General features: G+C 39.9%; 1 protein-coding gene across 1 annotated transcript; it reads left to right on the forward strand.

The window, feature by feature from the left end:
• The first annotated feature begins 53,306 nt into the window (after positions 1-53,306).
• Positions 53,307-118,639, forward strand: TM9SF2 (transmembrane 9 superfamily member 2). Its single transcript, XM_047858612.1, has 17 exons — positions 53,307-53,662; positions 72,382-72,449; positions 75,765-75,858; positions 82,457-82,584; positions 87,832-87,961; positions 88,986-89,110; positions 90,394-90,505; positions 92,479-92,558; positions 93,549-93,657; positions 96,313-96,445; positions 99,572-99,691; positions 103,249-103,306; positions 107,308-107,467; positions 109,628-109,779; positions 110,868-110,979; positions 114,822-114,993; positions 117,949-118,639. The coding sequence occupies exons 1-17, from the start codon at positions 53,495-53,497 to the stop codon at positions 118,014-118,016; spliced, it is 1,989 nt and encodes a 662-aa protein (XP_047714568.1). The 5' UTR covers positions 53,307-53,494; the 3' UTR covers positions 118,017-118,639.
• Positions 118,640-144,179: the final 25,540 nt, after the last annotated feature.

Consider the following 144,179-nt stretch of genomic DNA (forward strand, 5'->3'; position numbering starts at 1 on the left):
TGCTATGAACGTGATGAATACTCAGTGTACAAATATCTGTTGGAGTCCCTGCTTTCACTTCTTTGGATATATATCCAGAAGCGGGATGGCTGGGTCCTAGGACAATTCTATGTTTAATTTTTTGAGGACTTGCCATACTGTTTGCCACAGTGGCTGCACCATTTCACATTCCCATCAGCAATGCAGCAGAGTTCCAATTTCTCCACACCCTCACCAATACCTATTTTCTGTTTTTTTTTTTTCCTTAATAGCCATCCTAATAATTGTGAAAGCCACTGATATGTATATGCTGATCTTGTATTCCACCACCTTACCAAATTCTATTAGCTTTTCATTTGGTGCCTTGCATTTTCTAGGTAGTTCATCACATCACCTGCCATAGCGACAATATATTTTTTCCCACGTTAGACTCAGGCCCCATTTTCTTACTTTGTTGTCAAGGACCCACATTACAAGGCTGAAGAGAAGCAAGGATGGCAGGTAATCCCTTCTTTATAGTATTTCACTATTACATGTCATGATTTTTGCAACTTTCTGGTAGACACCTGGTTAGGGTTGGTGTGGCCTTCAACGCCTGGATTGCTAAGAGTTTTATCAACAGTATTCAACCTTGTCAAGTGCTTTTTTGGGAGTCTATTGAGATAACTGTATGGATCAATGCAGTGAACTACACTGATCGATCCCCTAATGATAACCCATTCTTGCATTTGTTGAATAAACCTACTTGTCATAAAGTATTTGTGTTTATGTAGAGTCCCTGGACTACACTAGACTATGAGCCCAAATGAACAAGTGGCCAATGGTTAAAGAAAAGAAGAGGTAGTGATGAAAATGGATCATGTCCTTGCCCTGAGGAGGGCACATTAGTCAGGGGAAATCCCAAAGGAGCAAGGTTTTTTCAAAGACCTGATCCGTCTTTTTTTAAGGTTTATTTATTTATTTATTTTTGAGGGGGGAGGGGAACCAGAGAGAGAGGATCCCAAGCAGTCTCCACACTGTCATCACAGAGCCTGATATGGGGCTTGATCTCACTGTGAGATCATGATCTGAGTCAAGATCAAGATTTGGATGCTTAACTGACTGAGCCATCCAGGTGCCCCAAGACCTTACCTGTTGTAACAGGATGAAGAAGATTTTATTTATCAAAGTTAATCTTAAAAAGAGGTCTGGATGTGTTTGGAAGAAACACTTGGGTAAATAGCTTGCAATTGTTGACCTGCCTACCCAAAGAGAGCCTTAGTTAGCCTGTGTTAGTCTAAGAGCCTGAATTGCTGGGATGGGCAGGACTGTAGCTGAGCTTTCTATATGGAATGAAAAGGAGAGGAAGTAAAGGAAGAAGGGGGAAGTCAGAGAGACCAGGAAGTGCTTGGGAGAAAGGAGCAAGAGAAAATGAAGCAAACTCTGGCATTGGGGCAGCCAAGGAGCACCAGTGGGGAGAAGGGAAGATCTACCGGACTCATGGGCGATTTGCTGTAATTCCCTGGGGCTTATGATGCTGTGCACTGGTGGTGGTGGGTGGGCAGGAACAAGGGCCGAGTTCTCTCTGCATGGAGGACACTGTACACGTAGAGGGTAGGAACTGACGGCACCTGACTTCAGACTACCCCAAGGTTTAAGAGGTGGTGGAAACTTGCACTTGAGCTTACTGGGGGTTGCATGGTGCCTGAGCTCAGTACAACTTGGGAGAAGAAAGGTCTAGTCTGGAGGCTGTTAAACAAGTACAGGCAGGTCCTTTAAGGAGTCTGTGAATAGAATTTAAGGGGTCCACAAATTTATTTTTTAAAGAAGTTAAAAAAATTTTTTTATTAAACATTTTTTGAGTTTATTTATTTATTTATCTCGAGAGATGCAGGGGGAGGCAGGGTGGGGCAGAGAGAGAGAGACAGAGACAGAGAGAGAGGGAGAGAGAGAGAATCCCAAGCAGGCTCTGCACTGTCAGCACAGAGCCCGACATGAAGCTCAAACTCACAAATCGTGAGATCATGACCTGAACCAAAACCAAGAGTCAGATGCTTGCTTAACCAGCTGAGCCATCCAGGTGACCCAAACTTTATCATTTTTTAAGTAATCTCTGCCCCCCATGTGAGGCTTGAACTCACAACCCTGAGATCAAGAATCACACACTCTACCGACTTAGCCAGCCAAGAGCCCCAGATCCATGAATTTAAATAGGAAAAAGTTACCTCTTTATTTTTACTAATCTATAACTGACATTTAGCATTTCCTTCTATTATGAACAGAGGCAACAAACATTTCATTTTACCCTCATCAAGAAAAATAACAGAGGGGCATGAATTCGAGCCCCATGTTGGGTGTAGAGATTACTTAAAACAATATCTTGGGGCGCCTGGGTGGCTCAGTCAGTTAAGGGTCCGGTTCCTGACTTTGGCTCAGGTCATGATCTCATGGTTTGTGGGTTCGAGCCCCACATAAGGCTCTGTGATGGCAGTGTGGATCCTGCTTGGGATTCTCTCTCTCTCCCCTACTCATCCCGCATTCCTGTTCTCTCTCTCTCTCAAAATAAACTTAAAAAATTAAAAAAAAAATCTTCAAAAGCAAAAAAGACAGGAAAAATAACAGATTTTCATACCACACTTTAGTTGTTGCCGATAATAAAATATCGTTTATGTTTGTGGCTACTTCGGAATCACATGGTCATAGACCCGTGGGCTTCAGAGTTGATAGGGACGGACCCTTAAGGACCAGACTGAAGGCAGTTCCAGCTGGGTCTTTGGGTTTTTCTTGCGGCCCAGCACATTCTCAGAGCTGGACACTAGTGGCCTAGAGCAGGTACAGGACGAGGTGGAGACCCGGCCTAGAGCTGCGATGCGATACAGCATGACTCAGTGACTCATGCTTTGAGAGCTCAGAAGAAAGCCTGGAGGGTCAGACAAGGTTTCTCATGGGAAATGACATTTAAACTGACTTTTTCAGGATGTATTAAGAAGTGTGTGCAGGGACATAAGATTCTCCTTTAACCAGAAAAATCCCTCCTGGAGCGTGTGCCAATCTTAGCTTACAGTTCAGAAGAGTAGAAAGCAGAAATTTCCCCTGGCTGTGGGGCTGAAACAGGAAACCACCCAGAAACCCTCAGAAGCAGGAGGGCGGGGATTCCCAGCTCCCCAGGACTGAGTGGACATTTTCCCAGGAAGCACCTGGGAGGGGGGCAGTCTGCATCTGTCCCCACCCCCTCCTTGGAATGGAAGCTTCTGAGCTCAGGAGCTCACACGTCCTTGCCTGTTTTGTTTGCTGATGAATCCCAAGCACGGGCACCTAGCACAGATCTGACCCCTGCAAATATTTGTTTAGTGGGTGAATAAATAAAGCCACATGCTTCCACAGCTGGTGGCGGGGCAGGCCATGACTCTGCCTATCTGTCTGACAATTGTGTCTCCAATCCCCGCGTTGCCCTGCACTCTAGGTGACCTAGGAAGATCCCCCAGCGAAACTCCCGTGGGTTCCTACGCGTTTTGCTGTTTTGCCGCATTGAATAGGTGGAGAGCCCAACACCTGTGCTGCTCAGGTGCGAATCATCTCTGCCCCCTTCTGGGACTGCAAGGCGTTGTCACGGGGATCCCTTTCCTCACCGCGCGGTAGAAGCTGGAAGGTTGAGGTCCCAGGTGAGGGGGGGCAGAGGGCTGGTATCATCCCCAATGGAACCTTCATCTTTGAGTTCACAGTGGGTGAGGAAGGTCATCTCCCCATGGGGCCCATGAAGGATACAGCAGAGCATTTTCACCCCCTTTCTGCTCCCTCCAGTGATGTTACAGGCTGTCAATCCCCAAATTCATCTGTTGAAGTTCTAACCCCTAACACCTGAGAATGTGACTACATTTGGAGGTAGGGTCTTTAAAGAAATAATGAAGTTAAAAATGAGGTATTTAGGATCCCCTTAATTCAATAGTACTGGAGTCCTTTTAAGAAGAGGAGGTCAGAACATACACACGGGGAAGGCTGAGCAAAGACTGGGAGAAGACAGCCATCTACAAGCCCAGGAGAGAGGCCTTGGGAAACCACCCCTCCCAACTCCTGGTCTTAGACTTCGGCCTCCAGAACTGTAAGCAAATACATTTCTATTGTTTAAGCCCCCTAGCCTGTGATACTTTGTTACAACAACCCTAGCAAACGCATCCAAATAATTCCACTGCATGAATTTTTTTTCAACGGGCTTTCAGAGATCACACCCACACTTTCTGTCACCAGAAAGGAGAAATAAACAGAAATGTCCTTCAAAGTCTCATAGGCCAGAAAGGCCTCTTGACTCAAGGAATGGTTATTTGGTTATTTGGTGACCTTAAGGCTTATTTAGTAAGAAAATCAGGGTTCCAGAGCTCAAATGTCCCAGAAGGACAAGCCACTCCTTGCTGACGTCAGAGGACCCACGCATGAGAGATGCTGATGTTTGCTAACGTCAATTTTACATGCTGAGAAGGAGAACCACAGGCCCTGAGTAAGCATAAATGGCCCATATCTGTAGGGAGGTTAGTGGGTTTTGATGTTAAAAAAAACCAAAAACCAAAAAACAAAACTCATGCCATGCCTTAGTCATTTGCTAGGTTTATTAGAAATGTGTCTGAATTTACAGCACAAAGAGAATAATAAAAATAAGTCCAACTCTGAAGGTTCATAAGGTACTTGGCAGCCAGCCTTTAAGTTTTAAATGCATTTCACATCACTGATTACCCGGAAAAGCCTCAGAAGACTCTGGAAATGCAGCCCACTCCCAGCCCCCACTTACTCCCCCTGCTGCAAATTGCCCCACAAATGAGGGCTGTCAGCTGGGCTCCACTTTAGTAAGACCAGCCCCCTCTGCCTCCTGAGAGAGAGAGAGAGAGGGAGAGAGAGAGAGAGAGAAAGAGAGAGAGAGGGAGAGAGCCCCTTCCAGTTTCCAAAGCTGTTTCGACCGATGGCCAAAACTCCTGCGTGAAACCGTGGCTGGGTGCCCCCACCCGCCATCCACACTGCCGGACATTAGCGAATTAATTCCTCACGGGCCCAGGCGACCTGGCCCAGCTGCCCCACTTTCTGGGCTTCTGTGTGCTCCTTGTAAAGTGAGAATCATAAAAACAGCCCCTCAGGGGCCTCAGAGAATTAAGGGACTGACGCATGTAAGGACTTGTCAGGGATCTGGCGAGTCCCGATGTCTGTTCCCTTTCTTCCCGTCCCTCCTAGAGGGCAGGACTGTGGCTTCTACTCCATGTCCCCCACGTCCCCATGGCACCACACTCCACTCTCCCTGAGATCCCAATAAAGAGTGTTGATGAATCGCTTTCCTGGTCTCCATCACATTCCATGTGTCTCATCTGCATTGGCTCCCCCGGGGGGACCCTCTTTGAAGAATGTGAATTTCTGATAAAAGTAACCCATGCTCCTCAGAGTCAGTCTGAACTGTGTTTATAAGAATAAAAAAGGAAATAAATATCATAGCCACCTCCAACCCCCAGAGTTATTGTTGGTTAATATGTTGCGATATTTCTTTCCAGTCTTTCTTCTATGCGTGCTCACATCTGTCTTACACAGTGGCCTGAGCCTTCCAGGGAGTTTTGCCCCAGGGTTCCTGGAGGAACAACTGCCCCACTTCCAAGCCTCAGAGAAAAGACCTCACTGATCGCAGACCTAAAGTCAACAGTTGACTTGCCTGCATGGCGGTACCTAGAGTCTCACGTTTCTGCCTTGCGGACAGCAAAGTCTGCTCCCCTATCAACAATACAATCAGGAAAGCTGCCTCCAGGGGTGTTTCCAGGCTGTCAGCTTGTAATGAGTACCTGTTTGAGGAAAGCAAATGATGGAAAGGGATGCATTTCTCCAGGTTGTCCTGTGCTTTGTTATTTAAATGAAGAAATATAGTAATCTTGGTTTTATTCTGGTTGAGGAGAACCTAACTGCGGGTCCCCCAAGCCGGATCCTTTCCCCAGATCAAAGATTCACAGAGACGATCTGAGAGCCAGTACCGGGTGCCTCTCAACTGTCAAACGGCTGTTAATTCCTCGCTTGGCCAAAGTCAGCCGGGCGCTCAGCCAGGAGGTCAAGTGGGTTTACAAATCTGGGCAACTTAATCTGATCCAAAGCATTTTTAGGAAATAGCAATGCTGAGATTCTTTGGCTCAGGTGTGAGAGATTTGTGGAGTCCCGCTGGGCTGTCAAACACCTCTTCTGATGTGGGGCAGGGTCCACAATTTCGCACCAGAAGTGTAAGCAGAGCCATAGCTGTGGTGGGTGATTCACACGCCCAGTCATCACAGCTGTAGGCTCCACAGGTGAGAGCCTTTCAAGCCTTGACATCTTCCCTTGATAATTGAGCCCCTCCACCTCCGTGCTAATGAGCCCAACTACCCTTGATATATAAGGGGACATGTAACTGTATGTTTGTATATGTGTGTGATGTGTGTGGTTTTGTGTGTGTGTGTGTGTGTGCGCGCGCGCGTGTGTATAAAGGGACAGAAAGGGGGAACCGCTTCAAGTTCAGCCTCGCACAATTTCTTCTTGGTTATGGGTAGCTTTTTATTTTTAAAAAAAAAATTTTTTTAACGTTTTATTTATTTTTGAGACAGAGAGAGACAGAGCATGAACGGGGAAGGGGCAGAGAGAGAGGGAGACACAGAATCGGAAGCAGGCTCCAGGCTCTGAGCCATCAGCCCAGAGCCTGACGCAGGGCTCGAACTCACGGACAGCGAAATCCTGACCTGAGCCGAAGTCGGACGCTTAACCGACTGAGCCACCCAGGCGTCCCACGGGTAGCTTTTTAAAATATTTTGATTTGAGAATATCTGCTTCTCTACACAATTTTTTCATAGTATTTAAACTCTACCCTTCACCCTGAAACATACCGAATTCCTAGAATATATTTGAGTGTGTGTGTGTGCATCTATGTGTGTATGTGCATGCACACATACAGTTTTATTCAGTGCCCTGCAGGCAATAAATGACAGCTGTTATTCCTTTTTTTACTTTGTTCCTTTATTTTTTATTATATTATTCTTATTATATTTGTTCTATTATTGTTACTTTGTTACTTTGCTGTAGCCTTTAGAATGGAGTGTGAACAAAAATGGAGGCCCTGGGAGTATGGACCTAAGGCACCCAGGACCTCGGACTCTTCCTTTATATACCAAACTGCTGCCGGAGGGTAAGCCTAGGGGCTTTTCTCATAAAATAGCTTGAGTTTATGCCTCCGCCCCCTTGTGGTGGAAAGAGAGCAAGACAGGGTGACTGGTCTGCAGCTCTGAAAATGTTTCCTTTGCATGAATGTCAGTTGTCCCTATTTTATTATTATTATTATTATTATTATTATCATCATCATCATCATCATCATTGTTGTTGTTGTTACCACTCTATTTTCCTCTGCCTGTTATTATTTATGAGGACATTATTAGCCCTATATCCTGGCACCGTGCTCTGTACTTCACATACTTCATTTCATGAAAGATTTATAACAATCCTATGGTGTAACTATTGTTAGCACTGCAATTTATTGAGCAGGAAGCTCTAGCTCAGACAGGTTGAGTAAAGCTTGTCCAGCAACACACAACTCATAAACAGTGGGTCTTAAACCCAGGCCTAACCCCTGCCCTTGACCACTTACCCATTGCAGCAAGCCCCACCATACACCATAGCTGGTTACAACAGTGCTTCTCAAGTGACTTGACTTTACTTTAATTATTACTTAATTTTGAGAGAGAGAGTGTGTGTGTGTGTGAGTAGGGAGGAGGGCAGAGGGAGAGAGAGAGAAGGGGAATCCCAAGCAGGCTCCATGCTCAGCACAGAGCCTGATGTGGGACTTGATCCCACGACCCTGGGATCATGACCTGAGCTGAAATCAAGAGGCGGATGCTCAACTGACTGAGCCGCCCAGGTGCCCCTAAAAGATAATACTTCCTTATGAACCAAAGAAAATTGAGACTCTTGGGAAACTTCACTGGAAGTAGAGCTCTGTAATCACAGGCGATTTCCCTGATGCCACCACAGCCATCCATATGGCACCAAGGCCCACCTGCCAGGGGCTTTCCTGGATGGCGTCATCTAGTCGGTGCAGAGTAAACCCACCATTTTTCTAGATTATCACTGAAATGAAAACATAGCTAAATTTAATTCTCAAGGGGCATGAGGGCAAGGCACTGCCTTCCCCCATCCACTCTGCCAACCATTTTTAAGAGCCCCAGTCTGGGAACTGGTTGAGAGTATGGGTAAAGAACAAAGCAGTGGTGCCACAGGGCCCCTTTAACACTTCCTAAGTAGGTGGCCCTTTACTTGCTATATTTTTAAAAATTCTGTAAGTCTTTTCTTGGATTTCATTTGAATCTGAGTCTTGAAGGGATGGACCTGCCTTGGGCACCGTCCCCATCCCACCCCCACCCCTGCCAGGGCAGAGCTGAGACAAAGCCTGGGCCTCAGTTCATCTGGTTGACCAGGAAGTGGCCCCAGGAGGCAGGAGTGAAGGAGGGGGAGACAAAGGAGAGTCACACAAGCCGTGCTGCCAAGTCGCCACCAGAACCCTCTGCAAAGTGTGTAGAGTGATGTCAAGGTTGTCTACCCGCCCAAGGGGGGCTGTCCGCCCTGGCTGGGCTCATTATCCCGCCCGCACTGGTGGAGCGGGGGCAGTAACCCGGCCCTGCTGGGCTGTGTGCTGAGCGGCCATCACAAATTACCACATACTGGGTACCTTAAAAAAACCAAAAACACTAATTTTCTCGCACTTTTGGGGACCAGAAGTCCAGTATCAGTTGCTCTGGGCCAATATCAAAATGCCCTGCTCCTTCCAGAGGCTCTAGGGGAGAATCCATTCCCTGCCTTCTCCAGCTTCTACTGCCCTTCCTGGGCTTGGAGCCACCCCACCCCCCACCCCTGCCTCCTCCACGGCACTGTATAGATGTGCCTTTGGTTACTTAACCTGGTCTATTAATGGACGTTTCCATTGTATTCAATCTTTTTCAAACAGTGGAGTAGTTAATTACCTTTCACAAAAGTAATTTCCAGGTATGCAAGGCAGATGTCCAAGAGACGCTGCCACCAGCCAAGGAAAGACTTGGGGCCACCACAAGCTGGAAGAAAAGAAGGATCCTCTTCTAGAGGCTTCAGAGGGAATGTGGTTTTGCCGACACCTTGATCGTAGACGTCTAGCCTCTAGAACTGTGAGACAATACATTTCTGTTGTTTAACCACTCAGTTTGTGATACTTTATGATGGCAGCCCCAGGAAACAAATACACACACTATCTTAAATTTCATCATCAGGTATTTTCTTTTTCTTTTTCTTTTTTTTAAAGTAGGCTTCCTACTCAGCACAGTGCCCAGCATAAGGCCTGAACCCATGACTTTGAGATCGAGACCTGAACAGAAATCAAGACTGAAGATGCCCAACTGACTGAGCCACCAACGCACCTCAGAAATCACAGATATTTTCATGCGAGATTATCATTGTCACAACATCTTGAAATGTTGTTTAAGTGCATCAGTACTTTGAAATTACAATAATTAGGCCCAAAGCTAGATCTTTTTATTTAATGAGGCAATAAATAACTTATAAATTTGTTTTAAGATATTTTGATATTCCTATAACCGTGTTTAAACGTAATTATTTTCTTTATTTTATTTTATTCACTTATTTATTTATTTTTTTAAAGTTTACTTATTTTTTTGAGAGAGAGAGAAAGAGAGAAAATCCCAAACTGGTTCCACACTGTCAGTGTGGAGCCTGACACGGGGCTCAAATTCATGAACCGTGAAATCATGACCTGAGCCAAAATCAAGAGTCACACGCTCAACTGACTGACCCATCTAGGGCGCCCCATCTACTTTATGCATTTAAAACCATTATTCTGAGAAGACTTCACCAGAATGCTGAAGGCTCCATGGCCCTGTGGTCAGCGTGAGTTGCAGTACTAAAACATTTCCAGCAGAGGGCACTGGAGCACCTACGCAAAGCTTCATCTACCTTAATGCTGCCTATTCTACTGTATTTTCCTCCATTGCACAAACAGAACTCTCTTTAAATTCATATTATTTTTAGACTATTAATAATGTATGCACTGTGATCAGAATATGGAAATATTTGCATGCCTGCTATCCTATTTATTGATTCTTAAAATTTCCATACCATTTTTCTAAATGCTTAAATGAACAGTTGGTACTGAAGTTATTTTTAAATTGTCTCCTATAGCTGGCACTACTTTGTAATTTCTATGTCCTGTATGAAAGTATGCAATGAGCATAAAATAGAAATTAATATAAAGAATAGCCTGACCGGGGACCTGGCTGTCTTATTCAGTAGAGCATGCTACTCTTGGTCTCGGGGTCATGAGTTCAAGCCCCACCTTGGGAGTAGAGCCTACTTTAAAAAATAGGGTGACAAAACACCAAATAATGTGATTCATAGTGATAACAGTTTGAAAGGGGCTTCTAAGTCTTTGCCCAACCCAACTAGAACACTATCTAAAGGCTTCCTAGTATACCTAACATAGTCTTCTTTTCTCTTAGCAAATGAAACCCTTTCAGAATGCTTTTTCTCAGAGGGTGTGATCACTTTGATATTTGTTAAGTTATCCGAATGAACTGGGTGCTGGGCTATTCAGCTGCTTATCTTACACAATAGTTTTGACTGGGAGACCAGTCTAACCCCCAAATGATTGCTCTTCACAGACTTCTTTCGCCTGGGTTTTCTGGTGGAACAGGACCAGAGAATGAGGGAAATGCTGTGGCGGGTAAGCACCACCCATTTCTTCCTTTGACATCGATAAGGCCTCTGATTAACAACTTAACATTCCAGGAGGATATCCTGTGTATCTCTGTGGACCAGGGAGAAATATTCCCCAAGCCTAAAAACTCTATCCAGGGCAGGGCCACCTCCTTATATCGTAGGGCAATAGTATCACATAATTTTGGGTTTAGACAAATATGACTTCAAATCCTAACTGTACAAATAAGTGATGTTGGTCAAATTACTTATATTTTTTTTTTTGAGAGAGAGAGAGAGGCATAAGTGACTGAGGGGCAGAGAGAGAGAGAGAGAGAGAGAGAGAAGCCAGACTCACCTGAAGTGGGGCTCGAGCTCGCCTGATGTGGGGCTCGAACTCACAAACCGTGAGATCATGACCTGAGCTGAAGTCAGATGCTTAACCAACTGAGCCACCCAGGCACCCTCAAATTATTTGTCTTTGAACACTATCTCTGAATAATGAAGTTATCTCTGAATACTCTGAATGCTTATCTCCATTAATACTTATCTCTGAACAATGTGCATCTTTGAAATAACCTGAACGTGCGTTGTCTCCTCCATACAATGGGGTAGCAATTACGGTTTTATGGGGTTGTTGTGAAAATTGGATTCAGTTTTGTTTGTAAAGTAGCAGAGTACGTATTCCATCAATGTGAGCCCCAATCCACTCCTGTTCCCCCGAAACACATGCTTCCTTCTCCTTGGAAGAGCTACACAGAACAAGATGCATGTTACTTCATGATCCCGAAAGACTTAGAAAGAGGCAGGGTGGGGGCTGTTAAAAGGTAAATTTCAGGAAAAGATAAAATCATGACTCTCATTCAAATATAAGAATGGACATGTACTAACGGTATTATTTAGCCCCTCCATTCAATTCAGGAACCAGACAGATTTTATAACACTAAGTCCAATAAAGAAATCTAAAGCAAAAATGTATATGAAGTAAAGGAAATATTGAAATGAATTGAAAGGAGGCCAAGCTGCTTTTTTTCTAGAAGTTGGGGAGGAGAGTCCATTAGAATTCTCCTAGACAGGCAGAATTCACATGGATACTAGTTATCTGCAGCTCATAGAGTTATAAAACAGCCCAGAATCAGAAGGGGGAAAAATCAGAATCAGATAAGGCAGAAGAGTATGCATAATTTTCCATTGGGAAACATTTTTTTTTCTACCACTGAAGGTATGTGTGGTAACAATGGGCTCCTTTATTATTTCCTTCTTCCTAGAATTAGATCATACATATACCATCCTGCTTTGGCCCAAGTCTGTTGTGAAAGCACTAAAAATCAAGGACCTAGTCCTAGAGCAAAGTTATCTGCTCTTAGCTGTTTGCTAAGAATCCATGCATTGCTGCAAAGAAAGTACCAGCAGTGCACACACAGCCCCTCTTGGCCCCAGAGCTGACGTCCCCCTCCCAGACCACAGCCAGGGCAGGTGGGCTGCATGTGAGGGTGCCGGGAGGGAAATCGACTAGCTTGGTGGTCTTCTACTCAATTTCATATCCAGCAGGTTGTTCAGCTAAAGCTCTCTGCCTAGCAGAGCAGCACCACTAGCTTCCATTTTCAAGCAGTCTGCTTACTAACACAAAACAAATTCTTTCACCAACACCTCACATTTTTGAAACTCACCCCAATTTGAGACCCTCCCACCTCCACTCATCAGCTCAGGAGAATGTTAGTCCCAACGCAGTTCCATCACGTTGCCAATGGGTCGGCATTTGGTCTGCATTGGTCAGTTTGGTCATCTGTCATTGTTAGTGCCTTGCTTATCACTCAGGGTTAGTAGTTACATGCATAAGGGAAGTGACCCAAAATCATGATGTTTATTGATTGAACTACCTGACTTCTATGCTGAAGAGCAAGTGGGTTAAAAAATCTATGAACGAAATGTAAACATTTTAAATGAAAAGAGGATTCAACCCTGTACATGCAGGACCCTGAGGGTGAGTCCCGGCCGTGCAAACTTACCAGGCAAAGGCAAATCAGGCTGTGCTGCTCTTGCAGATATAATGGCATTTTCATAATAGCAAACATACATTTAAGATTTGCATTTCATTGAAAGTACGTTTTACACTAAGGGAAAAAAACTAAGCAGATATTGAATTCTGATTAATTAAATATTTAAGGGTAATTGTACTGATGTTTGCAAATTTACTTTGTTCAAAAAAAAATGGATGAAATGGATGAGTAGAGAAATGGATAGGGGGACAGATATTGATAAAATATAGTAAAATGTTCACTGTACAATCTAGGGGTAAGTGTACAGGTGCTCACTACAAAATTCTTTAAAGTTTGCTGTATGCTTGAAAATTTTCAAAATAGTTTTAGAAATTTTAAAAATTAGGGGGAAGAAAGTAATCATGTCTGCTGCAATAAATGTAGGATCACTAGGTCCCAAGTTAGGGGATCTTGGACTTGTCATTTTTCCTGTCCTTTAATGAGTAGGGATTGTTAAGGTTTTGACTCTTAGTGAACCAATTTACTGTCTTCAGTGATGTGTGTTAGATCATACCCAGTACTGTTTGGCAGAAGTCTCCAATGTCTGTGTAAGAATAACCACTTTTTTTTTTCTGAAGTCCTGATATCACCTAGTATGTGATAATCCAACAAAGAGTGAGTTTCTGCTTTCAGGAGCATTTACTGTATGTCATGCCCTTAGTACTGCACAGCACTTTGTCAATATCAAATGACTGTTAGCTATTGAAGGGGAGACAGAATATGCCATCCCAAAATATGCCACTTTGGCATAAGGATTATTTTGAGCTGAAGGCAACAGAGAAGAAACAAATACTAAAAAAGCTCTCTATCCTTCCCTATTTGCCTAATAGCAGGAAATAAATTGATAAAGGTGTCACTCTTCCCTTCTTACCAAGAAGGACAAAGGTTAACCTCCAGAGACAACTTTAAACCCTTATCACTTGAGATGGTACCAACTGAAAGCTACAGAACAAACCTTACCATGTTAACCTACTTTTCCTGGGCACCTCCCCATAACTGGCCTTCCTAAATCTTTCTTGTGTCTTTAGCTGAAGATAATATTTAAGCCTGAATTATTTTTTTAATATTTATTTTTGAGAGAGTGTGAGCAGGGGAGGGGCAGAGAGAGGGGGGGGGACAGAGGTTCTGAAGTGGGCTCCATGCTGACAACAGTGAGATCTATGCTGACAAACTGTGGGATCATGACCTGAGCCAAAGTTGAATACTAAACCGACTGAGCCACCCAGGCACCTCCCCTTTAAGCCTGAGTTCTAAGCCACCTCTGAAAGTTACTCATTTTTTCCGTGTGTGTGTGTGTGTGTGTGTGTGTGTCTCCTGTATACGTGAAGTTTACAGGTTAGTAAACTTCTGTCTGTGTTTCTCTTGCACATATTTGCCATCCATATGTCTTGAAGTTTTGCGTTTGCTGCCAGAAATCTGAAAGCCAAGATACAAAGGCGTATTGGTGAATAGAAGCAGAGTACGGCCTGGGTAATTTCCTAACACTAGTTAGCAGCTGTTTTGTTTGTTTTTCTGATAAAAGCATTATTGAGATATAATTCACGTATGCTCAGATTTGTCTATTTAAAGTATACAATTCAATGTAAATTTAGTATATTCACAGTTGTTCATCCATCACCACATCAATTTTAGAACATTGTCATCATCCCACAAAGAAACACCAGGCCCTGTAGCCAGCATCTCCCAAACTTTATATCTGCACTCCCTCAACTGAGGCAACCATTTATTTATTCTCTGTCTCTATAGATTTGCCTGTTCTGAATATTTCATATAAATGGAAGTGTACCATATATGGCTTTTTGGACCGGCTTCTTTCATGCAGCATGCAGTTTTCAAGGTCCATCCATGTTGTGGCATGTGTCAGTACCTCATTCCTTTTTATAGCTGAGTGATGTTCCATTATATGGATGTGATACATTTCATTTATTCACTTAACAGCTAATAGATACTTGGATTGTTTCTGCCTTTTGACCATTAGGTATATGCTGCTGTGAACATGCATTTAGAAGTTTTTGTGTGGATATGTGTTCTCATTTCTCTTGCAGACATATCTAGGATTGGGACTGTTGGATCATATATCAGTTTTATGTTAAACCTTTTCAGGAACCACCAGATCATTTTCCACAGTGGAATTTTACATTCCCACCAGGGTATGGGGGTTTCAATTTCTCCACATCCTTGCCACCAGTAGTTATTATTTGTCTTTTTTGTGATAGCCATCCTTTAGCAGCTGGTTTTGGGGTGTCCAGGATAGATTAATGAAAGTATCAAATTAAGAAGGTCAAGGGTGGAACAGACATCTACATTAGGCTCAGTATGTATTGAGCCCATGATGGGGATGGAATTAATTTGCATTTCCTCAGAATTAGACACTGAAACAGGGATTCCAGTGCAAGTAGCTTATTTTGAAGGAAAAGAAAACACTGGAAAGGGAATAGGGAAGTGAGAACCGGAAGGCAAGGCAACTAGCGTAGGGTCAGCAATCAAGCCAGGTACTACTGTGGGTGGACAAGGAGAACTTGGTCCCCCTTGGGAAACTCTGAGTCACTACAGAGCACATAACCTTTCAGGTCTCCTGAGAGACCAGGGATCTGGGGTATTTATACTCTTCTTCCTTCAGCCATTGGTTGAGACAACTCTTGAGGGATATTAATTCCCTGCCCCTGCCATAAAGATAGCCAGAGACAGCCCAACACTAAAACAGAAAAAGGGGGGTTCTGGCAGTTTGAGGTTGGGCTTGTGTGCCTGAAATGGTTTGAACAAGGAGATATAGGCAGGTCACTGAGCAAGTATACTATAGGGGGTATGAAACTGTGCCTTAAGTCTCATCAAGGGAAGATGTGAACACCTGGCAGAGACAGAGAGCAATCAATGGAATGCACTACCATGCCAAGTGACAATCTGAACTTGTAGTCAGAAAGACAAAAAAATGGCACAGAGAAATGGCCACATATTGAAAGAGTCCATTTACAGGAGATGTCCAGAAAAGGCAAATCTCTAGAAACTGAAGGCAGATTCATGGTCACCTGGGGCTAGGAGGTGGGACCAGGGAGTGACAGCAAATGGACTCCAAGGTTCTTTTGCAGTGATGGAAACATTCTCAAATTGGATTGTGGTGATGTCTGCACAATTCTGTAAATGTCATAAAAATCACTGAATCATACACTTAAATGAATTTTATGGTATGCATATTATACCTCAATAAAGGTGTTTTTCTTATTTAAAAAATTATTTTAAGGTTTATTTATTTTTGATACAGAGATAGACAGCATGAATAGTGGATGGGCAGAGAGAGAGGGAGACACAGAGTCCAAAGCAGGCTCCAGGCTCTGAGCTATCAACACAGAGCCTATTGTGGGGCTTGAACTCACAAGCTGTGAGATCATGACCTGAGCCAAAGTCAGACGCTTGACTGACTGAGCCACCCAAGTGTCCCTCAAGAAAGCTGCTTTTAAAAAATGCCACAAGCGGGGTGCCTGGGTGGCTCGGTCAGTTAAGCATCCGACTTCGGCTCAGGTCATGATCTCGTGGTCCGTGAGTTCGAGCCCCGCGTCGGGCTCTGTGCTGACAGCTCAGAGCCTGGAGCCTGCTTCAGATTCTGTGTCTCCCTCTCTCTCTCACCCTCCCCCGTTCATGCTCTGTCTCTCTTTGTCTCAAAAATAAATAAACATTAAAAAAAATTTTTTTTAAATAATAATAAAAAATGCCACAAGAGACTTAAAACTGCCCACAGGCACAGGGATTTGGGGCCTGCCTTCATCCTTTGTCTGTCTGCATACCAGGCCCCTTGCTGCTGCTGAATCAGAATCCAGGTAGTGCTGGGCAAAACAACTTTACTGTTGGAAATCCATCAGATATTGATGGCTATGAGCTGGACAACTCACCTAATCTCCCCGGGCTGCACTGTCTTCGTATGGACAGTGTTCAGTGGTTTCCAAAGATCACAGGAGTACCTAGCACCTCAAAATCTAATATTATTATATTTGTTACATAATGCCATTAGGGATGGTTTCTTGGCACTATGAGGCATAAATACAGTAATGGGATAGTCATCAAAACAAAAGTGGATTTGAAAAGCATTCTAGCCCCAGGACACTTTATAAAATGAATGGGACTTTTAGAATGAATGATGTAGCAGTGCTAATAAAGAAGAGTACAGTGGGGCGCCTGGGTGGCTCAGTCAGTTGAGCGAACGACTTCGGCTCAGGTCACAATCTCGCACTCCGTGAGTTCGAGCCCCGCGTCGGGCTCTGTGCTGACAGCTCAGAGCCTGGAGCCTGTTTCAGATTCTGGGTCTCCCTCTCTCTGACCCTCCCCCGTTCATGCTCTGTCTCTCTCTGTCTCAAAAATAAATAAACGTTAAAAAAAAAATTAAAAAAAAAAGAGTACAGCAAAAGGCCTAGGGAAAAGTGCATTGAGGATGAAAACGGCAGTGCATGGCTTTCAGGGTGTGAGGCTTTTAATGATTTTTATGGCTGGGAGAAAATCTGGCTTCAGGAAACCTCTAACTCAGCTTGATGAAGAATGAAAAGAATTTCCATTAGTTACGTCAGGTCTTATTCAGTCCTTCTGATGACAAAAGAAAATTGAAACCACTGAAGCGTGCCTTATATAAGGCACCAAGAATATTGATTTGATTTGAGCAGGTAATAAACTTGGCAGCAGGGCCACATGGGATTGGTTGAATTAAGCCACACAGTCATGGGATTTAGTCAAACTCTCTTTTAAACAAACACCAATCCAGAAACTTTTCTCACATTAGACACCTTTTAGTAGCTCAGTTTTCTATCGCAATTTTCCCTCAATCCTTTTGCAATCAGTTGTGGTTACTCTAAGTATTTTGAGGTTGAATTTTATTAGCTGCTAACAAAATTAAACCAACTGCTCAAAGCTATTTGTAGGTGGGTTTCACAAAATGTTATCTTATGGGTGTCTAATTTTCAGAAAGTTTATCAAAACAAGAGAATCCTGTGTATGGCCAATCTTCCAAATGACTTTGCTCCTGGAAGATAATGACTCTACTGATGATTTTTATTATCATCTTTTCAGAAGATAATATTTTTCTCTGAACTTTACAAATATTCTAAAATATGTTGGTATTGTCTTACTTTAATTGTAGGAATTTTAATTTAACTATGCCAAATAATACATGAATATATTCTGTTCATAAAAGATTCAAACAACCCAGAAGTATCTGGAGTAAAATGTGAAGTCCTACCCTGCTGCTGTCACCCACCACTAACCCCAATTGTGTTTTTGGTGTAGCTTTAGCAACTGTGACAGTTTAATGTGCACCCTGCTAATAATTTATTTATTTATACTCATATGTAGTTTTCATGGTATTATATGTTTTGGTTATATTTTGTGTTGTGACTTTGTGACTTACCTTTTGTGCTAGTAAGAGTCTGGATGTTCTTTAAATGTGTGTGTGTGTGTGTGTGTGTGTGTGTTAATGTCTATTTATTTATTTTGAGAGAGAAAGAGAGAATGAGTGGGGGAGGGGCAGAGAGAGAATCCCAAGCAGGGTCCACGCTGTCAGTGCAGAGCCCAAGGCAGGCCTCGGTCTTCTGAACCATAAGATCGTGACCTGAGCCAAAATCCAGAGTTGAATGCTCAACCAACTGAGCACTCAGGCGCCACTATATATATATGTATATATATCTTTCATTTATCTGCCTACCAGGCATCATGCTGGCTTCTTTGACTCGGCAAGCTATGCCATGTACTTTGAATAAATTCCATTTTTACTTAGGTTAACCAAGGTTGGATTCTATTGCTTATACTCAGAGAAGCCGGAGCAAGTGCCTCCAAGGGGGATACTGCAAGGGACAAACTCTACCACCTAGAATTGGCTGAGTCAAGATAAGACAAGAGAAGTTCCCATTCTTCACTGGGAAGTTAGAGATTCCCACAAAGTGGTTAGAAATTCCTGGCTATGTAGATTCTGCTGTATCCTGGAATTCTGTCCATGTATCTTCTGTGGCTAGAGCTTTAGGGCACTTGAGAAAGGATGTCATGTCTTGGCTACTCCTTGAGGCTTTTAGTAGCATCTTACCAGAAAGAGGCAAGCTTTGAAATAAAAGAGAGCCCTGGAGGGAAAAGAGAAGGGGGCATCTATGCCTGTTTCTCAAAGACCAAATCCATCAGTTTCTATGTCGAGGTTTTAGGATCATCACCATGACCAACCACGAGTGAACTTAAGGAGCCAAGGATCATTAGAACGTGGGGCCCTTGGGACAGGGACTTTATCTTTTTCATTGCTATATTGTGTAAGCAGGTACCTGTAAACACTTAGTGTTTGTTGAATGAATGACTCAGCATTACTAATTCAAGCGTTTGATGAAGTGCAAACTGGATGAGAGGATACCACAGGTTTATCAGGGTTATATTTCCAGAGAAACCAAGAGCCTTTCAAGTGGTGGAGTTTGGGTGGGCTTGGCTCCTGGCCCTCACCCTCATCCTCAGTCCCAGCGGTGGGCACAGAACCCAGGTATGGCGAATGCACTGAGCGACTGTTAGAGATAGAAAACATGACCCATGCCAAGTCAGTTTGGCTGCGGTGTGAATTGCTTACAGTGCCAGCAGTATCCTGGAAACTGGTTTGAGAAATGAACTATCAACCTGCTCATGAGAATAGGGAGCAGATTTCCCTCACTCTGCAGGTTCCTGCTCTTGTGAGATCTAGTATTTTTCCTCTTCCTTTTTCTGCTGGAGAATTCCTCAAGTTTCTATCCTTGACCTTCAGCTCATTCTTGAAACACTCTCTCCCCATCTCCTCCTCTCTCATCCATCTTTACCTTCCTTTGGATAACACTAAAATTTCTGTCACCATAAAGTCTCTTTTCTCCAAAGAAAGATGTATGCAAAGCACAGACGTCATTCCCAGGATGAGAGCATGGACCACTAGGATCAGGGAAGTTTCCACAGAAGTGGTAAGTTGGCTTTAAAAGATGAGCAGGAATTGGTTTGGGAGGAAAGGGGTTGAGCAGAGGTCACCATACAAACACATTCCAAACAGAAAACATAGGTGAATGTAGGGAGAAATAGATCTATAGAAATAAGGTTGTAATAGTAAAGTTTAATCCTTCATTTTTAATGTAATCAAATCGAAATAAATCACTATAGAGACAAAGGGTCTGAACAATATAGTTAATAAGACAAACTAATCAGTCATACAGAAACTAACTGTATGCCACAAGGAGTTATAGGATTTCCTTTTCCCAAGCTTTTATTTGGAAAAGTTTAAACTTGGAGGGAAGCGAGAGACGCAGTCTTCACTGGGATGCTTGGTCTGGTGCCAGGGAGCAGGAATCCAAGCACAGGCATAGCTGAGAGTGGTGCTGCCTCCAGGGGGGGGGCTATTTTCTTTGAAGATTCTCAGGGGAATATAACATTATTATTATTATTATTATTGCCACCTTGAATATTTCTTAATTTTTTTAATGTTTATTTATTTTTGAGAGAGAAAGACAGAGCATGAGCAGTGGAGGGGCAGAGGCAGAGGGAGGCACAGAATCAGAACCAGGCTCCAGACTCTGGGCTGTCACCACAGAGCCCAACACGGGGCTCGAACTCACAAACTGTGAGAACATGACCTAAGCTAAAGTCTGATGCTTAACCGACTGAGCCACCCAAGTGCCCCCCGACTTTTAAAAAAATTTTTTTAAATGTTTATTTATTTTTGAGAGAGAGTTATTTATTTTTGAGAGAGGAGTATTTTTTATTAATAGTTTATTTACTTTTTAATTTACATCCAAGTTAGTTAGCATATGGTGCAACAATGATTTCAGGAGTAGATTCCTTAGTGCCCCTTACCCATTTAGCCCATCCCCCCCTCCCACAACACCTAGAACAACCCTATGTTTGTTCTCCAGATTTAAGAGTCTCTTATGTTTTGTCCCCCTCCCTGTTTTTATATTATTTTTGCTTCCCTTTGCTTATGTTCATCTGTTTTGTATCTTAAAGTCGTCGTATGAGTGAAATCATAAGATATTTGTCTTTCTCCATATGACTAATTTCACTTAGCATAATACCCTCTTAGTTCCAGCCACGTACTTGCAAATGGCCAGATTTCATTCTTTTTGATTGCTGAGTAATACTCCATTGTGTGTGTGTGTGTGTGTGTGTGTGTGTGTGTGTGTATACCACATCTTCTTTATCCATTCATCCGTCGATGTACATTTGGGCTCTTTCCTCTTTCCATACTTTGGCTATTGTTGATAGTGCTACTATAAACATTGGGGTTCATGTGCCCCTTCAAAACAACATACCTGTATCCCTTGGGTAAATACCTAGTAATGCAATTGTTGGGTTGTAGGGTAGTTCTATTTTTAATTTTTTGAGGAACCTCCATACTGTTCTCCAGAGTAGCTGCACCAGTTTGCATTCCCACCAACAATGCAAAAGAGATCCTCTTTCTCCCCATTCTCGCCAATATCTGTTGTTGCCTGAGTTGTTAATGTTAGTCATTCTGACAGGTGTGAGGTGGTATCTCATTGTAGTTTTGATTTGTATCTCCCTGATGATGAGTGATGTTGAACATTTTTTCATGTGTTGGTTGGCCATCTGGATGTGTTCTTTGGAGAAATGTCTATTCATGTCTTTTGCCTATTTCTTCACTGGATTATTTGTTTTTTTGGGTGTTGAGTTTGATAAGTTCTCTATAGATTTTGGATACTAAACCTTTATCTGATATGTTGTTTGCACATATCTTCTCCCATTCTGTCAGTTGCCTTTTAGTTTTGCTGATTGTTTCCTTCACTGTGCAAAAGCTTTTTATTTTGATGAGGTCCCAATAATTCATTTTTGCTTTGGTTTCCCTTGCCCCCAGAGACGTGTTGAGTAAGAAGTTGGTGTGGCCGTGGTCAAAGAGGTTTTTGCCTGCTTTCTCCTCTAGGATTTTGATGGCTTCCTGTCTTATGGTTAGGTCTTTCATCCATTTTGATTTTATTTTTGTGTCTGGTGTAAGAAAGTGGTCCAGGTTCATTTTTCTGCACGTCGCTGTCCAGTTTTCCCAGCACCACTTGCTGAAGAGACTGTCTTTATTCCATTGGATAGTCTTTCCTGCTTTGTCAAAGATTAGTTGGCCATACATTTGTGGGTCCATTTCTGGGTTCTCTATTCTGTTCCATTGATCTGAGTGTCTGTTTTTGTGCCAGTACCATACTATCTTGATGATTACAACTTTGTAATACAGCTTGAAGTCCGGGATTGTGATGCCTCCAGCTTTGGTTTTCTTTTTCAAGATTGCTTTGGCTATTTGGGATCTCTTCTGCTTCCATATAAATTTTAGGATTATTTGTTCTAACTCTGTGAAGAATGCTGGTGTCATTTTGATAGGTATTGCATTAAATATGTAGATTGCTTTGGGTAGTGTTGACATTTTAGCAATATTTTTTCTTCCTATCCAGGAGCATGGAATATTTTTCCATTTTTTTTGTGTCTTCTTCAATTTCTTTCATAACCTTTCTATTGTTTTCAGTATATAGATTTTTCACCTCTTTGGTTAGATTTATTCGTAGGTATTTTATGGGTTTTGGTGCAATTGTAAATGGGATTGATTCCTTGATTTCTCTTTCTGTCACTTCATTATTGGTGTATAGGAATGCAACTGATTTCTGTGCATTGATTTTATATCCTGCGACTTTACTGAATTCATGAATCAGTTCTAGTAGTTTTTTGGTGGAGAGAGAGGAGTATTTCTGATGCAGAATGCAAACTTCTCATTATTTTTTAAGGCGGCACTCAAACCTTTACAGATGATTTTCAAATCCTCGGAGCATATCTTTGCAGACTCTGATCAACAGTATTGTTCCCAGTTAATCACCTCCCCCCCTTACCAGTAATAGTCCCTTATTTGTTGCTCTGTGACTTGCAGTGACCTCTCTGTGGAAGGAGTATGATTTTCATGCCTCACCGATAGCCAGGTTGGCCATATGGCTTGCCTTTGGCAAATGGACTTGGACAGAAGTAACAAATGCTACATCCAAATAGAAGCTCTCAGAGACACTGCAAGGCTCTTCTGTTTTCTTTCTGCCACTGGAAAACGGCACATTCCCATTGGGGGCTGTTCTTTCAGACCCCCATTCTGGATTCTGGAGTGAAGAAGACCCATGGAAGAGAACTGTCACCATTGTACAGCTGAGGTGTGACATGATTGGGAAGTAAATCTTTGTTCTCATAAGCTACTGAGGTTTTGGGGTGTGGGAACCAACTCAGAACCCCAGAGTTGGTATAATTATCATAAGAAGCTAACAAAATTATTACAAGATTGTTACAGGAAGCTAACTAAAAGCAACTTCTGGGAAATAATGCTGCCGTAAATTTCTCTTTAGGGCAGATCTCTTCCAGGAAGGGAGAAAAAAAGTAAAACCTATCCCAAATCCCTTCTCCAGGGAAGATATATGGCTCTGAAAGAAACAGAAAGATCACTGTAACTGTGTAGACAAACACTATCAGTAATTTTCTCATCTCCTCTTTGTTCTCCTGGAAATCCACTTACCTTTCCAAAAACTCATTTGTTTCCCTGCAAGTGCATTTCTCCCCTTCTCTTTCATTTCTGAAGATGGTGTATAAGCCCCAAATTCTAGCCATCCTTTTGTGTTACTCATCATTGTTGACCCACATGTGTATGTGTGTTACACATGTAGGTAAACTGGGGTTTTCCCCTGTTAACCTGGTTTTTGCTAGCTTCTTTTTTAAAATTATTTTTAACATGTATTTATTTTTGAGAGACAGAGAAACAGAGTGTGAGTGGGGGAGGGGCAGAGAGAGAGGGAGTCACAGAATCTGAAGCGTGTTCCAGGCTCTGAGCTGTCAGCACAGAGCTCCATACGGGCTTGACCCACGAACTGTGAGATCGTGACTTGAGCTGAAGCCAGACACTTAACTGACTGAGCCACCCAGGCACCCCTGGTTTTTGTCAGTTTGATTCATGGGCTTTGGGTACAGAACACAGAGGAAAAGTTTTTCCTCCTCTACATGGGCCATTGTGTACTGTAACAAAGCTGATTAATACAGACTGGCAGGCCTGAGTTTCTGATTGTGTCAGTACCATTTGCTTGCTAGAGGAAGCTTATGTTCTGGAAGACTCCTGGTCAAATGTTCCTTTATAGTCTTATAAATTGAATATAGTTAATGATTTTGTCTTTCTTGTAAAAAAAATAGGGTGAAGAAATCGCGACTGTCGTATACTGGTATTAAGTCACAGTTACACATCTTCTTTTTCAAAAGATAAATTATACATATTGCAGAAAGAAAACAGGTTGGATAATATTTGCCAAATCCCCGTGAGAAACCTGTCTGTCTATAAATTATTCTTCCTTACTGTTTTAATGTTTCTATTAAAGAATAAAGAAGGAAGTGTCCATTAAATGTGCTTGAAATTCCCATTTAGAATTAGGACTGGCCCATCATGACTGTCTCAGGAGAGGTCATCAAAAGGAGCTGAGGTCCTCAGCTTCCTGAAGCTGGCATTTTCCCCTCTCCACAGAGGTTGCCTGTGGGTCACACACAGCACTTCTGTACCTGCCCCTAAGATCAAATAGAGTCCCAGAAATGCTCAGGCATTTGGAAAATTCATCTCAGAGCAAGGGGCTGGAGAATCATGTAAATATTCCCAGATTTTGTTAAGCAAGTCGTTTGAGAGAAAAAATAAGAGACATAATACGAGACTCCCCATTTGGCTGACTACCACTTTATGAAACAAGAGATACCCCCAGTTGGTGACTGATGTATCTAGGTGATGGGTACATGGAAATTTCTTGTACTTTCTCCCAATCTATGTGTAATATGATTTTTTTCATAAATAAAAAGTTGAGAGAGAGAAAGAGAGAGAATCAAAATAGGCTTATTCCAGAGAAGAGGGTCACCTAACTTTAGCAAGTGTTTAAAACAACTTAGCAAATTAACTTGCTGAGCCTTAATTTCTTCATCCATGATATGGGATTAAGAATACCTCTCTTAGGGTGCCTGAGTGGCTCAGCCAGTTGAGCATCTGACTCTTGGTTTCGACTCAGGTCATGATCTCACAGTTTGTGAGTTCAAGCCCCACGTCAGGCTCTGCACTGACAGTACAGAGCCTGCTTGAGATTCTCTCTCTCTCTCCCCCTCTCTCTGCCCCTCCCCTGCTCAGGCTCTCTCTCTCCCTCAAAAATAAATAAATGAACTTAAAAAAAATCATCTCTCTCATAGAATAGGGTCTTAGCAAGGGTTTCCAAGGATAGCACCCTTATGTCCACAAAATAGATACCTGTTTGTAATGAGATGTTTGCCCTCTGGTTACTAACGTAATCCTCAAAGTATTTCAAATCCCTAAGTAGAAAGTTTGTTGTTACAGGGGCTCCTGGGTGGCTCAGTTGCTTAAGGGTCTGACTTTGGCTCGGGTCATGACTTCACAGTTTGTGAGTTTGAGCCTGCGTCGGGCTCTGTGCTGACAGTGTGGAGCCTGTTTGGGATTCTCTTTCTCCCTCTCTCTGTCCCTCCCTTGCTCGCTCTTTCTGTCTCTCAGAAATAAATTTTTTAAAAAATTTAAAAGAAAGTTTGCTGTTACAGCTTGGTTATAATAAAGCACTTAGATTTGGCCGCAGTACTTTTTAAAATATAAATATATGATTAGCTTTTAGCTAAATATTTTAAGGGGCTGGGTGGATATTTTTTTGCCTGGGCAGCCTCTAGTTGCCTGCCTATTCTCTATGGATTCATAATGCCAACCAGACTGCCTCGTGGATCACTCCTTAGAAGACCCAGGGCTCCTCCCTGCTGACCCTGAAGAGTGAAGACCCGAAGTCCATCCTGCCAGTACAACCCAAGGTACCTGTGTTGCTACTGGAACCTGCTGAGTGCAGCATTCCTCCACTAACCAGAGAACAGAAGTGGGTTCCCTGAGAACACCTCCATCCCCCCCACCCCACCGCTGGCATACATGGATGGTTAGGAGTTGTGATCTTTATCACCTTCTTTGGCTGGAGATGAATTCATCCCTTCTTTCCCGCTGAATCTTAGAATGAAAGGCACTTTGGAGGAAAAAGAACCTGATTCTAATTTCACTTTGGAACTAGAAATGTGTTTAAAAATTTTTTTAATGTTTATTTATTTTTGAGAGACAGACAGACAGAGTGAGCAGGGGAGGGGCAGAGACAGAGGGAGACACAGAATCTGAAGCAGGCTCCGGCCTCTGAGCTGTCAGCACAGAGCCTGACATGGGGCTTGAACCCACAAACCATGAGATCATGACCTGAGCCAAAGTCAGACTTAACCCATGAGCTACCCAGGTGTCCCAGAAATATATATTTTTTAATGTTTATGTATTTATTTTTGAGAGAGAGAGAGAGCACAAGCAGGAGAGGGATGGAGAGAGAGGGAGACACAGAATCCAAAGCGGGCTCCAGGCTCTGAGTTGTCAGCACAGAGCCCGATGCAGAGCCCAAACCCACAAACTATAAGATCATGACCTAGGCTGAAGTCGGACACTTAGACTGAGCCACCTAAGCACCCCTAGAAGAGTATTTCTTAATTCAGACTAGGGCAAATAAATTGGTAAAGAACTTGATGCCATTCTCAATCAATATGAGTTTTCTATCTCATTGATTTCCCATAGATCTTGTTTAGCATTTAGAATGTCCTGTTGTAGCATTTAGATATAGTGTATCATTTATTTTCCCTGTTAGTGTGTTCTTCTGAGATATGATAGATGATCAGTAAATGTTTATTAAATGGATGCAGGAGGATGCCTGGTGGCTCAGTGGGTTAAGTGTCTGACTCTTGATTTTAGCTCAGGTCATGATCTCACGGTTCATAAGATTGAGCCCCACGTTGGGCTCTGCGCTGACAGCACAGAACCTGCTTGCAATTCCCCCGTCCCTCTTTGCCCCTCCCCCCTCAAAATAAATAAATAAACATTAAGTGGATGGATGCATGCATGGATGGATGAAGGATGGGTATGTGGGTGAGTAAATGACTGCATGGGTCTATGGAAGGATGGTTAGAGCCCACTTTAATCTATGTAGCTATCCCTCTAAGATTTCTGCATAGGATCTGTATTATGGGATGAATGTTTGTGTATCACAAAATTCATATTTTGAAGCCCTAACCTCCAATGTGATGTATCTGGAGGTGGCACCTTTTGGGAAGTAATTGGGATTAGATTAATTTAGGAAGGTAGGATCCTCATGATAGAATTATTACCCTTTTAAGAAGAGGAAGAGTCACTGGGGCTTTCTCTCTCTTTCCATATGCATGTGTGATTTTTGCTTATTAATAAGAATAAAAGTGTAAGCAGGACGGGTGCCTGAGTGGCTCAGCCGGTAAAGCATCTGACTTCTGTTCAGGTCATGATCTCACGGTTTGTGGATTTGAGCCCCGCGTTAGGCTCTGTGCTAGCTTGGAGCCTGGAGCCTGCTTCAGATTCTGTGTCTCCCTCTTTCTCTGACCCTTCCCCGCTCACATTCTGTCTCTCAAAAATGAATAAACACTTTAAAAAGAAAACATAAGCAAGAATGCTACATGACAACAGCCAACATTTATGGAGTATATCCCACGTGCTAGGCATTATAATAAAAGCTTTTATGAGCATTATCTCATTTCCTCTCTTTCAGGATAGTCCTTAAGCAGGGCTCCTGTCAGCTCGTGGGCACTGTCGCAGTTGGGCCAGTTTTTCAAACACGGAAAGACTACGGGACTGGCTGGTAACCAGGTGAAGTTTGAGCGCCTGGTGTCTCCATCCATCCACCACTCGGGCTCCAGGTAAGGCATCCAGAGGGGCTGCCCTGGTAACTGCCCCAGCATCCTGCTAGGGCAGCCACAGCTCCCACACCATTCGTGGGCCCCAGGCCCAGGGAAAAATGACCATCGCCAACATGGATTTGCGAGGGTCGTATTTACCTCCCACCATCTGGAACCCTCCAAAATTACGGCAGCTGCTTGGTGGAACAGCCTCCATAGCCTATAACACAGGTTATTTGATATTTAAAAAAAAAAATTTTTAACGTTTATTTATTTTTGAGACAGAGAGAGACAGAGCATGAATGGGGGAGGGGCAGAGAGAGAGGGAGACACAGAATCGGAAACAGGCTCCAGGCTCTGAGCCATCAGCCCAGAGCCCGACGCGGGGCTCGAACTCACGGACTGCGAGATCGTGACCTGAGCTGAAGTCGGACGCTTAACCGACTGAGCCACCCAGGCGCCCCTTATTTGATATTTTGAATGTCACACCTGCCTTTCTTTTCCTTTTCCTTTTCACTTTGCACCAACCACAGCAAGATGAAAGCAAATCCACCTAAAAGATTTGTTTAAATCTCCCCAGAGATCAGATGTTTTTCATTTTTACCTGCTATCTTGGAGACCTTGTGTGTATACACGCACAGTTATTACACAGTTGTGATCACAGCAAAGTTCATTTTTGCGTCTTGCTTCTTTTGAGTAACATTACCTCATAAGAATTTCCCCCAAATCATTACATCGGTCTTCAAACGTCCTGTTTTAATGATTTATTAGATCCTAGTTTGATTTAGAGCAGACACCTGTCTATGAAAATTATGTGTGGTAGGTGTGGGGGGAAGAGAGAGAGAAAGGAAAGACGATACAATGTCCTCTCTCCCTAGTCACTGCAGATTTTTCCCAACAGGTGTCAAGACAGCTAGACAAAGTATATTGTTCAAATTTCTCCTATGGGGCTGAATTGATAGCTCTGGAGGAGAAAGTGGAACTTTACAAACAGCTGTAATTACAAATTCGTCAAGATACCTGGCTCTTTGGTTCAGCATTACTTGTTTTATGACCTTTCTCTTGGGGAGCTCAATCCCCATGACACCCCAAAGCTTTTTGTCGAAGTCGTAAGACTACAATTAAAAGAGGGCAACTAGAACAAATCGTTAATTGTGAAAACATAGCATATCCATTAAGTTCTAGAAAAATATCACTGATTTCTCAGGAACATCCCTTGACCTCAGAGTGATTAATTTGTTTATTTATAAGGACATTTATAAAAATTGGGCCCTTTTCCATGCCCTAAATCAATGCTCCGTAAACTTCCCCATGTCTTTTTGCAAGCTGGGAAAGTAATAAAGAAAAACAGGAAAGGGCTTGCTAACACTAGGTATTCCAAACACTTTCTTGTTGCTAAGGCTTTCGAATTCTTTTTTCGTGGAACACAGTATTACATGCTTAGCTTGCTGTAGGTAATTTAGCAACAGGATTTACCTAACAGAGCGGTTTTTACTTGATCTAATTTTAGATAATTACCTCTTTTTTCCAAGCTTGTTTCTACACTACTTCTGCGGTCCTGGTTTGTCACACACACATTTACCCTAGGATCTCCTGCTTGTAAGGCAGTAGATAGAACGGCTCAATTTCCTTCATCAAATTTCAAGCATGAACTATAAGTAAATGTGTAAAATTAGGAATTCCACACCGGTCATAAAAACCTACCCACAAACAGGTGGAGAACAGGAAACAAAAACAAAAACAAGCAAAACTTGAATCAGAATGCCTACGTCAATAAAAGATTTCATGAAACCCGGCAAATGCTAACATTACTGACAGCTGGATATCGAATCTGAGTCATTACCCAAATAGGGCGCCCTACTTAATGTTCACCAAATACTGGAGATTTTCGTTCAAAGGCAGTTTTCCTGGGACCAGGTTTGCTAATACCTTAAGAAAGTTAGTCTCTGGAAATAAGGCAGGAAGTCAGCTGTCTCCTCAGCAACTTCTCTCAGTTTTTGGAAAAACACTTTTTTTTCTCCTTATAGAACCTTTCATCTTTTTGTTCGAGCACATTTAAAAAAGCTTTACCTCACATACAGGGGTCTGTTTCCAAATATTCGTTACAGAGAACAGAGGGAAAACATCTTTTCTTCAAGGCTTCCTCTTGCCAGGTGCTGAGTATGTGCCTTCTGGGTGTTTCTAGTGGAAACTCGGCCAAACCACATACTGAAAACTGTCCCCAGAGGCTCCATAGCACTGGTTCTCTGAGCAGACACTATAATAGCTTCCCTACTTGTATCACAACTTTTTATCACAAAGTTTTTGTGAGGACAAAATGAATGAAGGTAGTTGGGGTAGGATGGGGTTGGGAGAGAGTACTTCAAACTCCTAAGAGCGATTACTTGTGTGGGGTAGGATGCTACCTTCCACTTTAGACTTTTTTTTTTTAAGTTTGTTTATTTTGAGAGAGAGAGAGAGAGCAGGAGCAGGGAAGGGGCAGAGAGGGAGGGAGAGAGAGATCCCTAGCAGGTTCCGTGCCATCAGTGTAGACCCCGACACAGGGCTCAATCCCACCAACCATGAGATAGTGACCTGAGCTAAAACCAAGAGTCAGACATTTAACTGACTGAGCCCCCCAGGTGCCCCTTTAGACATTTTTAACATTATGCATTACTTTTGAAACGATCAACTTTTCAATAATTACTTTTATTTTACACAGAGTGTGTCAAAGTGTCTTTGAGTCTGTACTATATTATATAAATAGGACAATTAGTAGCCCTCACTTCCCATTTAATGAGTCATTTCAAACCTAATGAAAAATGAAAAAAAAATACCATCTGAAAAAAATCTCTTTTTTTATAAATAGACTGACTTATTTTTAGAGCAGTTTTAGCTTATAGAAAAAATTAGCAGCAGTACCTACGGTTCCCATATATCTCCCTCTTCCCCATACATCCTTTCCCTGTTATTAACATCCTGCACAGGGTGGTACATTTCTTACAGTTGATGAGCCAGTGTTGATACATACATTAGGTTCGCTCTTGGTGTACTTTCCATGGGTTTTAACAAATACATAATGACAGGTATCTATCATGACAGTATCATACACAAGAGTTTCACGGCCCTAAAAGTCCCCAGGTTCCCACCTATTTATGCCTCCTTCCCTCCCACCAACAAACCCCTGGTAACCACTGACAGTAACCTTATCCAGGCTCCTCTGAGCTTTTTCTTCACTAGGCCTCAACGTTGGCCTAGGAAGACTTGAACAAACACTAACGTAATTGTTAAGGGCTCACAGCAGCAGCCCAAGGATGACCCCAGCCCCCTCAAGGTACCTGCCTGAGAAAGCACAAGGCTTCCCAGAGAATTGACTGTTCTAGCTGATACCTGAAGATAGGGCCTTTGTCCACCTTCCTTTGCGGGAAGGGTAGGAGCCTAACTTTTACAAACGCGAGTTAGCAAACACAACTGGGTTTTATATGGACCGACCCCCACCCCCATTCATGCTTTTTGTAAATTTTCACTTCCCTCCCCTCCCCTTCCCCCCTTAAAACACCAATCTCCTCCGCATAGATCAGGGTTAAGTTCAGTCCACTCTGGATTTGTTTCCCTATTGCAATTCTTTGAAATCTGTCCTTACCATGCTAGCTAGCATCCAGCCTTGTTTATCTTTGATATGTATAGTATGCCATGCTTGGCACCGCATGGTTTCATACCACATTGTGACCCTGGCCACACTGATTAAAACGTTATCAGAGGCCTGGTCCAACAGCAGCAAGTAGCTTTGGAAGTGGCCTTTACCCACCAAGATAATAGGGATCTTTAGTTTGTTCTACCAAGAAAAATACTCCCTTCTTTTGAAAAACATTCCTTCAGACCATATGGCACATATTTGGCAAGATTTGTGACCACAGCAATTAGTCTATGGGTGGGTTCCAAAACCATGTTGGACCAATCACAGTCTTTATCCTGAAATATTTTAATTCGGAACCAGTGAGTCTAGATTCATTGCCTCTCTGATGATGGAAACGTGGATCTCTGGAGCTGTCAGTTATCACATTCCCTGCCCTGTGCAAGTAAACTCTTTGAAAGAGAGATGAAGCTCATCAAGTAGAAGCAAGAGTCAAGGTGGTCTTCCAGGCCCTGATTCCCACTGTTCCTGAGACCCCTGTCCTTCCTGTAGATGTACAGTTATATCCCCTTTTAATTTAAACTCTTTTTTTCTTAATGTTGAGAGAGAGAGAGAGAGAGAGAGAGAGAGAGAGCGCAAGTGGGGGAGGAGCATAGAGAGAGGGAGACAGAATCTGAAGTAGCTCTAGGCTCTGAGCCATCAGCACAGAGCCCGATGCAGGGCTTGAGCCCATGAACTGTGATATCATGACCTGAGCCAAAATCAGACATTTAACCAACTGAGCCACCCAGGAACCCCTTAACTTAAACTCTTTTTGACTTGGGTTTGTGTTATCAGCTGAATTCTGATCCACCCAAATTTCCACCCCAAATTCACGTGTCAAAGCCCAAATACCCAGACTTCAGAATGTAACCTTATTTGGAAATAGGGTTATTGCAGATGTAATTAGTTAAAATGACATCATTAGGGTAGGCCCTAATCAAATATGACTGGCATCCCTATGAAAGGGTTCTTATAAAAATTCAATCTGTGATTGAATTTACAGAGAGAATACCATGTGAATATGAAAACAACCAACTATAAGGCTGGGAGAAAGGCCTGGAACAGATCCTTCCCTGTCAGAGCTCAGAAGGATAAGACCCTATCTTATCCAGGACTTCTAGACTCCAGAACTGTGAGATAATACATTTTTGTTATTTAAACAACCCAGTTTGTAGTGCTTTGTGATGGCAGCCCTAGAAAATTAATAGAGTTTGTTACGTGCAACCAAACTTCTGATTACCATGAGCACCCTCTCATGGACAGTGAGGAATAAATTAATTCAGTCTTCTCTTAGGGAGCTGGAATGACAAGGCTCAATGAATTGGTTGATCAATAGTGGCAGGAGCACTAGATATGGAGACACGGATAATTATTCACAGGGACAGGACCCTAACCTAGGGAACAACAGACTCTCAACGTTTGTGTCTTCTAAGTTACTATCAGATGATTTGAGTACTGTTGTGATTTCCTTTCAAGCCAGCTATCTTTGATATTGAAATACTTTCCCTCATTCTTATTGTATTCCCTATTTCCTGAGCTACTTTCAATACTTTTTTATGTTTATTTTTGAGAGACAGAGAGAGAGACAGACAGACAGACAGAGTGTGAGTGGGGGAGGGGCAGAGAGAAAGGGAGACACAGAATCTGAAGCAGGCTCCAGGCTCTGAGCTGTCAGCACATAGCCCAACATGGGGCTCAAACTCACAGACTGTGAGATCATGACCTGTTGGACGCCCAACTGACTGAGCCACCCAGGCACCCTCTGATCTACTCTGAATATGCCTTTGTTCCCTGTAACCTGAAAGATCTTGAATCTGTGCAACCAATAATATGTTTTTCTGGTTGAAAATTTTATTGAGATAGTGGTAGTAACTCACATGTAAGAAATAAGACAGAGAGATCCAGTATACACTTTACCCAGGTTTAGAGGTAATATTTTGCAAAACTAGAGTACAATATCAGCACCAGGATATTGACATAGATACAACCCATCCATATTATTCAGTTTTGTCTTAGTTATGCTCCTGTGGGTGTTTTGTTCTACTCAATTTTATCACTGGTGTGTGTGCATATATCACCACAGTCAAGATCTTCAATGACAAGTTTTATGTTTCTTTGTTTGTTTGTTTGTTTATGTATTTATTTGAGAGAGAGACAGAGTAAACACAAGTGGGGGAGGGACAGAAAGAGAGGGACAAAGAAAATCCCAAGCAGCCTCCACGATCAGCATGGAGCCCAACACAGGACTCGATCTCACAACTGTGAAATCATGACCTGAGCTGAAATCAAGAGTTGGATGCTTAACCATTGAGGCACCCAGGTGTCCCGCAACAGATAGTTTTGAGGTCTTCTAGAAGAAAGGATAGAAACAAATAGTTTCCTGACAAAGCCCAGTTTAACATAAAACCCAGTAAAACAGATCAGCCATATCCCAAGTGGCCCATTTGCTTCCTGTACTTCTCTTATAACACTTACACTTTTTAAAATAGTTGCTCGTTCAGTTGTGTGTAATTCCCACTAACTTCCATTATATACAAGGGCAAGAACTCTGTCTGGCTTGGTTATCATTGTATTCCAAATTCCCAGAGGCAGCCACTTTCAACTTTCCTAGTTATTTTATCTGGTATATATGCCCAAATTTCTAAACAGTATGCTTATAATAAATTAAATCTTTTTATCACGAGATGACATCACTTGGCTCCTGTTATGATCAATGAGTATTATTCTTCCTTATATCATCACAAACACATACACTTCACAACCCTCCCAGGATAACAGTTTGACATTACTGAAATTAATATATGAACTTTACATTAGGATAAAATAAGTATTCCTTCATGTTGAACCACGTAGAATACTGTAATAAATTCCTTTACTACAGAACTGATTGCTCTAGAGTTAACAACAAAATTATATTTCCATTTGTTTAGTTTTCCATGTACCTATATTAATTTTTCTTCCAAACTCTATTGGTCATACATATAGAAATCAGTTGAGTTTCTCCTTCTTCTCCCTCTCCTCCTCCCTCTCCCCCTTCTTCTTCTTCCCCTCCTCCTCCTTCTCCTCCTCTTCCACTTCTTCCTCCTCCTCCTTCTTCTTTTTAGTGAGAGAGAGAGAGAGAGAGAGAGCAAGAGCACAGGACGGGCAGCAGGAGAGGGAGAGAATCTGAAGTAGGCTCCACGCTGGGCATGAGATCTCATGACTGTGAGATCATGATCTGAGCCGAAATCAAGAATTGGACGCTTAACTGACGGAGCCACCCAGGCGCCCCTCAAGTACCAAATTTATCTTTCCAAGAGGTATAAATCATCCAAACCACTTTCTATTCCTGGCTTTTGTTCTAAACTCTGGAAATTCTCACTTCCCTTAACTTCCATAACCTTGTCCTCTTCTGGTTTGCTATTTGATCTAGCTATTCCTGTTTGGTCTCCCTCATCTTTTATCCACATATCCCTTCAATTTCAGCTTTCCTCACAGTCGTAGGCTTCTTTATTATCCTAGGCTCCTGAGAGAAATAGGCCATTACTAACAAAGGCTGGAAATAAGAAAAGCTTCAAAATACAGAAGTATTTTTCTCTCTCTTATAAATGAAGTCCAGGGGAAGCAGATCCAGTGCCAATACGGCCATTCCAAATGTCATCAAGGACCCAAGCTTTTGTCTTTCTGCTCTGCAATCGCAGAACTGCTGCTGGTGCTCTAGGCATCATCTCTGCTTTTCAGGAAGAAGATAAGAGGAAGGAGTGAGGGAGGCGCATCAGGGTGGCTCAGTCGGTTAAGCATCTGACTTTGGGTTAGCTCCTGATCTCACAGTTTGTGGGTTTGAGCCCTTCGCCAGGCTCTCCACTCTCAGTGCAGAGCCTGCTTCAGATCCCCTGTCCCTTCCCTTGCTTCCACATGCTCTCTCTCTCTTCCTACTCCAAAAGTAAATAAACATTAAAAAAATTCTTTTAAAAGAGGAAGGAGTGAGGGGAGGAAAAAAGGTACTAGCAACTGTCTGCCCACCTTCTTTTTTTTTTAATTTTTTTTAACATTTATTTATTTTTGAGACAGAAAGAGACAGAGCATGAACAGGGGAGGGGAAGAGAGAGGGAGACACAGAGTCTGAAACAGGCTCCAGGCTCTGAGCGGTCAGCACAGAGCCCGACGCGGGGCTCGAACTCACGGACCGCGAGATCATGACCTGAGCTGAAGTCGGACGCTCAACCGACTGAGCCACCCAGGCGCCCCCCACCTTCTTAAGGAGCTCTTGATGAGTTCCCATCCAACTTTGGGACTCACAGAAAATTGAGTCACATGGCCACACCTAGCTATAAAGAAGCTTAGGAAATAAAGCCTTTTAGCTAGACATAGTGTTACCTGCATATAATTAGTGTCTTTTACTAAGGAAGAGAAATAGACTGGTTATTTGCTGGGCAAGTAGCAGTCTCTGCCATGATTATTATAGCTCACACCCTTGGTTTTGACTGTCTGGTCCAGCATCTGTACCCCTTCCTTTGGTGACAGCACCTCAGTTTTCCCTCCCCATTGCCTGAAGTCTTGGTGGGACTCTCAGTCCAGATGCCACTATGTTCTCTTGGTCAAAAAGTAAATACTTGACTTAGATGGGCCGATTACATCCTCTTTCTCTGTAACTTGACTCTTAGACCCATGAAGTAGTTCGGACTCCTATAAGTGTTTTCTTTTAATTCTTTGAGCTGCCTGAATCCTAAGTTAGAATCACTTTCTGCTGCTTGCAACCAAAACATCCTACTTGCTACCACTCGGCCTCTCCCACCTCCGCTCTGAAGGCCTCTGCACTGCCCAACTCCAGAAGGTGCCATTTGTACTGCATCCTTTTGAGCTGTGAATGGTGCCTTGACATTGTGCAAGAAATGGCCCTATCATGCCAATTTGTTCTCTACCCCACTGCTAGAGTTAGCTGTCTGAAGAAAGCTATGTCTGTGTGTATCAACATGCCACCTCATTCCTTGAAAATCTTCAATGGCTCTCCATTACAATAAAGAATAAAAGCCAAACTGGCTTCAATGCACTTCATAATCTGGCTCCCGTTAGTTTTCTCAGCACTACCGTCCACTATACCTTTCTCCTTTTCACACCATCTTGCACCCACAGCTGGACATACTGGACAAGCCGTATTTTAATACATCCTGTGTTCTTCAGCCCCATACCTGGTCCAGTGTGGGACCAGTCTCTTCCCCCTTTTTCCCAATATTCCAGCAGTCAACATCCTAATCACCATTGAAGGCCTTGCTGACATTCTACTGTCATTGACTTCCTAGATTCTGGTCAGAATGTATCACTTCATCTTCCACTGGCCATTATAGTTTGTGCCCCTGATTACTGTACTTCCCACCTCTTGTCTGTAATGATAGTTTTAATCAGAAGTCTCCTTCCTCTATTTTTATCATAAGCCCTTAGAAGACAATGACTATCCTGTCCGCTTGGTGTGCCCCATAGCTTCCCAGCAAAGTTCCTCACTTAGTTCATGTTTTCCACTCAACAGAATGGAAACCTTTAAAATTGGACAGAAAGCAGTTCAGGGAGCTGGAGAGAGTCACTTTGGGGAATCGTAGATAAGTGATTCTTCTGAGCTGGCTTTGTCCTCTTCTGTTGCCCACCATACAAGGCTCTCTCTTAGGTTCTGTGCCTTCAGCTCCACTGGAGACTCTGGGTCTCTATTCAGCTTTCTTATGCCAGTGCAACCAACAAGAAAATCTTCATCTTCATGCAAATTTCCTTTACTTTATTACTGAAGAACAAGATGCAAAGAATCTGAAAGAATGAATTAATTAAATGAATAAATACATTAGAGAAGGACATTCTCTCTAAAAACAGGTGTTTTTCTTCAAATATTAAATGATCTATCACTATTCTTGTAACTATTTTCTGAGAGACACTGAGGATATGTGTGATTTTAGTAATGTCTTGGACAATAATATCTTAAATTTTAGTAAAGGGAAAAGTATAATAATGTATACATAAAAGAGAGGCACATTATTATTCAATTACTTATTTTCTTATCAAAACATGTCAGACTGTACCCAGAATAAAATAAGGATAGAATTTAAGGGCAATCATCAAGGAGTCTAATTCTCTTACTTGGAAATTCTGAATACTTAAATGTGGGATATATTAATAACTACAGTATTTTATTTTAGTGACTTGTTCCCTCCCTGGTAGAACATTTATCCCTGTAACTTCTGTGAACTTCTATTGCTTTTAACCTAACATGGTGACTCACTTTCCTGTACCGAATCACATATTGTAACTTCCTAATAAAAGATAATGGTCTTTTATCTGTTATGGTCCCTTTGAGACATTCTCATTCTTGATTCTCCTGAAGAAGAATTCCTTAATGATGGTAGGAAGGAAGGAGACAATGAAAGAAGAGAGGGAAAGAAGAGGGGAGGGAGGAAAAAGAGAAAAGAAGAGCCTTCTACTTTTTCTGCTGTTACTCATCACTGAACCCGATTCAGAAGCAAGCTTCTCAAAAAACCTAAACAGTGACTCAACCCTTCAGCTATTTCTTTTTCTTTTTTAAAAATACCTTTGCAGGTCTCTTTAATATCTGATTTAACGGAAAGCTCAATTCTCTTACCTGCTTCTGCATTCCGTCTGTTGTGGTATCTATGCTTTTATTATTATTATTGAAGTATAGTTGATACACCATCTTACGTTAGTTGCAGGTGTACAATACAGTGACTCGACAACTCTGTGGGTTGTCGCAACACAAACTCACCACAAATGTAGCTGCCATCTGTCACACACAGCATTGTTACAATACCGTTGACCATATTCCCTGTGCTGTGCCCCTTTCAGCTTTTTCTCAAGACTGACTCTTTAATTCACTCTTCTCTTTTCTGTGGGAGTTATTAATACCGTACACAACACCTCTTGTTCCTCTAAGATGTTCCTCTAGGCAGACCTCCGGCCACTCGTCATTGTGCTGATCCTCCAAAACCTTCTCTGCCCCCCAGATCTAAATTTCTCATCCTAGTAGTCCTGGTTTTCCTCTTCTTTAGGCTGTGTCCTCTGTGCCCCGTTCACACACACCCTGCTGGTCCCTCCCAATCACCAAGTCCTCTAAAAACCTTCCCCAGATACTCTGTCACAACTTCTCAGCTCCCGAATAATGAGTAATTTGTCACACTGAATTATCACCATTCTCTTGTCTGGCTTCCTCATTGAACAGGGAACTCCTCAGGAATAAGAACCTTTGAAATCCCCCCTCGGTGGGGACTTGGTGAAAACCGTTTGTTTTCACTTTCTACGCAGGAAAATCTTCCTCTTAAGCTGAGACACAGATTCAGTGAGGCTCTTTCTCAAAAGGCCTCTCCTGGCCTCGCATGGCCCATTACATGAGCTCTGGGCACTCATATGGTGTGGATGGTTCTGAACCTGTTCCTCCTACCCTCATCCCCAGCTCACTCTCCTGTCTCCAGAAGCTATTCACCATATGTTCCCCTCCAGATCTCATCTCTTTTCTTCTGTCATGTGGTCACTCTTTGTTTCTGGATATTCTAACACTTCACATTCATTCAGCAGTAAAAACAAAAATAATCCAATCTGAGAACTGTTTGAGTATTACTAGACCATCAAATCCAACTGTGTACTTCCTCTAAGGTTCTTTTCCCAACTATGACACTACCTTCTCTATTCAGTGTTATTCAAGACACAATTCTTTCTTTTGGTGTCGTGTATACTCCTCCAGACTTCTGTTAAGGAAAGAATGGAAGACCTTCATTCCTGTCAAACTCATCTGTCCTCAATTCCTTCAGAACACCTGCTCTTATAAAATGACAACATGGTGAATTTATCCGTCTCTCATCTCCCCCCAAAAGGGTCCTAAGATTTAACTTTAAAGCACGCAGATAATATAATATGTAAAAACTTCAATAGTTACAGACAAATTTAAAATGCCCCATTTCCAATCTTCACAATTGTCACCAGGCTGGTGTGAACCCCTCAAGGTATTTCCTATACATGCACATATATGTTTCGGTAGCTGTGGAAATTTGTAACATTTTGGCTTTTGTTGGAGTTATGCAACTATTCATGGGAGTCAAGGCCAAACCCTAAGAAATTACAACATGTCTGTTCTAGCCTTTTGTAATACTCTTGCCCTGAGTGGTGGTATAGCTCTCAAGGCAGCCATAACTGCCAAACTAAAGCATAATGCCCGATAATAACTGTGGATTTTTGAGAAACAAACTGGCCTATAAGATGCCTATAGTCTCACTTCCTGCTGGGACCCATGGCAGACAGAAATGAGGGAGGCTGGACCCCCTCAGGGAGTGGGTGGAAGTATTGGTTGCCATGGTCCAGGAGGGGTCTGCTCTCAGGACGAGAACCTTCTCTTGTTGGAACCTCAGGCTCCTGCATAGAGGTGGCAAATAATGAGCAAGCATGCCAAATGCCTACCTGAAACATGGTTTAAATTTTCCTTCTTGGTTTGTGAATAAAACCATTGAACAATTTTTTCTAGCATAACTTTGGTTAGTGTCCTCAAGCAAAATCAAAGAATCCAAGTGCTATTGGAACTCCTGGTTTCCCCCTTTTTTAAAAATTTATTTTTATTTTTTAATTCACATTCAAGTTAGTTAGCATACAGTGCAATAATGATTTCAGGAGCAGAATCCAGTGATTCATCCCCTACATATAACACCCAGTGCTCATCTCAACAAGTGCCCCTTGCCCATTTAGCTATCCGCCCACCCACAACCCCTCCAGCAACCCTCACTTGGGAACACCTGGTTTCCTAATGCTTAATCATTGATGAGAATTCTCATCTGTTGGTAAGACAAACTAGAATTGATGAGAAAGAGAAGCAAATACCTCATCTATGGTATTGCATCAGTACCCCTACATTTTCCATTTCATAAGGAATTCTGGCTACATACCAGGAAGTGGAATCTGTCTGTTAATGGATGCTAATGGGACACCTAATGGTGCCACAGAAGGCCGGGACACTTTGTGCTGTGGCCCATGGAAAAGCACAAGATTTATGGAGCGAAGATAGCACTGCCAGTTCTTTCGTAAGGAAAACAAATATCTTATCCAAAAGATAGTTTTTTTCTAACAACTCAGTGAAGCTTCTTTACTTCCAAAAGGCTGAGCCAATAGGAAATAATGGCAGACATCACTCAAGTTTTCCTATAACAATTTTTATGTACGTATATATTACCTATCTAAAGAAAGTCTCTTCATAAGTGAACAAATGTTCATTATTTTTAAACCTAGAAATACTCCACAATCAAGAGGGAAGATATCACCTGTATTTGCCTGCATGGAAATAACCCACTGTAAAAATGGTACCTGTGTCTTTTCTTTATTTTTTTTAAGGTTTATTTATTTTTGAGAGAGAAAAAGACAGACAGAGCATGAGTTGGGGAGGGGCAGAGAGAGAGGGAGACACAGAATCCGAAGTAGGCTCCAGGTTCTGAGCTGTCAGCACAGAGCCCGACTCAGGGCTCGAACTCACAGACTGTGAGATAATGACTTGAGCTGAAGTCCGACGCTTAACTGACTGAGCCACCCAGGTGCCCCTATTTTTGTCTTGAGAGAGAGAAAGAGAGAGAAAGAGTGAGAGAGCGCGCGCACGCGCGCATGAGTGGGGGAGGGGCAGAGAGAGGATCTTTTTTTTAATGTTCATTTATTTATTTTGAGAGAGAGAGATTACACGTGTCTGCATGAGCCGGGGAGGGGAGAGAGAGAGGGAGACAGAGAATCCCAAGCAGGCTCTGTGCTGTCAGCACAAAGCCCAACTAAGGGGTCAATCTCACAAACTATGAGATCATGACTTGAGCCGGTATCAAGTCAGAGGCTTAATTGACTGAGCCATCCAAGTGCCCCTTTTCATTCTTTTTTCTGTGTTTATACATATTTTTAAATTTTTAAACATTTTATGTTTATGTAAACATTTATGTTACACTCACCAAAATCAGGATACGCACAGTTCTATCACCCCCAAAATTCCTCTTGTTATCCCTTCATGGTCGTATCTCCCGTTACCCCTAACCCTTGGCACTAGCAAGCATTTCTCTCTCACATAGGATTTGGGGTTTTGAGATTTCACATAAATAGAATCAAGGAGTGTGTAATCTTTGAGATTGGCTTTTTTCAATCAGCGTGTATGAGATTCATCCAAGATGTTTTGTGTGTCACTAGCTCATTACTTTCTACTGCTGAGTATTCCACTGTATGAATGTACCGTGGTTTGTTTATACATTTCCAGGTTGAAAGACATTTGGGTTGTCTCCAATTCTGGTAACTGTGAATGGAGCTGCTATAAATATTTGTGTACAAGTAAAGTTTAAGTACCTAGGAGTAACATTACTGGGTTATATGGTAAGTGTATGTTTACTTTGTAAGAAACTGTCGAACTGTTTTCCAGAGTGGCTGTATCATGTTACGTTCTCAACAGCAATATATGAGAGTTCCAGGTGCCCTACATCTTTGTCAGACTTGTTATTGTCACCGTATTTAATTTTAGTTATTCTAATAGGTGCATAGTGATAGTTCAGCATGGTTTTAATTTGCATATTCTTATTGGCTAATGATGTTAAACATACATACTTATTTGCTGTCCACATATCCTCCTTAGATAAAATGTCTGTGTTTCACCATTTTTAAATTGTTTTTTTTTCTTATTGTTGAGTTTTGAGAGCACTATATATTGAAATATTTATATATTGTTGACTAGGTGATTTACAAATATTTTCTCCCCATCTGTAGTTTATCTTTGTATTCCTGTGACAGCGTGTATATATATTTTTAAATAAAACTGAAATCAGGGGCGTCTGGGTGGCTCAGTCGGTTGAGCATTTGACTCTTGATCTTGGCTCAGGTCATGATCTCATGGGTTCATGAGTTTGAACCCCACGTTGGGCTCTGTGCTGACAGTGTGGAGCCTGCTTGGGATTCTCTCTCTCCACCCCCCCTCTGCCCCTCCCCCTCTAAAAAATAAATAATAAATAAACATTAAAAAAATTTTTTAAGAAACCCTGAAATCAGAATGTGCATGCTATTTTATAATGTACTTTTTGCACTTAAATTTTTTTAACGTTGTTTTATTTATTTTTGAGACAGGGAGAGACAGAACATGAACAGGGGAGGGTCAGAGAGAGGGAGACACAGAATCCGAAACAGGCTCCAGGCTCTGAGCTGTCAGCAAAGAGCCCGACATGGGGCTTGAACGCACGGACCGCGAGATCATGACCTGAGCCAAAGTTGGCTGCTTAACCACCTAAGCCACCCAGGTGCCCCTAATGTGCTTTTTGCATTTAGCAATGTGTCTTAGACAGCTTTCTATGTGATTAGTTCTTCCCAACATTCTTCCAGTGGCTGCACAGTATTCCACTGTATGCATATAGAACCATAATCTATTTAACAAACTCATCTGTTGAACATTGAAGTTGTTTTCTATTTTTTACTGTTAAAAACATTACACTGGGGAATATCCTTAAAGTTCAGTCTTTTCCCACATTCAACATATTTCCCTAGAACAGATCCTGAGAAGTGGAATTATTCTTTCTGATTATATACACTTCCTGGGCTTTGAAAAAAAAATACACAATGCTGAATTTTCCTCCAGAAAGGCTATTTAACTCCCATTGTCAAGGTACGGAATAAGACCAGGTGCTATTGTTGCTTTTTAGCTTTGCTTCCTTGGTAGCTTTTTTAAAATTTAATTTATCTTTTAAATTTACATCCAAGTTAGTTAGCATATAGTGCAACAATGATTTCAGGAGTAGATTCCTTAGTGCCCCTTACCCATTCAGCCCATCCCCCCTCCCACAACCCCTCCAGCAACCCTCTGTTCTCTATATTTGTCTTTTATGTTTTGTCCCCCTCCCTGTTTTTATGTTATTTTTGCTTCCTTTCCCTTATGTTCATCTGTTTTGTTCTTAAAGTCCTCATATGAGTGAAGTCATTTGATATTTGTCTTTCTCTAGTTTTGCTTAGCATAATACCCTCTAGTTCCATCCATGTAGTTGCAAATGGCCAGATTTCATTCTTTTTGATTGCCGAGTAGTATATATGTATATATACATACATACCACATCTTCTTTATCCATTCATCCACCAATGGACATTTGGGCTCTTTCCATACTTTGGCTATTGTTGATGATAGTGCTGCTATAAACATTGGGGTGCATGTGCCCCTTGGTAACAGCACACCTGTATCCCTTGGATAAATACCTAGTAGTGCAATTGCTGGGTCGTAGGGTAGTTCTATTTTTAATTTTTTGAGGAACCTCTATATGTTATCCAGAGTGGCTGCACTCTGATACTTGCATTCCCAAGTATCTCACTGATTTTTAAAAATATGCCATTCTTTCATTACAAATAAGGCTGAATATTTATTTACATCCTTTTTGCCATTTGCATATCTTTTTGTGTATGTAAATTGTCTCTTCATGTCCTTTGTGCATTTTTATATGGGGGAGGTTCATCTTTTTCCTAGTATTCTATAATAACTCTTTTATGGCAAATGTTTTTCCCCAGAGTTTCATTTCAATGTACCTTAATTGTGCAAAGCCCCTTTGTGGCCTTGTTGGAATCCTTGTGAGTGAAGGATCTATCAGTGTGAGGGTTGCCAGATTTAGCAAATAAAAATAAACAAATAATTTTTAATAATTATGCCCAAATAGACTTGGGATGTACTTATACTAAAAAATTATTCTTCATTTATCTGAGGATGTAAATGTAATTGGGTATGCTGTATCCCATCTGGCAACCCAGCCAGGGGTCACCACTATAGTACAGCAATGGCTGCATTGAGTGTTCGGTTCTAAACTCAGCACATTTGGCAAAAATTGTGTACAGCCAAAGGTGCCTTCAAAAGTCCTTTAAGAAGCTTTCCAAAATCAAAGGAAGCATCTTGGGCATGGAAGTGTTAAGCTGTCTCTGAGGGATGTATGTCAGGACTTACTCATTAGACTGGCAGCAGAGGGACAGAAGGAAGTATAGTGGGAGAGGCATGTGTGGATGTGTTCACATTTACATGCTAATGATAACTGCTAATGTGTGTGCATCTCTTTGGCTGTACTTTAGGAAAACAGTAAGTGATTCAGTGGAAACATACCTCTTTGCTAATATTTGAATAGTATAGATTGGATAATGAATTCTTTTAGAAGCATTATATTTTGTGTACTCTGTTACTTTATGTTTCATTTTTAATTGAACATTAAGGAAACGCAGGATTTTAATTGTAACTCTGCCACTATCTGCCAATATCTTTAGGCCTGTTGCCGTTTTTGTTGCCAAGAAAGACAGGATTACATTTTTTTCTTTCTGATGGTATTGGTGTAGTATATTCTTGGTTATCAAGACATTCATAATTTTGGGACTTTGAAATAGGAAATATTCATGGTGTGTAAAGAAGCATGGCCCAGGGGCGCCTGGGTGGCGCAGTCGGTTAAGCGTCCGACTTCAGCCAGGTCATGATCTCGCGGTCCGTGAGTTCGAGCCCCGCGTCAGGCTCTGGGCTGATGGCTCAGAGCCTGGAGCCTGGTTCCGATTCTGTGTCTCCCTCTCTCTCTGCCCCTCCCCCATTCATGCTCTGTCTCTCTCTGTCCCAAAAATAAATAAACGTTGAAAAAAAAAACTTAAAAAAAAAAAAAAAGAAGCATGGCCCATAACTATGTATATAGATAGATGTATAGATGTATAGATACACATGGGACCTAGAAGTCAAACTGTAAACTGCTTGTGATTATGGATGAGTTTGTTCTTTGCTTCTTGTGTTTTTCAGTTTCCTTTTATGCACATGTTAACTTTAAAAAAAAAATTAACCAAAAAAAAAAAAAAAAAAAAAAAGAAAGAAAGAAAGAAAGAAGGAAGCTTTCCAAAATCAGTATTCATGGGGTTCTATCTTCTACCTTATATAGTAATACTTAGGCTCAGTGAAGTTGAGAACTTCTCAGGAACAGAAAGAAAGTCCCTGGGCAGATGGTTGGTCATTTAAACCACTTCACTCTGTGTAACTAAGAATGGGAGGAAAAAGGTAAGGAAGCTAACGTGCTCCTGATTGCCTACAAACTTTTTCTGTTTTCTATGTTTCTAAAATGTTGAAACAACTATTTATTGGTAGTTGTAATTCAACAAGATACAGTAGCAAAGTTCATCTCACATGGGTATTATGTTCTAAAGTTAGCTCTCAAGGAAAACATGACCAGGCTGTGACTCCACTGAATTATTTTTATACAGTTACCCTTCAGTCCATGTTCCCCAACTCTCCCAGTCCAAATTGTATTTTCAATAAACATTCTGACCCCAAACTACTCAAATATTTTTCTTCTGGGGGAACATGTATATTTTGGCCCATTCAGCAGCTACTGAACAGTAATCATGGCGATGGGCCTTGTATCACTAGTTATGCAATCGTGTGCTGTTTCAGGCATCCTTTGTCTTTATTTCTTTTATGGATGTTTTTCTAAAAACTTTGCCCAACATTATATTATAGTGAAATATATGTATTGATGCTCAAAAGTTTCAAATCAATCATTATCCAGGAGTCCAAAGCAAAATGTATAGAAAGATGTATTCATTTTGGGGCGGGTGGCTCACTTGGTTGAGCATCCGACTTTTGATTTTGGCTCAGGTCACAATCCCAGGGTTGTGGGATCAAGCCCCGCATTGGATTCCATACTGATAGTGGAGTCTGCTTGAGATTCTCAATCTCTCTCCATCTGACCCTCTCCCCACCTCTCTCTCTCTCTCTCAAATTAAAAAAAAAAGATGTATTCATTTTTCTCAAACAATTCATGAATGACATTCAAATCTCACGTATTTCTAGTATATTCAAAATATTCCTATGAAATAAAAAATGTGTCATCCTAGCCTAAAATAATTTTAATATGATTTGGCCTGTGATAAGTGGCTCTGTCATATTGTCTGTGTTCTCTTCCATATATTTATATCTATTCTATAATATACAAATAATATCCTTTATTATTTATAATAAAATAATATATATTTAATAATATATATAAAAGGTTCAGTCAGATTGTTGTTTTACACATTAGATACATTGTTTTTGTTGGCTAGTACCATCTAAGCACACAAACTTTCTCTTTATATGCTAATTTCCAAATCTAACACATTATAAAGGAACCACACGGCTCTATTCATGTTGCTGTGGTCTCTGGGAAATAACGTTCATTTTTGAATAGACTGGCAGGTCAGGGTGAAACTCAAACATTTATAAATAAACATATAAAAATATACATACATAAATATACATGCACATATACATATACATACACATAAACATGTGTGTATGTGTATATATATATTTAAACTTTTTATTGTGGAAAATTTCAAATGCACAGAAGTGGAGAAAATGGTATAATCAACCTCTATACCCAACACCCAACTTCAATGATTACCAACTTTTTCACAATAATGATAAATATTTTAATAAGCTTTTTTGAAATTACAGCATACATATGAAAAAGTGCACAGATCATATGTGTACAGCTCTATGAGTTATTACAAAGTCACTGCACCCAGGTAACTACCACTCAGATCAAGGTACAGAACATTACCAGCACTGTGGCAGTCCCTACCACATGCCCTCCTAAGCACCACCTCTTTATAGCTTCCAAAAGGTAACCACAATCCTGACCTCTAACATCATAGATTACTTTTGTCTGTTTTTGAACTTTATGTAAATGGAATCCTGCCGGTGTTCTTTCTCTTTCTTTAACTTAATATTGTATTTGTGACATCAATGCATGTTGTTGTGTTTTATAGTAATTTGTTTCCATTGTTGTGTGGTATTCTATGGTAGAACTCTACTATATTTATCCATATTACTGTAGATAAACATTAGAGCTCTGTTTTGGTGAACACATCTTTTGGTCAATGTAAATAGGCATTTGGTTCTAGAAGTGACATTTCTGGGCTACAGAATATGTGTGCCAAACAATTTCCCATCACTTTACACTCCCACTGGCAGTGTATGTGCCTTCCAGTTGTTCCACATCCTTGCCAACACTTGATCTTGTCAGTCTCTTAAATCTTAGCTCTTCTGCTGTGTAGCTGTATCTCATTGAATCATTGAAGGTTTTTTTGTGTTTTTTTTGTTTTCTTTTTTTAGAGAGAGAGAGCACACAAGCAGGGGAGGGGCAGAGGGAGAAGGAGAGAGAATCTCAAGCAGGCTCCACACCCAGCGTAGAACCCAATGTGGGGCTCAGTCACACAAGTGTGAAATCATGAACTGAGCCAAAATCAAGAATGGGATGCTTAACTGACTGAGGTACCCAGGCACCCCTCTCAATGAAGTTTTAATTTGCAATTTCCTTGTAAGTAACGAAGTTGAACATGTTTTCATTTATGTTGACCACTGATGATTTACTCTTGTGATGTTCAGTCTCTTGTCCATTTTTCTACTGTCTTTGAAAAAAATTGATTTTTAAGAATTCTTATATCCTGGGTAGGAACCCTTTGTTGGTTATATGCACAGCAAATGTTGATAAACTGCATTTGAAAGCTGCAGGGTCTTGGGGCGCCTGGGTGGTGCAGTCGGTTAAGCGTCCGACTTCAGCCAGGTCACGATCTCGCGGTCCGTGAGTTCGAGCCCCGCGTCAGGCTCTGGGCTGATGGCTCAGAGCCTGGAGCCAGTTTCCGATTCTGTGTCTCCCTCTCTCTCTGCCCCTCCCCCGTTCATGCTCTGTCTCTCTCTGTCCCACAAATAAATAAACGTTGAAAAAAAAATTAAAAAAAAAAAAAAAAAGAAAGCTGCAGGGTCCTGAAAGAACGCAAATAAATAAAGAATACTAAAATTGTTGTTCACTGCCTCACTTATAAGATGAAGGGTGAACCATTTTAAAATCCATAAAAATGACCACAATCTGAGTTTTAGTATTGGAGTTTACCCAGTGTCTAATATTTTTGCAGAAATCTCAAGAAAAGGGCAAGAATATCCAGTGATACAGAGGAGTGAATAGTTGGTTGTTATCCAGACAAGTGGATGGCATTATTTTGGTGGGAAAAACATCCCTGGACATGAGAATTTGGCCTTGGTGAGAACATGAACATCAGACAAGGGCACTGTGAACTTGATCAAGACAAAACACAGCCCCTCTGTAATTATGTCTAAAGAACAGCCAAAACCTGAATATTGGCCAAACCACAAAATGACCAAATATTCCCCCTACTCTGGCTAAGAATAGTGACTGCTGTTTCTTTACCAATTACAGCTTTAGCCTCAGTCTAGTCTGTCATCCTTCTAGATAAGGCTCATTAAGATATCCAGTCTTAAGATTTAGCCTGGCTTCCTGGCAGCATCCAATCCAGAGCAAAGCTCCACTTCTTTAAACATTCCTCCAAATCATCCAACACAAGCTCCAATCCTATAATGAGTCCCTTTCTAATACCTTACTGAGATGTCCCAAGATTTCCCATGATACACATCCTTCCTCCCTATATTAAATAATAAATGTGACTAGTAATGAACCGAACCACTGGTATGTTCCTGGTGGCCTTTTGATGGAGGGCATTAACTTTAGTGAATCCAGGACAATCTAGCAGCCTGAGACAAGTAACTTGTCAGAACACTAAAAATATACCTATCTCTGGGGTAAATCTACATTAGCCACAGACACAGAAGTGCATGGATAAATAAAAATTATTAATTTATGTAATTCCAGAGGGGACAGAAAAGACAAATATAGAGGCAGAAAGTAGATCTGTGGTTGCCTAGGGCTGTGTGTGGAAAAGGGGATTAAATGTCAAAGGTCATCTTGTTGGGGCGATGGTCTAAATCTGTATTATGGTAATGATGGCATAACTCAGTAAGTTTGCTAAAGATCATTGAATTGTACACTTAAACTGAGTGAATCACATGGTATGTAAATAATACTTCAATTAAGTTGTTAAAAGAAAACAACAGTAATCCCACAGAAGAACAACTACTTGAATCCAGCAAACATTCTCTCTCCTAAGCAAACTACATGTGGAGCTACGATGTAAGCAGAGAGTTGGTTGGAGGGCATAAATTCAGAGTAAGCAGATTTGGCTATATGATTAGATTATGTTACTCTGTATCACAGAGACAAACCACTACCCATGTTGCAGGTGTGGAATCTTTGGGCCAGGCCATTATTGTCTTCTCAAAGTTATGCTTGGGTGGTGTTTGCCTCTGTGACTTTCATTCTCCCAGGTTCTGCTGGCTGAATAATCTCTCTTCTAACGTTTCAACTCCTATTTTAGCTTATAAATCAAGTCTTGTCCTGGGAACCATTCTTTCATCTTAAAACTTAAGATCTTTGATACCTTAGCTCTGAACTACTGTCACTTACCTTTATAGCCTATTGTTCAGGGGCAGTTTTATTTCCAAGTTGCAGTATTTAGCTTGGGGAAGACGACCATGGATGATTCACTTTTTGTCCCTTGGCCTATCACAGTTTTATACCAGAAATTGAAGGACAATGAGGTGATTTTTATCTTCTCGAAAATCCTGAAAGCCCATTCACTTAGAGGCATACAATTAGCAGAATACAGCTGTCCTTGCTGCAATTTGACATAGCCGTGCAGCCGCCAGATAAAATGCATGCACGTCCCAAGGAATATTTGGGATGTGCATGCACAAAAAAAAAAAAAAACCCACAAAAAAACAAAAAACTGTTCATCGTTAATCTGAAGCTAAAGTTTAACTAGGCACCCTGTACTTTTATTTGTGAGTAAATACATAGAAGCCGTGGGAAACTCAGAAAAACAGGCTGTCTAAATTACTTTGGCAGAGAGGAGTGGGGGGGGGGGGGGGGGGGGGAAGCCAGATATTAAGAGCCTTAAACGGGAGTCATCAAATGTTGTCTCAGAGGCAAGGAGAAAATCAGCCGAGACTGAAGTATCAGTACTTCGAGAAAGGGAGCATCACAGTCAAAGGGAGGACAGAAGGAAAACTTTATTTCTTCCTAGTTTGTAATTGGAATCTCTACTCAGGCTTTCTGCTTGTCAAAGCCAACGAAAGCAGAGTCCCCAAGGCAGCGACTCCATTTTGTGGTCCGGACGAGGGGGTGGGGCGACCTGTCTAAGCCACGCCCCGGTACCGCGCAGACACCGGAGCCAGGTAACCAAGGGAACCCCAGGGAAGGCGTTTCCGGGAGTGGCCGGATCCGGAAGTAAAGTGTCCGCTCCGTCCAGCGGCCGAGCCCCGCTGCCTGTCCTTCTACCCGGCGGGGCCGCGAGGGATGACGTGTCTGAACTTTGGAGGCGGAAGCCGGCAGGGGGTCGCCGGGGTAGGAGTTGGTGAGGTGCAGCCAGCTGGCCTTGCGCGTGCGCCGTCCGCGCTCTGGTCAGACAGGTTTGCGACTGGAGTCCGGAGGCCAGTTATTCAGGAAGGCTCCACTTCTCCGGGTTTTTGGTAATGCTGAGTTCCGGGGGTTAAAGAGGCGGCACGGTTTGGAGGAAAGAAGGTTGGGGACCTCCTTGAACCCCCGGACCACTGCGGCCTCAGCCTCGATTGACTGCAGCCTTCATTCCCCTTTCTTAGCTCTGCAAAAGGTTAAATGCATCTGGAAAATCTGAGGTTTATTTCAGCGCTGAAAGCCTGCGATTCCAAATTCAGATTTAAAATTTCTTTTGTCCGGCCAGTCATGTAGTGTTTTCCACTTACTTGCTCCTTGTCTCCTTTACATGCCACACGCTCTTCTAGGATGTAGAGACAAAGCCCCAACTCCCGTGGAATTTACATGTAAATGGGGAGTGAGACAGTAAACATAAACACGTCAATTCCAGATAGTGACAAGAAGCATAGGGTGCTGGGGTTAAGCAGAAGGATTGAGGGATTTAAAATTTTTTTTTTTAATTTTTTTTCAACGTTTATTTATTTTTGGGACAGAGAGAGACAGAGCACGAACGGGGGAGGGGCAGAGAGAGAGGGAGACACAGAATCGGAAACAGGCTCCAGGCTCTGAGCCATCAGCCCAGAGCCTGACGCGGGGCTCGAACTCACGGACCGCGAGATCATGACCTGACTGAAGTCGGACGCTTAACCGACTGCGCCACCCAGGCGCCCCAGAGGGATTTAAAATTTTTATAAGATAGCTCTTGACAAGAGTGGAAGCTGAGACACAAATTGCAGTAAGTAGTCCAGGGGATCTAAGATTTTGGCTTGGACTAGGGTGTGGCTGTGGACATGCAAAGGATTTAGCCTAGTTCAGCGCCTAGCAAGCAGAACTTGGACTGTATGTTGAGAGTGAGGGAATGAGACATTTAGGTTATCTCCCAGGTTTGGTTCCTTGAGCAAGGGGCAGCAGTACCATTTCCTGAGACAGGGAAAACTGGAAGAAGAAAGGTGGGGGAGGGGGACGGGCAGTGAGATAGTGACGGTCAAGGAAAAGTAAAAGGTAGTGAATAAATGTTACTTTCCATTCCCTCTCCTTTCTAAATGGAGAACATCTGTTTCCTCTTACATTGGAAATCTCCGTAATGCCAAGTATAGAATATAATAAACACCATTCCCTAGCTCAAAGTAGATGTTCAACAAATTTGTTGATTGATTTGCTGGAGGAAGAGGGTGCAGAGGAAGAATGGCCACAGTTTAGGTCCCTGCTAGCGTGACTTTTGTTATAAAAATGGCTGCCATTTTTCTGTGCCAAGCAGTGTGCTCAACTTCTAACATACATTTTTTTTTTTCACTTAATTTTCAAAAAAACCTTAAGAAGATGGACATTCTTTTCTCCCTGCTTTCCAGTTCTACTACCTGGGACTTGATTGACTTGCTGAAGGTCACATTAGGAAGTAGTATGCCCGCTGGAGTTCTTAGTGCAAGCTGCCTTTGCAAACAAGAATTTTATCTTTCCTTGTTCTGGTTACTCCACAGTACAGAACAGTGTTTCTTAGCCTTTTTTGTAGAGTCGTAGATCCCTTTGAAAATTTCATGAAGTTGTAAACTTTACAGGGAGGAAACGTGCCAACAGTCACAAGAATTTGAATACAATTGCAAGGGGCTCCACACTTCTGAATTGTCCATGTAGCAAACTTGCCCATTCTTGAGCTGGAGATACTACCGGTTTGGATTCCTTGCTATATAGTCTAAGTTGATGCACTCTTACAAAGTATTTTCTTTTTCTTAATGTTTTATTTATTTTTGAGAGAGAGCGCAAGCGGTGGGGGGGGGCGCAGAGAGAGTGAAGGAAGATTGGAAGCAGGTTCTGCGCGGTCAGCAGGGAGCCTGAGGTGGGGCTCGAACCCACAAACCATAAGATCACCAAAAGCAAGTTGCTGTTTGAAAAATACTCAAGACTGGGCGCCTGGGTGGCGCAGTCGGTTAAGCGTCCGACTTCAGCCAGGCCACGATCTCGCCGTCCGTGAGTTCGAGCCCCGCGTCAGGCTCTGGGCTGATGGCTCAGAGCCTGGAGCCTGTTTCCGATCCTGTGTCTCCCTCTCTCTCTGCCCCTCCCCCGTTCATGCTCTGTCTCTCTCTGTCCCAAAAATAAATAAACGTTGAAATGTTAAAAAAAAAAAAATACTCAAGAAAACTCACACCCCCAACACACGCAAATGCAGAAGTTCACATACAAACACGGATATCCTGTCAGGTCAGTAAGTGACAGAAACTTGCTTTAGGGTGGTCATACCAGATTGCTATTTCACTTTCCTAATTAAACTTTTGCCCCCCCCCCCCCCCGTCTTCCTTTGCAAGGAAATGCCAACACTACCTTCTTCTGTTCGCCTACTCCCATTTTTCTCCCCACCTCATTTCCACTCATCTTTAAAGTGATCTTGTTCATTCTGTGTAATCACTGTCCCACACAAGAATGTCCCATGGCATCCAATACTTGGAACCTGTCCGTGCAAACACCTGAATAACTATTTGAGACTTTCTGGCTAGTTTTTCCCCATTTGTTTCCTTAGCCTGCTCCCAACCAGGTGTCTCCCAAAACTTCTTCCCGCCTCCATAAGCAAGTACTTTCTGAAGCACCAAGTCTGTAACAGGAATGCCGCGGGCAGTGTGGTGAGGAAACCTGAAGATACGGGAAATTGAGCTAAGGCAGCTAGCCGGGGCACCAGCCCGACAAGTGGAATGCTCCTGGACTCCCCCAAGAGAGCACTAAATCGGAATTTGGGATGGGACCGAGAACGCGGAAGCAAGCAACCACCTACTCGGCCCCCTGAAAACCTGGAAAGTGGATTTCCTCCACGATCCCTCCCGGAAACTCCTCGGGGCGCTTGCGGCCCCTTTCACTGAGCATGTGCAGGCGGCGTTGCGCATGCTCTATCGAGCTCCGGTTCGGTTTCTGTTGCGGGACCCGCGGTGTTTCCTAGCGCCACCGGAACTGTCCATCGCGGGCCCGGCCTCCTTCAGCTCCCGCGGTCTTGTAGTCGTCTCCGAGCCTCCGCGTCCCTCCTTCCCTCTTCACCCCCTCAGCTCGGCTGCCCTTTCCCCGAAACAGCCGTCATGAGCGCGAGGCTGCCGGCGTTGTCTCCACCTCGGTGGTCGGGGCTGTTGCTGCTGTCGCTGCTGCTGGGGGCGGCCCCAGGCCCGCGTCCGGGCGCCGCCTTCTACCTGCCCGGCCTGGCGCCCGTCAACTTCTGCGACGAAGAAAAAAAGAGCGACGAGTGCAAGGTGGGTGAGGCCTGGCGGACCTTGAGTGCTCTGACCGAAGGGGAGGTCACCCTTGCCCGGGGAGCTGGGTTCCGAGGGAAGGGGGCGTAGCTGGGAGGGGGTCAAGTGTCCCGAGAAGCGCTTGGGGTCGCCCCGGCCCTAGGTCGGAGGTTCTGGAACGGCCTTTTGGGGGATAGATTCTGCGGGACTCCGTGGGCCTCAGGCTCGCCTCCCGTCTAGAGAACCAGGTAGCGCGAGCCGCTGTATTCCGTTTGCCTGGAAACGGGGACTATGTATGTATGGCGCTCCCTGTGAGTTGGGTGCTTGCGGGTCAGCAAGCGTTCCACGAATGAGTGTTCGCTCACAGCCCTATGTCCAGGTTTTCCAGTTACTTTTTATTTCATTGCTTCCGGTTTTATTCTACTTTCCTGGAACTCCTGGTTGGTTTTGAGAGCTTGTTTCTTTCTGAGACTTTGATATTTTAACTTCACGCTTAGCAGATGATTCGTTACTTGTGAATTGTAACAACTGCATTAATAAAGAGTTGCGGTAATGGTTGAGACCGATAATTTCTATCTCTTAAGTTAAAAAACATTTTTTAGTAGAAAACAATTTGTAAGATCCCACTATTTAGTTTCTCTGAGATTGTTTTAAACACTTCACAGAAGCAGAGGACAGGAGAAACTGGTGTTTTCTTCCTAGGGCAAAATCTTGAAAACTTTGATCTCTTAACGACGTTTACTCTAGGTTTTCAGTTTAACTGGTAGTGAAAGAGGCATAAGTAACTTCCTTTTAGATTATTCGGTATAGAGCATGACAGTATATATACATAACACAATTATTTTAAGTTGCTAACACCATTGGGGCATGAGGATCTCTAAAACCATTTATAATTTTATCAATTCAAATAATCATTCAGCAAACTTTTACAGTCTATAAATAGGTTTATTTACTAAGTTTGATTTTATTTTTAAAAGCTGGTGTTTATTTTATTACTACTAGTTTTACTGTAGCTGTGAATTTCAAGCTTATTTTAGGGCATTAAATAAGCTATTAAGTTTTTCATAGCATTTTACAGTTTCAGTTTTAAAATCTTGTGTCTCTAAAAATGTCTAAGGATCTTTAATGTTTATTCAAGTTGACAGTTACCACTTGCATTCTGTAACTTTCATGCCCTGCAGTGCAAGAGGCTTTCACTCTTTGGAGTAATGACTGAAAGAATATATATAGTGCTTATGAGTGGAAAAGAGAACTAGTCTTGAAAGCACACTGGTTTTTCCATTAAATATTTTAGTAACCAACCTTTAAAACCTAGTGTTTGGTCTTTAAATTTAAATTTAACAGCAATCCTATATTGTATTCCTAGTGCCTTAGAGACAAAAAATGTATCCCTGTCTTCTAGGGACCTCAACGTAAAGGGCATAAGCTTATGAACAGATTATCGAAATCTGATATGTTACAAAAGATGTATGTCCAAAGTGCTTTAAAACACAAATGACGAAACATCTGTGGATTGGAGTCTTTAGGGAGGAAGTGACATTTGAGATGGACTTCAGAAAATGAATATGACTGAAATTTACAGTTGGCTTGCCACTTAGATTTTTGTTTTCTCAATAGGACCTTCTTAGGTCCTACTTTTAGGACCTTAGTACTTAAAAGTAGCTACTTTTAAGTTAACTTTTGATTAATTTCAGGGAGTCCTTTGGGATTTTTAATTTTCAAAGCTACAGGGATAAAAAAGTCAAAACAAAAATTTTTTTTTTTTTCTGAAGCGTTTGGATTTCGTCTTTGTTGCCAGCTGCTCTCACATCTTGGTCAAAGGAAACTATTCTTAGGAGAGCAGAAAGATGTCCCTTTTGCACTTTTTTTCCTACAATTTGACCAACTGGGATGGAGAATTTGAAGTAAACTTCAGTATATCTTCTTGTTGCCTCTCAAAGGAGAAAAACAGTAAATAATTCAAATTTTCATTACTTCATTCAGGGTATTTACAGTTTTTTTCTCATCTAGTCCATATTTAAAGAGGACAGTCATGTATATACTGTTCAGAAAAGCTGAAGGGAATTTTGGGGGGTGTGGGGGGAGAGTGCAAGCGGGGAAGGAGCAGAGAGAGGGGACAGAGATCCAAAGTGGGCTCTGTGCTGACAGACTGACAGCAGTGAGCCTGATGTGGGGCTCGAACTCATGAGCCGGGAGATCATGACCTGAGCTGAAGTTGGAGGCTCAACCCACTGAGCCACCCAGGTGCCCTGGGAATTATTTTTAAAATAAATAATGAAAAGTAAAATGTTGTGGATGGGAAAAATTATTTTCAGAAGATGCTGTTAGAATAGGGAATCAGGAGTTAGATGAATTGGGTAGGACACTGATACTGTTCCTATCATTTTTTTCCATCTGTAGAATAGGGATAATCTTATTTGATTGTTATATATTTCCCTTGAAAAGTATTTTGCATTTGTTCGAGAAAACACATATTTATTAGTTGTGATATTATAAAATGTTTATAAATATAGAGATGAAACAAGTATATCTTTAGCATATGTAATTTTTGTAGTGTAGTCATATTTACAGTGTCCTCCATTCAGCTCACTATGTACATTATTGAGAAACATTCAAAAGAACCCTGAGGATTTGGTCATTTTCTTCTCCCAAAATTATTTTATATTCAATTTACTGACAGAAATAGGAGTCCAGTGAACATAAAATTCTATTTATGATGCTCTAACTTCTGATTTATGATCTTTATAGGCCATCGTAAATACTGTGACTGTGTTCTGGTGGGTTCCTTTTTTTTTTTTTTTTAACTTACTATGATTATACGTATGTACATTTGAATATCAACATAGTACACATTCTTACTGGTTTTTATTGACCATATAGTATTTTATTCTATTACTGTGCTGTGGTTTGTTTAACCATTTCTTGCCTGTAGGGCATTGAGATTGGTCCCAATGTTTTTCCTTATAAATAACTTTGCTAGAGTATATTTAGCAGGAATTACTTGCATATTCCCAAAAATAAAATTACTAGGTCAAAGGCAAGAAGCAATTTTATAGCTCTATTTAATATTGCCAGATTTCTTTCAAAAAAGATAGGTTTGATTTATATGCCTTTAGCTAAATGATTCCCTGGATCTCCACAATATTTTATCATTTTTATTTATCATTTTATTAACTATATGATGGTACTGAAAGCATTTTTTTAAATATTTATTAGAGAGAGAGCACAAGCAGTGTAGGGGCAGAGGGAGAGAGAATCCCAGGGAGGCTCCGTGTTGTCAGCTCAAAGCCTGACTTTGGGGCTTGATCCCACAAACCCTGAGATCATGACCTGGTCTGAATTTGAGTCAGATTCTCAACTGACTTAGCCACCCAGGCACCCTGGTACTGGAAACATTTTTATTTTTTAATTTTTAAAATTTTTTAACATTTATTTATTTTTGAGAGAGAGAGAGAGACAGAGACAGAGACAGTGTGAGAGGGGGAGGGGCAGAGAGAGAGAGGAGACACAGAATCTGAAGCAGCTCCAGGTTCTGAGCTGTCAGCACAGAGCCCGACGTGGGGCTCGAACCCACGAACCGTGAGATCATAACCTGAGCCAAAGTCGGAAGCTCAACTGACTGAGCCACCCAGGCGCTCTGGTACCAAAAACATTTTTTTTGTAAATTGTTTTTAACGTTTACTTATTTTTGAGAGAGAGAGAGAGAGAGAGAGAGAGAGAGAGAGACAGAGCACAAGCAGGGGAGAGGCAGAGAGGGAGGGAGACACAGAATCCAAAGCAGGCTCCAGGCTCTGAGCTGTCAGCATGGAGCCTGAAGCAGAGCTCAAACCCACAAACTGTGAGATCATGTCCTGAACTGAATGCTTGGCTGACCGAGCCACACAAGCACCCCCCGAAAACATTTTTAATGCTGTATTGCTTTCATTGCTATTAAGTTTTCTCTTTTTTCTTTTGTCTTTTGTTGTTAGCTTTTGAAACCATAGTAATAAAGGCTTAAACTGTGGTAATCTGGTCCTCTGGAATCCATTTTACTTTCTTAAAATCAAAGGACACTGTATTGACTACCATAAATAGAATAAAGCCCTGACCAGAAATTAATAGATCTGCACAGAGTAAAATGTGCAGTTCTAATCTACTTTGCAAAAGTTTGGATCATCTCTGTTAGCTGCTGCATCCTATTTAGCTTTAGATTGAGTCTTCAGTGTGCTGAGCGGCTCTCTGATGGCTAATAGCTGATTAGTGAGCAGTTCACGCTGCATTTAACTTCCAATTAATTGTTGGCTTGTCAACATGAAATCAGATGGAATAACTAAACTCTCCAAAACATCTGCCACTTTTTTACTGTTTATGGATTGTGTTCTTAGATGAAAGATTAAGATTTTCTTTCCTGTCCCGTAAGGAAAAATCACCAAATATACCCCATGGTATATATATAAAAAAAAAAAAAAAAAAAAAAAAAGAATGTTCAAGTTAATTAGTGTAACAACTTTTTGATAAAAATGAAACAATAAGAATCATAAGTTCTTTAAATTGAAGTATAGTTGACACACAATGTTAACATTAGTTTCAGGTGTGCAACATAGTAATTAGACAAGTCTACAACTCTTACCATACAGCACTATTACAATACCACTGACTGTGTTCCCTATGGTGTACCTTTCATCCCTGTGACGTACTCATTCCATCTCATGCCATAACTGGAAGCCTGCACCTGCAACTCCATCCATTTTGCCTAACACTACATCCCCTTCCCCTCTGGCAACCACCAGTTTGTTCTTTGTATTTATGGATCTGTTTCTGCTTCTTTTTTGTTGTTTATTCCTTTATTTTTCAGGTTCCATATATGAGTAAAATCATCAGTATTTGTCTTTCTTTATCTGACTTATTTCACTTAGTTATAATACCCTCTAAGTTCGTCCATGTTATTGCAGATGGCAAGATCTCATTCTTTTTTATGGCTAAGTAATATTCTGTGTGTGTGTGTGTGTGTGTGTGTGTGTGTGTGTGTGTGTGTGTACACCGTATTTTCTTTATCCATTCATGTATAGATGGGGACTTAGGTTGCTTCCATATCTTGGCTATTGTAAATAATGCTACAGTAACCATCGGGTGCATATATATTTTCAAATTAATGTTTTTGGTTGTTGTTTTTGTTTTTGTTTTTAAGGTAAATGCCCAGTAGTGGAATTAGTGGATTGTATGGTATTTCTATTTTTAATTTTTTGAGGAACCTCCATCCTGTTTTCCACACTTCCACTGTTCCATCGACAGTGCACAAGTGTTCCTTTTCCTCCACATCCTTGCCGTCATTTGTTGTTTCTTGTCTTTTTGATTTTAGCCATTCTGACAAGTGTGAGGTGATATCTCATTGTGGTTTTGATTTCATTTCCCTGATTATGAGTGATGTTGAGCATCTTTTCATGTGTCTGTTGGCCATCTGCTTTTTTAATGTTTATTTTTGAAGGAGAGTGAGAGTAGAGAGAGAGGGACACACAGAATCCAAAGCAGGCTCCAGGCTTTGAACTGTCAGCACAGAGCCCAACGTGGGGCTTGAGATCATGACCTGAGCCAAAGTCAAACACTCCTGAGCCACCCAAGCGCCCCAAGTTCTTTATATATTTTAGACAATAACTTCTTATCGTATATATCTTCTCGCATTCAGTAGGTTGTCTTTTCATTTTGTTGGTTTCCTTTCCTTCCATTTTGTTGGTTTTCCATTTCCAAAGCAAAAGCTTTATATTTTGATGTAGTAGTCCCAATAGTTTATTTTTGCTTTTTTTCCCCTTCCATGAGGAAATATATCCACAAATATGTTGCTAAGACTGATGTCAAAGAGATTGCTGCCTGTGTTTTCTTCTGGGAGTTTTATGGTTTTAGGTTTTACATTTAGGTCTTTAATCTATTTTGAGTTTCTTTTTGTGTATGGCATAAGAGTGGTTCAGTTTTCCAAGCACCATTTATTGAAGAGACTGTCTTTTCCCCATTGTAAATTCTTGCCTCCTTTGTTATAAATGAATTAGCCATATAAGCATGGCCTTGTTTCTGGGCACTCTTTCCTGTTTTATTGATCTGTGTGTCTGTTTTTGTGTCAGGATCATACTGTTTTGATTACTGTGGCTTTGTAGTATATCTTGAAATCTGGGATTGTAATGCCTCCAGCTCTGTACTTTCTCCAGATTGCTTTGGCTATTCAGAGACTTTGGTGGTTCCATACAAATTTTAGGTTGAATTGTTCTGGTTCTGTGAAAAATACTATTGGTATTTTGATAGGAATTACGTTGTATCTGTAGATTGTCTTAAGTAGCATGGACATTTTTTTTTTAATGTTTATTTTTGAGAGGGTGCAAGCGGGGGAGGGGCAGAGAAAGAAGGACAGAGGATCCAAAGTGGGCTCTGCATGGAGCCCCGTGTGGGGCTTGAACTCACAAACCATGAGATCATGACTTGAGCTGAAGTCGGACGCTCAACCGACTGGGCCACCTAGGTGCCCTGAGGTAGTATGGACATGTTAACAATATTCTTCCTGTCCATGAGCATAATGTATCTTTCCATTTGTTTGTGTCATCTTTAGTTTCTTTCAGCAGTGTTGTATGGTTTTCAGAGAACAGGTCTTTTACCTACTTGGTTAAGTTTATTTCTAGATACTTTATTCTTTTGAGTGTAATTGTAAATGTCATTGTTTTCTTAATTTCCCTTTCTGCTACTTTGTTATTAGTGAATAGGAACGCAACAGGTTTCTGTATATTTATTTTGTGTCCTGCAAATTTACTGAGTTCATTTATTACTTCTAATAGTTTTTTGGTAGAATCCTTAAGGTTTTATGCACATTATCATGCTATGTGTCATAGTGAAGTTTTACCAGAATCGTACTTTTTTTCTTTTTTTCAGAATAGGACTTTTTAAAATGTTTATTTACTTTTGAGAGGGACAGATTGTGAATGCGTGAGGGGCAGAGAGAGGGAGACACAGAGTCCAAAACAAGCTCCAGGCTCTGAGCTGTCAGCACAGAACTAACTACATGTGGGGCTCAAACTCACCATGAGATCATGACTTGAGCTGAAGTCAGACTCCTAACTAACTGAGCCACCCAGGTGTCTCCAGAATCATACTTTTAAACATCCTTTCTTGGTAGTTATTTTTAGAAACGTTTAATAAATTGTTATTTTGGGAGTAGTTGCCTATAAATATGGAATAAGTAAAACTTAAGAGAATAGTTCTAACTATTGCTTTGAACAGATAGAATGTATAATTACTTGTTTTAATTTGACCATAGATATAGTTTGAAGATTTTGAAATGTCTAAAAAATATATGATTACACATGAACTTACTGATATAATTGATATGTATTTACTTCTTGGTATTTAGTTTCATGTTATCAGAGTTTTCTTTGGAATAAGAGATTGACTCTTAGCTTCTAGAAACTAATCAGTGTATGTGGGTTACTGATAATGTTTCATATATGAAATTTGGCATTGGGATGACTTTGACTATGATAAATTCACGTTCTAACAACTGTTTTTCCTTTCTGTGAAAAAGTACATGGAGCTTAGTTAGAAAGTTTGCTTTCAGAAATGAAATTTTTGAGTAAAATTATTTTAAAACCGTGATTGTTCTTGGGTGGTTGGGTCACTCAGTCAATGAAGCATCTGACTCTTGATTTTGGCTCAGATTGTGATCTCCCACTTCATGAGTTTGAGCTCCCTATCAGACTCTGCACTGACAGTGCAGAGCCTGCTTGGGATTCTGTCACCCCGCTTCTCTCTTTGCCCCTCCCCTGCTTGTGCTCTCTCGCTCTCTCTCTCTCAAAATAAATAAGCTTAAAAAAAAAACAACAACAACTGTGGTTATTCATTATAGTGGATTTGGGAGCTAGGAATGGGAGAGCAAGCAAGGTCAATATGGATAAAGTACTGCCCTGCTGTTGGCTCTCCACAAAGGGAAGCCCTTCCAAAGGTATATATTTGAACATGTGAAACAAAGCCACAGACGTGGGCTTTATACCCCACACCCTCAACATACTCACAGAGACACACATAAGTTCTAGAGACTGATCTGTACTCTGTGGGTCTTAGAGCCCAATTCTTAAAGCTCCTACTTCCTATCCTTCCTCACTTTTTTTTTTTTTTTTTTAAATCAGTGTCCTTTTAGAAAGTGTTAGAGGGGCACCTGGGTGGCTCAGTCGGTTAAGCGGCTGACTTCAGATCAGGTCATGATCTCGCGGTCCGTGAGTTCGAGCCCGTGTCGGGCTCTGTGCTGACAGCTCAGAGCCTGGAGCCTGTTTCAGATTCTGTGTCTCCCTCTCTCTCTGACCCTCCCCCGTCTGTCTCTCTCTGTCTCAAAAATAAATAAATGTTTTTAAAAAAAAAATTTTTTTAAGTGTTAGAGTTAATTGTAGCTACTTTAAATGTGCTCTACAAAGTTTTTCTTTGTTACCATTAAAATTAAGTATTGATGAAAGCCTTTGGAGGAAACTTTTGAAATATTTTTTCTTTGCTCTTATTCTCAACTTTCAAACCTATTTATTGCCCTATGCTAATCATAACAATAAAGACTACAATTTGTGTACTTTGTGTCTTAGTTAATCCTCTCAACAACCCTGTGATTTGTAAATGGGAAAACTGAAGCTGGATAAGATGTAGCAACACTCTCAAGTGTATATACCTAGCAAGTGGTGAAGTGAAGATGCGCCCCCTAGAGTGTGATTTTGACGTTTGCGCGCTGCTGTATGTTCCACACTGAGTACTCCCTACCTCTTCTGCCTTACTCTGGAGCTCCCTGGCTTCCACAATTGATGCAATTTTAACCTATGTAATTTTTGAGTAGTCAGATTTTGTATTTATTCCTTTCTTTGATACAATCTAAAATTGAAATTTTGTTTTTCAGTGAGATAGAGATAAAAGAAGAACCTTAGTATCTTAGGAAATCAGCTTCAAGGCATTGCTAGTTAGATAACTCATAGTTCATGAGCATCCATTTATGAGTTTCACCATTTCCATTGGGATTGTTTTATCACGTCTGAGTTAAGATTTCCCTTTGGAAATTTTCCCACTGTGGACCTCTCCAATATTAAGCAGTTGAAATGTCCATAATTTTCCTTTTCTGTGGCTATGCCCTGATATCTCAAACCCTTTTATGATTAGTCAGTTGCTTTGAGTCTTATTCAAAGTCACATTTCTTCTCTGAATATTTCTTTCTACCTTGAAAACCAGTCATAGGTGTGGGTTAGGATAGATGTGACAGCAAGGAAGGTGGAATAAAGCAAAACAAGGGAACAAGAAAGTGAGAAAAATGCAGTTCTGTGGCATGGCACACATGGCTTAAAGCAATAAAACGAAGTATAGTTGTGACCAAAGCTGGGATCACATGTAGAATGGGCAGATTAGGACCAGAAATAAAATTGTACATTTGGGGTGGGAAAGGATTTAGAAGGGAGACCATAGCACTCTAAATTAAATGAACTATTTCCATAAAAAATTTCTTAGGGTAGGATTGCTTTAGGATTTATATGTAACTTCCTTGTACATTTATATGTACATATTTATATGTAAAGTGTTTAATGTTGTCACAGCTTTTCATGCTTATAATAACTCTGTTGGGACATTTTGAAAGTGGGAATGTGAAGTAACCTTTAAAGCACTTCAGTGATATTTTGGAGTTGGCTGTGTCCATTTAAGGCAGATTTCTAGGAGATGCACTTAATTAACTTTTGGATGGGAAATAAAGATGTTTAGAGTGGAAAGTGACCATAAAATTAATCAAATATTGTCATTTTATAGCACATTGCTGTTTTAATGATAAAAAAACTAAATCCCTTGGAGATTCAGTAACTACCCAAGAATTTATAAATAACATTGTCACTTTTTTCTTTTACTTTCTTGAATGTATGTCTTATCTCTCCATCTGGATTAGAAATTCTTTGAAGACAAGTGTTCTGTCTTTTGTATTATTTCACTCACAATGTCTAGTATTATGGGCATTAAATAAATGTGTTGAATGAATGACTTTCTCGTGGTTGTTCAGGATTTTTTGTTCTTGTACATTTCAAATTCTGTTTCCTCCTATTTAATATTTATTTTGAAGTCATCTTTTCTTCTCTAGAACAGCTTTCCACACTAAATTTTAATCTTTCATCTTTATTTCTTACTGCATTGATTTGGCTTCTGTCACTGAAGTCTACTTTCAACTTTTACCTTTTTCCAACTTTTAATTGTGACACTTTTCAAAATTTAAAAAAGTTGACGGAATAGTATAAAGATCACCTGTATATCCATCTAGACCTCTGGAGCCAACAGTTGTTTATATTTTTCCTATTTGTTTTATCTGTGTATTTATATTTTTTAGGGATAAACGTCATGATGTTTATAGCATACTTTTGCCTTTTGTGAAACCACATAAACTCACTTTTTCTTTACAATTTTTAACATTTTATCTATGCCATATTACAAGGATTTCATTCTTAAGATATTTTTTAAATATTCATTTACTTGGAGCAAGAGGCGGGGGGAGGGGATTGGAGGGACAGAGAGAGAGGCAAGAGAGAATTCCAAGCAGGCTTCGTGCTGTCTGTGCAGAGCCCGAAGTGGGGCGTGATCTCACAACTGTGAGATCATGACCTGAGCCAAAATTGAGAGTTGGACACCAACCTAGGTGCCCCCTTAAAATATTTTTGAAATTTTGTGTTTCAGTGTAAGAATTGATACTTAAGATAGAGATTTCTAAATGTAGCATATTTACAAATACGTTGTAAATTGCTCTTTTAATTTTGAAGAAGAGGATGCAAGTGAGTGAGGGGCAGAGAGAGAGGGAGAGAGAATTCCATGAGGGGCAGAGAGAGAGAGAGGGAGAGAGAGAGAAGCGGGTCTCACCCAAAGCATGGCTCGAACTCACCTGAAGCAGGGATGGAACTCATGGACCTTGAGATCATGACCTGAGCCAAAGTTGGGATGCTTAACCAACTGAGCCACCCAGGCGCTCAGCTCTATTCCTTGTTAAAGATATCATTAATTGTAATTTACGTTTCTTAGCATGTTGTGAGACAATAATTCTCAAATTTTCAGATTCTTACAATTTAAAGGAAGAATGAAAGTGCCACAGAAATAGCCAAGATGAACTGAATATACAAGGTGTGTTTTGATTAGCTTACTGAATAATAGAAAAAGGTCCATAATTTCATGGTGATATTTGTGACAAACTAACTTTCCTATAAAAGTAAGTGTGAAAAAGTGTCAGAAGAGACAAGAAGGAAAAGACGTACAGGACTGAGAGCAGCAGAGGTGAAAAGTGATGGTAGCAGCACTTGAGTTCACGTAGTTTTTTGAGTTAGCAATCCAGTTTTTGAACTTATGTCCTTAAAGTAGAGCAAGCAATTCCTAGTTCGTAAGGTTATTAGGAGAATTGTGCGTGGTAACTCTTACCTGCCCCTTCCCTGGGCTAATAGCTGAGAAGAGGTCAATTAATGGGCAGAAACAGTAGATCAGAAGGCTACTGTCTTAGTGTCCTTTAATGGGAAGGAGGAGAAACTCTCCATGTTATTCTTATACTGACAAATATTCAGATTCAGTAATGTCTATTTTCTCTGAAATAGTAGTAGTAGCTATGTTTATTTAGTCATTATCTTACAATTCTTGTGTGCCAACTGTATACCAGCTTCTGTATTGTTACCTGTTTTGTTATTTCATTTCTCAAATTCAAAATTACTACTTGATGAAAAGCACATATTTATTAAAAGTAGCAGACTTAGGATTTGAAATGAATTCAGGAATCTGATGCTATGCAGCCTCCAATCTGAAGTTGTGTTCCCTGCTTATGTGTTGGGTGTAAAAATAAACTCTGTTTTTAGGTGAAAGATTTGTGAGAAGGATTGTTCTTTGGAGTTGGCTATTTTGGAAAATTTTGTGGGCAGCCTTTTAAATCACAAGGCAAGGCTAAAACATATGTTTTGTAACTCTTTTGTTATTAGGAGTAGAATTTGAAGCTACTTTACCAGGTCAGGAAAAGTTGACAGATAAAATTAATTTAATGGGAATTTGATATTAGATAAAATGCCATGGATAAGATGAGTAAAAACTAATAATGTGCAAATAAAGTAGGAAGGGGAAGTGTGTGTGGGTCTCTGCGCTATAGACCAAAATGAGTATGTGGGAGTAATTAGTCAAGTGATACTAAATTATATAAACAGAAGACTAACATGATATCTTCAATAAAATTTTCCTGATTTGTGGAGTTATTCAAAATACACTTAACAGTAGATTTAGAGGGAGCCAGTGAATGTAATTTCTAAAATTTTGACAAGATTGTCTTTTAAAAAGATTAAATTGGAATTTAAACTGGTATGGGTTAGCTTGGGCAGAGTAGGCTAGGCAGTAAATTCATGGGGAATGGTGAAAACCGTGGGAGATAGAGACAGACTTCCAGGACAAGTGCCTGAGGCCTATTTGGATCTTAAATTTAGCGAAGAGAATGCACGTGAGATGTTTTAATGTGCCAGCAGTATTAAGTTGCCATGTGTAACACACTGTAAAGTCAATGGGACTGTATTTCCTGGAGTGCTCTTAAATCTAAGAGAGCAAAGAGTGGAGCGCCTGGGTGGCTCAGTCAGTTAAGCATCCAGTGTTGGCTTAGGCCCATCTCACCACTTGTGAGTTCAAGCCCCGCATCGGGCTCTCTGCTGTCAATGCAAGCCCCGCATCTGGCTTTCTGCTGTCAATGCGGAACCCACTTCGGACCCTCTGTCCATCTCTCTCTGCCCCTCCTACGCTGGCATTCTGTCTCTCTCTCAAAAATAAATAAACATTTAAAAAAAGAGATGGGGCACCTGGGTGGCTCAGTCGGTTGAGCGTCCGACTTCGGCTCAGGTCATGATCTCACGGTTGGTGGGTTCGGGTCCCACGTTAGGCTCTGTGCTGACGGCTCAGAACCTGGAGTCTGCTTCAGATTCTATTCTGTGTCTCCCTCTCTCTCTGTCCCTCCCCTGTTCACACTCTCTCTTTCAAAAATAAATAAACATAAAAAATTTTTAAAGAAAACAATAAAATAAAAAATAAAAGAGAGCAAAAAGTAAATTAATTTGGTCGTGGACAAGTTAAAAAGGTATACTTTAAGAAAATCAAATAATATATTTTTGAGATGATGAGTTGTGAGCTATCATTTATAGAACATGGGAAAGAGATGAAGAATGTCATTGAAGCATTTATGCTTATGGCCAAAAGGCTAATGAAAAACAATGTCATTCTATGTATACATGACACTTTGATGTCTAAACCTTGAATTCTGCCTGTAATTCTTTTTTTTTTTTTTTTTTTTTTTTAACGTTTATTTATTTTTGGGACAGAGAGAGACAGAGCATGAACGGGGGAGGGGCAGAGAGAGAGGGAGACACAGAATTGGAAACAGGCTCCAGGCTCTGAGCCATCAGCCCAGAGCCCGACGTGGGGCTCGAACTCACAGACCGTGAGATCGTGACCTGGCTGAAGTCGGACGCTCAACCAACTGCGCCACCCAGGCGCCCCTCTTTTTTCTTTTTTAACGTTTATTTCTGAGGGAGAGAGAGAGACCGAGTGTGAGCAGGGGAGGGGCAGAGAGAGAGGGAGACACAGAATCCGAAGCAGGCTCCAGGGTCTGAGCCATCAGCACAGAGCCTGACACGGGGCTCGAACCCACACACCGGGAGATCATGACCTGAGCCGAAGTCAGATGCTTAACTGACTGAGCCACCCAGGTGCCCCTCTGCCTGTAATTCTTAATGACATACCTTTTAAGAAAGGTATGAGAGTAGGGTGAGGTCCTGAGAAAAGCAGCTGGCATGATCAAGGAGATAATTGAAAAGATTAAGACCTTTCTGTTTTGAAAGATTAATACTCAAAGGAGATAGGAGAAAGTCAGAAAATGAAAATAGGGTTTTCTCTCACTGTATAATCCTGTAGCCAAAAGATGTGTCATGAAACTTCAGAGTGAACGTCATAGGCTAAGCAAAAATTCTTGTCTCATCCATTGAGTAGAAATGGAAGAAAATTTTACCCTAAATTTATATGCCCTTGGACAGTGTCCTGAAATTTTTCACATGGCAACAGCTCTTTGGACCCTATGCCCTATTTTGGGTTCTCTAAGATGTTAATTTATGGAATATTGAAAAATAGCTAGAAAGCAGAGCTCAAAGGTTGTCCAGTCCAGTGTGCAGACTGCTTTTATAGGGCCCTTGAGCTAAGAATTGCATTTATATTTTTAAGTGATTGGAAAAATTTGAAAGAATAATAGTGATGAATGAAAATTACATGACAATCGAATTTCAGTGCCCATAAATAAAATTTCATTGGGCTACAGCCGCACTCATTTCACCTGTGTAACATCTGTGGCTGCTTTCATGCTGTACGTTGGCAGAGACTGTAAACTTCAAAGCCTAAAGTGATTACTTTCTGGCCCTTTAAGAAGTTTACTGATCTTGGGGGCATCTGGGTGGCTCAGCTGGTTAAGCATCTGATTTCAGCTCAGGTCATGGTCTCGTGGTCAGGAGTTCGAGCCCCCCTGCATCAGGCTCTGTGCTGGCAGCTCAGTGCCTGGAGCTTGCTTCGGATTCTGTTTCCCTCTCTCTAACCCTCCCCTACTCACACTCTATCTCTATCTCAAAGAATGAATAAACATTACAAAAAAAAAAAGTTTGCTGATCTCTAGGATAGACTAACAACTTTAGAGTTAATTTTTAGGCAAAGAAAAGATTGTAGTGATTAGAGTAAAAAATAATAAGTATATGAAAAGGGCATATAAATGTTACTAAGCAGCATTTCTTTATGTTACTGTGCTTTCTGGTACAGAAGCCATTAGCCTCCTGTGACTTTTCAAACATAATTAAACAATTCAGTCCTTTAACCCTGCTAACCACATTTTAAGTGACAAATGGCCATGTGTGTATTTGACAGTGCAGATAAGAATATTTCCATCATTGGGGCGTCTGGGTGGCTCAGTAGGTTAAGCGTTCAACTCTTGATTTTGGCTCAGGTCACAATCTCATGGTAGTGAGATTGAGCCCTGAGTAGTGCTCCATGCTGACAGTGTGGAGCCTGCTTAGGATTTTCTCTCTCCCCTCTCTCTGCCCCTTCCCTGCTCTTTCTCAAATAAAATAAACTTAAAAAGAAAAAAGTAAAGTTAAAAAAAAAAAAAAGAATATTTCCATCCTTCTTTAAAGTCCTGTTGGGCATTGCTGCATAATAGTGACTACTTAGTATTTTGTACCAAGTACTGCTCTGGAATCTTCTTAAAACAGCTTGAAGCAGGAGTTAATTATTACTTCCATTCTACAAATGAGAAAACTGAGTTAAGTGAAGAAACTTACCCAGGATCACATAGCTAGTAAACGTCATTTTCAGGATTTAAACTCAGGCAGCGTAGCTTCAGAGTCCCTGCTCTCGATCACTTTGTACTGAATGAAGTTGAAAGTAAGGAATAGGTTTAATTGTGGCACAAGGGATTCAACTTCCGTGGTGAAAATGTGGCTCTACAGATTTTGAAACTGAAAACCTAGAAAGTTCTATAGAATATAATAGCTGCGTTTCTTCCTAAAAAGAAATCTAGAAATGTGAACTGGATTAGCTTTTTAGGGATCTTTCAGTCTTCATTAAGATACATTAAATAGAATGCTTAGATTCTCAAGTATCTTCATAGCAGTGTTGATCTCTTATAATTAGTGAAAATTATTTGGGCAGAGTAAGCCATCAACTGGGAAATTTGCCTTCACAACAGTTAGGTTTAGGTATATTTGTGTTAATTATTCAAGCATTCTGTAATGCTTACATGTCATGTCCCATTATCTTCTTAGCTAAAATTTAAACCAATGATAAAGAATGTTTTATGCAAGGACACACAGTTAAATTTTTTGTGTATGTTTGAGACAGTGTTGCCATTGAGTAATTTCATTTCCTTATAATTTTAGGGATTGAATATGATACTGTTTTCACTGCTATATACAAAGACTAATGTTTTATCTTCCATTGTATATTAGGAATATCGGGTGAGCATTTATTTTGGCAAAAGAGCAGTGTAGTTTAGGCATTTCCTATTCTGAATATCATTAAATTCATTTGCTTTTATTCACTTAACAAATATATAGCATTTCATGTCTTAGGCACTGTTTTTAAGTACTTTATAAATGTTAACTCATTTAATCCTCATACCTCTATGAGGTAAATACTGTATCCCCATTTTGCAGATAAGGAAACTGAGATGTTAAATAACTTGACCAAATAGTAAGTGCTGGGATTTGAACCCAGGCAAACTGGCCCTAGAGTCTGTATCCTTTGCTTTTCCAGTGGCAGTGTATTTTTTGTACAAACTACATCAAACATCTTGTCTCACCTTTGGGATATTAACAAGTATAGAGGACTGCTTAGTCCACAGTACCAGTGAACAAGATCAAAGTGACAAATGTGGCTTTATGCCATTCCAGGTAGCCCCATGATTAGAGTCCAGAGACAGCCATAGCAGTCTAACTCTATTAATATACTTATCCAAGGTAAACAGCTCCTATGTAAATGTTTTTGGTTAGCACGTAAAGCACTTCAGGGCATAAATTACTTACTAGCTTCTTCAACCTTAACTAAAGAATTCTGTCATGAATTGCAGTGAGCCCCTATTGAGAGTGGATATGTATTTTGGGTTCTGCAGAACTTCAAATATATCTTGGAGACATTTGGGGAGCTTCAGTAGGAAGTATGGCTTGGGCAAAAGGCATGAACAGACACTTTCAAAGAAGACATCTAGACGGCTAACAGACACATGGAAAGATGCCCAATATCACTCATCCTCAGAGAAATACAAATCAAAACCACAATGAGATACCACCTTATACCTGTCAGAATGGTTAAAACTAACAACTCAGGAAACAACAGATGTTGGCGAGGATGTGGAGAAAGGGGACACTTTTGCACTGCCCGTGGGAATGCAAACTGGTGTAGCCACTCTGGAAAACAGTGTGGGGATTCATCAAAAAATTAAAAATAGAGCTACCCTATGACCCAGGAATTGCACTATTAGGTATTTATCCAAAGGATACAAAAATGCTGCTTTGAAGGGGCACATGCACCCCAATGTTTATAACAGTGCTATCGACAATAGCCAAAGTATGGAAAGAACCCAAATGTCCATCAACCGATGAATGGATAAAGAAGAGGTGGGGTGCCTGGGTGGCTCAGTTGGTTAAGTATCTGACTTTGGCTCAGGTCACGATTTCATGGTTTGGGAGTTCGAGCCCCACTTCGGGCTCTGCTGTCAGTGCAGAGTCCACTTCAGATCCTGTTTCTCTCTCTCTTCCTCTCTCTTACAAAAGTAAACATTAAAAAAAAAAAAGAGGCTTGGTATATATATGTATAATACATACACACACACACACTGGAATATTACTTGGCAATCAAAAAGAATGAAATCTTGCCATTTGCAACAACATGGTTGGAACTAGAATATATTACGCTAAGCAAAATAAGTCAGTCAGAGAAAGATAAGTATCATATGATTTCACGCATGTGGAATTTAAGAAACAAAACAGGTGAACATAGGGGAAAGGAAGGAAAAATAAGATAAAAACAAAGAGGGAGGCAAACCAGAAGAGACTCTTTTTTTTTAAATAACTTTTTAAAGTTTATTTTATTTATTTTGAGAGAGAGAGAGAGAGAGAGAGAGAGCGAGCACAGCAGGGACAGAGAGAGGGAAATAGAATCCCAAGCAGGCTCTGCACTGTCAGTGCGGAGCCTGTTGTGGAGCTCGAATTCACCAACCACGAGATCATGACCTGAGTCTGAGCTGAAACCAGGAGTCGAACGCTTAACTGACTGAGCCACCCAGGCACCCCCAGAAGAAACTCTTAAGTACAGAGGATAAACTGAGGGTTGCTGGAGGCGTGTTAGGTGGGGCTATGGGCTAAATGGGTGACAGGCTTTGAGGAGGGCACTTGTTGGGATGAGCACTGGGTGTTGTATGTAGTGATGAATCACTAAATTCTACTCCTGAAACCATTATTACACGATATGTTAACTGACTTGGATTTAAATAAAATTTTAAAAATAAATTGGAAAAAAAAAAAAAGCTGAACTATAAAAAATAAATAAATAAAAGGAAGTATGGCTTTAAATTAGCCTGTATTTCCTAGGAAGGTGATATAACTTTTCTCCTCTTTCCCCATTGTGGAATTTGATTTGGTCTTTGTGAATTTCTTCACTGTTATTACCTTTGTAGTTAAGCACTCTCCAATTGAATCAGAGCAGTCCTCCAAAGTTAAATCATCTTTCCATTGTCTATCTCCTGTCTGTTTAAGAGCAGTGGTTGTATTTCTAGTATAGTTGATCTAGAAATTTCTTCTGACTTGGAAGCATTTCTTGACTGCTATGAGAATGTTTAAGAAAAAGTTGTTTAAAAATAAAAATTATTTTTGTGCTGCAGAATGAAATATTGATTTTGAAAAACAGACTTTTAAGAATGGCATCTATATTGACATGATGAATGATTTAAATATCTTAATTTTTAAGAAATTTTACAACTTAAAAAACATTTAGAAATTATTGGAGACATTTTCAACTATGAAAATATTTTGTTGTAATTTAACTGTATATAAGCCCACTTAGTGAATGGATTTATGAGAGAAATGTTTAAATATCATAAAGTTTTAATTTCAAACACGTCAAATTATTTTTCAGTTCTAAACATGACTTAAGTTTTGATCTCCAGTTTATATTCTAATTCTGTGTTTCCTCATTTTCAGGCTGAAATAGAACTATTCGTGAACAGGCTTGATTCAGTGGAATCTGTTCTTCCTTATGAATACACAGCGTAAGTTTTTTAGCTTGATTTTTATATAAAATTGCATGTAACTCGGGTTGCCTGGTTAGCTCTGTTGAGTGTCAGTCAGTTGAGTGTCCGTTGAGTGTCCAACTCTTGATTTTGGCCCAGGTCATGATCCCAGGGTCATGGGATCGAGCCCAGCATTGGGCTCCATTCTGAGCATGGATCCTGCTTAAGATTCTCTAAAATAAAAAAATAAAATTGTATACGACTTATCAGAATTTTGTACTTTTAGAATTTTATTTTCTCCATAGTTATGGATAAATTTATATGTGCTTTAAAAATGTACAGGGCCTAAAAACATTTTTTAAAGGGTATTCTTTATTCCAAGGTAGGGTTAGAATGTGAAATGTGATCTTTTCAATAGAAGCACCAACTAAAACAGTGGATTTCCTTTTTTATCTCAGTGGACAAAAAGCCATTGTGTTTTCTTTCAATGTTTTAATTATAGGGGCACCTGGGTAGCTTAGTCACTTAAGTGTCCAACTTTTTTTTTTTTTTTAATGTTTATTTTTAAGAGAGAGAGCAATCCAGAGCATGAGTCAGGGAGAAGCAGAGAGAGAGTGGGAGACGCAGAATCAGAAGCAGGTTCCAGGCTCCATACTGTCAACACAGAGTCCGACGCAGGGCTCGAACTCAGTAACATGAGCTGAAGTCTGATGCCCAACCTACAGAGCCACCTACGTGCCCCATGAGTGTCCAACTCTTGATTTCAGCTCAGGTCATGATCTCATGGTGGTGAAATTGAGCCCTGAGTTGGGCTTAGTGCTGATAGTACAGAGCCTACTTGGGATTCTTGCTCTTCCTCTCCCTCTCTGCCACCCATCCCCCAATAAATAAATAAACTTAAAAAAATAGATTTTTTAATTATAAAAATACTCAAAAGATTTTTAAGTTTATGTATTTATTTTCAGAGAAAGAGTGCATGTGTATGCCGTGTGAGCGAGCAGGGGAGGAGCAGAGAGAGGGGGAGAGAGAATCCCAACAGGCTCCGCACCGTCAGCCCAGAGCCTAACAGAGGCTCAATCCCACCAACCGTGAGATCCTGACCTGAGCAGAAATCAAGAGCCCGAAGCTTAACTGACTGAGCCACTCAGGTGCCCCCAAACTCCACATAATTTTAAACAAAATTCTTTTTTTTTTGTTTTTATATGTTTATTTTTGAGAGAGACACACACAGGGCGAGCAGGAGAGGGACAGAGAGAGAAAGAGACAGAATCTGAAGCAGGCTCCAGGCTCTGAGCTGTCAGCACAGAGCCTGATGTGGGGCTCAAACTTATCAATGGTGAGATCATGACCTGAGCTGATGTCAGACGCTCAACCAACTGAGCCACCCAGGTGCCCCTTAACAAAATTCTTATGTCCTTCATAATCAATCCCCAGAAATAATTGCTTTGTTTTCTGCTCCTCCTACATTTTTTTCTCTGCATATTCTAATGTACCTAACCACATCTATACATTTTTGTTTTAAACAAAAGTAGTTTTGCACCTTGTTTTTCTCATCTAATCTTTTCACGTTAATACACAGCCATAGCTACCCCAGTCTTTTTCGTAGTTGTTTATGCTTTTTTTGTTTTTTTTTGTTTGTTTTTTTGTTTTTTTGTTTTTAACGTTTATTTATATTTGAGACAGAGAAAGACAGAGCATGAACGGGGGAGGGTCAGAGAGAGAGGGAGACACAGAATCGGAAGCAGGCTCCAGGCTCTGAGCCATCAGCCCAGAGCCCGACACGGGGCTCGAGCTCACGGACGGTGAGATCGTGATCTGAGCTGAAGTCGGACGCCCAACTGACTGAGCCACCCAGGCGCCCCTTGTTTTGTTTTTTAAAGTAAGCTCTCACCCAGTGTGGGGCCTGAACTCATGACCCTGAGATCAAGAGTTGCATGCCCTACCAACTGAGCCAGCCAGGCACCCCTGTTTGTTGTTTCATTGTAGAGGTTGTGTAGAGTTGTGTATAATTTGTTCCACTATATCTCTGTTTTTGAACATTTTATTATTTTAACTTTTTTGATATTATAAAAAAATTTTTATGTATATATAACCTTTATTCATTTGATCACTATATACCCTATTGAGTATAAAACAGTTCCTAAATTTTATCTGGCTTCTAAATTTTTGTTGTATTTAAGAGGTTTAAAAGAAAATATGTGCTTACTATAGAAAAACACACACCAAAAAGTGAGACTATCCTATTAGAATCCAGATGCCTAGCTACGTATTAGAAGGAAGTACAACATTCATAAATGGATGGACTGTTATTTATGTAACTATTGGAGACGAGACCTAAATGCTCTTTTCAGTTTTTGTTTCTTTTGTTTTGTTAAATAAACAAACATATTTCCTGAAATCTTTGTGGGATGTATCGGGGAAAATTCAGTGGATCTCTTACGTCCACTACATGGAAAGTCTTCATTTGAGGACTTCCTGGCCCCAGTTTTGTGGGTTTGTTTTTTTTTAAGATTTTTAAGTAATCTCTACGCCCAACGTGTGGCTCAAACTCACAATGCCAAGATCCAGAGTTGCATGCTCCACCAACTGAGGCAGCCAGGCGCCCCCAACCAGCCTGTTTTTTTATCACCGAAGATTCATCTTTGTTTTGGGAATCTAATCTGTAGCCATCACTGCATGGGTCCTGAGTGCTCCCATATCATTCCAGAATGAACACAAGAACTGTCCTTTAATTTTCTGTAGCAAAGCTGAAATTTGACTGTAATGTTTAAAGCAAATTATTTTGAAACCTGGGTAATAATACAAGGGAATTACAGAGAACCTTATAGCTGACTGATTATGGCTTCTTCACAATTCTCTGCTCTCTAGGGTCTGTCTTGCCATGCTTCTCATGTTGGGATGTGTTAGCCATTGTATAGGGATGAGGCATAAACCCAGGGAACTTTGACATATCTTCCTGAAATGTTATTATTAATTAAAGCTTTGGATTAGAAAGTTAGAACAAAAGGAAATAAGTTAATGGAAAATTTGCTTGAAGAAGAAAGATACCAGTTTTATCATTGGAATGAACAAAAATAAGTATATCGTGTTAACTTTTTAAATTCTGTAATTTACATCTTCATAAAAGATATTTAGACATCAAAGTTTTCTCGGGCATAATTTTCTGACGTTTTGCTTTTTTGCTTTGGGGAGATGTACATGGAACTTGGAGTGTGAATATATTTCTTATTCAACTACTAGAGCTACTGGAATGATCAGTACTTAATTTCTGCCCTCTAGATTGAATAGGGGCTTGATATGTCATTGTTTCCTTTTATGTGTAAAAGCTTAAATACTTCCCCCCCCCCCTCCCAGGTTTGATTTTTGCCAAGCATCAGAAGGAAAACGCCCATCTGAAAATCTTGGTCAGGTGTTATTTGGGGAAAGAATTGAACCTTCACCATATAAGGTTGGTATTCAGTGTGACATAGAGGTCATTTAGTTGTTCCTTTCTTTCTCATTCATTCTTTTTTCTTTATTTTTTCCTTGCAGAAAAGCCTAAGATAACTTAGCTGTTATATCTAAAGAGGATTTCATTTCTCTTTTAGCTCTGGGAATAATTTTTTAATGTTACGGTTTAGAAGGATCCCTCTCCTCATGATATGTCATGGATAAATTTGTCTTAACAAACATTCATATATCAGTTGTTTTTTTTTTTTAATTTTTTTAACATTTATTTATTTTTGAGAGACAGAAAGAGACAGAGCATGAGCGGGGGAGGGGCAGAGAGAGAGAAGGAGACCCAGAATCTGAAGCAGACTGCAGACTCTGAGCAAGCTGTCAGCACAGAGCCTGATGCAGGGCTTAAACCCACAAACTGCGAGATCATGACCTGAGCCGAAGTCAGATGCTCAACCAACTGAGCCATCCAGGCCCCCCTCATATATCAGTATTCTAAATGATAAGTTGGTGGCCTAAAGGATAGGACTCAAGACGCTCTTCCTTATGTTACAGAGGGACCAGAAACCCAGGCCTCCGTCATGAAAAGTTGCCGCAGCTGCTCCACATCTCCTTCTCCCTCTTTGGGAGTATTCATACATATTTACCTACTCTCTCCTAGCAAGTATAGCACTACTTGGGTTCCCCCATTGGGGGTTTTGGGAAGCTAACCTTTCTCTTTTGACCATTGAAAGTATATTTGGAATGTTCTCGGTATATTTTTAGAAACCAAACTAAGCAAAATATAAGATACTGTCTTCAATGTATGTACTCCATCATCACCCAGAATTACTCCTTTTTTTTTTTAGTTTATTAAAAAAATTTTTTTAATGTTTATTTTTGAGAGAGAGAGAGAGAGAGAGAGAGAGAGAGTGGGGGGGAGGGGCAGAGGGAGGGTGAGACACAGAATCTGAAGCAGGCCTCAGGCTCTGAGCTGTCAGCACAGAGCCGGACACAGCGCTCAAACCCACAAACCACAAAATCATGACCTGAGCTGAAGTCAGATGCTTAACTGACTAAGCCACCCAGGCACCCCTATTTATTTATTTTGAGAGAGACAGAGAGAGTGCAAATCAGGGAGAGGCAGGGAGAGAGGGAGAGGGAGAAGGGGAGAGAGAGAGAGAGAGAGAGAGAGAGAGAGAAAGAAAGAAAGAAAGAAAGAAAGAAAGAAAGAAAGAAAGAAAAAGAAAGAAAAAGAAAGAAAAAGAAAGAAAGAAAGAAAGAAAGAAAGAAAGAAAGAAAGAAAGAAAATCCCAAGCAGTCCCCACACTGTCAGGACAGAGCCCGATGTGGGGCTTGATCCCATGACTGTGAGATCATGACCTGATCCGAAATCAAGAGTTGGATATTCAACTAACTGAGCCACCCAGGCGCTCCCTGGAATTATTCTTTTAAATCTGTAAACACTTAAGCCTATTTTTCTTCCATGTTGTGCAGTACCCTGTTCATTTTACATCTTTTCCCCCTGCTACACAAAGAATGATGCTCACTCTCTTTTAGAAAAATTAAACTAGTTTATCATAACAATGTATCACCATGTAAAAACTTAAATGATGCAGAATAATATGAAATGAAAAGTAAGTCTTTCTCCCCCTACCCCCAGTTTTACATCAGTTTCTTTTTTTTTTTAATTAAAAAAAATTGTTTTTTAACGTTTATTCATTTTTGAGAGACAGAGACAGAGCATGAGTGGGGAAGGGGCAGAGAGAGAGGAAGACACAGAATCTGAAGCAGGCTCCAGGCTCAGAGCTGTCAGCACAGAGCCCGACGCGGGGCTCGAACTCACGAACCGTGAGATCATGACCTGAGCCGAAGTCAGATGCTCAACCGACTGAGCCACCCAGGCGCCCCATTACATCACAGTTTCTTATTAATCTTTCCTGAAATTTCCCATGTACTTACAACCATATATAAATAAAATTAGACTTGACTTGTTTATGATTTAACATATTATTCTGCACTGTGAATTTTTCCTTTAAATCTCTACTTTGGACATCTCTCTGTATTCATTTTAATTGCTGTAACTTGACTCCAGGTTTTATTCCCCAGGCTAATTCCTCTCTCAGTGTCTCATCCTTGTCTTCTATGAGTTAGACCCTATGGTTAGCTGCCTTCTCTGCTTCTCACTAAGCACTGCCATCTATTTTCTTTGGCACTTCATTGCGCTGAGCATCTGTCCAGCAAATCCCCAAACCTAGAGTTGTCCCACTACCCACCTAATCCCCTCTAACACTACACTACACTGGGGAAAAGACGCATAATTGTGCAAGTTTAGTCCACATAAGTATATGATTTTACAGTTTTCAACCATAAGTCCTCTTAAAATAATAACAATTTTAAAATTTCTACCCTAAAAATGCCCGTAGTTTAAAATTTTTTCAAAGACAGATTTGAAGGCATATGGGATGAGGCCACTGGGAAGGAAGGAGCTCAAAGTATATGGACATGGGTATTACTGTGCCGGGCAAGCATATTAATTGTGTATCATCCTAATTGTGTATCACTCCCTGATGTGATATTTTGAAAGATTACTTTGGAAGTTATTGTACTGTTTTTATAGTAGAGGGTGATTTTCAGGCATATTTATTAAATTATATAATCAACTTAAGATATTCCTGTGGTGCCTCAGCCCCATCATTCTGTTTAGTTATGCTTTTGCCTTGACAAATAATGGAAGGAAAGAGCATCAATAACATTGTCAGTGAACTTGAGGGACAGCAGGAGTTTCTTGCAGTAAACAGCTCATAGCAGGTTGCAGATAAACAGAGGAAAGGCCAGCAAAATATTCAAACCCCGGAAGAAGTTTGTCCCTTTGGGGAAGAAATTTAAGAAGAATTTAAGGAAGAATTTAAGGGCAAATTCTGTCCATGGTAGGTTCCCTCCAGGATATATTTATTTACAGGAAAAGACAGCCTTGCTTATGCAAAGGACCCTTCTTCTAGGCCTAGTACTTTGCACATTTAATTTTGAACCAGGAGTTGAGGTAAAATAGAACAGGAGTGCTTTAAATTGGAGAGACGTGCATTTCACATTTTGTATGAGTTTCCTAGGAGTTTTTAGGATCAAGATTTGTGCTAAAACAAAATCTTTAAGTCCCCCAAGCTTAAAGAGACAGAGTAGGCATTTCTTAAGACTAAGGCATAGGTAAACAGAAACATGGGGATAAGAGATTAGATTTTTGGGGCTCCTGGATGGCTCAGTTGGTTGAGCGTCCGACTTCGGCTCAGGTCACGATCTCGCGGTCCGTGAGTTCGAGCCCCGCGTCGGGCTCTGGGCTGATGGCTCGGAGCCTGGAGCCTGCTTCCATTCTGTGTCTCCCTCTCTCTCTGCCCCTCCCCCGTTCATGCTCTGTCTCTGTCTCAAAAATAAACGTTAAAAAAAAAAAAAAGATTAGATTTTCATTCAAGTCAGCCATAAATGCAATGACTCATATTTTTCAGTATTGATTCAGTATTCTTTGTCCTTTATTTTCATAGAATTTTGCCTTATTTTTTAACGTTTATTTTTGAGAGAGAGAGAGAGAGAGAGAGAGAGCGAGCGAGCACGAGTCGGGGAGGAGCAGAGAGAGAGGGAGACCCAGAATCTGAAGCAGCCTCCAGGTTCTGAGAGCTGTCAGCACAGAGCCTGGCATGGGGCTCAAACTCACAAACTGTGAGATCATGACCTGAGCCAAACTCTGATGCTTAACCACCTGAGCCACCCAGGCACCTCTTATTTTGCCTTATTTTAGATCTGCAGTAAAAACAATGGTAACAACCAGCAACAAAACAAAACCTCAAATCTGCTTTGCTGTCTTTTATCTATGACTGCTGTTGAGGTCAGGAAAACAAGATTGTGTGTGTTATGTGAAGCTGGAGCCACATTCTCAGGGTCATAGACTCATCCCAGATCTAACCAGTCATCCATATTCATTTGCTCAGTTAGTATGTTCGTGCCAGGCACTGTGGTAGGTATGGCATGCAGCAGTGATCGGAGACAAAAATCTCTGTCCTCATGGACCTTATATTCTGATGAGGAGAAGGAAACAAAATGAATTACTAAAGTACATACTGTGTCCATTGCTGATGGAAAAACTATCAAAAATAAGTCAGGGAAGGTGAATGAAGAATTGGCAATTTTAAATGGGCCAGCAGAAGTCTTGCTGAGTGAGAAGGTAACATTCGAGCAAAAGACCTGAGGCAAGTAAAGGAGTGAACCATGTGAATATCTGGGGGAATGTTCTCTGTGAAGATAGCAGCACATGCACCCGTTCTAAGATGTGAGCTTGCCTGGTGGGCTGAAGGTACAGAAATAGTTGGTGTGACTTGTGCGAGTGAGCAAGATAGAGAATAGCAGGGAATGAGGGCAGAGAAACAATGGGACCATATCACATAGGAACTCCTAGGCCACTGTAAAGACTTTGGCTTGTATATCTGAGCAAGATGGTTAACACTGAAGGATATTGAGTAGGCTTAAATTTTAACAGGATCACTAGGGCTGCTGTGTTGAGGAGGACCATGGGAGAGCAAGGAGAGAAGCCAGGAGACTGGTTAGGAGGCTGACACAATCGTGGAGACCCGATAATAGCTCAGACCATGGAGTATAGGAGTAGGTGTTGTGTTGTCAGAATCTCAAAAGCTGGCTACATTTTGAAGGTGGGGTCAGTACAACAGAATTTGCTAAGGGATGGCATGTGGGGTGTGGATTTCCTGTTTTCTAGAATGGGACAGTCTGGGAAGAGCAGGTTTGGGGGGAATGGGAAATTAGGCATCTAAATAGAGATGTAAACACTTGAATATATGTGTCTGGCATTGGAGGAGGGGTTCAGCCTAGGTATATACATTTGAAAATCATCATTGGTGTAAAAATCAGTGTATCAGGAACTCATGAGATCCCCAAGGGGGTGTGGGTATAGATAATGAAGAGGAGGATTCCAAGGATTGAGCCTTGGGGCACTCGGTGTTACTAGGTGAGGAAGATGAGAAGGATTCAGCAAAAGAGACTACCTCAAAGGTGGGAGGATTACATGAGTTAATAAATGCTTATTATGATGATTAAGCATCCTCTCTAGTTTTACTATTTTCCTTCACAGTTGAACACAGAGTTGACTTGCCTAAACCCAGTAAGCACTGGATTGAGGCGTAAGATTTGCCACTTTTAGTATAACTAGCAGTGTCTATGCTGAATGTAAATTTGACACTTACCCTCTAATTCCTTAGTATGTATACTTCTTTTTTTTCATTTTCCTCCCTTTAAAAAGGAACTTACAAGGTGTATATAAGGTTAAGAATATTAGATAATTGCACAAACATTGCTACATTTACAGAAGTAGCAATGTAGACAAAACTTAACTCTTAGCTGACAGGTGGCAGCAGTGGGCTGCGCTTGAAGCTCTCCTCTGCCAGCTCATGCACAAAAACTGGTTTAGGTGTTTTAATCATTGCAAAGGATTGAACTGCTTAAAAGTGAAACATATGCAAGGTTTTTTTGTTTTGTTTTGTTTTTAACTCCATGTAATAAAGTTTGAGTTTATTGAATGGTTACAATTGCAGACTATATATAGTTTAATAAATTACAGCCTTTAGAAAACTAGGGAATACTTTTTTTTAATTTTTTAATGTTTATTATTTTTGAGAGAGAGAGAGAGAGAGAGAGAGACAGTGCAAGCGGGGGAGGGGCAGAGAGAAAGAGAGACACAGAATCTGAAAGGCTCCAGGCTCTGAGCTGTCAGCACAGAGCCTGACATGGGGCTCGAACCCATGAGGCGTGAGATCATGACCTGAGCCCAAGTCAGAGGCTTAACCGATCGAGCCACCCAGGCGCCCCAGAAATACGTTTTTAAAATGAAGACATAAGTGGATCTTGATAAAGTAAACTTACATTATGCAGTATGTTATGAATACCACTATTTTTACACATGAAATAAGTCCTAGGCTCCAAAATTGGAGGACTCCTTAGTGTTTTAACTTTTAAATTATTAATTTTTGTTTAAACCTTATTTGTTTCAATTTTATTTAAATAAGATCATGAAAATTGACAGTCTTTTCAAATGTGTGTAAAAAGAGAAGCACATTTACCCTGAGTTTTAGACATCCAAATTTGACTTTTTCTTGTGTCATCACAGTCTGTTACTTACTGCTGAATCTCTATTACCTGGCTCATAGGGGGCACTTAACAAACATCCGTCAAATGAATATATGGGCATAAAAACTTGTCTGCTTATTACTAGAAAGCCTTCAACTCCATAATTTCAAAACATCAGAGGCCATTACTATAGAAGAACTGATTTCCATTTTGTTCTACATGTGTTTTTTTTCCCCTTTTAAGGTTCATTTACATTTAAAAGGTGAGTGGATTCAAATTATCGAAAATAAAAATAATAACTGTTACTTATCAAAAGAAAAATTGATTTAGATTTTTAGAGAAATAGATTAAAATTTAAATGTAATTGAAGTATGAGAAATTTTACAATATTATCAATATTAATGCACTGAAGTAATTTACAAGACCAGTATTTTTACTCTGCTTATGGCATAGGTGTGAAGGACCTAGATATTTTTTAATTTGCTTTTCACTTTATTTTAATACAGTTTACATTTAATAAGGAGGAGACCTGCAAGCTTGTCTGTACAAAAACATACCATACAGAGAAAGCTGAAGACAAACAAAAATTAGAATTCTTGAAAAAAAGCATGCTACTGAATTATCAACATCACTGGTAAGACATGGAGATTTTGGACTGTTGGTATTTTCCTTTTCTAGATGAAACCTCTGTTTCGTTGACTGTACAAATTACTTCATTAACTCTATAAAATATAGCAAATCCGTTGATTTTTTTGTTGATAGTAATAGCATGAAGTCTGACTTTTAGGTGCCAAGGATTACTAAGGTTGACAGCTTAAAGTATCATTTTTAACTGCTTAGATTACTGTAATATCTGGTACTTCTTTTGGTTCCTAGACCTGGTACCTAGAGTACTTCTTTTTTTCACATGTATTTAATAAGAACATATTCATGCTTTGGGGAAAGGACCTGGAACAGTCATCTAGAAAAATACTGTTATTTTATACTTGGAGGCCTTAAAAAAGACCATGGGAAAACAAACTTGAACGTCATTTAATGTTTGATACATAGCATCTGCTTCAAATAAAACAGTTACATTTTGAGTAACCTGTTTTTTATTTTATACACTGTGATGTTACATTAACTAGGTCTTTACCAGTTTGTGTTACAATCAAAAAGCATTTAAACCTATTTTATTTTTGCTTCTAAAGTAGTTAACTCAAAAAAATAAGGTAGTATTGACTCTTTATACATAATTCAAATGTAGAATATTTTTAAAAGGGTCTGAAAATCCAACTTTTGAAGTATGATCATTATTCTTCAAGATAATTTTGCTGACAAATACCTTACTCTGTGTGGGGTTCTAATTTACATATGTTTTGCCTCTTCTAAAAAGTATAAGGTACTGGAGATAGTGAACAAGAAGACTGTCTTCATGTACTTCCTCTTGAATGTCTATCCTATCAGTATCTCATGCTCACTTGCCCAGTGCAAGGGAAGTTAGGAACCATTGATCTCAGTTTGACATGTCCAGACCCTGTGGCTCAAATACTGTGGTTGGAGCCTGTCATTCTATCTTGCCCCCTAAAAGTCCTAGAGAGGGGCAACCTTGGGTCACTTGCCCATCCGTGAACTAGTCTGTCTGTAATTAGGGGAATTCATTCTGATTGGCCAGACCTTGATAGAATCTGTTTCAGTCTGCTAAACCAGATGGGAACAAGTTTCTCATAGCAGGACACCGTTGGAATAAGGAAGGACACTTGCCCATTACACTTGTGTCAGCTTCTTCCTCTTGTGAGCCTCAGTGCAAACAAGAACTTGAAATCTCCTCATTTCTTTGGTACTGTGAGAATACTATGTAATTGCTGAATCAGTGTAAGTTGGGTACATTTGCTTATTCATAAGTAATTGAAATTTTCCTTGGTATTTTCAGTTTGCTTCAAATTGTTAACAGCCTTCAAAATGATATCTAAGGCTCAGTTTTTAGAGTTTCATGTTAGCCTCATTCACCTCTGTTTACTCGAGGAGGTGTAAACGTTTAGAGTAATAGCTACTCTATCCGTTTAGCTATTAATAGCTACTCTATCCGTTTAGCTATTAATAGCTACTCACTTGTTGCCAGAATAAAGAATGACTTCAGGCCTATAGGTGATTTTTAGTTATTTCTTCTACCCTCTGTTCTTGGAATACTGTCAAGAAGCTTGCTCCTAAAGATAATAGAAGCACCTCTTCTTCAGTAGCTTAGAAATATTTTTAACTAATTTATGATGGAATTAACATAGGTACTCTTTGTTGCCAAAATGCATAATAAAAAGAATAAACAATTTAAAATAGTTTATGAAGTTAGCATTTGATAATGAAATTGATTCAGTAATTTGTGATAGGTATATCAGTTGCAAACTTACGCTATATTCTGCCTAAAAACTTGAAACTTGCTGGTGATTAATCATTTTATTGTTGTATCAGAAAAGTTTATGATTTCAGGTCTGAAACTATTAGCCAAACTCTAAGCTGTATCACAAATATATCGTCTGGTAATTGTGGACAATGGACTTAAGTCTTTATTATTATTATTATTTTTATGTTTATTTTTGAGAGAGAGAGAGAGACAGAGTGAGAGTGGGGGAGGGGCAGAGAGAGAGGGAGACACAGAATCTGAATCAGGCTTCAGGCTCTGAGCTGTCAGCACAGAGCCTGATGCAGGGCTCAAATCCACAAACCGCGAGATCATGATCTGAGCCAAAGTCGGACACTTAACCAACTGAGGCATCCAGGTGCCCCTGGGCTTTAGTCTTTAAATGTTTTTTAATGTTTACTTATTTTTGAGAGAGAGAGAGAGAGAGAGAGAGAGAGAGAGCGAGCTAGGGAGGGGTGGAGAGAGAGACACCCACAGAATCTGAAGCAGGCTTCAGGCTCTGAACTGTCAGCACAGAGCCCTACACAGGGCCTGACCCATAACCCGTGAGATCTTGACCTGCGCTGAATGAAGTCCGACGCTTAACCGACTGAGCCACTCAGGTGCCCCTGGGCTTTAGTCTTTAAATCAGTACATTACACATTTGGAAAATGTTGGTTCACATTGATAATTTAGTTGAACCCTAAGTTGAGTATATTTCTGTCTTTGACTTACTTCAGAAAGTTTTTACTGTGTAACTTGATTTTCAGCATAGATACCAGAGTTGATAGAGATAAAATAGCATGAACCTTTAGAAATCTGAAAGACCTTTAAAAGTATAGTGTTATGTTATGGAATTTTATTGTGAATGTAGCACTTCTTACTAACCTTTGCACTGAGACATTTGGGGAGAGCGTAATCATTTTCTACATTATGAAACAATATATATCTGTGAAAAAACACAAGCAGCGTAGGAAAATATCAAGTAAAAAGTAAACATCTTCTACCACTCTCAACTTCTTTAATCCTGTTCCCCCAGAGGTAGCAGTATTATTTCTCATGTGTTCCCAGATATTCTGTGCATATGCAGGCATATAACAGGAGTGTACCTGTTTAAAATAGTGCAACTGAAGTATTGTACATATTATTCTGCAGACTTGCGCATTTCTTTTCAGAAAATCTGGGCGTTTGTCATGTAAAAGCACATCTGTAGACCTGTATCTACCTTATTCCTTTCATAATTGTGTAGTATTACATTGCATGAATGAACTGTAGTTTTTCCCCCATGACGTTTTTAACCTTACTACCTTTTAAACGATTACAATAACCGAATATTAGCTAATAAGCCAACCCATTTAGAGAACAGTTAATTAAGAATAGTTAATTTCCTTATCTAAATTGACAAATACTTTTAATTCATAATTTGGGATGTTGGAACACAATTTGAGGATTTTCTTGCCTTATTCTGTCCTGAGCTACTTCTTGATTCTTGAGACTAGTGTTTTGATACTAGCGCCAGGCACCGAATTCCCTTCAGCTATACTCTGCATGGTTTGTGCTTATACTTCCTGCCCAAATTTCCAGGTGTTTGTGACATTTTATTTATAAAAGTATAATTATATAACTAGGTATTACAGTACTTACGTTTTCTAGCTTATTGGACAGAGAGGGGTCTTTGAAGGTATTTTAGTCTAGTGAGTTCTAATCCTGGATCTCAGCAAGCTAGCAGTGGGAGAATGTTTTTAAAAATTCAAAATCCTAACCGATAGTGTAAATGTACCCATGTTAAAACTATATAGAATAACTTAAATGCCAAGCTTCTTTGCTTTTCACTACAATTTTCTGAATATATTGTGATAACATGGGTTATTCTGTTCTGATCAGAAACTCTGGGAATTTAATTTATTGGGGAAAAATTATTAGTGGATGAGGCTTCATTAATAGAAGTGTTTTATATGGAGCCCATGGAGGGTAAAGGAGAGTAATGGAAAGAAGTCCTAGATGGTAAAAAAAAAAAAAAAAATTGGGGCCAACCTTTATCCTTTTGAATCCTTTTTCACTGTGAAGATTAAAAATAAGATTTTTAGTATTTTTGGTGTTATAAATTTAAATAAGTACTACTCCCTAACTTAGCAAGGCAGTAATTGAAAATTATATTCTTTAAATTTTATTACATTTATTTCCAAGTGTTTGTTGTTCTTTTTTTAAATGCTTCCTATGACCAGGAAAAGGTTATTGTGTCAAGGCATTATGTAAATGATAAACTTAGGATGCTTGCTTTCAAAAAGCCTAAATTGCTGCTTAATTTCTCTTTTTATAGCTAGCACTGTAATTTTTATGTAGTACTTTCTCTGCGATGAAAGCATAAAGATATTATAATTAATATATTGTATATATTCATTGATTGCATTTCATCCTCTATCTAAAAAATTAAAGCAATTAACTGATTGTTTAAGCTACCAAAAAATCTGAATTATTTATTTTATGTAGCAGTGCTTTTATACTTCTAATATTTTATAGTCTTTTCATGGGAGCTGCTAGCCTGCTGGCTATAATAATAAGCAACTTAATAGTGAAGGTGATTCTAAAATTTGGTATATTGGGTACTATTAAATAGCATTTAAATGTGACGAGACATGTTTTATTAGGTCATTAATGTACACCTTGGGTGCATATAGAATCATAATTTTACTTCCTAAGGCATACATTAATTAACAAATAAAACATGCCCTGGAGTCATCTTATGACTGTAATATAGCTAGTATATTTTTAGTAATATTTTTTAATTTGTATCCTGTAGTGTGCTCTTGGCATTTGGGGACCACATGCTCGGACTTTAATGTAGTTTAGACAGTGCTACAGAATCTTATTCTTTATTTTTATCCCCTTTTTAAAAAAGTTCTTTGTCACTATAGCACTTTAAATTTTTGTTTCTCTGGTTTTATAGCAGCATTTCTTTTACACATAAGTTGGATTTACACAACTTAATAGATTAAGACTGTAATTTTCACTTTTTCACTGGCCCTTAAGTTGAATATTTTTCCATCTTGCAGTTATGTTCTTCCCCTTTTTATTGAATTAACTAGTAGTAAAGGACATTTGCTTCTATGCTGTTCCATTAAATTGTTCCCAAGGAACTAGATACATTGCTTTGCACCTAATTTAGAGCTTTTGAGTGTTCTGCAAAAGGTAAATTATACTCAACGGATCTAGATAGTGATATTAAATTAGCAACTGCAGTAAATTAATTTATAAAACTCTCTTTCCTGTATACATTTATAGTTTCAATGAAGCTATAAAGTATTTTTCTTCACTACAGCATATCAAATATTGGCATAATGCTATTGCCTATGAAATACTACATTTTATCAAAATTCTTTTGTTGTAGTTTTGACATCTGAAGGCATTTATAGATATCTAAATTCTATGAAGTTGTAACACAGCTTTGAGCAGTATTTGTTAGTCATGTTTGATGATTTCTAACTTGACTTTTATTTCTGTGCTTAGGATTGTGGATAATATGCCTGTAACATGGTGTTATGATGTAGAAGATGGTCAGAGGTTCTGTAATCCTGGATTTCCTATTGGCTGTTACATTACAGATAAAGGCCATGCAAAAGATGCCTGTGTTATTAATGTAAGTTCGTGAAAAAAACCTCTATGCTACTTTTTAAAAATATGGGTTTTTTTGGTAAAAGGATTCAGTCTTTACCTGCACAAAATTGGTTACATTCATTGTATGAGTACAATTCACATGTCTGAAGCACAATTACTTAGATCTTTGACTTAAGCCAGATTAAAAATATATAAATTTAACTCTAGCACTAAATAATTCAGATTCAGTTCAGCATTCACTGAGTGTGTGTTACATGCTAAGCACTAGGCTAAGGGCTAGGACTTTGTATGTTCTGACTCTATTAAAAGTTAGATGCATAAATCTTATATATATTAAAAAAAAGGTTACTGGAGTGCCAAAAAGACCTCATTACAAGCCCATGAAATTTGTATTACAAATTCAAGTCCATAAAATAATATATTGCAAGAGTTTAGTATCCTACCTTTTCTTAAAAAGTAAATGCCTTTATGGCCATTCTTTTATATTTAAAAACAATAATAAAGATGTTACTATAGAAAGTATTAAAATTATTGGGGATGTGTATTAAATTTTGTGTAATCCAGGTCAACCTGATTTAATCTCCTAGTATGACCTGGTAGTAGAAGTTAGCATCAGCTTGATCATGAAACTGGTTTGGCTAATGCTTTTGGGAGAGTTGACTACACACACTTAAATTATTTAGGTTGTGGGTTTAGTCTGAAGTTATAAGTTTCAATTTTGAAATGTGTAAGTTTTGGTATGCTCATAACATTTAATATTCTAAAATTTATTTTGTTAGTTTTATCGTAAGTGGAAAGATAGAAAATATTAGATGTGTTCTTTTTAACAGGTATTTATATGTAAGAATTAAAATATTAAAGAAGCATAATTTGTACTCTGCCAATTCATTTTGGCTTTTGGAGAGTTTCAGCTTAAAACTTAAACGTTTTTATAAGGAAGGACTAAAACTCTGTCCTAGCTCAAATTTTCCTACTTGTGCCTCGTGTTAAAGTTTTGTTTTGACTCTTGTGCAGCCAGTTTTCTACCTTTAAGTTTTGTTCCACAGTCAGAATTCCATGAAAGAGATACATTTTACATCTTCAACCATGTTGACATCAAAATATATTATCATGTTGTTGAAACTGGGTCCATGGGAGCAAGATTAGTGGCTGCCAAACTTGAACCAAAAAGGTAACTATACAAATAGATAAAAAGTGAATAAATGAGGGATGCCTGGCCAGCTCAGTCCTCAGTCAGAAGAGCATGTGACTCTTTATCTTGAGGTCATGAATTTGAGCCCCACATTGGGTGTAGAGATTACTTTAATTAAAATACAAAGGGGTGCATGGCTGGCTCAGTCAGTGGAGCATGTGACTCCTTATCTCAGTCATGAGATTCAAGCCACATTTTGGGCATAGAACTTACTTTAAAAAATTAAATGAAAATAAAATAGTAAGTAAGTAAATAAATGTGAGTGAAATTATTCCTAAAGAATAAATATTTGGGACCCAGTTAACTTTTTAAAAAATCAGTATTCTGGCATATAATCTGACATCTCAGTATTGATTTTTCTAAAACTCCCTTTAGTGTGATTTGTTACTGAGTTGTGGGTTGTCCAGAGAAGCCATATAAATACATTTTTTTTCCTGTTATGGTAAGTAGTCAGGCCAAAGTGTCTTTCTGTTCTGTTTTTCAATCAGGAAGTTTTGACAGCTTTTCTGTGTCAGCCAGGAATGGAGAACGTGAGTGGTTGGCGCAGCATTCCCTCTTTTGGTGGAAAAGCACTGCCTCCAATATTTGCAGCTTGACCTCTCATCAGATGCCCAAATGAGCCGATTTCTTAAAGTAATCTCTACACCCAACGTGATCTTGAGCTCAGCAGTTCCATGCTCTAATGAGTGAGCCCACTGGGTGCCCCCTAAATGGGCTGATTAGTGCCATCATTTCTAAAGTCTCCTTGCAGTGTTAGATGCCAGTATGTGACAAGTCAGTGAAAGAGCATCTCTTCAAGTTGTCAATATTTTTAGTGTGAAAGTACCTATCAGTTATTTGTGAGATCCCTTTTTTGATGGAGCATTCCATTTTTTTTTCATGACTTCCCCTCAGCCCCCACCCCCCCCCATTGAATTAGTCTTTTTCCCATGCTACTGTTGGTTAAGAAATGCATGCCATTATTGGATGGCAGTTAATTTAAATTCCCTCAGTGTTTGTTTTTATTGTTTTAAGATATTTAATGTTCTTCATGTATAGTGCTTTCAAAAGTTTATTTCTAATTTTGAATAATAATTTACATACACTTACAACTAAGCCCATTATTTATATAAAACAAATATTTGTACTATCAAATGTGACATGAATAATTTCACCCTTGACTATCACTAGCATTGTAAAATACATACAAAATCTGTAACATTTACCCCCATTTTTTCAACTGTTCTTTATCAGCATCTTGCCAAAATGTTTCCCTCCCACAGCTTCAAACATACCCATATAGATAAACCGGACTGCTCTGGACCCCCCATGGATATAAGTAACAAGGCTTCTGGGGAGATCAAAATTGCCTATACTTATTCTGTTAGCTTCCAGGTGAGTTTGTTTTTATCTCTAGTGTAACTCAGAAATTCTAAATTCATACTATGTAAACTAATTAAAAATATTAATGATTAACCTTGTCAAATACATAAGCTTTTAATGAGCTGATTTGGAATAGTTTGTCAGTGCACCAGGCAACATAATCACACTAAAAACTAAGTGTCCATTTAAATGAGAAGTATGGTTGATTAGAGAATTGAACCTGATTAAATGTTAAGTCACAAGAGATACATAGAAAGCAAAAGGTAGAAAAAGAAAATAGACGTAGAGGTCGGTTGGGGCATTTGGATGACTCAGTGGTTAAGCATCCGACTTCAGCTCAGGTCATGAGCTAGCTCACAGTTTGTGAATTTGAGCCCTGCGTTGGGCTCTTTGCTGTCAGCAGAGTCGGCTTCGGATCCTCGTTCCCCTTCTGTCTCTGCCCCTCCACTCATTCCCTGCCTCCCCCCCCCCCAAAATAAATAAATAAATAAATAAATAAACCTTAAAAAAATCTTTAGTGGCACCTGAGTGACTCAGTCGGTTAAGTGATTCTTGGTTTTGGCTCAGGTCATGATTTCACAGCAAGAGTTTGAGCACTACATTGAGCTCCATGCTGACAGTGCAGAACCTGCTTGGGATTCTGTCTCTCTCCCTCTCTGCCCCTCCCCATGCACGTTCTCTCTCTCTCTCACTCTCACTCTCTCACTCTCTCCTTCTCTCCCTCTCTGTCTCTCTCAAAATAAGTAAATAAACTTTAAAAAAAATCTTAAAAAAAAAGAAGGATACCTGAGTGGCTCAGTCATTTGAGTGACCATCACCAGTTCAGGTCATGATCTCACAGTTCGTGAGTTTGAGCCCCACATGGGCTTAGCACAGGGCCCACTTTGGATGCTCCGTCCCCTTCTCTCTCTGCCACTTCCCTGCTCATGCTGTCTCTCAAAAATAAAACGTTAAAAAAATTTAAAAATAAATAAAAGAAACAAGAAAATAAAGAAAACAGTCATAGAAGGTGGTATGAAAATGTCAAAGATTTATGCAACAGGCATTTGGGAGAGCAACACTTTTTTCTTTTAAAGTTTATTTTTGAGAGAGAGCAGGAGCAGGTGAGGGGCAGACAGAGAGGAGAGAAAATCCCAGTCAGGCTCCACCTGCGCAGAGCCTGACGCAGGGCTTGAACCATGAGATCATGACCTGAGCCAAAACCAAGAGTCAGATGCTTAACACAACTGAGCCACCCAGGTGTCCCAGCAACACTATTTTTAATTCTGGATTAATATAAACTTTAATTGAGAATTTCCTGATGGTAGATGATTTATATAGGTTCTTTGGGAATTCAAGGAAGTGCTTTCATTAATGGAGAAGTTTCTTAGGGAAGTAGAAGTTCATTTTATGAGAATCTTAGGCAGTATTCCTCCTCTTTTTTTATAAACTGTCTTGCCAATTGAATATAGTTGAGACATTTACTCTCCCTTTATAGTGTGTAATTTTGCAAGCCTAGTGCAAGAGACACTGTATATTTCTTTTTAGGTATTAAGAGTTCATTGTGGGTGATACCTGCCAGATGCTCAGTGTATCTAAATTTTGACTCTGGTATCTCATTGACATGGATAGATGACATCAAAGAGCATAAAGAATAAGTTATGCCACTCAATTTTCTGAAAAAAATGAATACAGCTCTAAATTTTGATATCTAAGTTAAACTTTTACTAGTTAAAATTTAAAGCAAGACTTTTAAAAAATACAGGTAACTAGGGGCTTTTAGGAATTCTTACTGTTTTTATTTGCTGCTTAATCTCATTTTGATTTTCCCCGAGACTTGAGTTAGAGCTAAACTCTCTAAAACTCCTGACTAAACCAAGTTATGATAATGAGAAATTACATTTGTTAACTGAATGGAAGGTCAAGCTTTGAGCGGAAATGTTTGGATTCTTAATATACTTTGTCAGCAAATGCTTAAAGAGTTTTGTTTTGTTTTATCCCCCTAGGAAGATAAAAACATCAGATGGGCTTCTAGATGGGACTATATACTGGAATCTATGCCTCATACCCACATTCAGTGGTTTAGGTAAGAGTACAGAGTTAATCCACTTTATGCTTTGTGCTTGTTCTGTGTTTTGTCCCTTTGAATATCACTTTCACTCTGTAATCCTCTCCAGTTATCCAGAAATCTGGGCTTTTGAATTGGATAGACTTGTGTTCAATCCTGGCTTTAAATCATTGGTTGTAAGTCAGTCCAGGCCACCCAGTTTCTCAGAGTCCATTTCTTTATGTGGAGTTACCTGCTTCACAAGACTGTTCTGAGGATTAACAGAGATAATGAAACAGAGCATCTGAGCACCTTACTGGAAGTGGAAGAGTGCTCAATGAACAGAAGCTACTGCTCATGTTATGTCTACTTATAATTACTCTCTCTTCAAAGCATGATTCAAAATTTTTGTCTGGAAAGCTACTCATGGTGCCATCACTGTTTTTCCTATTTTGTTGACTGCCTTTTGACACTCATTAATTTATTGAATAAATTTGTTATAATTTCTTAAAGATACAGACCTTTATTGGTCCTTGCAGCATTACATTTATATGGGCATAGTGGTTATTTACTAATAATGGCCATAGACAAAAAAAATTGTAGTTCTTGGGGCGCCTGAGTGGCTCAGTGGTTTAAGCATCTGACTTCGGCTCAGGTCATGATCTCACAGTTCCTGAGTTCGAGCCCCGCATCGGGCTCTGTGCTGACAGCTCAGAGCCTGGAGCCTGCTTTGGATTCTGTGTCTCCCTCTCTCTCTCTGCCTCTCCCCTGCTTGTGTGCTCACTCTCTCTCTCTCTCTCTAAATAAACATTAAAAAATTTCTAGTTAACAAATTATGATAAGATTATTATGATAATTATATAAACGTCTGTATCCACTAGAAGGACACATAATAGAGCACAACTCATTGAATCTGTTGGATTTTTAGTCAAATTTTGATTTTGATCAATGTTGTTGTAATGTGCCTGAATAAATATTTTGAAAAGGAAACGAAGCTACAGATTAATCCTGACATGCTTATTCCTACAGTATCATGAATTCCCTGGTCATTGTGCTCTTCTTGTCTGGAATGGTGGCTATGATTATGCTACGGACACTGCATAAAGATATTGCCAGGTATAATCAGATGGATTCTACGGTGAGTGAAACATTTGAACTGTTCTCTAGTCTTCTGAGAGTAGTTCTTATTTTGTTCTTTGGAAAAGTTGAAATAATAGCTTTAGACAGAATCTGCCTCTAAAACATTCTTCTCAAAAGTTACCCTGAATTCACATTTTCAAATAAGAAGATGATCCTTAAGAGTTGGTATTCCTGGGGACGCCTGGGTGGCTCAGTTGGTTGAGCGTCCAACTTAGGCTCAGGTCATGATCTCGCGGTCTGTGAGTTCAAGCCCCGTATTGGGCTCTGTGCTGACAGCTCAGGGCCTGGAGCCTGCTTCTGATTCTGTGTCTCCCTCGCTCTCTGCCCCTCCCCCACTCATGCTCTGTCTCTCTTTCTCTCAAAAAAAAAAAAAAAAAAAGAGTTGGTATTCTAGTATATGTGTTGCCAAAGCGAACACAAAAGAGTTGGTATTCTATAGGAGCGCCTGGGTGGCTCAGTCAGTTAAGCGTCCAGTTTCGGCTTAGGTCATGATCTCATGGTTCGTGGGATTGAGCCCGATGTCAGGACTGTGCTGATAGCTCAGAGCCTGGAGCCTGCTTTGGATTCTGTGTATGTCTCTCTCTGCCCTTCCCCACTCGTACTCTCTCTCTCTCCCAAAAATAAATAAAAAAAAGAAACATTAAAAAATATTCTCTAGAGGTCTTCTCTAGAAATTTAGTCACTCTAGCACTCAGAGCTACACTGCTCACAGCTCCATTTCTGTCCCCTCTATTCATGTATGTCCTGTCACCTCTCTCAGTCTTCATTCCCAGCATGCCCCCAGTTTGTGAAACAGCAAAGCTGAGTGGAATAACTCCCAGGCAATTTTTATTTGTGTGTTTAATTTTTCAAAAGTAATTTTAACTGAATTTTATCATTTCAACCTTTTGGTATATTCAAAGTAATTTAGTGTCCCAACCTCATTTATTCTCAAAATGTATTTTTTTTAATTTTCATTTTTTTTATTTTTTTAGAGAGAGAGTGTGTGCAAGCAGGGGAGAGGGGCAGAGGGAGAGAGAAAGAATCTTAAGCGGTCTCCACACTCAGTTTGGAGCCTGATGAGAGGCTTGATCCCATGACCCTGAGATCATGACCTGAGTTGAAATTTGAGAGTCGGATGCTCTACCGACCAAGCCACCCAAGTGCCCCTCAAAATATTTTAAATTGGGGGCACCTCGTGGCTCAGTTAGTTAAGCATCCAGTTCTTAGTTTCGGCTCAGGTCATGATCTCGTGGTTCATGGGTTCAAGCCCCACATTGGGCTCTTTGATGACAACGCAGAGCCTACTTGGGGTTCTCTCTCCCTCTTTCTCTGCCTTCCCTCACTCATGTGCTCACTCTCTCTCTCTGTCTCTCCCTCAAAATAAGTATATACTTGGAAAAAAAAGAATTTTAAGTTGTATAATGTTTTACATTTTATACTTTTTCATTTTATAGCAATTATTTCCACAGGACTCATAGTGACTTGTAATGAATACAAAAAACTCAGATTTTATGTTTTCTTTTCCTGATTTCTTGGCTTTTTCTTCTCAACTTTTCTGTCCTATTCTAATTAGAAAAAGAACATGCTAATATTTATTGTCTTTTTAGCATTTCCACCCTAAAGTCTCTTTTTCATTATTTTTATTGATTATTAAATATTAAAATAATTTCAGAATACTCTCTCATAATTAGCAATTTCAAATGATTGCTCAGCTAATGGTATTTTTTTTCTTAATTTGTACAGAGGTGCCATGGGATACAGGCCAGGGCGACCCTGCTTCCACTTTTTCCTCTTCCATTCCTTTTTCCTCCCTTATTGTAGCGGTCAGAGCAGATCTGTTCAGATATAACTCAGATTGTTTCACTCCTGTTCACAGCCCTCCAGTAGCTTCCCATTTCACTCAGCATGAAAGCCAGAGTCTTTACAGGGGCTAGTGTTGGTTCTGTTGAAATATTTTAGAAGTAGAGCTGAGGATTTGTTGAAGAACTGTATTCAAGGTGTTAAAAGAAGGAATCAAGGGGGATTCCAGGGTTTTGGGGACTGAACAGCTGGCAAGATGGAGCTTCTACAGGGTTGGGGGTGGCCTGCAGAAAGAGCAAATATAGATGGGGAGAGAAAATCCATTCAGTTGTGGTTAATTCTGTTCAGGATGCTTGTTAAATAACCAAGTGGAACTGTTTTTAGGCAATTGTATATGTATATCTGAGATCAGGGGAGCAGTTAGGGCTGGTGACGCAAACTTCTTCATATGCTCATATTTAAGCCTACTGTACCTGGCAAAGTAGCCATGAAGTCTAATACCATTTGCTCATTTTGGAGATTAATAGACGTAGATGGGAAAGGGTAGAGTGTGAGTAAAAATTAAGTCATCAATTTGGATCATAAAGTTTGACTAGAACTAGGTAAGTATCACATTATCTTTGTATTTTTTAAAAAGTTTTTCAATGACTGTATTTATGGAACTTAACATACAACATTCCTTTAAAAACAATTCAAGAAAACTATATAAAGCTCTGTGAGTCAAACTTTATAACATAAAGCTTAGGAATAGAAATCAATATTAACATTTGTAAGTTTAAAAAAATTTTGTATCAGCATATTCACCAGTGAACAAACTGTATAGCTGTTTTGGTGACCACATATCAATTAAACAAGTTCATTCCCTTTTTAGGAGGATGCCCAGGAAGAATTTGGCTGGAAACTGGTTCATGGTGATATATTCCGTCCTCCAAGAAAAGGGATGCTGCTGTCAGTCTTCCTGGGATCAGGGACACAGATTTTAATTATGACTTTCGTGACTCTATGTAAGTATTAAGTGACAATTAAAAAATAGAAAATACTTTCTCTAAATAATTTAGAAAAACAGTTTTCATAAGTGAAGTAGCTAGACTAGATTGTATCTAAGAGTACTTTTGGCTTTTACATGTGTGTGCTCTGGCTATACGTTTCTTGGGGCAGTGTTAGCTGTGCTGGAAAACTGTGACTTCATATCTCCTTTACAGCTGCACAGAGACCAAGCCTTTGTCAAGGAGTTGGAGCTGGAGATGATTAGGTACCTGAAGACCATCTGGGTCTGAGTCTGGGTGGCTTGGAACCAGGGTCATGTAGGATGACTGTCCCATGCCACCAGGAGCAGTAGGATCAGGATTCCAGGATGTTTTTGGCTTCTACTGAGAGAGACCAAAAGAAAAAGAGGAACTTTCTTTCTGTAGCTTTGTTCCAGAGAGATCTTCCCACACAAAAAAATAGCTCCTCCTTGTGCCACCTGAAAATCTTCAGAAGTGTTATTACTTAAATGTTTGTCAATTAGGACAACTTTTTTTTTTTTTTTTTAAGTGTTTGTTTATTTTTGAGAGGGAGGGAGGGAAGGAGAGGGTCCAAAGCAGGCTCTGCACTGAGAGTGCAGAGCCCAGGGTGGGGCTCAAACCCATGAACTGTGAGATCATGACCTGAGCCAAAGTCAGATGCTTTGGATGAGTCACCCAGGCACCCCTAGAACAACCTTTAAAAAAAAAAAAAAATAGCTCCTCCTCCCCCCCCTCCCCCTTAGAGTTGTTGGTTAGCCTGGGAATACAGTATTTTTTCAGTTTTTCCTAATTGTGAGAGAAAAAAAATGTTCATGGAATTTTCTAAATTTTGCTTTTATTTCCCTTATGTTTCCTTTATTGGTCCTTCTGATGAACAGTAACAAATGAATTTTTACTATAAGTACATAAGTAAATGAAATAAATGAATTATTACTGGAAGAATTCAGAAACCACTGACCTTTTAATAATTTTTTTTAATAAAATTTATTGTCAAATTGGCTAACATACAGTATGTACAGTGTGCTCTTGGTTTTGGGGGTAGATTTCTGTGATTCATTGCTTACATACAACATACATACATACATACAACAGTGAGAGTACATGAGTGAGGGAGGGGCAGAGGAAGAGGGAGGGGGAGAGAGAATCTTAGCAGGCTCTATGCCCAGCAAGGAGCCCAACATGGAGCTCCATCTCGTGACTGAGATCATGATCTTAGCTGAACTTAAGAGTAGGACATTAAACCGACTGAGTCACCCAAGTGATCCTAGTAATTTTTTTTTTTAATGTTTATTTATTTTTGAGAAACAGTGTGAGTAGGGAAGGGCAGAGAGAGAATGGGAGACACGGAATCCAAAGCAGGCGCCAGGCTCTGAGCTGTCAGCACAGGGCCCGATGCGGGGCTTGAACCCACGAACTGTGAGATTATGACCTGATCTGAAGTCGGAAGCTCAACCGACTGAGCCACCCAGGCACCCTGCTCCTAATAATTTTTTAATGAACATTTGTTCTTATGTTTGATTGCATATTAAATATATAATGCTAAAATCATTTTATGTTAATAAAATTGTTCCAAATTTTTATGATGGAATAACTATATAAATACTTTACAAAGAGAATTCACACTTCGAAATATCTGGCACCTGAATAAGTTTGAGAACCATTGATGTATACCTTTAGGTATACATCACTTTGAAGCCTAACCTGAAGATTAACTAGAACTAGTATCTGTATCTATTTAGATAAGGAGATACAACTATGATGGGGAGGGCTAAAATTCTTAAGTATATTATACTGAAGAGGGTAGGTTGGGAGAAGGCATCATGACAGGTTTGGACACAACCAGAGGATAGCATGAAAGCTAGTTGGGGATCACTAGATCCCCAGAGAGCCAGGGTAGAGCTGGAGGAGCAGAATGGATGCCTTAGGATAAAATGTTGCTTGAAAATTTTATTGGGAGTTGCCTTCAGTCATCACCTGATCTTTGTTGGAGTCTGCTAGAAAATGAACTTGTAAGGAAGGAAAGTTTCAGAGTGCCTGGGGATCATTTTCCTTAAATGCTCAAATATGAACTCTCTCCTCCAGAACAGTCCATTTCTTAGTCTTGTGGGGATTGGGGGGGGGGGGGGGGATGCATTTTGGTTGAAAATCTGATCGGTTTCCTGCTGATCATGAGTTTCTAGTCTTGCCCCTTGGTTGGTGTTGATGAGAACGTGTGAGTGGACATGTGCCTCATTATGTATACCTCAGAGAAATACATGCTCCTGGGGTTAGAAAACCGCTTGAATTTCTTTCTGAGAAAAGTCATAACGTCTGAATTCCAGCTTAAAGCCAGGAATGTCTACAAATACAAGGTAGTATTTTTATTCTTATTAGGTAGGTTATATAAGGAAGAAAAATAAAACTAACCCATTAAATAAGGGGAGAAACCAGAATTTCCCTGAGTCAATGACCAAGTCCTTCAGTAACTTGTGTTCAGAAAGCTAATAGTATTATGAAATGTTTTTTGTTTTATTCATTGATCAGATTCTATCTTGTCTCTTGTGTTTGAAGGTTATAGTTCTCACTCCAGAGGACCCAGTATTGTTTTTAAAGTGGGAATATTTCATGGTGGGAATGTCTATATTCATATTAATTTTAATGTTTATTTTTTATTTTTATTTTTTTGAGAGAGAACATGAGTGGGGGAGGAGCAGAGAGAGGGAGACACAGAATCCAAAGCAGGCTCCAGGCTCTGAGCTGAACTTGGGGTCTGAATGCACAAACTGCAAGATCATGACCTGAGTCAAAGTTGGATGCCTAACCAACTGAGCCACCCAATTTTAAAATCTCAGAAGAGCTGAAGAGCGGAAAGCACTCGTGAGCATCCAGTCAGCCTTCCCTGATGGCAGGAAAGGTGGGGTCTTGTGGACCCTACAAGAAGCATCCAAAGTAGAGATTGCTTTATTTATGATCCTATTGGTGAAGTACCTAAAAATAGTGCTAAGATTTAGCGTGGCCATAGGTAAGATAGTGTATTCATGAAATTGTATTTGGTTTCTTGTTTAAAAAATGAAAGTGGTCTTCAGTCACTTCACAACAAAGGAAACTAATAAAATTTATAACTTAAAACTACTTGTTTTTTAGTTTTCGCTTGCCTGGGATTTTTGTCACCTGCCAACAGAGGAGCATTGATGACTTGTGCTGTGGTCCTGTGGGTGCTGCTGGGCACTCCTGCAGGCTATGTTGCTGCCAGATTTTATAAGTGTAAGTAAAAGTCACCCTGACTGTCAGGCTAGGAACCTACTCTGCTACATCACTGCATCTGTTCTTGAAACAATATGTTTTATAGGTGTGTATCTTTATTTAAAAGAAACTTGTAAAACGGATGGCCATCTCTAGATTTATTTGTTAAAAACTGTTGGAACAGTGAGGTAAGCAAATTTAGGTGTTGCTTATCCACAATCCCCCTTGTCCTTTTTCTTTTACATTTTGACAAAAGAGATTTGACTGAACAACTTAGATTTGCTACATTCATAGAAACATATATAGACTAATAAAGGAAGAAAGTATACTTATGAGTATCACTGATTTATTAACTAAAACAAGTAATACATATAGTAACACTTTTCTTACATAAAGAGGTTGTGCTTATAATTGCATCAATTTAATATTTGGAAAAATAGACTGTACTTAAACTAAGATTGCACTATTTTAAAGAGCCCTGAAGTAATGTAATTTGCTTTTATAATGTAATTAGTGGTAATCTATTGTATCCTTGCTTTCTAAAAGAAAAATAAAGTTGAGTGAAAAAAAAGCATCAGGGCCACAGAGTAAGGATGGGATATGACTAGATGACTAGAAAAAGCAGCTTTGCTAGGGGCAGTGAATGCCAGTGTTTGCTGTGGAATTCTGAAGTCTATCGAGATAGTCTCATAGCTAATCTGTAATTAAAATTTTTTTTTCAACGTTTATTTATTTTTGGGACAGAGAGAGACAGAGCATGAACGGGGGAGGGGCAGAGAGAGAGGGAGACACAGAATCGGAAACAGGCTCCAGGCTCTGAGCCATCAGCCCAGAGCCCGACGCGGGGCTCGAACTCCCGGACCGCGAGATCGTGACCTGGCTGAAGTCGGACGCTTAACCGACTGCGCCACCCAGGCGCCCCGCTAATCTGTAATTTAAAGTGACAGGGAGGAGGTAAAAAAATCCTATCCTCTGAAAAAGACACTGATGAAAGAAATTGAAGATAATAGAAAGACATGTTAATGGATTAGAAGAAGTAATATTGATAAAATATTCATACTACTGAAAGCAATCTACTGGTTCTGTGCATTCCTTATCAAAATACTAAGAGTATTTTTCACAGAACTAGAAAAAATAACCCTAAAATTTGTATGGAATCATAAAAGACCCTGAATATCCTAAGAAATCTGGAGAAAGAACAAAACTGGAGGTATCATGATCCAAGATTTCAAGGTACATGACAAAACGGTAGTATGGTACAGTACAGTATGGTGCTGGCACAAAAACAGACACACGGATCAGTGGAACAGAACAGAAAGCCCAGAAATAAACTCACACTTAATATGGTCAATTAATCTGCGACAATGAGGCAAGAATATATAATGGGAAAAAAAGACAGTCTCTTTAAAAAATGGTGCTGGGCAGCACATGGAAACTGGACAGCTACATGCAAAAGAATGAAACTGGACTACTTTCTTGCACCATACACAAAAGTAAGCCTAAAAAGGATTAAAGGCCTAGATGTGAGACCTAAAACCACAAAACTCTTAGAAGAGAGAACACAGGCAAGTAATCTCTTTGACATTAGCCTTAGTGGCATATTTATGTTGTTTCCCCTGCCATTCCTCAGGCAGGGGAAACAAAAGCAAAAATAGAACTATTGGAACTATACCAAAATAAATATTATTGTCCATTTGCACAGTAAAACACAAATATCTTCTATGATTTTGCTTATGTAGAGTCTAAAAAAACAGAACAAACAAAAAAATGGACCCTTAAATGCAGAGAACAAACCGGTGATTGCCAGAGGGGAGGTTGTTGGGGAGATGGGTGAAATAGATGAAAAAGGATTAAGATGTACAGACTTTCAGTTGTAAAATAAATAATTCACGGAGGTGAGAAATACAATATAGGAAATGTGGCCAATAGTACTGTTGTGACAGATGGTGACTACACTCTATCATGGTGAACATCGAGTAATATATAGAATTGGGGAATCAGTTTGTTGTACACCTGAAACTAATATAACATTGTGTCAGTTATATACGTCAGTAATAAATTAGGGGGAAAAAAAGGGCCCACCAAAAGCAAAAACAAACAAACAAAATGGAAGATGGGACAGAACTAGGGTTGATGTGAAGAAGGTTTGAGGTAAAACACAGGTTACATAGGCAGCCCTAAAAGTGACGTTGGCTAGACTCAACTCCAAGTAGAAATATTTGTTAGAGTTTGCCAGGTACAGTGCTCTCTGAAAATGAGACGTGCTATATGTATGTGTGTCTGTGTTTTACTTTTTGTGTATTTTGTCCCAAGTTTTTTTTTTTTCTTTTTCATCCTTTCCTAAAGGACAGAAGGTTGTGGGTGTCACGTGTAGTTTAACACACATGAGCTGAGCCACAGTTGGACCCCTACCTCCCATGCAGCAGTCCCTCTTTCTCAACCATGCTGGCCTTCTTCCTGTATCTTCACACCTGCCCCAGGAACTCCCCGTGTCCTGTTCCCTGTGTGAGAAGCTCTAGCTCATGCTCCCTCCCAGCCCAGACACAGTCCCTCTTTAACTCCTGCTCCATCCTTCAGATCCCCCAGCTGCCCATTAATCAGGCAGAACATTCAAGAGGTGCTGTCATGTGGCCCCAGTCACAAAATACTTCATTTTATAGAATCATTTCTAATGTTTCAAAAATATTATTTGAATTTTGATTGGAATTGTATTAAACCCTGAATTAATAATTTCATAATAGTCTCTTAATCAGTAATGCTGCAAATTCAAATCACATGTATATAATTTGTCATTTTGTTTTAAGGCAAGTGGTACTTATAAACTATTACAACTTTTTAAAGAAATCAGAGCTGTTCTCACACCTCAGCCAGTTTCATCTTCAGCTTTTAAGCTGGAAGCAGAAAACCATTTTTTACTCTGTGTACTTGAAAAAAAAAAAGTTAAGTGGGGAAAAGAAATTAGAGAGGGACAAAGCATATTAAAAAGTTCATGAGCAAATTTGTTCTGTTAAGTGGCCATAACTGTCCTACTCTTCTCAGTCACCTGATCTGACATACCCAAGCCCCACCCCCACCTCTAGCCCCTCCCAGTAACTGCAGTGGTACATGAGCCCTGAAGATTTAGACCTGCTGTGGAAACTTAAATGTGTTGCACTTGAGGCTTGCAGGTTCCTAGTTGTATAACAGATTTTGAAACTGGCCACAAGATAAAGGAGAATCCTCAGTATGCCCTTTCTCTACCCAGTTCCATGGATTACAACTGGCCTAGAACCTAAGGGTTTGTTTTATTTTGAAGTAGAAAAAAAAAGATTGGAAAAGAAGTGGTCTGGATGACCTTCCTCTGATATTAGATTTATGCTGAAGCAAAAAATCTTGAGAGCAGGGCTTATCCAGCAAAGTTTGTGATGTGCATCTCTGGTCTGCATCACCTAGGGAATACCACATCATTTGCTAGTGTGATTTTCTAGGAGTGGTACCCAATGCTGTCTGAAAATTTGTTTAATGCCAGACAAATATGGTCATTTGGTTTGCTTTGAAGAAAAGTCTGTATGGCATACCACTTTTGTTTTCTTCCACAGCCTTTGGTGGTGAGAAGTGGAAAACAAATGTTTTACTGACATCATTTCTTTGTCCTGGGTAAGTGAACGTTTCAATAGTAATTGTCTTACATAGTCATATTTTAGTTCCCAAATTTTCAACCTCTTAGGTCTTTAATCTTCTCTGTCTCTAAACTGTGTACACTAGAAAATGAATTTAATTTTTTAAAAAGGGATAAAAAAATGAATATTTAATAAACGTTTGCGGAATGACTTCCACCTGCTGTGTCTGGAAAAAGTATCTTTGGACATAAGAAATTTGTAGATTCCTTTTCTTAAAAGTCTGTTTCTTAGTCTGTGTGAGTTGGTCTGGCATGTTGTTATATAAGGCTACATTGAAAGCTTTTGACCTAATCACAAGAAGGTGTTTTTGCTTGCAGATTATTCAGGCAAGCAAACATTTTCAGATTTCTATCAAAAGTATTGCCACTCTTAAGTAATCTAAGTTTCCACTGATAGATGAATGGGGTAAAGAAGATGTGGTAACACACACACATATACACACAATGGAATATTACTCAGCTATAAAAAAAAAAAAAAAGAATGAGTTCTTGCCATTTGTGACATCATGGTCGACCTAATGCTAGGTGAAATAAGTCTGAGAAAGACAAGTACCATGTGATTTCACTCATTTGTGGAATCTAACAACAAATGAACAAACAAAACAGAAGTAGACTCATAAATATAAAGAAAAAATTGGTGGATGCCAGAGGGGATAGTTGGGGAAAGGGATGGGCAGAATAGGCCAAGAGGATTAAGAGTTACAAACTTCAGTTTAAAATAAATAAGTGATAGAGGTGAAAAATAGAGCATAAGGAATATATTGTACTAACAGTATATGGTAACAAAAGGTGACTTTACTTATCATGGTGAGCACTGAGTAATGTACAGACATTGTCAAATCACTACATTGTACACCTGAAACTAATATAACATTGTCAACTATAATTGAAAGATAAAAAAAATTTTTTAAAGTAGTGCCACTTTATTTAGAGTTTATTCCATTAAATAGAGTAATATATAGCAAAAATTTTTTTAAATGACAATCACGTTTAAAAAAATAATAATTGTGACTCTTTGGAAGATAGCTTTTGATATCAAGTATCTGATCGGTGTCTGGTCCTAGAAATAGAACCCACTTTTTTCCCAACTCCCAGATTTCTGGTGGACAAGAACCAGCCTCTGAGCAGTTAGCAGCAATAGTGAAATCCAAAGGTTAAATCTAAAAGCCAGGCCATTCCATTTGCAGGCCAGAAACTAAAGAGTAACAATAGTTGCATTGTTTATACATGTTTGGGATAAATATTCCCTCAGATAATTACCTCCATTGAAGAATGACGTGATTCTCAGCCATTCATGATATATTCAGATTTATTTATTTATTTACTTACTTACTTACTTATTTATTATTTTAGAGAGAGAGGGTGAGCAGGGGAGAGGGGCAGAGGGAGGGAGTAAGAATCTTTTTTTTTTTTAATGTTTATATTTGAGAGAGAGAGAGAACACAAGTGGGAGAGGAGCAAAGAGAGAGGGAGACGCAGAATCTGAAGCAGGCTCCAGGCTCTGAGCTGTCAGCACAGAGCCCGATGTGGGGCTGGAAGTCTGAAACTGGGAGATTATGACCTGAGCCGAAGTCAGACGCTTAACCAACTGAGCCACCCAGGCGCCCTGATGTATTCAGATTTTTATGCTTTTTCTCCAGCCAAATCCTTTGTCTTCTTTCCCATCAACTAAAGAAGTACTCCTTCTTCCCAAGACAAGTCAGCAGTCTGTGATTTCCTTCAGAAACTTGCCTTTCAGACATTCCTCCTAATCTCTGGCATCTTCTATTTCTCAGTGTTCTGTTCGTGTTTCATCGTCTTTCCTACAAATATACTAGGTTCCCAAATCCTAAAATGAGCTTCTCCGTAAGCATCTTCCCCTCTACTATCTTCTTTCTTTTACATTCCTAACAAACTGCCTTGAAAAAATATTCCACACTCCTTTATTCTCATTTTCTTCTCAGCATGCATTCACAACATAAACCCACGTACTCTTTCTTCCCCTATGACTTTAGTGAAAACTTCTCTCAAATACCAATGATATTCGCATTTCTAAATCTAGAAATCATTTTCTCTGTCTTCACTCTATCTCTCTACATTGTCTAACATTGGGATACTTTCTCCTTGAAATGCCTTTCATTTTTTGGCTTCATAGAAATTATCCTAAGCCAGTTTTATATCTCTGATCAGCCCTTCTTTGATTTATCTTCATGCTACCCTTAAAAGTGGGTGTTCATTAAAAAAAAAACAACAACAAAAAAACCCTGTTAGGTTTTCACCAGAAGGATAGTGAGGTAATGAATGAGGGAAAAGCCAGGGTTGGGGGAGGAAAAGCACATAAGAGTGTACCAGGAACCCAAGGGGGCAGGGAGAATTGGTGTTTGCCTAGGAAAAGAAGTACCATTTAATGACATGAAATTAATTCATGTAATTTTATGTAAATACCTACATATAATTATTACAGTAGACACAACAAAATGGTATTTGATAGTATTAAACATCGTTTCCAAATATAAAAATTATTCAGTGGAGGGGCATGTGGGTGGCTCAGTCAGTTAAGCATCCAACTCTTGGTTTAGGCTCAAGTCATGATCTCACCTTTCATGAGATTGAGCTCCAAGTTGGGCTCTTTGCTGACAGTGCGATTGCTGCTTGGGATTCTTTCTCTCCCTCTCTTTGCTCCTCCCCCACTGGTACACACTCATGCTCCACTCTCTTAAAATAAATAAATTAAAAAAAAAAAAAGGATTGAATGGAGAGAAATGCTTCTTTATATTAATAAAAATCTCATATTTATTTGTGATATAATTTGTATACAGAGAACAAGTTTCAGCTATAAAACAACAACAGAAAGGAGTATTAGCAACAGAAAACCTTCACAGTACGAGATACAAATTCACCGTGTTACTTGATCAGAGTATTGACTGCATGAGGGGTTTGGCAATGTGCTGCAGCTACTAGCACAGAAAACATAGAAATAGACCATATATTCATGGAAGCAGCTAGATGTGGCATCACCAATCAGAGGAAGTGTTAGATGATGCTCATACTTGATTGTGTATATGAAGGAAGAAAAATTCTGTTCTTACCAGTCACACACACAATCAATTCCAAGGGGATTGTGATCTAAATGTAATGGGCTTAACAGTTGGAAGAAAATATGGAAGAGTGTCTTCATGGAAGTGCCTGGCTAGCTCAGTTGGTGGAGCGTGTGACTCTTGATCTCGGGGTTGTGAGTTCAAATCCCACGTTGGGTGTGGAGATTGCATAAAAAAATAAAATCTTTAAAAAAAAACAAAAAAGAGGAGTATGTTCATGATCCCAGGTTAGGAAGGACTTTCTTCTCTTAAATAAGTTACACAAAGGATAAAGGGAAAATTGACAACTGGTCACATTAAAAACTGTGTGGGGGGAATGTAGAAACAATTATCATGTGATTACAGCCATATGTTTTAAAATGTACTCAGAGAAAAAAGACTGAAGGGAAATTAAGTATACATATTCACTTGTTTGGGGTTCATAAAAAGCCGTTAACTCAGAGAACGGGATATTTAACAAGGAATTATTAGTAGCTAGAATATATAAATAACTCACATCTATAACTTTAGAAAAGACGTACACCCCAAATGAAAAGTGAGTAGTAGATGTAACCAGCAAGTCACAGAAATAATAACTATAAAACCAATAGACACAAGATGCTCCACAGCAGTTGTGAACAGGACTTAAATTAAACAATAAATTTGACAATCCAAAGCACGATGAAATACATAAAGAGGTAACTTTCTTAAGCTACTGGTGGGAATTTCAGTCAGGCAAAACCAATCTGAAGAGCAATTGGGTAATTTCTAGAAAGTAATTTTAAATTCATATACCCCATTACTCAGCAACTTCATTTTCTTTGTATGTAACACAGAAATTGTAATATTAATTACATATGATTGGTACTATATCATTTTGCTTCTGACTCAAGTTTTACCCAAAAGCCTATTGTATCTTTCAGGATTGTATTTGCTGACTTCTTTATAATGAATCTGATTCTCTGGGGAGAAGGATCTTCAGCAGCTATTCCTTTTGGAACATTGGTTGCCATATTGGCCCTTTGGTTCTGCATATCTGTGCCTCTAACATTTATTGGTGCATACTTCGGTTTTAAGAAGAACGTAAGTTTATGTGTTAATTTATTCAAATAAATTTCAGCTATGAAAATTAGCATATGCCACCTTAAAAGATAGAACAGTGTCTTTAAAAAAAAATGTCTAAAAGATACACACTTACCCTATGGGATCTGGATTTCATAGAAAATTGATGATCTCTTAGTTTGATTGCAGTCATTCTTAAAAATAGTATTATTTTGGGTGTGGTAGAGAAGTCACAGATATAAACTTAGATTTCAAAGTTTTGTAAGTAAATGGAAACTGTAGATTAATAGACAACGAAATGCTAAGTTAAACTATTGAAAACTTTTTTTAGTGTTTTAAGTTAGTGCATTAAGTGTTTCTACATTACTTAACAAAGTAAACCAAGAATATGGGTTAGGAGGAAAGCTGTAAGAAAAGTGACTATAAAGTGACAGTGGTAATTTTTTTTAACATGTAGCTTTGCAAAAAATTTTCTGTGGTTTTCCTCCTAATATTTCCTGCTAATATTCAAAGCTCAGTCCTTCCCTGCCTCCAGTCTGTCTCCACCTCTGCTGCCTCCTTTTGCCCACAGGCTAAGAGGAAAATGAACATTTTTTCTTTTCTTTTTTTTTTTTTAAATTAGTCCCCCCCCCACCTTTTTTTTTAAGGTTTGTTTATTTTGAGAGAAAGAGAGAGTGTGTGAGTGGGGGAGGGGCAGAGAGAATCCCAGGCAGGTTCTGCACTATCACTGCACTCCCAAAGGGGGACTTGAACCCACAAACAACAATGTGATCACGACCTGAGCCGAAGTCGGATGCTTAACCGACTGAGCCAGCCAGGTGCCCTGAGAATTTATCTAGTGTCCTTCTCACTTCACTGTCCTTGCTTTTCTCTGAGAACATCCAGTCCACAAGGTTAAAAGAGATAATGTATTGCCATACACTTTGTGAAGGGGACCCAGAATGTCCTGGAAGAAACTGTCATTGCTTCATTGTCTCCACTGCACCTACCATGCCAGCCTACTGTAAGATTTTTCAATTCTTTGGCATTTTGCTTAGTTTACAATTCTAAATCTGTATAGCATAAAAATACATATATCGCACAAATAGTGACCTGGCATGATTTAAAAATTTTGATTACATAAATAAGTATTTGACATTCTAAAAATATTCCTGTTAAAAGTACAAACACTGAAGAACGATCTAATGATTTTCTATCTGTATATCTATTTCACAGAAGTATATTCTCAATGAGACTACCAGTTATACATTTTTTATTTAAGAATTTATTTATTTTGAGAAAGAGAGTGCGTATATGCAAGTAGGGAGGGACAGGGAGGACAGGGAGGGGGAGAGAGAGAGAGAGAGAGAGAATGAGAGTGTCAGAGAGTCCCAAGCAGACTCCACACTGTTAGTGCAGAGCCCACCATGGGGCTTGATCCCATGAACTGCGAGATCGTGACCTGAGCCAAAATCAAGTGTCAGACTCTTAACTGACTGAGCCTCCCAGGTGCCCTACCAAGTTTTAAGTTTTGAGGTGTCATCACAAAAACTATAAAAAGTATGCTTTTGAAATTTTTTGCAAGAAAATGAATTTCTGTATCTGTACCCCTGTTTCCCCTTGGCTGTGTTTTTGGTGCTTTAGATTTCATTTATTTTTATACTACCATGTCGTATGTTACAAAAGGGAGAATATTATCAGTATCTTATGGTCATAAAGTTTCATATAGCCATTCATTGTTGCCTTTATGTTCTTAAATCTTAGTAGAATTGAACAATTTTAGTAAAGATGATATTGCCCATCTCCAAATAAAAATCCATCGACAGTAACTTCAGAATCAGCTAATTTCTTACAATAATTATGTCATTAAAAGGGAAAACTTAACATTTCCTTTGTCTTAACTGTTATTTTTAAGTACTATATTACCTCCTTCTATGTATTTCTTACTTTACCTAAAGCCATTAATGGATAACTGCTGGAAACAGTGATGGCTTGTTCCACTAGACAGACTGAACATTATACCTGATAGTATCTGGGGTCATTGCTTCTAAATACAAAATTCAGTTTGATGACTTAAGTAGACTTATATTGCCAATACTATCATCATGGAAGCTGAGAAAAAGCAGGCAGATAATCTAATATAGAGAAAAAATTTTTAAATAGATAAATATTTATGAATCCTTTCTTTTTTTTTTACTAAAGGCCATTGAACATCCAGTTCGAACCAATCAGATTCCACGTCAGATACCTGAGCAATCCTTCTACACAAAGCCGTTGCCTGGTATTATCATGGGAGGGATTTTGCCCTTTGGGTGCATCTTTATACAGCTTTTCTTCATTCTAAATAGTATCTGGTAAGCTAAGGGTGAAGTCGTCTTATCCCCTTTCCCATTACATGTAGCATTAGCTTTCTCTTTTTGTTTATCTGGATGAATGACTATTTGTATCTTATACATGTAAAATCTCCAGTAATCAGAAATCTTAAGAGCCAAAGGTTATTTTATCTTTCCCATATGAGAAAAAGAATAAGTGATAACAGCTGTTACTAATTGAGTGCTTATTAATTCTTACTTTTACTTCTGACTTAATCCTCAGACCTCAGTGGGGTGGGTATTATCCCCATTTTACAGAGACAGAGGTGAAGCTTTGGATATTAAGTAATTTACCTGTGTCACACGGCTACTATGTGACAGAAAATTAACCTGTCTCCCCATACCTGTGCTCTTAAGTAACTGATCTGTACTGCTTCAGAGAGAAGATACTCTGAGCCCTTGATATAGCGGATTTGATTTGATCAAGCATTGGGAGGAGGGTGGAGGTAGATGACGTTCAAAGTTCTTACTAATCCCAAGATTCCTTCATTCTCTTGATTTCTTATTTGCATGGAGAAACTCATGGTGCTAATTCTGAGCCACTTTATTAGGGTATATACACTGCAGTGTATTATCGTAATATGACCACAGTGACATGTTACAGCAAGTACCAAGGTTTGCAGTAACATGGAGTCAGCATTGAATGTGAGCTTTTTAGTGATTGGAACAGATCTTTCCTTCCCGATTGTTACAACATTTTCAAAAGTCAGCTGTTTTTATCACATATGATAAGAAACAATGTATACCAACTGCGACCCTTTTTTAGTTTGGCTCTGCATGTGTATTAATTTTTATCAAATTTGTCTCACTGGTAAACAATTAGACTAAGCATATTTGACTAAATAAGAGTTTCAGGTTCTACTTGAGTGAGAAGGCAAAATCCAATGACATTACCAAACCTTTTCCTCTCCCTGCCCTACCCCTACACCATCCACACCTATGAGGTTGTGTTGTCTTTAGTTGGGAGAAAAAGCAAACATTTTCCAGTTCAGGGAAGGTGAAAAGACTGTGTCATTTACTGTGACAAAGAGAAAAGATTTATAGTTTAATCTTGACATGTTTGATTATAGGTCACATCAGATGTATTACATGTTTGGCTTCCTATTTCTGGTGTTTATCATTTTGGTTATTACATGTTCAGAGGCAACTATACTTCTTTGCTATTTCCACCTATGTGCAGAGGTATGTATTAGCAATGTTCACTTGTATTAATTTGTAGCCGGTATTTATAATTTTGGCATAAGACAACTTTGAATACCATCAATTGAAATAATTTCTGTAAATATGTGTTTATTAAGATAGAAATTGACCTGCATTCCTCAATTAAATGTAGCTCTTTTTAGGGTTGGATTATGATAGTATCTCAGTTCAGTATATTTATTTAGAGCTTAAATTTAAAATGTTAATTTTCTCGGTTTTTCTTTTAAAATTTGTTTATTTTTATCTAAAATCTTTTTTTTCTTAATTTTTTTTTTCAACGTTTATTTATTTTTTGGGACAGAGAGACAGAGCATGAACAGGGGAGGGGCAGAGAGAGAGGGAGACACAGAATTGGAAACAGGCTCCAGGCTCTGAGCCATCCGCCCAGAGCCCGACGCGGGGCTCGAACTCACGGACCGCAAGATCGTGACCTGGCTGAAGTCGGACGCTTAACCGACTATGCCACCCAGGCGCCCCTAAAATCTTTTTTTTAACACTGAAGTTTATTTTGAGAGAGAGAGGGAATCCCAAGTAGGCTCCGCACTGTCACACAGAGCCCCACTCGGGCCTCTATCCCACAAACTGTGAGATCATGACCTGAGTCAAAATCAAGAGTCAGATGCTTAACCAACTGAGCCACCCATGCACCCCTTTGTTTGTTTGTTTGTTTGTTTGCTTGTTTGTTTTGAGAGAGCACGGGAGCATGCGCATGCATGTGAGTGGGGGAGGGGCAGAGAAGGGGAAAGAAAATGCCAAACAGGCACCACACCCATTGTGGAGCCCGATGTGGGGCTCTATCCCTGTGAGATCGTGACCTAAGCTGAAATCCAGAACCGGACACTCTCGACCAGCTGAGCCACACAGGCACCCTTAATATAAAACATTTTTAAGTGGGAGTATTCATTAAAACATTAGAGTGGTTACACTGTAATGAATTATAGTCATGGCAAAATGATGGCACTCTTATGTATATTTGATTTTTGAAGATCTGGGTTGTATTAAATCATTCTTTTGTATTTATTTTCTATATAGGAGATTAAATCTAATTTTGTTAAACTTAGATGCTTTTCTTAAAAGTTGAGGTTAAATTCACATAACTTAAAATTAAACCATTTTAAAGTGAACAATTCAGTGGCATTTACTACGTTCATTTCCAGTGTTGTACAACTACCACCTCTTTCTAGTTCCAAAATATTTTCATCACCCTTAAATAAAACCTCATACCATTAAGCAATTACTTCTCATTCCCTTCTCCCTCCAAAACCCTGGCAATCATCAGTCTGCTTTCTGTCTAAAGATTTACCTATTCTGGACATTTCATGTTAATGGAGTCATATGTGACCTTTTGTGTCTGGCTTCTTTCACGTAGCAGAATGTTTTCAAGATTCAGTACTTTGTTCCTTTTTATAACTGAATAATATTCCATTGTATAGCTATACCCTAATTTGTTTATCCAGTCATTTGCTGATGGAAATTAGATTTGTTTCCACCTTTTGGCTATTGGGAATAGTGCTTCTATGAGCATTCATATACAAATACTTGTTTTGAGTACCAGTTTTCAGTTCTTTTGGGTATATACATTAAAGTGGAATCACTGAGTCATATGGTAATTCTTTAACTTTTTGCAGAGCCACCAAAGTATTTTTCACAGTGGCTGTACCATTTGCATTCTTGCCAGAAATGCACAAGTGTTCTAATTTCTCCATATCCTTACCTACGCTTGCTATTTGCCGTTTTTTAAAAATTATAGCCATCCTTGTAGGTGTGAAGTTGTATCTTATTGTGGTTTTGATCTTCACTTCCCCAGTGACTAATGATGTTGAGCATCTTTTCTTTGGTTGTTGACCATCTGTGTATCTTGTTTGGAGAAATGTCTGTTTAGATTTTTTGCCCATTTATGAACTGGGTTATTTATCTTTTTGTTGAGTTGTAAGAGTTCTGTATATAATTCAGAGTTCTGTATATATTCTGAATACTAAGTACTAAACTTTTATCAGATAAATGATTTGCAAATATTTTCTCTTGTTCTGTAGGTTGTCTTTTTACTTTCTTGATAATGGCCTTTACACAAAAGTTTGTAATTTTGATAGATTCTGATTTATCTATTTTTTTCTTTTGTTGCCATATCTAAGAATTCATTGCTAAATTCAAGGTAATGAAAATTTATCTGTATGTTTTCTTCTGAGTGTATAGTTTTAGCTTACATATTTAGGTCATTGATCCATTGTGAGTTTATTTTTTGGTTATGGTAATTAGTTAGGAATCCACCTTCATTCTTTTACATGTGAATATCCAGTTTTTCCATTTGTTAAAGAGACTAAATCTTTCCTCATTGAATGGTCTTGCAACCTTGTGGAAAATCCATTGGCCATAGATGTATGGATTTATTTCTGGATTCTCAGTCAATTCTATTCCAGTGGTATATACAGTGTCTTTATGCCAGTACCACACTGTTTTGATTACCATAGCTTTGTAATAAATTCTGGAATTGGGAAGGGTCAGTTCTCTAACTTTGTTCTTTTGTGAAGACTGTTTTGGCTATTCAGGACCCTTTGCAATTGCCTATGAACTTGGGATCAGCTTTTCCTTTTTTGTAATAAAGGTTGTTGGAATTTTGATAGGAATTGCATTGAATCTGGAGATCACTTAGAAGAGTATTGCCATCTTATCAGTGTCAAGTCTTCCAGTCCATGGACACAGAATGTCTTTCCATTTATTTGTCTTTAATTTTCTTTTTTTGGCATGTTTTGTATTGTAATTTTCAGTGTATAAGTCTTTCATGTTCTTGGTGAAATTTGTTCCTAGGTATCTTATTCTTTTTGGATGCTGTTGTAAATGGACTTTTTTTTAAATTTCCTTTTCAGATTGTTCATCATTAGTGTATAAAAACACAGCTGATTTTCATTTCTTTCCTGTACCCCTGCAATTTTGCTAAATTTGTTCATTTGCTATAGTAGTTTTTGTGTGTGGACTCCATAAGATTTTCTAATTTATGCTGGCATACTTTTTAAATATATTTAATTTTTCACATATTCTACGGGGTAGGAAAGATGAAGTATTTTCTTTTAAGAGATCTCCTGCTAAGCTATAAACTACTACATGTAAAAGTAAGAAGAGCTCTTTTTTTTTTTTTTAATGTTTTTTTTCAACGTTTATTTATTTTTGGGACAGAGAGAGACAGAGCAGACGGGGGAGGGGCAGAGAGAGAGGGAGACACAGAATCGGAAACAGGCTCCAGGCTCTGAGCCATCAGCCCAGAGCCTGACGCGGGGCTCGAACTCACAGACCGCGAGATCGTGACCTGGCTGAAGTCGGACGCTTAACCGACTGCGCCACCCAGGTGCCCCAGAAGAGCTCTTTTTAAAACTTACCTTGTTTAAATTATGTTACTTGCAACTGAAAATAGATTTCAACCAGGCTTTAATAGGATAATCTTCTTCGTAACATAGAGTTGACCAGAATATAAGATAAATAATATTAATTTTGAACTATGTAAGTAAGATCTTGTGCATTGCTTTTCTTTGGGAAGAGTACATTTTAAAGTACAGTCTAATGCTTCATTATTCATAAACCATTTAAGATTTTTCCATGTGTTTTTAGCCCAGCTTGAAGTAGTTCCACCAAAAGTAGGGAATGCTTCTTAGCATCTTCAGTGAGCAGGGAAATGGGCAAAGTTCAGTAGGAGAAAAAGACGGGAAATGATAGCAAAGCTAGGTTTTGGGGCTGTGTCACGTAGCTGCATTTGCTTTGTAACTTTGTTCTGCTACATGTAATTAGTAATTGGAAAGTAATTCTTGTTCTTTAACTTTTTCTTTTCTACCTAGGATTACCATTGGCAGTGGCGTTCATTCCTTACCAGTGGCTTTACTGCAGTTTATTTCTTAATATATGCAGTACACTACTTCTTTTCAAAACTGCAAATCACAGGAACGGCAAGTACAATTCTGTACTTTGGCTATACCATGATAATGGTTTTGATCTTCTTTCTTTTTACAGGTAAGAATTAAAATGATTAGTTTTAATTAATAGGTTTTTAGGCAAATTATTTATAAATATTTTCCTTGGGTTTCTACTACTCAGCACTCCTACATTTAGTCCTAAGTGCAGCTGAGCATTGTTTGGTCGGCCCTGCTGTGAGGTGGATGTCAATAAACCAAAGAGGAAACAGAACCTAAAGGAAGAAGGCTAAACAATGTCCATTGTTGTGCTATGAGTCCAGGGGTACCTGGGCCCATACCTGTCAAAAGTTTTCCCCTATTAACCTGTTAATGGTACAGTGCTTCTTAAGCTCATTTCAGAGATAGGGTGAAAGCTTTAGCTGTCTAAGTCTAGGGATAAGTAGAAATCGAAGGGGTGAAGTCAAGATGAAATTGAGAATAAATGTTACCAAGAAAAGACAATCATAGAATACCCTTTACTCTAGAAATTTAAACTACAAGTTTATATCTCCACTTTAAAATATATAAGTACCTAATGGGAAATTGTACTGTATTGGTATTTATTTTATATATGTGTGCCTTATCTCTTCACCTGGATAAAAGTTTTCTGAGTCTTAGAGCGCTTAGAGTAGCTGCTTGGTAAACATTTGTGGAATGACCAAACTAAAAAAAGAAAATTGTGGGACCTTTCTTTTTCACAAAAAATGTGCATCTATAATTTTATCTTAGATTGTGTTGCATGCTGTGTGAGGAAATATAGGATCTGAAAAGGAAAAAGGAATTAAAAATAAATTAGAACTGTTCTGCTTTTTAGTCATCTGTTAACATTTGAGAGAATTAGATGGGGTTTTGAAGTTCCCCTGTTGCTGTATCAGCTGTAAGGAGGTTCAGGCTCTTACACTGATTCTGTATTCTAGGTCATTGGTCAGATACAGGGGGGGTTGGTGTATGTGGTGGGTGCTTGTCTTAGTGCTACGTAACACATAGCTAGGTCCACAGCCATAAATCTTAATCAGTGATCCGCAAAACAAAGTGTAGCCTCTGAAACGAGCAATTACTGTTGTGCATATGGATCTGTATGTCTGTAAAAGCATATATAGAAGAATTTACTCCTTGCCTACACACAAAAAGTAGTGATCTTAGTGAATGTCTCTTATTTTTCCAGGCATGTGATATGATAGTTTACCTATTGTGTAGTTTATCACCTCTCTTTATTGTTCTTGATTTTTAGTGACATTTTATTTATTCAGAGTGAAACAAACTTTGTAATCTAAATTTTGGAGCCACCTCAAATTGAATCAACCAGTTAAACCAGTAACTTTGGGTGTATTTCAGTTTATGGGAAAGATTCTCTGCTGGGGAATGGTGAACCCTTTCAGTGTCTTGCGTTTTTCTAAAGTGGGGTACATCTGTATTTACTTAAGTACTCCAAACTGACACCATTTTATTTAAGTAAATCTGTTTTACAAAACAAAATATTCTGTTACATAAGGAAAGATGCCACTTTTAGTATGTATATTTATCCCTATTAAGGACAAAATAAAATACTAAAAGTATTTTGTTAAGAACAAAATAAACTTAACTTACCTAGGGTTGCCAGTATGATGACAAATGTATTTTCTCACCTTAGAATATTTTCTCTTTATTATCTTAAAGCTCTTGGTAAGCATAAGGTTGTTTAAATACTTTTATGTTTTACCATTACTTTTCTAAAATTAACCCCAGCCTCTTTACAAACCTTAATAATTGTCTTTTGAATATCCAAAATGTAGATGTTTATGTCCTCTAAAACATACACAATGGTACATAGTGGGTACATGTATGATGTATGAGAACAACAATGCTGCTACTTCCCATAATAAGGTCCCCTGTATAGTCTCTTGACTTAGAAAATCTCCATTAATACTTTTCACCATTGTGTTAAGTGTAATAAAAAGAAAAAAGGTTGGAACTTTATATATAAACCTGCCACAAGGATATGTGCTTCTCCTTCTGTATTCTTCTGCATGTCCACTTATTGACTATTCTCAGGTGGTAATTCTGGAGAAATTCCAGGTTTTAAAAATATGTCAGGCAGTTCACAAGTTAGCAAATATTCTTTTACAAGACAAGAGTCTCTGAATTTATCTAAGCATGGTAAAGTTTAAAATAACACTATATTTGAAGTCAGAAAAGGTGAGTTTACATTCTGATCCTGCTTACCAGCCATGTGACTATTAGACAGTTACTTAACTAAGTCTCATTTTTGTCACCTGTCTGGTTTTCAATTTTTTTGGAATCTAGACTGATGAAGATACTCGAAAACCAAAGCACATATTTTTTCACGAATCGTCTCATTTACTCTACCTAGGGCAGATAAAATTATCTCTGTTTTGTAAGAAATGGGCTTGGAGATTTCCGTTGACTAGTGCAAGGATAATACACACAGTCACAACAGCTGCTCTGTCCTCTGACACCACACCACCTCTCGTATTCAGTGGGGTGCATCTTTGTTATTATCCTAATTGTATCACCTTTTAAACACTTTAAATTTAAAAAAATTTAATTTTATTATGGTTCTTTGAAAACTGATAATTCTCTGTAAAAATACTTAGAAAATAATCCCTACTTATTATATGAATCTGATACTCTGTTTAAGGTATTCATATCAGACCTTGAATTAATTCTCATAGCAGTTTTCCATTTTGTGATAAGGAAGTATTAAATAGGAAAGGAAAATTGGCATCCTATTCATATTTTAATTTCAGTTTTTTTGCATGTAATAAGAAAAAATGTATCATAGAAAGTTTAGGTAGTAATCTTAAAAGTATAAAAAGTCCCATCAATTTCCGCAAGAAATTTGAGGTAGTGGTGTAAGTTTCAAAGAATTTATGGACCTATGGTATATTCCTGGTAAGTAATAGTTTATAGTTTTGTGGCTTTTTTTAAGGAACCAATAATTTTAAGTCTGTGTTTTGTGTAAATTATGAGATTTCCTTGGGAAAAGAGTTTATTTTGTTTTTTTCTTTTATAGGAACAATTGGCTTCTTTGCATGCTTTTGGTTTGTTACCAAAATATACAGTGTGGTGAAGGTTGACTGAAGAAGCCAGTGTGTCCAGTTAAAACAGAAATAAATTAAATTCTTCATCAACAAAGACCTGTTTTTGTGACTACCTTGAGTTTTATCAGATTTATTGGCCTAGTAATCCTTCAGAAACAACATAATTCTAAATACACCTCTTCCCGTACACCTGTCCCCACAAAATGTGTTTTCAACACTAAAACATTTGTATTGTGATTTGATTAAGTATATATTCAGTTGTTCTCAGTGAAGAGCAAATTTAAATATTATGTGCATTTGTAAATACAATAGCTATAAAGTTTTCAATACTTCTAATGACAGAATAGAGGAGGCCATATTAAACAGTACTGATGAAATGCAGGACAGTTCGTTGTAAATAGGATTTTCTAGGCACGGTAGGTGGAAAGAATTATTTTTCTTTGAAGGAAATGACTTTTTATCATGGTAATTTTGAAGGATGATTCATATGATGTGTTTATTGGGGGATGTGGCTTTTAAAGAAATCTTGTCTTGGTTGTAACTGTTCATATCTTCTTTTCTGTGTTGACTTCATTATTCCCATGGTATTGGCCTTTTAAACTATGTGCCTCTGAGTCTTTCAATTTATAAATTTGTTATCTTAATAAATATTGTAAAAATGTCTGCATTGCATCATTACCTATTGTATATTCAAGGAGAGTCTATAAATAGAAATCTGTTTACCAATGGTATTTTAAAATGGTTTTCACTGTTTTATCAGATTTTACTGATTTTTGTTTATATAACATTTTCTTGGTTGATCTAAATGAAACTCCAGCCTCCTAGGTCTTGTGACAAACCTGGAATTTTCACTATTAGGCAGTAATAGAAATTTTAGTTGTGCATATCTAGCCAGATAAATGATGTAAGTCTAGTAGTTAATATGGGCCCACTACATTGTCATTAAGGATTTTATGTTTTTGACCTGTTTTTCAAAATACAGTATTTTTTTTAAGTCCGTATTTATTTATACATTAACAATGACTAGCAGATCTTCCCCTTTGTGATTACATTGTCTTAATTTGGATTTCACAGTTTTATTTCTTAGAGTTAAGAAATAACTATTTCTCTTTCACATTCATCTGACTAATTAAAAAACATTTATGTGGAAATAGAAGTTTGGGATGATTTCAGAAACTTTAGTCTGCGTATACCTGTAAGAATATTCATCTTGTATGTTAGGGGCTCAGTGCTTGCTGCTTATGAGAACAAATCAGGTACTGTTTACACTAAATTGACACTAAAATTACTAACTATTGTACGTATGATATGGGCTCTTACTCAGTAGTTTTAGGTCGCTATCCCGTTTTAAAACAACTAACCTGTCGGTGTTGAAGCATGAAGGAGCTCTGGTTATTTTTACCTTCTCACATAGAGATTTAAGAGAAGTTCCTTTCAAATTTATTTTCTGCATCTCTTGCAGTATATTTAGTTTTTTATGTATAATACTGTTAAAGTACAGTTGAGATAGACTGATTGACTAAACAAAGAAAAGGTTTATAAAAAACTCTGGATTCAGAACTAGGCTAGTTTTGTTGATCAGAATTAAGCGTCTTCAATCTTACTTTTCCTTCAGTGAACCGATTAGCTTAGTAACTAAAACTTACAAAGCCAACTTACTGCTTTGATAGAATGTTTTCCTATAAAATTTTTATTTGTCTATACTTTGCAGTAAGCACATTTCACATTTAAATAATGAGGCCGTTAGAAAAACAAAAACATCAAAGGAAAAGATTTAGCAGGGAGTAATGATGAAAAAGCCAGTAAAGAGGAAAGGCCAGTGGTGAGAAGGGCCTGTGAGGACACAGCCTTTTCTCTGTGGCTTTATCAGGACTTCCTGAGGAGGAGTCACTGCCGTGGTTCTAGCTGTATGTAGAAAAATATGTAGAAATCTGTATGTAGAAAGTAATGCTGCCACCGTGCCGCGAACACAGAGGGCGGTCACATGATTTGAGTCCTTTTGCCTTTTCTTGTCACTTCAGAATTTGCCCAGTTATGCCTTTTTCTCAGTGTCCCAACTTTTGGCTAATGGGAGAAGCTTAAGCAATGCCAGTAGTGAAAGTAGTCTTAATTAGCAATGCTGTTTAACATTTGCAGTTTGGGTTCGATGGCACTTGACCAGTGCTGGAAGTGAAAGGAGTGCCTCAAAAGGGTGCCTGCCACTTAGGGAATGGAGCAGTTGGGGGAAGTAGCTGAGGATAGACCTTTCCGTATGCATCACACCATACGAGGTATGAAGCTTGTGCATGGTGCAGCCCAGAAGTTGCTATATGGTCATACGTGGGCATCTGGTGCCTCTGTTCTAGTTGATGTTTGACTTGAAAATTAACCAATACCTTAAATCTGTGCTATCAGTCCCTCATACTTTCATATATACTAGCTGAGATTATGCAGTGACGTGAGTCACAAAACACTTTTAAAATTACAAAGCATTACAGGCCTTAAAGATTTTTTAAATGATTAACTTTAGAAGGCTTAATAAAGGCCTGCTTTTGGTTTTTAATGAACAGGTTAAATGACCTCTGTTAACAGAATTCATTCCTTACCTTTTGCCTATGGATAGCAGGACGGTCTGGTATTTCATTAATGTGTAAATTTATGTCATTAAGAAAATATTTTTCCATATTTGTATTTTTCTCCTACAGCCTGAATAGTGGCCGTAACATCTCTGCCTGCCGTGAAATCTGTATGTAGAAAATAATGCTTTGCTTTCTCAGAAATTTTTACTTTGACAGAGTCAAACCTGTTTGCTTCTACTGATTTGTTCTCTCCTTAACTGTAATTTGAAGTCTAAACACTAAAAATCATTGTTTCTGCACATTTCTCTAGCTTTTGAAATTCTGGATTTCTTTGTCCTGTTCATTTGAACTATCTTCATTCTCACATTTGATTATCTTTTATTCTTTGGCCCACTGGTAACAGTTGACATTTTCATTAATAATTACTTTATAAAGAAGAAAACATTGGTTCTTAAAAAAATACTATTAATTATTTCCTTTGGGTATTTTTAGCAAAAAGCAGTTCTAGGCCACATGAATGGTCTTGACCTTGATGTATATAGGTTCTAGGTCATTAATTTCTCTGGAAAGAGTTAAAAATATGGTAGATTTAACTCAAAAAATGATAGATTGAAAAATTAGTGTTTTTTTAATGTTTTATTTTTGAGAGAGAGCACTAGTGGGGGAGCAGCGGGGGGGGGGGGGTGGGCAGAGAATCTGAAGTGGGCTTTGTGCTGACAGCAGCAAGCCTGACAGAGGACTCAAACCCACGAACCATGAGATCATCACCTAAGCTGAAGTTGGACAGTTAACCAACTGAGCCACCCAGGTGCCCTAGACTAGTGTTTCCTTTAAAAGCTAGTTTTTACTGATACTTTATAATCAATGATGTCTACATAGAACTCAAATCTGATTTTCTTCCTAAATATAAGCTAAATATTTTTTTTTTTAATTTTTTTTTTCAACTTTTATTTATTTTTGGGACAACAACAACAACGAGAGGAGAAAAGAGAGAGATCTCTCTCAACAACAACAACGGAGGAGGAGAGGAAAAGAGAGAGATCTCTCTCTCTACAACAACAACGGAGCAGGAGGAAAAGAGAGAGATAGATCGTGACCTGGCTGAAGTCGGACGCTTAACCGACTGCGCCACCCAGGCGCCCCTTAAGCTAAATATTTTGTTAGCATTATTATCAAAGAAAATAATAGGCCAGTAAGTCAGAATGGACCAGGCTCTCTTCTCTGGCTGATGCTACACCAGACAAGTTGTGTTGCAGTATTGACTGGGACACTCTCAGGTACAACAGCAAACTAAGGTGGTAGGGTGAGGGTTAGCCACAGGAAGAGTTGCTGCCTGTGTCCTGCTCTAGCAGTGCGAGGGTGGCAGGAGCTGTGGACTCAGAAGAGCCCATCCCATGATACTGCTGCTGAGCCAGTGTCCTCAGTGGCCACCACCACTAGGACTCAGAGGACACCTTCCAGACTTGTTACTCCTCTGCTCTCGATGATGTGACTTTGAAGAACTTTGCCAACCCTTGAGGAGAGGGGTCATGATGAGAAACCGATGGAGCTGCAGAGGTGGTAGAATCTTTAGGACATCAGGAAACCAGATGGTAAGGAATGGAGCACCTGAGTGCAGTGTATTCACTTTACATGCAGGGAAACTGTGCACCTGTCATTACTGAAATTGCACAAACTAGCTGCCATCAAAAATGCCCCCCCCCCATTCATAGGTCTTCCTTGAGACCCATTACGTAACTCCTATCAGAGAATTGGGCAATCAACCTATGCAGGATGGGGACCCAGGAATCTGGTGTCTGACAGAACACACCCTGGGAGGCAGTGACCAGTAGGGGCAAGATTCATGGTGGCTTCCCTAAAGCCACAGGGTGGTTTAGACCTTGACCTATGCAGTGATGCGTCTTTGGGTTACCTTTAACCATTCTAGAGGCTGTACGCTCACCTTTGTAAACCTCCTGCTGTGTGTGTGTGTGTGTGTGTGTGTGTGTGTGTGTGTGTGTGTGAGAGAGAGAGAGAGAGAGAGAGAGAGAGAGATTCCAGCGAGGTGTTGTGGAAGTGACGCAGGCTTTAGAATCCTCTACCACTGTTGATCAGATCTCTCCCAGTATAAAGTCTTTGACCCAAGTACTCTTCCCATCCTCTGAACTCTTTACAGTGATGTTTGACAGCTCTCCTAATATTGTCTTAAATATTACTCAAATTATTGTTTTAACTTTGCAGGCTATCTTCCCCAAATAGATCACAGACTTCTCAAGGCAGGAACCACTACTTACATCCTCTTGGTTCATGCCTAGGGCATAACAGTACTTGGCACATAGTAGGTGTGTATTTATTGATTGAAACTAGGAATTTAGGTAAGTGATGTTGATTTTAAATATTTAAATTGCTATAATGATGTAAAGACACCATTTCAATATTTTGTTATTAGCTCTCAGGTTCTAGAATGTGCTATTTTGATTCCACAAAATTAAGCATTTTAATATGTATCCAGCAACATTGTCTTGTACACTTGTTCTGTGATCACTGACAGTTGTTAAAACAAATCAGCACTGGCAGAACTTGGCCAGCTCCTCTCTACACTTAGTTTGAACTGTTACCCATGGAAGGAGCTCAAACATAAAGCTACAAAGAGGCTAATTGAAATCAGAATGCTGGGTCATTTCTCGTTCAAACAAAACAGATGGCCCTCCTTGCCACACTTCTGTCAAACTTGGGGTGGGGGGAATGATTAAATGCATTTTTAACTCCCACACATGCTTACTAGGCTCCTTCAAGGAGCTACACACAGCTATTGAGATGGGGGGGGGGGGGGACAGAAGGCTTTTATTTACTAGCAGAACTGTTTCCTTTATTTTGAAGCTTTAAGAAAAAGCACTTTAACAGGATATCTAGTATTCTCAGTTTTGACTTAGATTCTGAATATTTATTTTAATTTTCACTATTTCTATTAGATTTTTCCTTGGAATAGGTAATCCATGTACATGGTACACAATTCAAACTGTACTAAGGAATATAGACAAAGTCTGCCTTCATCCGCCAATCGCCGAGTTCTCACCCCAGAGATAATCACTGTTAACAGTCTCCTATGTATCTTCCCAGAAATCGAAACTTCATTTTTAATTAATCTACTCAAAACCTCTTATCTGGATCCTCACTTAGCTGACAATGTTAAAAAGATTTGGTTTCAAAATTGGTGTGAGATTTTAAGAAAGTTAGTGTGGAGATAGTGTTTTATTGTGCAGAGTATATCTGGATGTAGTACAAAGCATCTCTGTTGTTAAATGACACCCCCAGTGATATTTAATAAATAGGTGAAGTGATATAAGCTACCTCTTAAGACCTGTTTGGTGAAACAAATTTGAAGAGAAAAGCTTCTATTGCTCCGTAACTCTCCTACCCACAGTCAGTACATGCTGACAAAAACCAATAAAAGCATTGCCAGATCCCAACTAATAGATGCATCATCTGATTCTGTGCACTGCTACACAGAAATGTTGCCCCTTATTACCAATCTTTTAAAAGCAACTTAAAAACAACCCGATGCCCAGCGAAACTGTGCACTTGACTGTTTGTCGTGTTTGCACCTCCCTATTTGCCTCAAGAGCCTGTTCTCACTCTGCTTTCTCTCCACCTCCCCCCTCCTGCCCCTCTTATCAAAGTGCAGTTTCAGGAGAAGTCACAAAGTGATTTCTTTCTACCTCAGGTGTGATTTTCGGTTCTTTAGATCTGTGTCAGAATGGTTGCATCTTTCACCATGTGAATGACAGCAGGATGGGCTTTGTTTCCTGGGGAAGAAAATCCAAAGATCAGTGGGAACAGGCGTGGGGCACAGTTCCTTCTCCGCACCCTGACCTTGCTCCACTGCGGTGGCTGCTTCCCTTGCTCCCCAGTGCTTCGTGCCATGGCTGTGGCTCGCTCCACGCCTCCAGAACAACCACGTGGGGCAGGTTTGAAGGGAACACCCCCTTTCATCTCCCTCACCTGTTCTGGGGCTTTGGCTAGAAGCCCAGGTCCATGGGTATCTCCGAGCATGCTCCAAACTCTGGCTCTAGGCTCTAACCGTTCCCCAGCATGTCCTACCACACACCCTGCTGCCCAGGCTGGTCCAAGAGAGAGACACAGCCCCCACCACACCTACCCCAAGGTAGTGTTGGTAAAAGGCTCCCTAAGTGCCTATGAGTTGCCCTCTTCCACTGGAAGATGTAGCCTATTTTCAAAGTTGTGAAAAATGTGTAAAATCTACTTTTCTCCTTTCTGACTTACACTTACATTCAAATATTGAGTCTCTAGGTTGCTATAGTTATGTATGAGTAAATACATGTGAAATCCTGTCGGCAAGTGGCAAAAGGCTAAAAAGGAGTTAGGTAAAGATGTCGTTTTACATTAAGCCACAACTACCTCTGATTCTCCCAGTGTTCTTGTTACACAAGCAATGGTTTGGCCTTTGTGATATTATACTAATTTTGCCAGACTTTCTATAGTATTTGAGTGTTCTGTATACACATTATAAAGAGTAACATATTACTTTTTTTTTAATAAAAAAAATTTTTTTTTTTTTTCAACGTTTATTTATTTTTGGGACAGAGAGAGACAGAGCATGAACGGGGGAGGGGCAGAGAGAGAGGGAGACACAGAATCGGAAACTGGCTCCAGGCCCTGAGCCATCAGCCCAGAGCCTGACGCGGGGCTCGAACTCCCGGACCGCGAGATCGTGACCTGGCTGAAGTCGGACGCTTAACCGACTGCGCCACCCAGGCGCCCCAATAAAAAATTTTTAATTCCAGCATAGTTAACGTTCTGTGTTATATTAGTTTCAGGTGTATAATATAGTGATTCAACAATCTATACATACTCAGTGCTCATCACAGTCAGTGTACTCTTAATCCCCTTCCCCTGTTTCACCCATCCACACACACACTCCCCTTTGGTAGTCATCAGTGTGTTCTTTATTGTTAAGAGTGTTTTAGGGGGGCGCCTGGCTGGCACAGTCAGTAGAGCATGTGACGCTTGATCTCAGGGTTGTGAGTTTGAACCCCATGGTAGGTGTAGAGATTACTTTATTTAAAAAAAAAAGTCTGTTTTGTGGTTTGTCTCTATTCTTCTTTGGTTAGTTGTTTTGTTCCTTAAATTCCACATATGAGTGAAGTCATATGGTATTTGTCTTTCTGTGACTGACTGATTTCACTTAGCATTATACCCTCTAGGTCCATCCATGTTGCAAATGGCAACAGTTCATTCTTTTTTGGCTGAGTAACATTTATATTATATATTATTATATTTTATTTTATTTTATATATGCCACATCTTTATCCATTCATAAATAGATAGACCCTTGGGTTGCTTCCATATTCTGGCTATTGTAAATAATGCTGCAATAAACCTAGGCATATAAATACCATTTCGAATTAGTGCTTTCATATTCTTTGTGTAAATACCCAGTAGTGGAATTACTGGATCCTATGGTAGTTCTATTTTTTAGTTTTTTGAGGAAACTCCATACTGTTTTCCACAGTGGCTGCACCAGTTTGCATTCCCACCAGTGGTGCACGAGAGTTCCTTTTTCTCCACCTCCTCACCAACACTTATTTCTTATGGCTTTGATTATAGCCATTCTGACAGGTGTGAGGTGATGTCTCCTTATAGTTTTCATTTGCATTTCCTTGATGATGAGTGATGTTGAGCATCTTTTCCAGTGTTTGTTGGCCTTCTGTATATCTTCTTAGGAGAAGGATCTATTCATGTCTTCTGTCCATTTTTAATTGTATTATTTGAGGTTTTTTGGTGTTGAGTTGCATAATTCTTTGTATATTTTGGATATTAACCACTTATCAGATATGTCATTTGCAAATACCTGATCCCATTCAATAGATTGTGTTTTTGTTTTGTTGATTATTTCTTTTTGTTTTGTTGTTTCTTTTGTTGAAAGCTTTCTTCCAGAAGCTTTTTATTTTGATGTAGTCCTGATGGTTTATTTTTGCTTTTGTTTCCCTTGCCTTAGGAGACATGTGTACAAAAACTTTGCTACATATGATGTCAAAGAAATTATTGCCTGTGCTCTCTTCTAGGATTTTTATGGTTTGGGTCTCATGTTTAGGTCTTTAATCCATTTTGAATTTATTTTTGTGTATGGTGTAAGAAAGTGGTCCAGTTTCCTTCTTTTGCATGTAGCTGTCCAGTTTTCTCAGCACCGTTTGTTGAAGAGATTATCTTTTTCCCTTTGCATATTCTTGCCTCCTTGGCTGAAGATTAATTGATCATATAAACGTAGGTTTATTCCTGGGCTCTCTATTGTGTTCCGGTGACGTATATGTCTGTTTTTGTGCCAGTACCATACTTTTGGATTCCTATAGCTCTATAGTATATCTTGAAATCTTGGATTGTGATGCTTCTGGTTTTGTTCTTCTTTTCAAGATTGCCTTGGCTCTTTGGGGTCTTTTGTGGTTCCATACAAATTTTAGTATTATTTATTCCAGTTTACTCTTTATGTTCTTAAAACCATAACATGACCACTATAGAAAGAAGAAGAATTGTTAGAGGATAGAAAGAAGGAACTGATGTGGTTCATTATGAGGGGTAGAGTCGTTGCTTGGGTGTTGGGAGACAAACCCGAGTCCCCTCCAATCAAGGCAAGGGACAGTCGTAAAAACCAGTTGGAGGTTGACCAAGCAGTGTTCATTGACTGGGACCTGCTAGTTGAAGAGCCCATATCTACTGGTTTTCTGGTGAACAGAAAACAGGAATCAAATATAGGAGAGGATATAACAGTTAGATGGTAACTGTCATTGAGACAGAATGGAGAGGTTAAGGGAGGACAATGAGTTGGTCTCCATTTATGGAGTCTGAGCTCCTGCTACCATGCCACTTACTCTCTGAATAAGGTAAGTGCCCTCTTGGCTGAACTGGAGTTCAAGATGTTGCCCTTAGTTCATGCCTCTTGTTTCCATGTCTGCACTGGGCAGGGCCAGAGCCAAAGCTCCAGTACTGTGAATACCCCATAAGCACTAAAGAAACAGTATCCAGTAGGTGGAATGCCAAGACATATCATGGAGGGAAGTTCCAGAACTCTCAGTCTATAGGCAAACAGTAGTCCTCAGGGAGATGAACTGTTGTATGAACTCCCTCCTGTCTTTAAATGGAATTTGATGAATTCCTCAGTCAAAGGCAGGTTTTAGAAGCTGCTCAGGGCCTGGATGCAAGGGAGGCCTGAGTCAGGCCAAGCCACCTGGTGGAACGTGGCTGAAGCGACATCCCAGAGAGACCTCCCACGTCCAGAAGCTGCAGATCAGTGTCTTGCATGGCCCATGTGAAGGACATCCTGCTGGCATATGCCGCCCCCCCCCCACCCCCCCGCCAGGAATCTGTCTTATAATTTCTTAGGTTTTCTGGTGGGTTCTGAGGTATGTGCTGGCTGGGCTTTGGTGACCAGTTACTTTCCTGAGGAACAATGGTCTGATTGTGTCCAATTCGCGTAGAAATAAAGGGCTTCTAGAGAATAATTAAAACTTCCTCCCTTCTCCCTTTCCTGTCCTCCCTGCCCACTCCATACCCAGCAGAAGCTCCCAGAACTCCTCAACTGTTAAAGAATCAAAGTACATTTCTCTAATGGGGACCAGTAAGGACCAGGACATGGCTCTTTTTTTCCCCCCGACAGGAATCATTTCTCTTCTTTCTTTTTCTTCTATTTTTTTTTTAAATTAGTTTTGAGAGAGAGAGAGAGAGAGAGAGAGGATCTAAAATAGGCTCCATACTGACAGCAGAGTGCCCGATGCAGCGTTCAAACTCACAAACCATGAGATCATGACTGGAGTTGAAGTCGGATGCTTAACCAATGGAGCCACCCAGGCGCCCCTCATTCTCATTCTTTTTTGAGAGAATTTTAAATTTACGTGCGGTTGTAAGGAATGACAGATCCTGTGTTCACTTTGCCCAGTTTTCCCCAAGAGTAATGTCTTACAAGACCACAGCACAGTATCAAAATCAGGACATTGATATTAATACATCAGGATACAGAACATTTCCATCACCACAAGGATCCTTCAGGTTGCCCTGTTATGGCTACCCCCACCTACCTTACGCCCCTCCCACCATCTGCTCTCCATTTCAAGAATGTTATAGAGGTGCCTGGGTGGCTCAGTCAGCTGAGCATCCGACTGTTGGTTTCAGCTCAGGTCATGATCTCAGGGTTTGTGAATTTGAGGCCTTCCTCGGGCTCTGCACTAACAGTGTGGAGACTGCTTGGGATTCTGTCTCTCCCCTTCCCCCATGCTCTCTCAATAAATAAATAAATAAACTTAAAAAAAAAAGTTACATAAATGGAATCAAGCAGTGTGTGACCTTTGAGATGGCTTTCTTCACTCAGCCTGATTCTCTGGAGATTCATTCAGATTGTTGTGTGCATAACCAGAGTGTGTTTTTCCCTCATTGAAGGACATCTGGGTTGTTTTCAGTTTAGTGCTAGTGTGAGTAAAGCCTCAATGAACATTCTTACACAGGTTTTTATGTAAATGTAAGTCTTCATTTCTCTGGGATAAGTGCCCAGGAGTGAAATCACAGAGTCCCATCTCCCTTATGATAGGATATTGGACATATTTTCCTGTGCCTATTTGCCATCTGTATATCCTCTTTGGTAAAATGTCTGTTGTCCATTTCTAATTGGATTGTTCGGGGATTTTTTTGTTTTCTTTTTTAAGTTTATTTATTTATTTATTTATTTAGTAATCTCTACACCCCACGTGGGGCTCGAACTCAGGACCCAAAGAGCAAGAGTCACATACTCTTCCAACTGAGCCAGCCAGGTGCCCCGGATTGTTTTACTGTTGAGTTCAACTCTCCATTTTTATAATATGAATGTATGGCAGACTGCAGTATGGAGGCTGGAGAAGTCCTGAAATTAACCCATTAATCCTGTTAGGTTTTGTGCATTCCCTAGATCTCTTAGCCGAGGATTAACAAATTGGGGAGGGGGGCCACGTGCATTTGAATCCTTGTTTTCTTCTCTGAATGGGGTGGGGGTTGTCTGCAAGGACAGAGCCTTTCCTGTGTGTGTTTACAGTGGCTAAGAAACAGGGACAAACATCTTTCCTCCAACCTGGTCTCTGAAGGAAGAAAACCAGGGAAAGAGGAAATTTTAAGTTTCATAGTGATGGGTTCCTTGGTCTCCCTTCATGCCCACCAGACTCAATGAGTCTTAAATCAGTGCTTCTCAAATTTTCATGTGCATGTGAATCAACTAAAGATCTTAAGATGCAGATTCTGATTCACTGGGCCTGGGAAGCGTCCATAGATTCTGCTTGTCTCACCAGGTCCACATAACGTGATGCCCCTGCTTCTGGGCCCAGGTTTACGGAGCAAGGGCCTAAAGACCCCTGGAGCCATTGAGCCCCTCCCTCTCACAGAGAAGGAAACTGAAACCCAGGTGAGTTTAGCAGTTTAGCCAAAGTCACCCACAGTGCCTACGACCAGCCCCTCCCTGCCCCCGTCGCTGGTAGCACCCCATAAACCCCACCACCTACTTAGGGGAAATGACATTCTTCTCAGGAAGCAGTCAGAAAATCCTGCTCTAGTATGCATTTACTGAGCTAATGCAATTCCCTCCTGGAGATTTCTGCGGTTTTAGTCTCCTCTTAAATGGTTTCTGTCCACTAGGCAGATTCCAGGCTCTAACAATATAAATGAGCACCTATTTCATAAATTGAGTTTCATCAAACCAGCAGACTAAAAAACTTTCAAGGTCTCTGAGAGTGACATGCTGTTAACCTGGTTACCAGCCTTTAGGGGTTGAAGTGTGTCTTCCTAAAACTCCCATGTTGAAGTCCTATCCCCCAGTACCTCAGAATGTGACTGTATTTAGACATAGGGCCTTTAAAGAGGTAATGAAGTTTGAATGAGGTCATATGGGTACGCCCTGATCCCATATGACTGTTGTCCTTACAAGAAGAGATTAGGACACAGACACACATGGTAGGGAGACGATGTGAACACACAGGAAGAAGATAGCCATCTAGGAGTCAAGGAGAGAGGTCTCAGGAGAAACCAAGCCTGCCGACATCTTGATCTTGGACTTCCAGCCTCCAGACCTGTGAGAAATACATTTATATTGAGTAAGCCCCCAGCCTGTCGTACTTTGTTGTGGTAGCAGCAAACTAACACCCTGCTGTTAGGGTAGAGAGAGATGGGAGGTAACAAAAAGTCCTCAGCATGTTCTACAGAAAAGTGTCCTGGGAGGGTGGCTGTCTCTCAGCAGCAGGGCCAGGTTGCAGATCCTAGTTTCTGGGAAGAGGCAGGCCAGGCAAAGAATTCCCATTTTCCAAACTGAGAGAGATCTTTTTGTGCTCCTTCTAATCAAGCTCGTTCAAAAGGAAGCAGCGTTATTCACAACAGCCAAAAGGTGGAAACAACCCAAATGACCATCAACAGACGAATGGAGAAACAAATGTGAATGTATATACAATGGAATATCATTCAGCCTTAAAAAGGAATGAAATTCTGACATGTGCTACAACATGGACGGACCTTGAAAACATCATGCTAAGTGAAATAAGCCCATCACAGGAAAACAAACATTGTATGATTCCACTAATAGGAGGTACCCAGAGTACCTCATATTCATAGAGACAGAAAATAGAGTAGGGCTTAACAGGATGTGGGAGATCCTGTCCAATGGGCACAGAGTTCATGTTTGGGATGATGAAAAAGTTTCAGGTACAGATGGTAGTAATAGTTACACAATATTCTGAATGTATTTAATGTCACTAAATTGCACACATAATTATGTTGTATATTCCACCAAAATTTTATAAATTTAGCATAAATCTAAAAATTAATATTTTTAAAGAATTATTTTTTTTCAAAAAGAGAAAAAATGCCCTTAAAGAATTTTACTCAGTTTCATCCTCTTAGTTGGGCAGAAGATCTTGCTGGGGAAGGAATGGTGGAAGGAATTTTGGACCTTGGAGTGGTGGAGTGAGATCCAGACCCTGGGGGGCTCTCTAGAGGAGATTTATATGGCCTCGAGTCAGCAAAGGGAGGAAAGTGAAAGTGTTAGGAGGTTAGAGAAGAGAGAATTGGACTTCACCTCTTTTGAATCCCCCTTTCCCTCCCCAAGACTGGCTTGATTTTCTCCACAGTTGTCTGTGTCTCGAAGCTTTGTGTCTTGAGGCACCCCTGCTGCTCTCACTTCACTCCACTTTACCTGTTGAAGTATCATGTTGAAGGGTAAAATCAGGACTCTTTTACAAATATAAAGTGCTTGCATGTGAAAGCATTTATTTAACTCATTGATTAATGATAGACCCACTAAGATGTTAAAACCAGATCAAATAAGATTTAGACTTACAGAGATTTATATTCTCTACTGGACAAATCTATTTTGCATTACTGTGAACAGGGCTCATTGGCATCACTAGAGACAGGAAACATTTGCAGGACTGTCAGTTTTCTACAAGTTTACTCATACCTCTACAGAGTTGTAAATTGGTCCAAAGACTATTAAAGGTGCACACACCCTTACCAGATCCGATAGTCCTGGCCAGGCTGGGGGACAATACCCCAGCATTTCACTGGAGGAATACTACTAGTCTTTTTTGTCCATTTCCAAGTCTTTGACAATTTTCCCTGCATAGCTATTCTGCAGAATATGAGTATGCGTGTCCACGGGGCTCTCCTTGAGTTCTCATCCAACTTCGTGGGTCAGGCATGGATGGGAAGGAACCTGTCACTAAATCCCTGACTGTACCTGAACACGGCCCCCTTGGGTCTGCTCCAACTTGTCTTTCCTGAGCTGAACTGAAATCACCCTATTAGCTGTCCCCCTCCAACGTTGCTTGAGCCCCACTTCATCCATATCTACATCTTTGAGGGCCCAATATTATTTTGTGTCAAGGGGGTACAGAGTGTCAGCCAACAGTCCAGCATTTTCTGCCTCAGCATTTGCCATTTTGTCTTATCCAGCTTGATCACCCTTAAACTGTGTGTCCGCTTCCTTGGTGCCAAGATGAGAAAACCAGTATCAGCTCCTGTAGTATAAACCTTCCTTACTCATCCTGTGGTATAGGCAGATAACAGCTTACAATGGTGAAGAAAATGAATTCAGCAAAGTTAATATTTTTACCAGTATTTGAAACATTTATTAAATCGAGTGCCTATTATATGTTAGTCTTTATGGTAAGAGATAAGATAGATTTTTAAAAATCTAATGGGGATAACAACTAGGAAAGCAGATGATTAGCCAACTATCTGAGAAGTGCCTTGACTGTACATGGCGTTGTAATGTCCCCATCTTCTAAAAACTTATTGCTTTGCCCTGATGCCCCATTGGTATAGGCTCTATAAGAGCATATTTATGAGTTTCCCCGAGCATATATTGTTCGGACAAGCCATGCCACATAGCTGAGTCTTCCCAGTCTTGGCTTGGGTATTTTCACCCTTAGGTAGGTCAGTTAATATGCTTTTGGGGACATCTGGGTTTGATTAGGAAAGAGAAAAGAGTGGAGGGACATGGGTAGATGTTATGGATTAATTGTGTCTTCCAAAAAAATAAGTCAAAGTCCCAACCCCTAGTACCTCAGAATGTGACCTTATTCAGAAATAGCGTCGTTGCAGTTGTAATTAGTTAAGCTGAGGTCATACTGGAGTAGGGTGGGCCCTGATCCAATATGGCTTGTGTCCTTACCAGAAGAGAAAAGACACACACAGGGGAAGGCCGTGTGACAACAAGGCAGAGGCTGAAGCAATGTGGCTGCAAGCCAAGGAGCATCAACGATGGGCAGCACACCACGAGAAGTAGGGAGAGGAAGGAAGGGTCCTCCCCTAAAGGTCTCAGGGAGGGCATGGCCCCGCTGACACCTTGTTCTCAGACTTCAGCCTCTAGAACTGTGCGAGAACAAATTTCTGCGGTTTTATGCCACCTGCTCTGTGGATATTTGTCCTGGAAGCCCTAGAAAACTCATACCGTAAGCAACCAATAATGTCTCACATTTGGGAAAAGTGCTCTAAAGTGGGGACAGAACTGAAATTAAAATATCCATCTGTGGGAGCTCTGGAGCCATCACTTCCTCGGGCATAATTTGACTTTAAACCAGATGATGGACAGATAATAGCCGTTTTCAGGAGGTGACTCTGTTAACCACCCTTCAAAGTGTTTCTGATAATTTTTAGTTTCTGTTCTGTTGAATGTGGATTCAGACCTCTATGCCTTTATCACACCAAATGCCTTTGACCTGAGGGCTTTGGCTGAAAGTGCAGGATTCCGAGGGAGATAGATGCCAACTAACCCATTAACCTGCTCTGACCATCCCAGTCAGGGCTGGGTGCTGGGGCAGGGTGATGACAGCTTTCATGAAGAAGACTTACCCATGCCACTTGCCACAGTTGACAATGGGGCTATTCCAGGGGACAGGAATAGGGTTGGGGTTTTTTTGTTTTGTTTTGTTTTGTTTTGTTTTGTTTTTTGGAATTTTTTCAGGAGACAGGAAGCAGCAAAATCTGCTATTCTCTGGAAATTGCTATCTGGACTGACAACATAGAAATGTTTTCAATCTGTCCATTACTTCATGCCAAGTCTCTGAGGTTCGACTGTCTTAGCCACTCACTCCTTGAAACTCTTGGCTCTCTCAGTGTGGTTCCCAGATCAGCAACATCAGCATCACCTGAGAACTTGTTAGAAATGCAGATTCTTAAGGCCCTGATCCACACCTACTGGATCAGAAATTCTGCCAGTGGGGCCCAGCAAGCTGAGTTTCCCACAGTCCATCAGGGTGATTCTGATGCCCATGAATGTTTGAGAACCAAAACCTGAATCTGTTGCCATCTGTGGCAATGTATTGCCTTAAGGCACTGCCAGCCTTTTCAGCTGCCTCTTTACTATGTCCTATCCTGACTCATTCCTCCTTTATCCTCCCTGCTCGTGTGTGAGTATGTATGTGGACATGAGCATACACGTCAGCAGACATCCAGGAAAGGGTGTGCTATGGTCAGTTTGGTAGGTGGATCTACATGGGTCTGAAGCTCTGATGGGATGTTAGTTAAGCTCCTTAAGTTATAAAGAACAAAGATCCCTTCACATTTTTTCAGGTGGCTGCATTTATTGTAAAGAAACAATGAGAATGAGCATTTCTTACTACACCAATCAGGAAAAACTGTGAAGTGGAATCACATATAATTTGTATGTCTTTGGCTATTAGTGAAGTTGAGCATTTCTTCATATTTTTCCCTTTTATATCTTTGGCTCATTCTTCTACTGGTTTCCTGACATTTTTTGTTAATTTCATCATATATTCTAGGTAAGAGGTTGATAAACTTTACTGTAAAGGGCCCAGAGAGTAAGCATTTTAGGATCTGCAGGCCACATGTCCTCTGCTGCACCAGCTCAACTCTGCTGTTAAATAGCGTGTAGCAGCCATGACAATGCGTAAATGCACGAGCAGGGCTGCGGTCCAGTAAAACTTAAAGGCCAGATCCTGCCTGTAAGCGCGGTTTGCCAACCTCTGTTCTAGATACTACTTCCTTGTTGGGTTTTGACATTACAGTTACAGTCTCCTCCCTCTGTCCGTGGTGTCCTCTGTTGACCACAACCATTGCATTTTGATGGGTTCACATCTATCATATTTTTTCCCTTATAGGCTGTGCTTTTAGAATTTATTTAAGTTCTTCCCAACCTCAAGATGACAAAATTATCTGACAGTTATTTCTATTGGTTTTATATTTTTGTCTTTTCACATTTAGATTTTGGATTATCCAGAATTGACCTTTGTACATAGTGTCGTTTATTTTCCTCCATATAGTAATCCATTTATTTTCCAACATCATCTGATAAATAATCTATCCTTTCCCCACAGGTTTATGGTATCAAGTATCATATATTCATTCCCCGGTGTAAATAGAGCTGCTTTTGAGCATCTTATTCTGCCCCACTCGCTTATCTACCTGTCCCTCTGCCAACAGCACATTGTTTTTATTACTATGGCTTTGTAGTGTGTCTTCATATCTCACGGTATGACTCTTTTCACATTTCCTTTCAAAAGCCTGTGAATCCACATTTATTTCAATGATGCAGACTTCGTAAGTTTTCTGCTACCATTTACAGGACGAAGCACAGAATATCAAGTCAGGCAAGCTCTGAGTGGTAATACTCTACTCAACATTGTTTAACTACTATTTCTTTTGTTTTTTAATATTTTATTTTATTTTTTAATATTTTATTTATTTATTTTTATTATTGAGAGAGAGAGAGAGAGCACAAGCAGAGGAGGGACAGAGAGAGAGGGAGACACAGAATCCAAACCAGACTCTAGGCTCTGAGCTGTCAGCACAGAGCCTGATGTGGGGCTCGAACTCATGAGATGCGAGATCATGACCTGAGCCAAAGTCAGACGCTTAACTGACTGAGCCACCCAGGTGCTCCTAAATATTTTATTTTTAAGTAATCTCTATACCCAATGAGAACTCACAACCCCAAGACCAAGTGTCACATTCTCCACCAACTGAGCCAGCCATGTGCCTGTTAGCTACTATTTCTTGACTAGCTGCTGAATTAAGACTCTTGGCTTCAAGAACCAAAAACTGAGCTCAAACAACATTAATTTAGAAAATATATACACACTGGCTGGAAATGTGTCCATACACCTGAAGTCTAATGAATGGCTTTATTAGATCTAAGTGTTCAAACAATATCATTAGGGCTCTCTCTCTCCCTCTCTCTTTCTCAGTTTCTTACTGCTTTTCTCTCTCTGTTGCTTGTGTTCTCGAGCAGTCTCTCTCCCCAAAGTGGCCTGGATGGTGATACTGTCAAGCTTTCAGTATCCTTACTGCATGGGATATCAGGAGAGGAGATCCCTTAGTCGCTATAATTCCTTGCCACACCTCCTTTCCCCCCACCCCCAAGGACTCCGATTGGGCCACGTGCCCTATACTGAATCAATCATGGTGGCAGAGAAAATGGTCATGTGAATGACAACCCCACTAACTAGCAGAGGGGTATTCTCAAAAGGAAAGGTACTGGGCAGACTGAACACCCACAGAGTCCACCTCACCTGAAAGAAGCCAAGGCGGAATTAGCAAGCGGCTCTGTCGATGTTAAAGCTGGCTCACTTTCCGCTATGCCACACTGCCATTTGATCATGCTATTGTTACTTTAAATCTGCCATGGCACAAAGTAAGCTCATCATTTTTCCTATAATCATGTTCAAAGTTCAAAGTCTCCAAAAACTACTGCCATTTCCTGGGTCTCCTAGCTGTGAAAATTTGCCTCCTTTCCCATTGATTCAACCTTTCCTTTTACCCTTTGTCAATCTCCTCCCTCTTTCTGTTCCTTCTGGTACCCATTGTCTACACACCTGTTCGTGGGCTGATCATCTGACCTCTGAACCACTGTACTATCTGTTCCTTACCTCAGTTCAGCCTGTGTACAGACACACATTAAACTCCCTAAAGTACAATAAGGGTTGTAGTTTTATTTTTTATTTTATTTTATTTTATTTTATTTTATTTTATTTTTAAATGTTTATTTATTTTTGAGAGACAGAGCATGAGCAGGGGAGGGGCAGAGAGAGAGGGAGACGCAGAATCTGAAGTAGGCTCCAGGCTCCGAGCTGTCAGCACAGAGCCCGACGTGGGGCTGGAACGCACAAACCGTGAGATCATGACCTGAGCTGAAGTCGGACACTTAACTGACTGAGCCACCTAGGCGCCCCATAAGGGTTGTATTTTTAAAGAAAATTCATTATTATTCTTTTTGCTTAAGATGTGTTTCTTTTTTTTTTTTGCTATTGATATATATATTTTTTTAATATATGAAATTTATTGACAAATTGGTTTCCATACAACACCCAGTGCTCATCCCAAAAGGTGCCCTCCTCAATACCCATCACCCACCCTCTCCTCCCACCCACCCCCCATCAACCCTCAGTTTGTTCTCAGTTTTTAACAGTCTCTTATGCTTTGGCTCTCTCCCACTCTAACCTCTTTTTTTTTTTTTTTCCTTCCCCTCCCCCATGGGTTCCTGTGAAGTTTCTCAGGATCCACATAAGAGTGAAACCATATGGTATCTGTCTTTCTCTGTATGGCTTATTTCACTTAGCATCACACTCTCCAGTTCCATCCACGTTGCTACAAAAGGCCATATTTCATTTTTTCTCATTGCCATGTAGTATTCCATTGTGTATATAAGATGTGTTTCAATTTGTATCACAATAATGCAGCACAGCAGAGCACTCCAAAATTCAGGGGCTTAAAAAAACAAAAAGGATATTTATTATTGGCAAGTGTGTATGTGTCTGTTGAGGTTCGGCCAATCTGGGCTGGGGCAGCTTTGTTTCTCCCTGCAGGTCTGAGGGGCAGCCCGGCTCCATGGGTCTCTCCTTGCCCACATGACAGTGTGCTTTGCCAGGGTCTGCTCTTCTGACAGTGATGGCAATGGTGCAAAGGGCCACCAGAAACATGGGAGGCCTCTCAAGGCCTGGAGCTTCAACAGACATAGGGTCAAGCTCAAAGTCAAGGGGCAAGGGGAACACTCTGTGCACACTGAGCTGATTGAAGGCTGTGGAAGAATTGGAGTCATCAACACAGTCTACCATTAAGAGGGTCAATCCAAACTCCACTACCTGGATTTCAAAGTCTCCTATTGTCTGGATTCACTCCATTCATCCAACCCAACTCCCCCCCCCCCCCCCCCGCCTTTGGGCTATTCATTTGGGACACAATTCATGGACTTTGGGAATCTTCTAGAAGCTGGACAATATTGGGCAATCCCAGACAGCAAACCATATTCCAACTGCAGGCCAAACTTAGCTTGCCACTTCTTTCCCACCACACAAAAAAGAGGGGGGAGTTTTATGGGTCCACTCGTTATTGGTAGTGTTTATAAAATAAACAAATGTTAAACAATTTTTCCTCTAGGAAATACACTAAGCCAGAGATCTTCTTTATGATGTTTTTTTTTTTTCCAGTTCTTTGGGGGGAAAAAATCCCCAGGAATTATTTTCTCAATAAACAATGGCAACAGTTTATTTTTGTTGGATTAAGTTGAATCCTTCCCCACTTTCTTTTTTTGGATTAAGTGGTTGACTACAGAAATGAGAGAGATAGTTTTTTCTATTCTTTTTTTTTTTTGTATGTGGTTTCTCTGGCTGGAAAATAAAAGCTCTGCATTCTTTCTGTATTCAGTGTACTTCAAAGTTATAAAAATTTAGATAAAGTACATCAGGGTTATGGTTGTTCTAGATTTTAGTCTATTTATAACTTCCTCATATTTCACGTTTGTTTGACCTCAGGTTAAAGGGATGCTTTTGAAAAGTATAATGATTTGATCCTAGCAATGGATATAGCAAAGATACCGGGGTCAATAAGTTAAATTAAAAGGCTTAAAATAAAAAAAATAAAAAAATAAAAGAAGAAGAAGAAGAAGAAGAAGAAGACGAAAAAACTAGATTTGGCAAACTTTAAGTTTTGGACTGCATGACAATAGAATTTCCTAGCTGTGTCTCATAAAAGAATAATGGTGTGAAAAACATTTTTCAAAGCTTACCAGAGTAAAAAAGTTTGAACCAGAAGAAACTAATTTCCTAATATTCTGACTCATTTTCACAATTTACAGAGGGATTTTCTTTGGATTTGTCTTTAGTACCTTTACACATGTGTTTTGTTTATTTTCTTTTCCACAAAAGTCTGGATAATGCCAAATAATTTGGAGTTTTACAATATTAAATATATGCTTCAGTAATTTGCTGAGAGGAAAAAAGCAAGTTTCAAAACTATATATATGTGATCTTAAAAAATATAAAAAGGAGTTGTGTGTATCTATAACTACCTAGAGAAAGATACATACACACATGCACGAAAAATGTGTAAGAACATGTATATAAGGATGGGGCGCCTGGGTGGCTCAGTCGGTTAAGTGTCCGGCTACAGCTCAGATCATGATCTTGTGATTCGTGAGTTCGAGCCCCGCGTCGGGCTCTGTGCTGACAGCTCAGAGCCTGGAGCCTGCTTTGGATTGTTTCCCTCTCTCTCTGCTCCTCTCCCACTCATGCTCTGTCTCTCTCTCTCTCCAAATAAATAAATAAACTTAAAATAAAATAAAATGTTTTAAGAAAAAGAACCTGTCTATAAGGAGGATATCAAAATACTAACAATTACCTTGGTGTGTTAACTTTCTCTCCAGGCCCCTATTTATTTATTTTCATATGTTCCAATTTGTCTATAATGAACATATATTATTGCCTATATAATACTAAATGGGACTTTTTTTTTTTAAAGAGAATAATTTTAAAAAAAAATTGAGAGAGAGAGAGAGCACACATGTGCACATGTCAGGGGGACAGAGGGAGAGGGAGGGAGAGACAGAATCCCAAGCAGGCTCCCCACCCAGCACAGAGCCCAATGTAGGGCTTGATCTCACAACCTTGAGATCATGATCTGAGCAGAAGTCAAGAGTGAGTAGCGTAGCCAACTGAGCCACCCAGGTGCCCCAAAAAAGAGAATAAATATTTAACAATCTGGCCTTTTCACCTAAGGAGTTCTTTCGTTTTTAAAAGTTATTTTATTTTTTTATTTTTTATTTTATTTTTTTTAATTTTTTTTACCGTTTTATTTATTTTTGAGACAGAGAGAGACAGAGCATGAACGGGGGAGGGGCAGAGAGAGAGGGAGACACAGAATTGGAAGCAGGCTCCAGGCTCTGAGCCATCAGCCCAGAGCCCGACGCGGGGCTCGAACTCACGGACCGTGAGATCGTGACCTGAGCCGAAGTCGGCCGCCCAACCGACTGAGCCACCCAGGCGCCCCGAAGAGTTATTTTATTTTTTTAATGTTTATTTATTTTGAGAGAGTGTGTGTGCACTTACACAAGGGCAGGGGGAGGGGCAGAGGGGAGAGAGAGAATTTTAAGCAGGCTCCATGCTCAGTGCAGGGCCTGATGTGGGGCCCGACATGGGGCCGTGTTAGGGCTCAATCCCATAACCCTGGGATCATGATCTGAGCCAAAATCAAGAGTCAGACACTCAACTGACTGAGCCACCCAGGTGCCCCTTGCCTGAAATCGCATGGCTAGCTTTATTGTTTCATTAGGCAAAAAATCAGAGTGGGAAAGGATGAGTTTGGATCCCATCAACTGCCTTCCTCACCCGGCTGGTCCTAACACGCCCCTAGAGAAGCATGTTGTGTGCAGGACAGTCTGGGCCTGCGTATCAGCATTTCGTGTGCAACTTATCCAGCATGGAGAAGCTGTCACTAGACCAAGGGGTCAGGCAGATGTTGCTAAGTGAGATACTAACTTATGTTTAGAAAATGTTCTCGTGCAGCGATCCTTTATTGTGCTGTTATGGATAAGATTAGATACTGACAATATGTGTAGGTTTAGAATTTGGCAGATGGCATTTTACTTCTTATAAATCAAAAGGAATTACAGATCTAATTTAACTTAATCTCTCTTTGTGTTTCCAAATGTAGTCTGTTAAAATTTAGATATCTGAGGACGGAAATTATGAGAGTTTATGAACAAGGCAATCCCACAACTGGTTTGGAGAACGTGCTGAGTGTTAGCTGCTGTTGCTGGGAATGAAGAAATGGACTTTGCATTCAGGGATTTGTGCTTTTCATTGTAACAAGTTCAAGATTTGCTTTGTCCTTTTGTTTTAAATCCTAGAACGACAAATAAAAATAAGAAGAGTGACTAGAGAATCTCAGCCACATGAACAATTATAAACAAAGGGCCCAATTTGTTAGATGGACCATTTTGCCATCCTGGATCAAGGCCATTGTGGGCAGGGGCGCCAAGGTTTAGCAAATGGCGATTAAGGAACAGCTCAGAGCAATTAGATCATATAAAGTCCCAAATGCCTACTTTATCAGGATGAATCCAAGTTTGGCTCCTATTGCTAAAAGAAAAAATAAAAAGCAATGCACATGTTACTTACAAGCAAACCTGAGGGCATGCCATCTATTATCAGCAATAAACAGATTTGATTCTTTTGTAAATGAGATTGTCAGGGCCCAGGGGATTTGTCAGCACCCAGATAATCCTCAAATCATCTGCCTGGCCTACCATGGTAATAGGAAATTGTCCGTAATAAGGCTGGTTAACAATCTTCTTGTCTGGTGCATTAAAGATTATTCCACAAAACCCAGAGGGTCTTAGCCAACCAGCCTTCATTGTATGGTTCAACGTTACAAGTCCACAGAGGCTGTGAAGACTGTCACCTGTACAAGTCACTAGGCCCTCACTCTGCACAGCACAGGCTGGGACTCAGGGTGTTTTTTTGTTTGCTTTTTTGTTTTTTTGGTAATGTTTTATTATTTATTTTTGAGAGAGAGAGAGAGGGGCAGAGTACAAGTGGGGGAGGGGCAGAGAGAGAGGAAGACAGAATCCAAAGCAGTTCCAGGCTCTGAGCTGTCAGCACAGAGCCTGATGTGGGGCTTGAACTCACAAGCTGTGAGATCATGACCTGAACCGAAGTCAGATGCTTAACCTACTGAGCCACTCAGGCGCCCCTAGGACTCAGGGAGTTTTTAATGCACTATGGGATATGAACAGAGAACTCGGTGGCCACAGGCATGCCAAAGTGTACACAGTCTCCCACACTCCACATACGAAGATGGCACAGGTGCCAGGCAGATGTAGGGACCCACAGCTTCATGAAGGTCACACCCTGGTTTCCTGTTTCTTCTTTTTGCCTTATTGTTCATATGATTCAAATTTAGTGTTTTGAGTGAGTATTACATGCCCGTGTTTCAAAAAAGATGTCTCTGGTCTTTCGAGCTATACAGTGTCACTTTGGACTTACAATTGACTTTAAAGGCACTCTTTGAAAACCAGTTTCTATGTACAGGTGCTCTTGGGAAGGTTTCTTTTACTAGTGATAGCAGTTTCTTGTTCCTGCTGTGATAAGTTACCATAACCTTGATGGCTTAAAACAACACAGCTTTATTATCTTGCAATTCTGGAGGTCAGAAGTCTGACATAGCTCTTGTGGGGATTAAATCAAGGTGTATGCAAGACTGCATTTCCTCTGGAGGCTGGAGGGGAGAAGTGGTTTCCTCACCTCGTCCAGCTTCTAGAGAGGTCCGTATTCCTTGACTTGGGGGCACTTCTCACTCTAGCCTTGATTCCAGGTCATACTTTGTTCTTACTCTGACCCCCTTACCTCTCTCTCCTAATGACTGGTGATTCCATTGGGCCCACCCAGATAATCCAGGATAATCTCCCCACCTCAAGTTCCTTACTGTAATCACACCTGCAAAGTAACATATTCAAAGGTTCTGAGGATTACCTTGTGGACGTCTTGGTGGGCGGGGGGCATTCTTCTGCCCACCACAGACAATTAAGAGCCTGGCTGGCTCAGTTGGTGCAGTGTGCAACTCTTGATCTTGGGGTTGTGAGTTTGAGCCCCACATTGGTTGTAGAGAGATTATTTAAAGATAAAATATTAAAAAAAAATAAACAGCAACTGGGGGGGGGGGAAGATAATTAACATACAAGGTGAATTAAAGTAACAAGGAATTATGTAAGGAATAATTTTGTCAGAGGATGCCTCAGATTCAACACTTTGCGTTTAGCAAATGAGTTTTAAACATTTGGTGTGTGCCAGGACACATTAGAGAACAAAACAGGCAAAAATCCCTGTCCTTATGGGGTTTGCATTCAATAAAGACATCATAAATAAGCTCATCATGTAGTAATTTGGAAAATGGATAAGGGCTGTAGAAGAAAGGAAGAGTGAATCAGTGGAAGGGACTGGAGAGCCGCCAGTGGGCGTGGGGGAAACCTCCACCTGCGGACACTAGGGGGAGCTGCTGCACAGTTTTGGCGGCTGAGATTGGTGAAGGATTTTAATTATATAATCAGTGTTTGGGAGCCAGAAGGAATTTTAGAGGTCTGCTAGTTTAACTTTCTCAGTTCATAAAGAGGAAGATAAGGCTCAGGAGGTCCACAATGTGGTCGTTAGTTATTCTGCATTTGGCCTAAATTTGAGAGTCTCCTCCTCTCTCCCCAAGAAAGCCAGACATAGTTATCATGTTATCAAAGGCAGTGGCTGTCAGGAGGTGAGGCTGGGAGGGTTTTGTATCAGAGCAGCAGGAGGGATGGATGATCTCAGAGTGTAGTTCTATCTATGCCACTGTTGAAAAATCATTCCACAGAACTTCTAATATGCCTCTTTCTAAGTGCAGCATTCTGAAGTCTTAAATCTGTGACACTGCCCTTCAGCCTTTGAGACTCAGTGTTGGTGAAAATAACCTATATCGGCCAGACACCAAAAGGAAGGGAAAAATGGATTATGACACAGAGACTTTGCTGTTTATAACAAAAGAATGTAGCTTCATTTTCCTAATCTTTATTGCTTCAAATGGTTATTTAAGTTATGTAAGCTTTAAATAGTTACAGTAAATCATGGGTTGATTAGTTATTTTCACCCCAGTATCTCCTGGGGTGTGACAATTTGCCAGAGGTGTAGTTGAGCCAATACAAAAGCCCAATATTTCTAAGATTAACAGGGAGAGGTATTTGAGTTTCATGATAATTACAAGACCAAGTGGTAACAATGTAATGCACTTCTATTTAGGACACCTGTATTTTTTAGGGTAACATCAGTTGAGACTTGAGCACTGAGGTAGATTACAGTCTGGCCCCAGGCAGCACCTTTCCCTAAAAGGCA

The sequence above is a fragment of the Prionailurus viverrinus genome, chromosome A1, assembly GCF_022837055.1.
Source record: "Prionailurus viverrinus isolate Anna chromosome A1, UM_Priviv_1.0, whole genome shotgun sequence".
Classification (NCBI taxonomy): domain Eukaryota; kingdom Metazoa; phylum Chordata; class Mammalia; order Carnivora; family Felidae; genus Prionailurus; species Prionailurus viverrinus.

Bases quoted from the DNA above. Each gene is read 5' to 3' on its own strand.
- TM9SF2 (XM_047858612.1), top strand. From the start codon at position 53,495: ATGAGCGCGAGGCTGCCGGCGTTGTCTCCACCTCGGTGGTCGGGGCTG. The intron at 93,658-96,312 runs GTGAGTGAAACA...TTCCCTTTTTAG, and splicing joins ATAATCAGATGGATTCTACG to GAGGATGCCCAGGAAGAATT. The intron at 107,468-109,627 runs GTAAGTTTATGT...TTTTTACTAAAG, and splicing joins ACTTCGGTTTTAAGAAGAAC to GCCATTGAACATCCAGTTCG.